The sequence below is a fragment of the Agelaius tricolor genome, unplaced genomic scaffold (assembly GCF_023055355.1).
Source record: "Agelaius tricolor isolate 1412-34295 unplaced genomic scaffold, bAgeTri1.0.p SCAF_1, whole genome shotgun sequence".
NCBI lineage: Eukaryota > Metazoa > Chordata > Aves > Passeriformes > Icteridae > Agelaius > Agelaius tricolor.
This window is the reverse complement of record NW_027269261.1, coordinates 92,894,567-93,016,462: the sequence shown is the minus strand read 5'-3', so window position 1 is coordinate 93,016,462 and position 121,896 is coordinate 92,894,567. Positions and strand designations below refer to the sequence as shown.

At 39.3% G+C, this 121,896-nt stretch overlaps 2 protein-coding genes across 4 annotated transcripts; one reads left to right on the top strand and one right to left on the bottom strand.

Moving 5' to 3' along the window:
* Positions 1 to 22,171: 22,171 nt before the first annotated feature.
* On the bottom strand, positions 22,172 to 75,158 carry IBTK (inhibitor of Bruton tyrosine kinase). 2 transcript variants are annotated; one of them, XM_071444091.1, is made up of 29 exons: positions 74,950 to 75,158; positions 66,815 to 67,482; positions 63,440 to 63,536; positions 62,990 to 63,114; positions 62,052 to 62,162; positions 60,717 to 60,887; positions 59,515 to 59,632; positions 57,568 to 57,748; positions 56,199 to 56,322; positions 53,558 to 53,735; positions 52,684 to 52,858; positions 51,265 to 51,858; positions 49,840 to 49,926; positions 48,819 to 48,901; positions 48,681 to 48,718; positions 46,816 to 46,909; positions 46,327 to 46,428; positions 45,467 to 45,584; positions 43,749 to 43,809; positions 42,930 to 43,057; positions 41,371 to 41,483; positions 40,612 to 40,760; positions 40,249 to 40,412; positions 38,999 to 39,091; positions 37,671 to 37,826; positions 32,669 to 32,821; positions 26,126 to 26,194; positions 25,893 to 26,025; positions 22,172 to 23,537 (listed from the first exon to the last, which is right to left on the bottom strand). In XM_071444091.1, the coding sequence occupies exons 2-29, from the start codon at positions 67,136 to 67,138 to the stop codon at positions 23,412 to 23,414; spliced, it is 4,065 nt and encodes a 1,354-aa protein (XP_071300192.1). In that variant the 5' UTR covers positions 67,139 to 67,482; positions 74,950 to 75,158; the 3' UTR covers positions 22,172 to 23,411. The 2 variants fall into 2 exon arrangements, with proteins under 2 accessions (XP_071300192.1, XP_071300201.1); XM_071444100.1 differs by having other exon boundaries at positions 37,671 to 37,823.
* A 24,315-nt stretch (positions 75,159 to 99,473) lies between these two features.
* On the top strand, positions 99,474 to 104,833 carry TPBG (trophoblast glycoprotein). Of its 2 annotated transcripts, none has more exons than XM_071444072.1 (2): positions 99,474 to 100,009; positions 100,733 to 104,833. In XM_071444072.1, the coding sequence occupies exons 1-2, from the start codon at positions 99,969 to 99,971 to the stop codon at positions 102,006 to 102,008; spliced, it is 1,317 nt and encodes a 438-aa protein (XP_071300173.1). In that variant the 5' UTR covers positions 99,474 to 99,968; the 3' UTR covers positions 102,009 to 104,833. The 2 variants fall into 2 exon arrangements, with proteins under 2 accessions (XP_071300173.1, XP_071300179.1); XM_071444078.1 differs by lacking the exon at positions 99,474 to 100,009 and adding an exon at positions 100,143 to 100,303.
* The last annotated feature ends 17,063 nt before the right edge of the window (positions 104,834 to 121,896 follow it).

The window sequence follows — 121,896 nt, the reverse complement described above, 5'->3', positions numbered from 1 at the left end:
TAAAATGCTAAACAACCAAAATTTTAGGCAGTCTCTGACAGTAATAAGGACCAACATGGAAGACTAGGGATGACTGGTTTTTTCCTGCTGTGCAAATATTACTTTTCTTGTTTAAAAGTCAAAAAACAATAGCCAGATATGGTTGCTGGATATTTAATAGACAATCATTACTCTTCTTCAGAAAAGAACCCCAACATAATAAACAAACACATCTCAATAAGAAGTGTTTCACACCAAGGTCATTGCCTGATGTCCCAGACTCTCAGGCACCAAAGCCCACTGCCACCAGCAGACCTGGGAGGGCAGAGCAAACAGAGCTTTTGCACCACAATAAAAGCTGATGACTGAACAAAAAGGATGTGTGATTTTTCAAAGGCCAGATGAAGTGTTTTATGCAGATGACAACTCTGACCTGGACCTCTACCCTCTAAATTGTTTGACTTGTGTTTTCAAAGTATGCACCTAGATGAGACGGATACAACAGGTGAGTTTACTTAAATAAATACCCACAAGCATTTCTGAAATTACTAACTTTTGAAAAATCCAAAGAAAATCTAGTTCTTCAAAAGTTATGTTCTCTACTCACAGTTTCACTAAGTCTCTTCAGCCAGCAATCATGGACACAAACAAACTCTTGCTCTCTGCAGGCAACTTGCAGTGAGTCCTGATGGGGTTTTTTGTTACCAAAAGCATTTTTGGCACAATGGGTAAAGTTTTTCAAGCATCAAGATGGGGCACTTGTTGTGTGCAGGTTAAACACTTGGAGTGTTCAGAGGGTTTTGTGCTGAATGTGGGCTGAAATGGTGATGCAGAATCCTCTAGCCATGCACATGTACTGTACAGCAGCACCCTGGCCCAGACACCATCCCAGCTGCACTTGATAGCTCAAAGTCTGTCATGGTTCTGACTGCTCTGAAAAGCAGCTCAGCTGCTCTTCCTTTGCCATGCAACCTTTTGAAGTTTAGAAACTAAAACAAAATAATAAACAAATAAAAAGAAAAAAGTAATTGTTTATCTCAGAGTAACTGAGACTCTAAGATGAGGTGTTAACTTAGACTCTACCTTATTCAGTTCTGGTAAAGAAGATTAGGCTGCTTTTGCACTGCCCAAAGGAGTGTCCTGCCCTATAAGAACACCTGACCTACTCCTATTCCTTGTGGAGTCAAGGAGCCCAGAAGCACGAGGATTTAAAACCAGCAAAAAGAGTTACTAATCCACCCAAACAAAGCTGCTGAGAAAGCCTGCTCGCTGTAGGTTGAGCAGCCCTCCTGTATTCATTCCTTCAGCAGTTACCCACATGGATCCCACCTACCAGCTCTTGTAACACCTAATTAACACTTGCAGGACTCCTTAAACATGATCTTCTGAAATGGGCACCCAATCCACAGGGAACACCAGGCCATGTGGGAAGCATTCAAAATATGGATCAAGACCCACACAAGTGCTTTAGAAATTTCAGAAATTCAGTTGTTTTTCAAACCAATCAACTGATGCTCTAGAAAGGATGCATTTTTAATGTGTTTGCTTTGCCTGATGATTTCAATTTGCTACGATGTTCAGAAAATCTAGAAAACATCCGTTTCAGAGCCATCCAACTTCCAAAATGGAGCTTCTCCTCATCTTTAATTTGATGTCTTCCTGTGCCATGGCCTCTCACTGCTGGTATGTCTTCAGATGGAAAGGTTTTAGGTCTTGGGTGCTGACAGGAAGACTGGGTGGTTGAAGAAAGCCTATCCCCTTATTTGAAAAACATTTTAAATAACTTCCCTTTTACTAAAGATATTACTTAACATATAGACCTAGGTCTAAATTTAAAAGATATAATATGTAGAATATTGAAATAATTTTTACAACATCATGATCAGAAGAAAGTTCGGATAAATGAGAAGAAATGTACTAATTAGTGAACACAAATGAGCTGTACAAACTAAGAGATGCTGCATACCACAGTTGCACTGAATGGCAATGTGATCTAATTTAAGAATAAAACCAGCATGAGTCTTCCAGGTTTGAGGTCCCAGGTGAGAGTTTGAATATCTTCTATGACAAATAGCCTGTAACAGCTCCAGTAATTATGTTTAAATAATTTTCCAACAACGAGCTTGAGGGTTTAAAATGTTCTCTATTTTACTGCACAGACTTGCTAAACATGTTAAGGAATACAGAGGTAGATAAAAATGAGGACAAATTTAAAACAATAACAGTGAATAAATAGGAACTACTTACTAAAACAAAATATATCCAAATTACAGAAAGATTCCAATAAATCAAACCATATACTCCTTGAAAGAGAATTTTACTGTCTCAATGGTGCTAACCTTTCAATGCCCAGTTAGCCATTACTTCATCAAAATCTCAAGTAGGAGAATTACTGGTGTGCTCAGGCTGCCTTTAGATTTCCTAGTATTTTCTCATTAATGTTAATATGCCATTAGAACATTGTGCACTTGAATTAGTGACTCATGATATTAGACATAGCCCTAAGGCAATCAAGAGTCACAAATATCTCATAGCACACTTCAGTAGCAGTGCTCTGTAAAATATCCTTTGCATCTGAAATTCATCACTTCCTCAGCAATCTCATAAAAATGGTAACTTTTAGAGATGCCTGCAGCAATGCAGGCAGAACACAAGCCCTTCTTCCACAAGTTACTTCCCAGTGCTGTTATCAACATTCAGTGGTGGAGCTGGCTGGTAGGGAGCAAAGCTCTGACAACTTGTCATGTTGCATCAGTCACTGCTGATACAAACCGGTGAATAACGTAGGATACAGACAGAACTTCTGCAGAGAATGGCAAAACATCAAAATGACAGCAAGGTCATTACTGAGTGATACTCATTTTATAGTGTGTTTTACTTAATAACACTGACAGCAGGTAGTTATTTTAAATGCAATAAAATTAACTGTTTCTTGGTGTCAGCTGAAAATGAGACCTTGTAGGAATCTGGGCTTATAAAAAAGGAACCAAACAACCAAGTTTAAGACACCTTCGATGGAAGATGCAAAATTAAAAAATTCCTTTGATGGAGGGAGAAGAATGTAGAGATATCTCCAGTTCCACATGACACTAACAAGTACTGAGCACTTCAGTCAGTGTGGAAAGGAGATTAGAAAATGTTATCTACACATCTGCCAGCTGCACACCTTTCCCCAGGCTCTACTAGTTTTTGTTTATATAGAAATATTCTTTTTCCTTCAGTGCTGATTACATTAGTGTTATTAACAGTAGTGTTGATCTGTAATCATTGCACTCATTCACCCAACTGCAAAGCACCAACTTCCTGTACACACAGACATTTCCCCACACAACACTAAATCTGATAAGGAAATAAAGGAGATCCTTAAATCACCTGTGCCTTAGGAAGAGTTCAAAGTAGTCTAGAAGCCATGAAATGTGCAGGAAAAATTAAAGAACAGATTAATAACTCTAATTACAAAATGGTGATTATCCTTAAATGTTTCAATCTGAATGGGTAATTAACTGAGATAATGGTTGCAAATACACATTCTGAAGTGTTCTTACCTTTCATGTTTAAGTAAGGCTAATATCCTTAAGGAGGAAATGTCCTCAAAGCATGCTTACTGTATTAACCCAGTCTTCCCCACACAATGTGAAGTTCTTCTGGCTTAACTCTTCGAGCAATAGATTCCTTACAGCAATTTTGTTTGCTGGTTTTCTGCGGCATGAGCTTCAGCAAGATTAATCTGACTTCAAAGCAGTCAATGCTCTCTCAGTACTCATTTGCATCGAGTTTTGTAGTGAAGAAATAAAGTTATGCTGCATAGCTTACTTGAACATTAGTCTTCCATCAGCCATTTGACAAAACACTAAAAATAAACTCTGGTTAAGAAATAAAAAAAAAAAAAAACAACAACAACAAACAAACAGTTCATGAGCACAACTGCGTTAGGTGGGCATGACCCAATTTTTGGATTTTTTCCCAAATGCACATGCTAATAAAGACCAACAAAATTTACTTAGAGGGTATTGCCTTTTTTATGTTAGTAGGATAGCTAGACTGGAAACTGCACATCACATCTCAGCAGCCCAGAGGAACTAACCCTGCCTTCAGACCTGCCCCTTATCCACGGGATATTTTCTTATTCTCTTACTTTCCTATTCAGAATTACAGCTTTGTTTAAGTCAATATGGCATGAAACATTCCAGAAATTTGACTGGATCTTCAGACCTGAACTTGGTTACTCCTACTCACAGCTACTGATGAGGGCACTAGGTACATCCTAGGTTACCTGAGATGTACCAAAGACAAATCCATTCTTACCTGGAAACTTTCCCACCCACTCCACCCTTCTGAGAAACAGAGTCATCAGCAGGCACAGAGAGGTTGCTGCCCACCTTGAGTTCACAGCTGGGGACTAATTGGCATAAACATGTTGTCACTCCCTTTGGCAGTAAAAGCAAAGCAAGAGCATTCCTCCCCCAGACACTCGGGCTGCTCCATATGCTCTTTATGGCAAGCTGAGTGGCTGCAAACCCCAGCTACACACCAGCCAGAGAGGAGCTGAGCAGGAAAGAGTCATAACAAGCTTTGGCTTCCAGCTGCTCCCCTACAGGCTGACATTTCTTAAGTAGGTGTACATTTTGTAAAGTAACACCCTGAGGCACTCAGAGGAGCAGGAGGTTGTTTTCCAGAGCAGCCACCATCAGTCCCCGTACGCAGCACAAAATTGCTGTGAGCCTCACTGTTTCACATGACTGCCTCAGACTTGGTAAAAACTCTTTGGTTATATTAACATGAAGATATTAAACATACTTGCTGGGACTGGAGGTGTGAGATATGAGACACAGCAAGCAGAAAGGAGGGACCTTTATAAATTATGTTGTTTTTTGTCTCTAAAACACATTTCTGGAAGCACAACAAGGAAGAAATAGTTACTGTAATGGTGAGATGACAAGAAATTGTAAGAGAAAAGGCATCACATAGGAAGGTGACAAGGAAAAAAGATATAGCAGGAAGAAAAATGAGGAAATACAGCAAGAACTCAGACTGGAAGCAATGGCCAGAAATTTTGATTCCAGAGGAAATGTTCAGGCTAGAGCAGAAATAGGTTTGAAATGTATTTAGGATGTGTTCACCCACAAAGATCAAGACCACTTTGCCAGCTTTCTTTCCAACAGTTCCTAATGCGAGTACACAGAGCCTTATCCCTGCACAAGGCTTCTACAGCCACCCACATCTTAACACTAGACTGTCTGAGTCCTTTCCTTTGATGACTTAGAGGGTATGCCCATGAATTAAGGCTGCACCTTTTACCACTGGTCAGGTGTTAACTGGGTTGGTGGCTTTTGAGGGGTGTGTGTGTGTGTGTGTGTGTGTGTGTGTGTGTGTGTGTGAAATGGGGAGGGATAATGAGGAAAAGTACAGCCACAGGGTCTTGCTCTGGGCTGCCTTGTCTGAGCCAGTTTCTATTGCAGTTTCCAGACCAAGAACTCACTGTTCGTTCGTGGTCTGTGGAAACCTAACTTGTGAAAGGTTTTTTGGCTCTCCTCCTCATTTCCACTAGCTAAATTGCCATAAAAAGCAGTCATGTTATGCAGGGATTTTCCCCTTTGCCATTTCTGAGATGTCTAACCTTCTTGTTTTTCACATTTCTGCCCTGTGTCAGCAAGTGGTGTGGCTTCGGGAAACAATCTGTGTAGTCATGATTAGCAGAGAAAAAGTCCTGTGAAGCTGTGAACTGTGAAGCCAAGAAGGAAGTGTGATCCACTGCTGCTTTGAAAAAGTCCAAGAGAAAGAGGAATTAAAAGAAAATTCTGATTTCTCAGCTCTACTGGAATGTGTCAGTGGTGCTGGCACAGAGAGATTCAAACTCTTCAGAGATCGCTGCTCTGGCCCCAGACTCAAAATCTTCTTTACCTCCAAATTCACAACTGAGCCTCACTGGTAGAGGCTCCTGATTCAGAGGTCCACTAAATCTCCTATCAAGAACAGGAGGCACAAAAACTATGACTGGATACCAGGGAAAACCACACCTTGTAACCATTCTTCACAAATATCTTCATCACTTAGAATCTAAATAAACCTTTCCAGAGCTCTTGGTGGGTCCAACTCTCACAATAAGAGGGAAACAATAGATCTACAAAGTGCAGACACAGGATGTTCTTAGAGGGAAGTTGCAAGTTCAGCTGTAGTGGAGGTAAATGGGGTGACAGGACAAAAGGTCTGAAGGCAGAAAGGAAGTTTCCTCAAGGTAAAGAGGATTTTTTTTACAGTAGATTTTGCTTTTTATTCAAAACTGATTTGTTTTGTGCATGCCTTATCCATGGAGCAAGGCAACATTCCACTGCCCTGTCAGACTTCTAAACATCCTCTTTTATTGCAAAGGGAGTGTCCCCTCATCCACCCTGGGATCAAGCACAGGTGGATTGCATTACTCTGGGCTGATACTGACGGTACAAGTGGTAAAATCTGAGCCTATGCACTAAATTCATGTGCCACACACTATCTTCTCTCTCTCACAACGGGGTCCAGCCCAAGCAGTATCAAACTGAAACATGGTATTTCTCTAATGCCCTGCTCGACATTGCTCCTGCTTTTCTCAAGAGATGCCAATTTCTTTCTTTCACTTAGACTTCACTTTTGACCTTCTTAGTGACTCTCAAAAGAGGGGGTTGGGGGAATAAAATAAAATCAGCCAGGCCACAGTTACTTTGACTGAGTTAACTATAACAACTAGCCAGTAGAAAAAAACTTGGGAAACCATCACCACAAGAAATGCACTTAAACTAAAAATATTATGGTACGGTTTCATTGGGTCTTGATCTAGGTATCACAAAAATTTCTCTTTTACTGTTTTTTTTTTCAATAAAAGATCACTAGAAAGTCAGCTATTATATATAAACTCTAAGTGATTTTGTGACTTCTTACCAAAACAATCTCATGCCCTCTGTTTTACTCAGGTGAAAAGAATTTAAACTGAAACCCAGAGCTACCATACCTAATTACGAGGTCCAGCACTGCAGAACACTTCTCGTAGAATGGCTTCATTTCTGCTTCTGTAGATGACTTGACACAAAAGGAAGTGCTAAGAAGCTGTCCAAAAATTGATTTTGAGCAACTAAGGGGTGTGGGGACACTATATGAAGAGGGTCAGGGCTAAGGAGACTGTGTAGTTACTACAAATTGTGAAAATGGAGCAGATTAAATCAGGTACTTGTGCCAACCTGATTTACTTGTTCATGCACACTTGCACATCCATACTGCTCTTGTACTTCTCCAATAAAAAACAGGCATTATGTGCTACACTTCTCCTTCTGATTGCCAAGACATAGCACCTGGTTCTTGCTTCAGTTACTGAACTTTGCAAATCACAGTTATCCTTTTTTAAGAACATCATGGGGTTTTTAAAAACGATGGTTTTTGCAAACTCACACAGGCATAGTGGAGTCATTACATGATTTTCACTGAGACAATGCCAAGCTCTAACTACTTTGAATGGCCCTTTAAATAAATAGATGAATATTAAAAGCACCTTCCAGAAATAAACTGAAATAATTAAAATAATTTCTGACCATGCTTAAAGAAAACTCATTTCCAAGCAGTAAAAATTGATAGTCAAACCTTGCTATCCAGCCATGGCACGTGAGATTTTTGTTTTGATGTCTATTAGTTCTGTAATTGTTTTCCCTCCAAGAATTCATTTCTGGATATTTGGTAGCTCTCTGGAGTTGTTATTAATTAATCTAAAATAATTTGTCCTGAAAAAATTGCTAGGGTTCTTAATAAGTGGCAGGTCTGAATGCTTACCTGCATGATTCATGAACATCAAACTAATCACAGCTCGTCACTAAAAATACCAAAAGTTCATTGCAGTAATTACAGCCTTTAATGCAGAACATTTCATATAACTGTCTTTATATAAAGGTCTCAGTTTCATACAGATGTCAGCAGTGGCAGAAAGCACTCCCTTTTCAGGAGAGTACTGATCATGATTTCAGGTGAACTACTCTGCAAGAGGCTATCTGCACAGGAAGTGGAAGAAATGGCGTGGATGGGAACCCAGATCACCTTATCCTAAGTTGAGATTAGTTACACCTGCCTTCATACAGCCTATTCTTAAAGACATCAGTGATTAAGACTGCCTAGGGAAGTCATGGCAAGGCTTCATCATACTTGTTATCACAAGGATTTTTCAAGTGTTTCAGCTGGGTCCTCAATGGTCCAGCTGTGTGGTGTATTTCTATTTCTTTGTAAGATCCACTACTATTCTTTTCTTGAGACTAAAAATACCTTTTTTTTTTTTCCAGACCTCCTTCAGTGGTGGTATTTTCTACGTGTGAAATAACTTCTCGGAGGAAATGTGTCCACCTCATCCAGAAACCTGCACAGGAAAGCAAGTCCAGCCCACTTTTACAGGCTGTTCCAAAAGCCCCCTGTGACCTCGACTGCAACAGGCAGCCTCTGTGTGTGCAGCTAGTACATAACTCTGCACATTAATGTAAAATCATACATATAGAGGCAAAAATGAAAGCCACATGTGACAATGAGAGATTAACTGAGGAAACAGCGATGATGAGAAAGCTGGGATGATGACATGAACATAAACACTGAGTATGAGGTTGAAGGGTTACTGGGATTTTTGTACATGTCAACAAATCAGATTAGAAAAGCAGGGAAACTATCTACCTCAGCATTTGGTTGTACTGCGACGTCTGTGGAGTGCTGCAGCAAATCACAGCACACAAATATTCACATTTCAAAGAAGACTTCAAGAAGACAAGAATAAAAAAATCCAGACAAGTTTAATAAAGAGCTGTTAAATAACTAAAAACATGAAAATCATCATAGGAATCCAGCACATTTAGTTCACAAAGTTACTCAGTTACATCCTCTGGGATTATAAATACATTGAGGCCCCACACACAAAGCAAATGATTGGAAGCTGAAGCTAGGATTCAGAGATTACCAAGATTCAAACTCAACTCACAAGGGTAAAACCGTTCAGAGTGTTTTCCTGGACTTATGAATCTGTCAGTTGCCTTTTGAGTAGTAGACTCTGTGCATTAAATGTCAAGGACTTGCACTTAGATCAGGATTTGATTAAGTTAATGTTACAATCTCAAAACCTGCTGAGTTTTAAAATTCTTAATTCACAGGGTTATTGTCAGTCTTCAATTTTAATATAAAGCAGTTTCCTTTGTTCAGAACAGAAAAGGAAGGTAAGAATATGAAGTTATATGACTTTATGTAGTAAAGCCCACAAGGAGAGACAACTCAGCAGAGATTTTCCCTTGCACTGTCCATCTCTGCCCATGGCATGACCAGACAGGAATGTTCCTGAGACAGAAATGCACTGCTGAGCTTCCCACAGCAAGCTCTACGCATGCTCCTCACAAAAATTCAGCTCCTCCGAAATTATGTGTCAGCTTTGACAAGACAGGATAAAGGAGACGTGCTTGGTACTGGAGATTTTCTGCAGGAAGTAGCTGAAACACTTTTATTTTCCTGGTCTGGCAGAGTCCCTCTATTGATTTACCTTATCTTACTCAAGTCTTGTTGATTTCTCTGAATCTGATTTCACAGATATTTAATTAAACTTCTTTAAAACACTAGCAGTAACTGTTGAAAACTCACATATGAGACAGTACATTAAAAGGTATCAGATAAGGGGAAATCCCAGGTGTGTATGAAATGGCTTTTAGTGTCCAAATGTGCTGGCTAACAATTAGCAACACACTGTGGGAACAGAAAACTGTAACCAGAGATGTTTTTGACCACAGTTTTACAGGCCCCTATGGAAGCACAGAAAAGATTGTAAACTTCAATCCAATTTCTAAATTGTATTGAAAAAAACCCTTAATCTGGGCTAAAAAAGAAAATTGTTTGCATCTGGAAATAATAAGAAGGCTAGGAAAAAATGGAGTGTGATTGTGGCTCCCTGGTGAAGCAAAGTCGGATATAGATTTAGACTGCAGGAACAGGCATGAAATCAGATGTTACAAATATTGCAAAGAAATGCATAAATGAAATATAACCAGTGAGAGCCAGTAGATCAGATTCTTGTCTACAAGCAGGTGAACTTTAAAGGGAAGATGTATAACAAGTAGTGTTCCCCTAGATAAAGAGAGGTACCATGAAATTGCAGTAAAAAGAGAGAAAAAGATTGGGAGAGGGAAGCTAAGTGCAGTAGAGCAAGGAGCAGCAATTAAAAATTGGTGCAACACAATGCCAGGGCATTTCAATGAAACAGAATATTGGGGGGGGTGAGGGAGAGGAATCCTGGGAACTTTCCAAAAGCAGTTTAAAGCTGCAGAAAAATGGCATGTGTGAAAGACATTTTGAACAGGGTTATCAAGATGTTGAAGGAACCCCACAATAATATTTTGTCAAGCTACAAAAAATGTTACAGGCTTGTGTAACTACCCAGTTTCCAGAGATGAACAGATGGCACTAGTAACAGAAAAGGAAAAGGCAACAGCTGAAATGAAAGCACAGAAAGATGCAAACTCTAGCAAACAGTAGAGACTTGCACAGACCTGAGAAACAAGCTTGTACACAAACAAGAACACTAAAGAGAAAGGGGCATGCAAGTGATACAGAAAATAAACCAGCACACAGTCAATAGCAAATGTACAAGATACAGAAAAAATAAAATTAGAAAAGCAGTGATGTCGTGTAGAAAACATAGTGGAAAAACCTTATGCACAGAATCATCATGTCAGGGGTTTCAGGAACAAATTCAACTGCTGATAACTTTGAGATTTCTCACAGATGACATTATTGAAACACAGTAAGTAAAAAGTAAATGTTAGTCATACCCCTCAAAAAAACCCCCCAACAAACAAAAAAAGACAGCAGTGAATGAACAGGAAAACAGAAACCAAAGAGAAAATCAACACTTTTTTTCCCCATGCTAAAGTGTGTCCTAAATAGTGCAAATAAAACCTATAATAGGATGAGTCTGGGGACTTTACTATAAACAACACTTAGACTGATGAAAAGGGGAAAAGATTGAAATTTCACATAGGGAGGAAAAGCCACAACTTCTGAATTAAAAAAATGTATATGGTAACTAAACCTGAGACATACACTAAAACTAAGACATAGGAAAAAAAATAAAATGTAACAAGACCAGGTTATTTACAAGCCAGATACATTATATAAGTGGCACATTGTCTATCACTGACTCCAAAGAGGTAAAAATGCTACTACATTATCAGAGCAATAATCTAGGGTATAAAACCTCCTAATATTTTCTCAAAAACCTCCAAGTACATCTGCCACCTGAGACAACAAATGGAGTAAGCTTCTACAGGATACTGTCTCAGCACACTGCAGCTTGAGTGTTGATGGGAGCTGGAAGCCAGCTACCACATCCTGAAAAATAAAGCATGAATGAAGAGGCAATCAGCATACAGCATGAGATCAGCCAGGCAGAGCAGAAATACCACTCCAGGAAAAGGCAGTGAGCTGCTGGATTGCACATCAGCTTCATTATCAAGAGATGGTCAAGAAATACTTGGAAAGAACATCTTCAAATAAATGCCTTCTTGACAAGAGCCAGACAGAACTTTTAAGAGTAGGTAAAAACCAGTAGCAAATGATATTAGAGGATAATAGCCAATGAGTAGAGGGGGGTTTTTGGGTTTACTTTTTTTTCCCTTTTTTCACTTAGTTGATTATGGGGTTGTGGGAGTTTTGGGGTGTATTTTTTCATTCTGTTTCATTTTTAACGAAAAATATCACAATCCAAACAGGTACTTCACTGAAGTGACTGAGAGGTGGATAGCTAATTGCTGAGACAATGACCTTGCTATGTGAAAACACATCCACTGAACAAGAACTTTGACCTCACAATCAAACAGAAAACATCACCATCTCAACTAATGGATAATTTTAAGGCAGGCACTAGAAAGACACAGGGAAATAAAGCAGAGGTTTCCAAGTGGGCATATTTATTATTCTGCCAGACTGGCCCTGCCAGAGAAGAATTCCTCTCTGTGCCCATAAAGACAAGAAAAACACAGAGAAAAGCTGAGCAAGGTTGAAAGCATCACTTAAAAGATGACTGGATCATCAAAAACAAAAGGGTTGTCAAAAGTCTGAGCCACTGTCAGAGGGAAAGCTATTTCTGACAAGTCAGAATTGCCAAATTCAGCCCATGACACTGGGTTAAGTGGTCATGGTACTTGCTGAAGTCAAGTTAAGAGCCAAAGAGATAATGACAGCTCATAGCACTAGCAGCAGGGCTTAGATTTTAGAGTTACTAGTTCCAGAGAATTTTACAGGTTAAAAAAAAATATTGAAAACAAAGGAAAAAATAAAAAAGGAGAAAAAATTAAAAGGAAAAAAGAAAGCAGAGAAAAGAAAACAAAAAGAAAAAAGAAAAACAGAAGTATTTTATGAGCAAGAAGCTGTGTGGGGCTGAGTTGGTGGCCAGGATTAAACCATGACATAAATGTACAAACAAGTCAGCTAATCTACCCTAACAGATGTCCTGATTTTTAAATTTACATCTCAAACAAATATGACAGAGGGAAAAGTGATGCAGTCTCCCTGAACGGGTCACTATGATCTTACATAAAGAAAATGAAAACAACTTTCAGGACTTTTTACTTGGTCAGAACAACACATGTGAAAGAAGAAGCAGGACCAGGACACTGCACTCTTGTGTCTCACTCCTGTCTCACACAAAATGGGAGGGAGCCAAAAGAGTCTCTGTGACAATTTATCTGCTTGAAATGCTTTTAGCCACAGGGAATGGAGGTAATTTTGCCCGAAATTTACTCAGCTCATTAGGAAGCATTTCCTACTATAGAAGTGAATATGTGAAGGTGTATGAGAAGGAAATTGGTTCCTGATTTCAGTCAGCTCTCCATCCTTCACTGCTTACATTCCTGTACCTCCTTCGCACTGTCTAGAAGTTACTGTAACCTCCATGGCATGCATCAAGAGCATAAGATGGTTTGATGAGAAAATAATCCTTGCTATTTTTTTTCTATTTTCTTTTAAAGCTAGCTTTCTGGTACTATATAGTTAGTACTTGCCATGAAATGCCATCATAAAAACTTAAAACGGCCCTTGGTAATGTTACTACTGCAAGACCATGTTTCAGTTAGTTTAACATTTAACACATTAAAATAAACACAACCTGGTTTGGGTTTTTTTTTCCTCCCTTTCAGCCTGACCCAAAATATGCTAACCTGATAGAAGGAGGCCAGGAGTGCTGCAAAGGCTCAGGCTTGATACATTGCCTCTACAGCCACAGCTGCACCACCACAGGAGAGCACATGAAGAAGCAGCCATACTTTCTGGAGATATTCAAGGCACAGATACTTTAGGGAAAACAGGGCTGGCAAATTGATGTCTGATAAAGTCTGGGAAGCCACAAGGAAATACTCTATGTGTAGAGCTCAACAGGACATAGGACTCTATGACATTTTCCAGTTCTTCCTCACAGTTGGACTTCACAAAACCTAAGACTTAGTTTCTCTCCCCATGAACTGCTCAGCAAGGTTAAAAGGGATTCAACATCCAGTATGCTGAATTATTATGCTGTCAGCAGTAGAATCTAAAAGAGATGTTATTAAAAAAGAGAGCAAGAGTAAAAAAGCCAGTTCTTGAGTCTGTTGGATGTAAGCATATTGCTTCAGAGTCCAAGGCAGAGTTGGATTACAAGCATCCAACTCTGAACACTTCTAATAAGTTAATTAAAGAAATATTACATTCCTATTCATAAAATCTTCCTTCTTCCAGAACGGACATTGATTGATGTTCTTAATAAATAAAAGATCATCAACTTTTATTCTATGATAAATCTTTCAAATTGCCATGTTGTTTGCACTTTCCTGCTCTACCCACTGCAACTCCTCCAGCTGCTATGAGCTATTAGCAATATTTCAAGAATGAAAATATGGAACTGTTCTTGTTCCTTCCCAAATGCCAGAACTGACAAAAATGAAAAGAAAGTGACATTTTCAACAGTTTTTACCTGATCCCATCATCCTTGCTGAAAATATGTCTCCAAATAATAACGCACAGCACTCTACTCCTACTTGAGTTAACCTAACTCTTTCTTTGACTGAAGTAGGAAGAGACCTTTCATATGCCAGTCCACAGTCTCTAACCATATCAAATGTCTTTACTTCTCATTTCTCATCTGTAACTTCACTTGGGGTAGGGGTGGGTGGTGGATGGAGCAATGGATATGACAGAAAAACCCAAAACCAGCTCTAACAAACAGGCCATGAAAAACCCAATCACATAACCCAAAGAAATCCTGAACCATACATCATAGTTAGTTAATATCTGGCCATGATAAGCAGTCCACAATCATTTACAGGACCAAATTAAAGAGCAGAATATGTAAGTTTGTTGTTTCCACATAGGCACATGCCTACAGTTGGGGCAGGTCATGATTCTTGCATGCAAAAACCTTGTGAAGCAGTAGTCTAAAGCAGAGAGGTTTGCATAGAACTATTTTGCAAAAACATTTCATTTTTCAAAACATTCTTCAGCTTTGTACCCAGAGATACAAAGCTAAAGCAAACAGATTTACAATCCTTCAGGATGACCCAGTTAGACCAAGACAAAAATAAAAAAGAAGCACTGAGTTAAATGTGATAAGGCAAAGCATTGATTTTCAGTCCACTACATTGCTCCTTTCTAAGGCATCCACAACAATCCTTGCATTGGCTACACAGGGAGATAAGGCTCCTGTGCTTTCCTTGTCTGAAAATAGTTGATGCAAAAATTCTCTTTTCAGAGTTCTTTATCTCCAGTGTAACCATCTTACCACAGTACCAGTAAGAAGTCCTATCCAATGGAGATTGCCTGCAATAGTTCATAGATTAATTTCCTTTCCTATTTAAAAAAATAAGCTTTAAGAGCTTGCTGGACTTTCATATTTCTGTCCCTGCAGTAAAGTTTCTGAGAATCTGGTCAAGACCTTGCTGCAACAACAGAATCATCATACTGATATAATCATTAATAATAATGATTATATCAGTAATAATCATCAGTAATAATAATAAATCAGTAATAGCAATAAATATATATTATAGTGTTAAACAATTAACGAGTAATCTGCTTTAAACTATTGTTTAAGGAAAGTAATCTGCTTTAAACTATTGTTTAAGGATAATTCTGACCATGCTGACACTCCCTATCAACAACCCCTTTAAGCAAAGCTGAGAAAGACACAAATGCGGATGTGGGGGAAGGTGGTGAACAGAGAAATCTCTTTTCCCACTAATGAAACAACTGAAACAAGTAAACAAAGACGGTTCACCAGTAAGTGAACTCTGACAGCTTTGTTCACCTAACATCTCAGTAACACAGAAATGTGGAGGCAGGTAGGTGATGAGGCCTGAGATGGATACAGCCAGTAAAGATCTCTTTCACCCATCAGTGATGTCTCATCCAAACCAAAGGGAAGGAAAAGGCAAGAGGGTTCACACCCTAAATGGAGAGAAAGGGAAACACTCCTGAGCAATTGAAAAGGAGACAGCGGTACTCAGACTAATGGTATTGGTAATATCTACTTAACCTGTTCTCCTGGGTCACAGAATATCCTGAGTTGGAAGTGACCCACAAGGACCCTCAAATCCAACTCTTCAATGGTTGATACAAACCCACAACCTTGGTGTTAGTAGCACCATGCTCTAACCCACTGAGCTAATCTCAGCAGTCAAATGGTGTTTGTCCCCAAATTTAGGGCCATTCCACTTCAAAGATCCCACTGTTTGAATGGGGCCCTTGGACAGTCAAAAGGGAAAGCTTGTCCTCTAAATATTCCTAGACAGTACAAAGGCATGGACATTCAATTTTCCCCTTGGTGAGATAATGAGTTTGCCAAAAGGGAACCCCAGCCTACAGATGTGACTGCTCTGATTTCCAACACTGTGTGACAGAAAGGTAGTAGGAGAAGTCAGACTTATGCTGACCTCTCCAAAACAGGACAAGAGAAAGAGGCTGGAGGCCTCAATTCTTGTTTTGATACAAACAAAAGCATTTTTTATTATCCAGCTTACAATAAAAATGAAATTTAAAAAAATCAAATAATTCCCACAAAGGTCACAGCAGCATCCAACACACTTGGAAAGAGAAGCCAAATGAGAGGTTCACCTTGAGGTTCCTGGGTGGTGGGGCAGAGTGCACTGTCAGCATGCATGACACCAGACTGGGGAGAGTGACTGATACACCAGAGACTGTGCTGCCATCCAGAGGGACCTCCACAGGCTGAAGAAATGGGCTGATAGGCACCTCATGAACAACTGCACAAAGAGCTACAGAAAAAAAAATCATTATCAAGATTATGCTGTGGAGGGGAAAATATTTTGTTGTCATATGATCAAAAACAAGGAAACAATAAAAGTCTTGGTAACTTGCTCTTCTAACTCCTTTTTGTACTTAGCCCAAGTTGCTGAATATAGATCTGCAGAGGCCTACTGCACAGGCACAGAAACACCCAAGCATTCTGCAAGGTGTTAAAGTGCTAGTAAAGATTTTCTGTGGAATCTTGCAAGATCTTGCAAAAAGACATTTTGTCCTCTAACAAAAGTTTGCACCAGGTCAGCAGTTAGGTTTATTTTTCAATGGGCTTAAAATCTCTGTTGCCATGTGCCACAGTAGCACATAAATCTTTCCACCTCCTTGTCCACCAAAAATTTATCAATACTAGAACATCAGTTATTGCTGCTCATTCTGAAGCTGCTAAGGAGCAGGGGGAAAAAAAACTAAGTAAATCCTGGGTTTATTGTTTCTAGGAAAGAAGATGTCAGAAACTAAAAGATGAGAATGAATAAAAGGTAGCTCAAAAAATTTCATCTTGCAACTTACAATGAGTGTTCAGCAAAATTTCAGCCAAAACCTCATTTTTGATGCCATCAGTGAGAAGAGAAAGTGTCCTGGGAGTGGAATTTCCATGTCTTCTTTTGGTGCAAGCCTCTTTTTGCAGCAGCTGCACTTGTTTCATAGAGAGGGTCAGAGAAAGAGAGGAACAAATCTTGGCTGAAAGCCATTCAGCCTTTCAGCATTTAGCCTACATAGCTGATTCCAGAAGAGCTAGAGGCTCCACATGGGACAAGAAAAGAAGGAGAAACTTCCAGATTCTCCTTCAGGACATGACCATAAATGTACTGCTTAGCCTTAGACTAACCAGCTTCCTACTTGCATGTTGACAGCCACCACCTGGAAGCTGGATAACAGTCCACAGTCAGTGTGCCTCACAAATACAGTGAGACGTAATCGTTAACATTTGCAAAGCACATAGATAAAGTTCAGATGAAAAGGTTCACTACCACTGAGTACACAGAGATGGAGGGAAGAGATAACACATTACCTGTATTTGTTGAATGGTGCAATATAATTCAATTCTACAACCATAAGCAAATACAGCTATGCACACGTGCATGCACACACATTCTCCTTCAGCCCATGTGCTATTAGCTATTTGTGTAACACAAAGATGTGATCCTGGAAACCCTGCTGCACTCACAGCCCAATTCCATCTTTGCAGTATGCATGAACATGGGCAGGGTGTCTTGTAAACATCTTAAAATACACATAGTGGGAAAAAGACTTAGATTTTGCGCATTTTTCCCTCCTATTGCAATAGAGGCAGTATAGAGAAGGTCAGGTGAACAAAAATATCTGTATGTGTGCATAAGGAAAAGAGAAAAATAACTTTAATACATCCTTTATGCCTTTTTCTTTTTTGCTAATGTATCGGTTGTTCCCAGTGCTGTGTCACCAAATGGCACAAGCACAGCTCTAATCACCAAGTGCTGTGTTGTCATCTATGACCTCTGCAGAAATGGTGGGTCCCCTTCAGAACAAACTTATAACAGTAGATAAAAAATTGGCCTAGAAGCCCAGTCACACTGAAGGCAGTCACAGCTGATGAATCACGAAGACTGCAGAGAGATGAGCAGGAGGCAGGAGCAAGCAGCTTGCACTCCCTGCACAGCTCTCACGACCTCGTCACCTACAGTACAGGGGCTCAGCCGTGCTCACGCAGCAGGTACAGCGACTGTGCTTAAAGCAAAGGGCACCTGGCACCCTCCCAGCCACCTGACCTACAGCACAGGCAGCTAGTCCCTTCTAGTCCATTGTCTGGCAAACATACCTGACATATTCCTACAGAATTACAGGATGGTGAAATGACTGTGTGAAGAATAAAGACCCCTCTTCTACTTTAATGGCATACAGTCTGAGGAGCCAAATCTGGAAACAGTTTACTACTGTGAGAAATTAGTTGAGAATCTAGGCTCAGGTGTGGCACTCCATCATCCTGAAACAAATTTTAAAACAATAGAAGGGAGAAAAAAAGAAATCTTACAGTAATAAGAATGATATAAAAACTTTTTTATCCATTTTTCTCTGTCCATGTTCTTATTTGAGAATTATTCATGAAAATTATTACTTTATTATTATTATTATAAGGGAGAGAACTGACTCTCAGCTTTCCCTCAGCTGTACATTATTACTTGAGAGCAAATGCAGGGGATCTGTTTAAGTATGCTGTAAGGCCAACTTGCCTTTGTTTGTTTGCTTGCTTGCTTATCTGTTTTTCATACATCCTTTATGCAAATGAAACACAAAAAAATCCCCCAAGCATACCCCAGCTTTTAACAATTATATTTCCGTCATTATTGGAAAACCTCATGCATGATTTGGAAGAATTGACCCCAAACATTAGAATTACGTGTTTTAAAACAACTCTGTAGATCTACAAAGAATTCATTTAAATCAAGATCAAAGAGTGTGATGGTATTTCCTAAACCATCACTTGACTCAAACTTTCTTATCTCCCTGGATCAGTTTCCTCCAAGAAAACTGCAGTTGAACGAGAACATTGTTCTCCCACTCCATGAGATTATGAATCCTGTTGAGGGGCCTGATTTTGACTGGGTATTTCCTTCTCCAAGATGAGCCACACAAAGAAAATGCACTCAGCACAAAGCTAATGCTTTTGACAGACTCATGGTGTTTCCATGAAAACACGAAGCAAGGAATTTTCCTCCCTCTTTGCAAAGGTTGAGACATGCAAATTCAGGCACCTTCATGTGCTCTGATTGGAGGTGCAGAAGACCCAGCCCAGGCAGACATCAGAACCTGGAGAGAACTCCCCTGCAGAGTCCTCAGAAGTCACTCCAGGATTGTCATGCTGCCCTTACTTGATTGCCCAATTCTTTACTGTCTGTGACCATGGCTCAGTCACTCACTACCCACCAAGGCCCAATTTCATGCCTCAGGCCTGAGCTGAAATCTATATATTGTATAGAAACAGAATATGGTCAGTCACTTGAATCACAGGATATAAAGCATGCTTTAAGCATCACCTTGATAAACCAGAGTGCATTCTTCAAAGCTGATCTAAAGAGCAGACTTTTAACTATTAGTATTGCCAGTCCTTATCTGAAGCCATTGCAAAAGTTCTCTTCTCATGTTATTCAGGTGCCACAAAATAAGGGGACAAAAGACAAGTCATGCTAAAGAAATAGTATACTATGTGAGAAATAAAAAGAGAAATCAATATAGAGAATGAAAGAGGAATAGAAATCAAGAGAAATAGAGAAAGAAAAACAAAACCAGAAAAACAGAACAACAGAAAGAAAAACCGAAGAACATAAAAAGAGGGAAAAATAGAAAAACAGAAAAGAGAACAGAAAGCAGAACTGTTGCTAGAACAACAGGCACCTCACCTGAGGAGTATCTTCGTTTCCAGCACATTCTTCACATCCAGCTTCCTTTCCTCCAAGCAAAGTTTACAAGTGCTGAAGGACTAGTGTAATGAGTGTCCATGCAGGTATCTGAAAGCTGCTATAGAAATACCATTTTTTTTGGTTCCATGATACACACTGTAGTTCAGGAAGAATTTTACTGGAAAGCAAGAACTTTCTAGGTAGAGTTTGTGTCAGATACCACTCTCTTGAACAAGAAACATCTCACACAAGCCATTAGAGGGACTCCCTAAACTCACAAGAACTTTTCTGCTGCATCGTTGCTAAAACCCTTTCACTTCAAACTTAGATTGTGTGGTTGTGAATTTGCTGGCCTTCTGCAATTAATGAAGTTTTTTTCTCAAGTTTAGACACCTGAAACACTACAAAAATAGTTCCTTCCCTCTAGGCATTTCTCAGTTCTGCCACATCTAGAGCCTTGACAGGAGGGATTCATTTTGTATGCCTCAACATCTCACCATTTTCCAGCACATCAGGCCATAGAGAAAACCCTTCCCTTCAGTTTAAGTACCTGGCACTTCAGTGGAGTTTTACAAACTTTTCTTGGAGTGAGAATGGATGGAATACATTCCGAGATCATTTGATACCTTAATTGACAGCTCCTGTTACTACAAAGTGTCCCTGGTGACATCCTGCAAGTCAAGGATTAAGGGCTTAAATTACTTTATTCCTGTGTAAATCTTTTACCTTTATATTTAGAATATGATCTAACAAACCAGTGTTCTGTTCTGACTTGCCTTTACATCAGAGCTAGCAATTGTTTGGGTAAGGAGGAGAGTCCAGGTTGCCAAGAAGCTGCAGAACATAATTTCAATTGCAGAAAAATCAATGAACACAATCAAGCTGAACGCTGTCAAAAGAGCTCTGAGTCTCTTTTTATATTATTAAAAAAAAAAAAAAAAAAAAAGGAGGGGCAGGCATGGAGACAAAAAAATGGACACATCTGAAGTTCAAAAGTGGTCATTTTAAAACATGCAGCTAAAATAATCTATCACCACCTACAAATGATGCTAACCACAGGGTGGGGGATGGGGAATTCAGTTAAAAAATATACAGTAGGAAGGTATCATCAAGATTTATAACAAAAGCTAAATTAGGAAATTCAGTAATTTTTTTGTCAATTCTGTTCTGTGAAAGGTTGCACAATCAGTCCTGATATGGAAATTCCATTCAACAATACTGTCAGATTAGTCACCAAAAAAAAACTCTACCCTTGAGGAAGAAAAGTAGCAAAGATTCTACACCTGACTGAAGTCTCCCATTTTACTTACATTTTCATTTCAATATACAGTGCAGAAATGTTATGCATTCCTCAAATGCCTTGACACAGTAACAGCAAGTCCTGAAGGTAGTGCAGTATTATTAAAATTTTAAATTGTTTTTTTTTTCCTCCATTTGAAGGAGGAAAATTTGCAAGTTTTATTTACCCCTCTATTTTTAAGAAGTTACTGAAGTTGGGGATAATGAATGATGAAGGAGAAAAGACAAAATGCTTATTCAAGGAAACTTATTTGAGAGGATGGTTCATTTGTCTTTGAGATAAAACAAATACTTCAGTAGAATTCTTTTGTTAAAGTTGTATTTCTTACACTAAATAGCTGCAATACATCTCCTTTAACTTATAAATCTATATGTGAAATATTGTCTTTTACTGCAAACTCTGATGTGCTGCACTATGTTCACCAGAACCTGGGAATTCAACCCTGGTTTTGTGCAAGTTAAAGGAGTTAACAAACTCAGAAATGACAAAATGTGATGAGAGCTGAATTCATGTTTGGCGTAAAGAAAAAAGGCCACAAAGTTGGGCATCTGAGCTAGAAAATGACATTTTTGTGACACACTTTAGCCTTAACAAAGCTGTTCAATCACAGCAGTTTAGTGTTCTCAACTCCAGAAGAGTGGTACACTGATCATTCTTCACTTTTGTTTATGAATATTACATATAACCAGTGATGATGCCTAAACAAACTGTGACAATAAAACCACAACCTGAAAGCAGTCAAGCTCTTTGGCATGGTGGAAACATCAATCCTCTTAAAATTTCAGGATAATTTTCAGTGGCATATTTTGAAAAAAAAAAAGCAAATTAGCAAATTGAAAAAAGCAAATTGAAAAAAACCAGCAATTTTACACTTGATAATAAATTAGCTCCCACCTGGAAAGGCCTGCTGCTTCTATAGCTATTTCTCACAGTACACAAGCTTTCTTTTAAACCAGAGGATAGTTTCAGCAGGCCCTAAGGCCCTTTACTGCACCAAGTAAAGCCTTTAATGCAAGTATTACCATCAGTTTAATGAATGAATTACCAACAGAATTCAAAACAGAATTAAAACCTACATCTTTCCTGGCCTGTGTAGCTTCAAAATGTCTGCAGTTCTTGTTTCAGACACAAAATAAATACTTATCAATTACTCTAGTTACATAAATAATCATATATAGACAGCACATAAAAGTACACTATCTTCGTATAAATCAAGATTTTATGGTTTATTGTGGTTTTTTTACAATTTTTGTGGGGGATTTTTTTTTGGTGTAGCTTGACCTGAAATCATTAAGACATATCTACATCACTTTTTTCAAGGTTCTTTTATCACACAGTGATCATTTTTTTACATTCATTTTCTGTAGATGTCTCTATTCCAGTTTTCCAGAGTTCATGAGTACTGACATTACTGAGGAAGCACAAATTCAAACACACCTATACAAACAAGACAAACTAGACAAAATATTGCAGATAAGGCTACCTTTTTTTTCATCTTTTTATATCTATAAATTTGTTTCAACCAGGCACAGAGAACTTTGGAACACAATATTGAAAGCCATCTATGATAATTTTTGCAGCTCAGGTATTTGCAAATTTCCCAGTCAAGCACTCGCCCCTACAGCTTCAACAATGTATACACTGATCTTTGATTTCCTCAGCACTGCAAGTGAATAATCCCCAAACATAGTGGTTCTAAAACCATACCATATTTACCAGAGTAAGACTACAGATGGGCTAATAAGTGGCACCACATCCTCTTGAGCTGTGTGCTTTAGTTCAAGACAGAGCTGCTCCAAGGCAGGGCTCACTCATAGCAGTGACAAACATGCACAGCTGAGCCGAGCACAGGCCATGGCCGGGCACAGCCTGGGGCACAACAGGGAAACGTGCTGGCCACAGCAACCAGAGAACCAGGACTCGCACACATAACTTAAGAAAAACTGCATTGTCAAACTATACTTTTACATGAAGTTCAAGCACAAACTTTTTCCCAATATTCCCAATTTGCAAGAAAGGTCTGAAGGACACACCCCCAAACTTTAAAGGTGTTTAATTCTGCACATTCAATTCCACGTTAAATCACAAAATGAACACTCGCTTTTCACCTGTTAATTTAACAAAAAACCCTTACAATTTAAGATTAGCAAATACATTCCCAATCTACAGCCTCATGTACCATTACTAATTATAGGTGTCATTAAAGAATTGCTGTCAAAACATACATACCATAGATACTGTGGGTAAAGGACACAGTGAACACATTATTTCATTCTCTCTAACAAATACCTAGTGATTATGGGCAGTGTTTTAATGCTGATGTTAAAAATTACACGATTCTTATTCTTCCAGTCCTGTATTACTTGTAAGAAGAATTACAATTTCAAAAGTGCACATACAGCTGTGAGAACTGTGGGAGGGAGGACTGTGAAGAGTACAAATTAGTGCTTGTTCCACATAGGTGCTGCTATAGGTCCCTGTGGAGCCCTTTCAACGGTCACAAATTCTTCAGGGTTGTCAAAAGCTTCATAGTGGACTAGTAAGTCTTGAATAGCACACTCCTCAATCTGGAAGGAAAAAAAGAGCATGTATGTCAGTGTCAGGTCTACATTTACACCATAGGCATGGTTATGAACTGGCTTTACTGGTCCTGAATGCATCAGATCTCCTAATCAGGAGGGAGTAGTAGATGATACATTCTTCAGACAGCTTGAACAAACCTCATGTTTTCAGGGCCTGCTCCTCATAGGAAACTTGAGGCACCTTGATATCTGCTGGAAAGGCAAGAGAGCTGGACACAAACATTCTAAGACCCTTCCCCATTGGTGAAAAATTCTTAACACAGATGAAGGAGGCGATCAAGGGAGATATTCTGATGGATCTCATATTCCCCCAAAAAAAAAGGACTGGTCAGGGATGTGAAGGTTGAGGGCAGCCTTGACTGCAATGACAATGAGATACTGGACTTCAGGATTCTGAAAGCTGAGAACAGGAGAAATAGCAAAAAACTTGGGACTTTAGAAGAGAAGACTATGAAGGCATCTGCTCAGAAAAATTAATGGGATTTGGCCCCAGGAAGAAGAAAGGTCCAGGACTGCTGGTTGACTTTAAAGATCACCTCTGCCAAGCTCAAGAATAGGCCATGCCAATGAGCTTCCTAGCCAAATAAGAAAGGCAGGAGGACTGCACAGCTGAAAAGAAGACCTCCTGACAAAACCCAAAAAAGGAAGCATACAAGATGTGGAAGCAGAAAAAAAGTCACACAGAAGGAAAACAGAGACACTGTGTGACCACATAGGACAAGAATTAAGAAAGTCAAAGGCCATCTGTGGTGAAATCTGGCAAGGAACATAAAGGCCAGCAAAACAGGCTTCTACTGCAGCAAAAAAAGACAACATGGATGCACTACTGAATGAAAAAGACATGGAAAAGGCTGGGGACCTTCATCTTGGTATTAAGTGCAAAGATCATGTCTCCAGCATGCCAGGCCCTGGAGATCACAGCCAGCCAAAATGACTGCAAGACCACTCTCAGAAAAACCTTTGGAAAATTGTTGCAATAAGGGTTGATTCCTGAGGACTAGGAATCAAGTGTCATTCCTGCCTTTAAGAAGGGCAAGGGGATCTGAATGACCACTAGGTGCTTCCTGGGAAAATGGTACAGCTTAAGTATTAACTAAGAGTTTAAGTGGACAAGCTTAAGAACAGATCTCATAAATGCAATGTGAGACAGACTGAAAAGTGGCAGAACTGGCGATCTCAAAGGGCTGTCACCACAAAGTGGCACAAAGTCCACCACACCAGCACTGAGACTAGGGCCAGCACTGTTTAACATCTTCATCAATAACCCACAGGAGGTTGCAAGCAGTAGAGAATGGGAAGGAGTGCTGATATACCAGACAGCTGTACTGCCAGAGAGACCCAGACAATGTTGAAAAAATGGGCTACAAGGAATCTCATAAAGTTCAAGAAAGGGAAACATGAAGTCCAGCCCCTGGGAAGAAAAACCCCAGACACCAGTACACACTGGGAGCTGACAAGTTGGAAAGCAGCCTGGCATAAAAGGAGCTGGGGTCCTGGTGGACAACTTAGCCTTTTAGCCAGCAGTGCTCTCATACTGCAAAGAAGGGTAGCAGCCTCCTGTGCTCTATGAGGGACAGCACTGCCAGAAAAATGAGATGACATTTTCCCTCTACCCAGCACTGGCAAGACACACTTGAAGTGCTGGGTCCACTTCTTGACCTCCCAGTACGAGAGAAACATGGGATATAATGAACAGTCCAGTGACATGGCATAAAAATGATTAAGAGCCCAGTGCATCTGACACTGAGGAGACGCCGAGCACACTGCACTTGTTTAACGTGGATAAAAGAAGGCTTAGGGTGATCTTATCAAAGTGTATAAATACTTGCTAGGAGAGAATAAAGACAACTGACCCATGCTCTTCTAAGTGAAGAGAAGAGCATGGGTCAGTAGAAGAGGCAAAGGGCACAGATTGAAAACAGAAAAGTGCATTTAAAAATCTTTTTTCATGTGAGGGTGGTCCCTGGAACAGGTTTTCTAGAGAGGCCATTAGTCTTCATCCTTGCAGATAATCAAAGGCTGTCTGGTTTTGAGAAACCTCCTCTAAACCTCCTCTGAGCAGGAGTTTGGATTAGACAATTTCCAGGGTTTCATTCCAAACTCAACCATTCTCTGAAGCTGCAAATACATTTATCACATTTACCAGCCATTTTGACTTTAATAGACCTTATCAAAGGTGAAGACCTTATCAAAGCAGGGTGAAGCTATTATTAAATTATATTTACTATCATTATGTAAATGCCATGTAGAAATACACAATTAACACTAATAATTGATCTCTGAAAGAGTCATTGGAAACTCCTCGTGTTACTTTAGAGCAGCAGTAATTTTGCACTTTACCTGGATCAACGCCAAAGGTTTTTCTCTGCTCCTAATAAGAGCAGCTTCCTGCTGCAGCTCCTCCTCCACAATAGCTGAGAACATGACAGGTGCTATCACAGGAGAGCTGGCTGGTGATGCTGTTGACCAAGGACTGCAAAAAAAGAAAAACCAAACAACATTATGAGGCAACATCAAGGTCAGCACAACACACAGTAAAAAAGTTCCAGAACCTACGCCACTACCAAACGTACTTATGACTCTCGAGCTGTGGAGAATCCACAACATGGTCTTCCAGACCTGGATTACTTCTAGTGTTGCACCTAGAAAGGTAGGAAAGGAAAGAAAAAGTCATTGGCAGAGCATTTTCCTACATCATATTGTGAAATACAAAATTGCAGTAGGAAATCACAACAAATGTGTAGGATTTTTACAGAGGAAAGTCATTAGGATATAATGTGGAATTTGTTCTCAAGTGTGATACTGAGATGGAAAAAGACACTGATCCTCATTTCTAACTACCAGACCCTAACAGAATTTCATCTTGGGCATTAATTCTGGCATTTCCTAACATTTGAGGATTTGATAAAAGGAGTTTCATTTCTGATTATTTAAAAAAAAAAAAAGGCTATTTTGCTTTTTTTACATGTAAATTAGCCCACTGAGTTATGCACTAACAGCACTACCCGTAAAAGTTGGCAATTAATATGAATGAACAAAAAATTCAAGTTAAAAGGATAAAGATTCAAGATAAAAATTGAATTGTCCTGCATTCAAAGTAAGTGTTTAATGCAAAAGAGTCAGTGCTACAATCTCACTAGAGTAAATTCTTTGAGTGCAAACCCAGAAATTATGGATTTTCAGTACATATCCTGTAACCACCTCTCACATTCACAAGAACAGTGTAAAACTAAAATTAACAGAATAGAAAAAATAAAAATCTTGAAATATCTATATAGTTCCTGACAGGAAGATATTTTATTCAGTTGCAAAATGTTAACCTCTCAAAAAAAAGAAGCTCACATTTGTTACACTGTATTCATTAAGAGACAAGTGTGTTTGTCAGAAAAATCCTATGCCAGTAGGAAGAGAGGGCCCTATTCTCATGATTTAATATCTATCTTTGACAGAATAGTTTTGCAATTTCCAGAACCTTAAGAAAGTGCTACAGCATAATGTGACATGCTGGCAAACATTTTTTGAATTATTCTATGGCACTGCAAACAACCTAAGGGTGTTGCTGTTCAAATAAATCACTCTCAATTTTATTTAATGCTTTGGTAATCCTTTGTAAGTGACCACAAGCTCTTGGATAAAACAGAAAAAAATCTATAGAAAGTTAAGAGAATTCCAGTAACTACCAAGTTCTCTGTCTGAAATATTTTCCCTACAACACAATTCCAAGGATAACAAAAAACATGATTCCTACCACTAAGTAGTAAGGGCAAGATCTCAAAAATTCTGAAATCTAACATCCATCATCAAAAACGGATTTAAATTAATCGTGTTGAGCTTTCTGTCACAAAACATAATTTTTCCCACAAAACAAACAATGCACACTGCCAGGTCATGCATCCTTGTTCTCAGTCTGAAAAATATGAACTGAGTAAATGGACTATGAGATGGGTGGAAAATGGTCTGGAAATGGATTAGCTGTACAAAGTCCAACTGAAAAGCAAGTACTAGTGGAGGTCCTCAGGGGCTGGTACTGGAACCAATCCTGTTAAGCATCTTTGGTAGAACAGAACAGACCCTCAGCAGGCCACAGCTGGCTGTGGAGAGGTTGGGATGGTGCATATTCTGGATGTCAGGCAGCCTTTCAGAAGCTCTCAAGAGGCTAGAAAAATGGGCAACTAAGAACCAATGAATTTCAAAGGGAAGTGCAAGGTCCTGTATTTGGAAGAGAACAAGCCCATGAGGCAGTACTGGCCAGGACTGACTGGCTAGAAAGCAGCAGAGAGAAAGCAGAACCTGCAGAGTCCTAGCTGACAATTAGTGGAAGATGTTACCAGCCAGTGCCTCTGCAGCAGAGAAAGCCACCTGTGTGCTGGGCTGTGCTAGCAATACTGCAGCAAGGCAGGCAGAGGATGTTGTATTTCTTCATCTACATATAGAGCATCATCCTCAATTTTGGGCTCCACAATACAAGAAGGATGCTGTCAGGTTGGAACAAGTCCAGGAGTTGGAAGAATGTGTTTTGTTAATCCTAAAGGGAGGCAGCAAAGGGGAGATCTCTTTGCTGTCTTCAACTACTTAAGTGCAGTACAGAGAAAAGATGAAGCAAGAATCTTCTTAGAAGAGCACAAGGACAGATCAGAGGCAACATACACAAGAGGCAGAATAGTAAATTCTACATAGATAAAAGGAAAAATAAAGATACCATACAGAGATGATTATCCACTGAAACATGCTGCCCAAAGAGTCCAGGGTATCTTCTTGGAAGCAGTCACAACTCAACCAGGCCAGGTCCTGAGTAACATGATCTAGTTTCACTTATTTTGAGCAGGAGGCTAAACTACAGAATCAAAATTACTCTGTGATTTCAAAGCAGGGCACTATTTTTCAGCTGCATCCAGCTCTGACATCCTCAGCACAAAAACCACATGGACCTTGCTGCAAGTCCAGAGGAGGCCACCAAGATAATTAGAGGTATGGAGCACCTCTCCATCCAGGGAAAAGCTGAGAGAATTGGGTTTGTTCAGCCTGGAAAAGAGAAGGCTTCAGAGTGACTTAATTATTGCCTTCTAATACATGAAGAGACCCTGAAAGAAAGATAGACAGGAATTTTTTTACAAGCACATGTAATGTCAGGACAAGGCTTCAACTGAAAGAGTGCAGGTCTAGTCTAGATATTAGGAGGAACTTCTTCACTGTGAAGGTGGTGAGGCACTGGAACAGGTCTTCCCCCAGGGAAGCTGTGGATGCCCCATCCCTGCAAGTGTTCAAGGCTTTTACTGCACTTAAAGATAAGAACACTGAAAAGCAGAAAAGAACCAAAGAAAAGGAAGACAAAGAGGGGATGAAGGCAGCCTTCTGTGCTTTTATACTGATATTAACTCTCCATTTAATCTCTTTTTCCACCTGCTTTTATAATACTCACCTTCCAGCACATTTGGCAGTATCTGATTTGACAGCTACACTATTCTTTCCATTCCCGATCCAAAGAACTCACAGCATTACTATAAATGAACTCAACTGGATTGCTACACTTAACAAACCTGATGACTTCTATACAAACAAACAAGCCAAAAACCCAAGTAACAATTTAAAAAAATTGCCTCAGCAGAATTTCCCAAAACTGGAATTAATAGTTCCAGCATCACAGTATACTCTAGTGATCAATTAAAACATAAGTAAATACCTATATCATCTCCCCCATTTAAAGTCAATGGGGCTTTAAAATGTAGGAAGAAGTCCAGGTGTTTTGAAGCTGTTTGTACATATGTACATCTGTGTTTCTTGCTAACAAGACACTCAGTCCAGATATTAAATCAACTGCAGATATTTCAACATTCTAAATTAATTCCTCAGCTGGCATCAAAATGACTAGAAATGGAATACACAGGAAATGTGAAGCTAGCATATACAGAAAAATGGAAAAAGAGCCACAAAAACATAGAACTTGGAAATCTGGAAGTCTAGAAATTAAGACTGATGCAGACACATAAATGGTTCTGCATGGAAATAAACCAGCCAAGTATCATCAGTACTGAACCAACCTGATTAACTCAGTTGGCTGAACTTGCCATGACTCTTGTGCAGCCACCAAAATGTCCCAGCCCTGAGCTCCCTAGTGTTTCTTGAGTATTTGTTCATGAGACGCCAGGTCAGGTTTGGTGCCTCCCTGATCTAATAACTGCTCTCAGAAAGAGAACACAAAGCCTGGTCTCCTGCAGAACCCTCCTGGGTTTTGCTATACCATTTGAGTCATGAGCTACATATTAGCTCATTATTAGCCATGACAGAACTAGGCCATTCCCACACAAAGCTGCAAACACTTGTTTCCACTAAGACGCTTCCCTGCTCCCTGGAGTAACACCGTGAACACAAGTCAGGCTGCCATAACTGAGTTAAGTCATGTCAGCCCCATGCTTTTAGCTTGGACTGTGAGCTATACATGCACAGCATAACTCCCAAGGCTGAGGAGCCCCTGGAAACAACACAGCCACAGCCACATGCCCCAGCTCTTGGAATGATGTGCCTCTGGATTGAATGCAGTTCAAATCACCACAATTCATGACAGGGTTTACCTAAAAAAAAATCTGAACTGCAAAAATTGGAAAGTGACAGTACATAGAAGAATGCTTATGTCACCATCCAAAATACCCTCATCCAGAGATAAAAGAAACTGTCAGTTCAATTAGTGCACAGTTTATCCAAAGGAGAAAGACAAAGCAGGAACATAAAGTCATGCAAGTATCTTCAGTGTCCCATCACCAAGTCTGACATCAACAGATGAGGATTGCTTATCTCTATGCCTGTGTAATTTCCTCCTCTTTAAAAGGAAGGGGTAAGGGTGTGGATAAATAATCTTCACATAAATAGCCCTTAAATGCCTCAGGTATAAAATCAGAGCCTACTGTGACAAAACCATACAGTCAAAAAAATAAAATTACCTCAAACTAGAAACTCTACTCCTAAGTTTCAGATGGAGGCACTAGTTACCTAGGCTCTTTACACCCACTAGAAAAAAAAGGCATCTTCAGACACAATTCAAAAACAACCTGAAATGGCTTTGGAGGGACCTTCTTTTCAAAGTGATGATAGTCAATTTAGCCATCTACTAGTCTTCCACTAGCTTAATGTATCATTTTCAGACATTTAATGTATTAAACCTGCATTCAGCTAAAATAGTCCACTTTGAGAGCGTGCAGACTGGCCAGACTGCACAGACAAGACAGGGCAATGCAAAAGGAAAATAAATGACTTTATGAAGATTACAGAGCTGTTGTGGCAAAGCTAATAATAGCATCCAGAGCAAATTCTCTTATTACCAGCCCCTGGCATCTCCCATACAATGAAAAGTTTTATTATTGTCCTAGCAACAAAATGAACAATACCTGTTCTGCAAATTTGTGTTTCATGTCCCCACACCTCCACTCACCACAGTAACTTGATCTTTATCACTCTTTCTGAGGAATGCCTCACCATCCCACACACTCCAAATGCCTCCTACCTCTCTCCTCAGCCACTATCCCACACACAATATTCCTACATTTCTATCCTCATTTTATTCTTTATATAGCAGTAATACATGTACTACTTCTGTCCTAGGGAAACACCAGTTTTTATACAAGCTGAACAACCAAAAGCAAGACCCAGAAGAACTTTCTTTTCCTCACAGAGGAGTCAGTTACTGGAAGACAATGGTGCAGGAGTTCATAAAAAAACCAGCCAGAAAATGATATAGCTTGTGCACCCACAGCTCTGAAAACTTCTCCCTCAGCACAGCTGCATAAACTTGAGTCAGATTGTTCTGAAGTTGTGTTGTAAGAAGAGTTGTGTGAAGGATTACAGAAACTCCCCCTCTTTATGCAAGAGCTTCACTTCAGCTCAGTCCCTCAGGCCTTTCTTGAGCTATGCTGCAGCTATGGCCAAGCCCAGCTTTGCTGTTCCTGACCCTGACTTGATTTGCAGGTTTGACGTCAACCTTGCCTGATCCCAATGCACCTGTCTGTGCTCACTGACTGCGGCTCATGTGCCTTCTGCCACAGAGCCTGCCCTGCTCACCTCCCTCTGGCACACTGGGGCTGTGCCTTTGCCAGGGAAGCCACCAGCCAGTTGTGCTGTCACACTTGGGTTCCCTACCACTGTGGGTCAGCTGCTCTGCAGTGCTTGCAGATAGTAGGTGACAGAGTCTGTAAGATTTTCAGTCTCTCTGTTTTGTAAATATATTTAAACGTCTAGCATTCAAAGTTACTGATGATAGGGGGAGGAGATGCAGGTGGGTGGGCAGTTCAGTCATACAGACCTTCAAGAATAAGGCTGAGATTCTCTCCTCAGCTTAAGCAGTTATTTTAACCCAGAACAGAGATTCTATTGGAGGTAGCAAGTGGATGCATGGCTAAAACATTTTGACCAAAGAGCAATATTGTCTAATAACTAGAGATATTATTCACATATGCCTTATTTTTGTCCTCAGAACTGTAGCCCCACAGTAATTATAATAAACTGACATAACCAGTGCATCAATGTTTCTGTAAGCCTGCTTAATCCATGAAAAACTGCACTTAAACAATAAAGTCATCTTATAAGAAAACTCAGATGAGGAAATGCCAGAACTGTGTTTGAATAAACTAGTTTTACCCACTCAGTGGTTACACAAAAATACTTCTTAGCAAAATATTTAATGAATGCCATATCTGAATGCTCATGAATATCTAATTACTGCAAAAATTAGAAAATACTGGCTTATCATTTGATACAAAGATACATAAGCAAACAAATTCAGATATGTTTTGTTTGGAGCCTGAAGTTTTTATATACATACATACATACATATATATACACACATATATATATACACACATATATATATTTAAATATATATAAACATGTATCCATCTATATGGATACAAACACTTTGAAACTGAAACAAAGTATTAGCAGTGGCATTAAATTGTTCCAATCTTTAAGCTTTCTATTCTTAAGAGTATTTCATTCATAAAATCTTATTAACAAAATCATGAGAAGAATGCTCTTTTTAAGTCACAATTTTATTCTTATTTCAGCAGAATTTAACAGGTCATTGTGCTTCTTGTACAATGGTTGACAAATCATAAAAAATGTATTCTTACCTTATGGTGTTTTGGACAGATGAATCCTCAGATCCTTTATATCCACATCTTTTAATACCGGTACCAGGTGAATTATTCACACTCATACATTTTTCTTCTTCCATCACAAGATCACGGAATGACTTTGGCAAAGCAGAATGTAATGAAGATGACCTTTTCAAAAATAAAAATGAAGCAAAACCAATGCACTTGATACTTGCACCTTCCCAGATCCCATATTATTCAATGAATCAGATAGCAAAGAGGCCTTTCTACTTAAATATACAAATAAAAATACATTTATGACTATATGACTAAAAATACATTGTTACTTAGGTTTTGTATACCACCATTATCCTGCTAGACCCCATCTGTTACAATAAGTCATTTTGGGTCATATAGATAAAGAACAGGAAATAAATATCTATGAGAACAGAGGAAGCCAGTAGTTTTGAAATGTCATTAGAATAAAAAAAAAAAAAATCAAACCCCACCCCTTCACCTATTCCCCCACCTCATCTTTTCATAAATTAATTCTTTTTTTCATAGATAGCTTCTCTTAGACAAGCTGCACCTTTTCTAACAGTGCTAGTCCTTGAAAAGTATTTTCATCAATCACAATGTTCCAGGTACTGTTGGTCTAACACAGGCAGTTTACCACCATGAAAAATCAAGTACACCATATCTTTTCTTCCCAAGATACTGAATGGCTTACTCATACCTGTTTGAGGCTCTATAAATCCCTTAATCCACAGTGAAATTAAAAAATCTGATATGCTCAATTTTCTTTTACTTGTCCAAGCACAAGTTACTGAATTAGAGCCTGCATATTATCTTTCAAAAATAAACCATTAAGAAAATATAGCAATTTAGCATCTTAGGTAACATGAACATTTTCTAAACCCAAAACCTCTTTATTTACAGAATTCAAGGCAGTTACCATGAGTCTTTCTCTTACCTACCAAGGCTCTGGAATTAATTCTTCATAAACACTACAGAAGTCAAACAAGCTTTTTATACAATGCCAATTGTTTGTGCAACTGCCATAAGAAGAGCAGCATCCCATGTCAAAGACTTTAAAGCTACATCTGGGTGGGACACAATTTAAGGTAACAAAGACAAGGGAATTTTAAAAGTGCAACACTGTATCCGAAATGTTACAACAAAAGCACCTGAAATCTATGTATGATGTCTGATGTTAGACCACCCTGGCTTAAGTCTGGATCTTTTTCTTTTATTTAAATATTGGATAAGCAACACAGAAGACACAAAAAGCAGAATGGGAGCCTCCAGATACAGGGGGTCAGAGTCATTTTGCACATCCTCTATTCCTACCACCAGCTGGCACACAGAAGTTCAGGCAAGTGTTTGACCAGAGCTCCCCCAAAATTATTATACTGAGTAGGCATATGGTCCATGGGATCTGCTGTCACAGAAGCTGCTTCTGCTAGTAACATTTTAAGTAGCCTACTTTGATTTGATTTACCCATTTCCATAAAAATTCTGTACTGCAATCAGATCCACTTGCAACAGAGAGCCAAAAAAAAAAAACCAACCCACAAACAACATCTCCCAAAAAAATCAACTGTGTCATTCTCAATTTGTGAACCTATCCAAAACAATTATTTGTGGCTTAAAATGATTTGTCTGAAAGGTGGTACAAAATTTTCCAAGCATGTAACAACTCTAAATTTCAGCTTTTCCTGCCTGATACATTGACATTTTTATCTAATTTGCAAAATTAGAAAAACTAACTTATACTTAAAAAAAAACATATAGAGTATAACTATGGTTCTCTAAGATGTAACTGCAAACCATCAAAGTTCCAAAACAGCTGCTGATGTTAAGTATAAGCTGTCAAACCGACAACCTAGACATCAGGATACACAATTGTTAATTCTCAAGAGAGATTTCAAATTTCTTCATGCCTCTGGTCTTGAAAAGCCATAGACTCTCCTGAGCTTAAAGAAGGCCCAAAACAAGTAAGCAACACTCCTACCTCCTTGATCAAAGTAGGCTTAGAGAACTAATAAAGTCAACATGCAATTAACTTTAGACATTTTTTCAAAGTATTACTAGCATATTAAATCAGCATTTTATTTTTCCCTTCTAATTTTCAGTTCTCTTCAAAGGAAGAAAGAAAGGTTCAGTTTCCAAAAAACTGTGAAACTGGAGGCTTCTCTTGGTGGAAAAGGTAGGGCATAGTGTATAACAGACTTTCAGTCAACCCAAAAAAGTCAGAAGGTCCCACACCCTTCTGGCAAGTGTGCTTCACTGCATTCAACATCCAAGTTGAATATCTGATTTCACTGGAACACAAGTTCTATGGCTTTGACTATATTGCAAGTATGGAAAGCTCAATCAACTGCCAAATGCAGTCGATTAATAGTCCACTGTGAATTTACAGACTAACTCTGCAAATATAATATTAGCCTAGATGAGTAATAACCATTCTACCTTACACACAAAAATACTTTGAATAACTAGCAGGGGCAATCGAATAATTGATCGCTTGCCTAAAGCAGCTTGAAGTTTATTCAATAAATGCTTTCTTCCAGCAGCGAGGCCTAATTTTAAAATTTCATATAGCTCCCACTGGTTCTGTGCTTGAACTCTTGAGCTACTGGTATTTTCCAGATTGGCAGCCAGAGGAACGCAGGAGGAACGAGTGGAATCACGCACGGTGACCACATGAGTGTTAGATTGGATTCCATCCTCCTGAAATATACCCTAGCCTTTCCACCTAAAATGGTTTGTGTAACACAGTAGGCCCAGCTCTTTCCAAAAACTGTTTAATCAGAACCTAAAGAGCACAATATACTTTTTGGAGACATTTATCGAGGGATAGTCAAAAATCAGTCTTTATTTGCTTTTTAAAATCAAGGAAGAGTTCATAGGCAGTTTGCAGTTTAAATAACACTCTATATGTAAAGAATTATCTATCAGAGAGTAGATGAATAGTATGAATAAGTCAAACTATTCAGGCACAACCCTCCTTTCTTAAATCTATGCTGGCTAGACCTGACCATCCGGTTGTCCTGCACATGCCATGTTAAGGCACTAAGGATGATCTGCCCCATGAGCTCCCTGGAGCTGAGGTCAGGCTGACAGGCCTGTAGTCTCCCACATTCTCCACCCAATCCTTCTTAAGATGGGTGTCATATTGGCTCACCTCCAGACACCAGGGCCCTCTCTATTTGACCAGGGCTGCTGGTAAATGATTTAAAGTGGCTTAGTGGTCACCTTCACCAGCTCCCCCAGTACCCTTGGGTCGCTCCCATCCAGCCCCATGGACCTGTGTGTGTCTAAGACTGTAGCATATCATTCCCCTTGGATTATGGGAGATTCATTCCAGCCCATGGGGCTGGGTACCTGGAGAATGACTCATCTTACTAATAAAGACTGAGGCAAAGAAGACATCAGCTGCCTCAGGATTTCCTTCATACTTTGTCACTGCAAATGATAAAAGGCTAGAGATTCTCCTTCACCTTCATTTTATTTCTATAAACAATTTTGTCTTTATTTCTTAGAATTTTTATATGGAATTGTTTTTATGGATAATTACAACATTAGTGGAGAGATTACAAATAGTAGATAGAGTATTGCTTTTTTAATAAAGGATAGAATGACTCAGTGTTTACTGTGCTCATCAACATGTGATTCAACCATCAGTTCCTCCTAGCAAATTCTAAGCCTCAGAGCTATAACAGCCCTGTGACACCTCCATTAGCTAAGGCAAATAATTAACCTGCTGCTTGACCTGCAAAATCACCTGCGTAAAGCAGGTAGCATGCTCTTCAAAGCATTTGAGAGGACCAGTTTTAAGGCTACAAATTCATCCACTCACTAGACTTCAGAAGATGAATCTTGCAAACCTTGTTTCTCCTTTTGTCAAGATCTCAATTAGTGTTCAGAGATCAGGAAAAGTCTGAATCTTTAAATGCAAACCAACTCATTTGTCTTTCCTCCTAAAAATAAAATTGTGGGCTTTGCCTAATATCGTATCAGAACAAATTTAAGGGATTGGGGGAGTAAAAGAGACCCTAAATTTTAGTATTAGGTGTACATGGATGAAAACAATTGAGAAGACAGAAAGCTTAAGAGTGACAGTGATGGGTATGCTGAAACCTTTGCTCCCACTGAGATACAACCAAATAAGCTACAGGGACAGGAGACAATTCTTCTAGGGTAACAGTACAAATGTAATCTGCAACAAAAGTCTAGACCTTCTTGAACAGGGAAAACTGGAAAAATGGCCACATTTACTTAAATGAACTTTAAATGAACATTTACTTCATGCTTAGAGCATGCAAATAGGTTTATTCCTGAGATAGTCAAACCCATTATATTTACATAGTTTGAAACTTCTATATGTTTTGTTTATGCTTTTATCCAATACCAACAGTAAAAGTGAAGAACAAAGCATGACTTGGGCTAGCACCTTATTATATTTGTTATAAACCTAATTCACGGAACAGATGATAAACTTTTTTTGTATTAGTTACTATGATATTGTATGTGATCAGCATTCAAAGTCATCTTAAACCCCTATGCATCCTTCCACCATAAAAACTGTTAGAAGCATCCAATGCTCCCTCCAGCTCCGAGACACCTAGATAACTTTGTTATCCCTAATTTGGGTCAGTTTTCTCTAGTCCAAAGTCATTCCAGACCTTTCCCCAGGAAGGGCTAACATTTTCCTTTGGTTTTGACAGAGAAAAAGCACCATTCATAATGGTTTTCAATAACCTCTTCCTAACTAAGTTTCGGAGCTAGTTCTTCATCTATGATTTACTTCAACACCACCTGCAAATACAACATCATACACAGGAAAGCAGCAGATGGGATGCAGTCTTCTGACTCAGAGCAAAATTTCAAAGAACTGTTAAACTGCAACCACTACATTTCCCTACCCCCTTTGAATTTCTGGATTACTTCCAAATGTAGATTCAAATAGTTCAGTCTGCCTATTCAATGTAAAACTCTCCAAAGAAAAAGAATTGATATTTGATTTATAACATACCACACATTCCCTAGTTTTGCAACTTTTGTGGGTGGAGGTGGTGCAGTTACTAGAGTGGTAGGCTCTGGGCTGCTAGCTGATCCATTATCTTTTGCTGCCAGGGCAATCATTTTCCTTTGCTTCTGAGAAAGCTTGATTCCATGAGACACCATTCTGCTGTGAATGGACATTGCAAAGAAAGAAGTTGTAAGATTCATGTCCTTTGAGATGACTCACCTTTAATCCTGCAAATTAAACTGAGAAATAACTTCTTCCCTAAACAAAAATACTTTGCTTAGAGTGCCAAAAGGCAAGGAGGGAACAAGGGCTCAGATGGCTAGGAAGCAAAAAAAAAAAAAAAAAAAAAAAAAAAAAAAAAAAAAGAGGATCAATTAATATCAAGAGTGACAGAAAGAAAACATCATAGAAATATTCTTAACATAGATGTCCATAAATGAAAACATGCAGAGTAGGAATCAAGTCACCAAAAGAGGACTACCACCAGACGAAGACTACTTTCTAATCTGGTGATTTTTTTAGAGATTTTCAAGTTTAGCTCCCTTAGCTAAGCTTAGCTCCCTTAGCTAACCAAAAATATTCATACATTAAAAAAATGTATGCAATAGCATAGAGCCATTTCTTCTATCTGCAACAATATTCTTTTCTAAGCTATTTGGATTCTTCAGTCTTGGCTGTTTTGTTTGCAGTTTCTGAATCTATCTATCAAGCAAGCCTTGACCAGGCTCCATGAGTACTGTCCTAAGTCTCCTTTATAAGAAAGCCACACCTCAAAGGTCATGAGAGTCACCTCCTCTTCTCTTCCATACGTTGCCACTTAAACAACACTAGCTTTAACACACTGCCTTGTAAAAAAGCACATTTATCTCCCTGTCTCGTTTGGGATGCTCCTACAAGAAGGAACCCCACTTGCTTCTGTCTGAAGACTTGTTAACATCAAGACAGGGTTTCTGGGAGAGGTCAGAGAATGCAAGACAAGAAATGAACTTCTCAAATCCAGTACTCGTGCACAAGTAATTTCCAAAGTCCAAGGGCAAGAATTAATTCTTTTTGGCCAGAAACAGAAAGGCTCAGCAGGACAGGCCACTTATTTAAGATACTAGCTTACTTGTTCTTTTGCAGTAGTTGACAAAGCAAGACTAGAGTAAAATAAAGGAATTCATTTTGTATGCTCAAAGAAAAACAACATAATGAAGTAAACAAAGCTGTTCAAAACCAAATAGCACAACTTTTCTCCTGCTTTTTTTAAACTGAATGGCCTAAACCACTAAGTAAATTCATAACAACTTAGACCTATCACCCTTTTTTATAGATTTCGGTTTTTTACCAACCTTGAATTTGCCTTTGGCATGGTTCCACATTTCTGCATACTTTCTTCAATTTCCATGATGGTTCTCAGATCCATAGCAGGAGGGCTGGCAGGACTAAATGAAAAATAAAAAGTTACCTTACAAGGCACTGATTTTTACTTACATTCCACAGTTCCAGCCTTCACTGAAATCCTCTAAATCATACATAGGATGGGTAACTGGTTGTATAATTTATGTCTGTTTCCTCAATTATGGCAAACCTCAAATAAAATGTTTCTGACAAAACTTTTATAAATATATACATATTTAAGAGCACACTATAAAAATACTTTCAAGACTCATTATAGTACGAAACAAAAAGATGTGAGCTATGATTACTTTAAAAAAATTAGAGCCCTAAAAATTAGATACCTAACACTATGATTACTTAAAAAAAATTAGACAGCTAAATAAGGATACTTATTTAGTAGTCAAATGCTCATGCTAAGTTATAGAGAAGCACTGCTTGCAGCTCTGAATGTTGGATTAGATCTCTCTTTTAAGTGCAGGATTAAAATTATTTCACATGATAAACAAAACAGCTTTTGCAGTCAGAGTGCTACACAAACATCAGTAAACTTCAGATATCAATCTCTTTTTTCATACATGACCTAATTTTAAACTTTCACAGAAATAAGCATGAATTAAATCTACACATTCCCAAACTTTACAAAAAACTATAAATTAAAATGTATGTACTTAAAAGCATCTGTAAAGTAAGCTGCATTTCAACTCAATTCAGGGACAGGCTTTGGAATAAAACATAATCAGCACTTCCTCCATCTCTCCTTACAGATAAAAAACAATACTCAATTTTTCATTATACCAAGTATACCAGTTAAACCTGTGGTGTTGATTTTTACAGCCCTTTTAAGTCTAAAGGCCTAAAAAATGTCAAAGTCCAGTGGAGCTTCTAAAGGCTTCAGGCATGGTATGATTCTACAAAAAACTGTCCTGTATTTTTCACACTATTAATCAAGCAGGTGTTATAAAAACAGATATTACAAGCACAGAGTGGAAGCAATTAAAAAAAAAGAATTATATATATATAGCATTGTTTTTCTCAATTAATAATTACAAAATATTCTCCTTTTATTAAATTACCAAGATCTTGAGTTCACGTGTCAAGTAATGTACAATCATTTTGAAGAGCAAATAGCTTTTTAGTCTGAATAGAACATTGTTAGCTTTCACTACCAAGTGTAAACCAGTGACTGTAAGTATTACTGCACCTGAAACTGGTTGCTACCCAATTGGGAGAGCTTGCAGAGTTGTGTCTGGCACTGGGAATGGACTGTGGAACAGACTGCATCACTGCTGATGCTCCCCTGTATGACTTCATCTCCTTGTTAGGGTGAGAGGGTTTCATACCCGGACTGCATACTTTGTCCTTCATCTAAAGATCAGGCAGAAAATTGTTGAATAAACACTGCAAACACTAAATTTTATTTTCTTAATCAAATAAACTACAACTCTTCAAAGTGATCCACTCTATTGTACAACAGGTTCACAGAAAGACTCTAAAATAAAAACTCTGCTTTTGGTGGACTAGATAAACACAAACAACAAAAAAAATTGCTAAGAGGAAATCCAACCTCTGTCCTCTCTGGATGAAATCCTTTTGTGAAGTCAGGGGACTGCAAGTCTCTGGGACTACTCACTCCTGCATAACTACCTTCAGAGTCAGATGTTAACAGTTCTGGAAGTGAGTCTACTGAGTTAGCTTTATCCAGTTTTACTGAGCCTAGAAATACAAAAAGATAGTAGAACTATTAAATCATGAGAACCAGACTAAACAATGCTTAACAAACACAAAAATTATTAACACCATATGATGAATTAAAGCAATCAGAAGCTTACCTAGTCCAGAATACCAGCCAGTGGTAAGTATAAGCAAATTTTTTGCTATCCTAAATATTTTTTCAGAATAACATTACTCCCAGTTTTCTTCTTCTGTCTCAGAATATACAAATAACAACACTTTTCCTTTAAATTCTTAAACCATCTTCTCAATAAAAAGTGAATTATTTATTCTTTGTGTTTCAGAAAAAAAACCCACAACAGAAATGTTCCACTTACTAAAACCACATAATAAAATTTGTATTATCTTTATTTGATAAAATACATGCTTTTAGCTGAACTTGGGTACAATGACAAACACTCTTTCAAAAGGGTGACAAGCACCCTTTCCAAAAAACCCTTATCTTAAGAATTCACTATTTAAATTCCACTATAGTGTTCACTAGAAAAGAAATAATCTTTCTAAGATTTCCTTCTTGAAATACAGAAATTGCATTGCATATTACACTTTATGCTCTGTTTTTATACCTGAAAGGAATCTCTTTCCCACTGACCTGTAGAGGCCGGACTCTGAATAATATCTGACAGATTATATCCTCCAGAGCTGTCAGACCGTTTCCTTGGCTTCTTTTTTGCCTTAGTTTTTGCTTTTTTGAAAAGGGCTTCCCTAATAGGAAAAAGACCAAAAAATCCACAGGATGCATTAAAGCCAAAGAAACTGAGAACTACCCATGTCAACATCACCTTTCTCAGTCAGCAGCAGCAGTTATACTTCAAACAGTAGTACCTTATCTCAGCAGCTGGGACTTTCTGCCTGCTCCTCTCTGCTTATGCACTGGCACAATCATTTCATAAATGACTTTGGGGGAAAAGAAGAATCCAGGAGGAAAAGCAAAAAACTCTTTCCAATCTACATCTAGCCTTTGGACTATTATACTGCACACAGACTTCTGCTGAGACAGTGGAAGATACAGCTGCTGCACAGGCTGGCACTGCCACCTAGGTCAGATTAAACCTGCTACATATCACAGCAACTGACATAAAGCAAATTACATACAATTCTCCACTTTTTTCTCTCTTGTTTTCTCCTAAATTACTGAAACTCAATAAACACCACAGTTGGTCTCAATTTTCCCCAACATAAACACTACCATTGTGGTAATACTAATTTTACAATAAAGCAGATACAGGGTGATGCTACCTAAATATCATGTGTTCCTGTATATGCTATTAGGAAGAGAGAAATCAAATAAAAAAAGGCATCTTTCATTTTAACAAAACTACTAGATATTCAGAATTACATGAAATGCAGCTACATATTCAGAATTACACGAAATGCAGCTACAGTGCACTATTTCAAAGTTTCTTTTAGCAGATTTTTGTTAAGTAACTATATAACTACTTAACCACTGCTGCAGCACTACCGTACTCTACTTTTTCAATCCTTGGACTACCCAATTCCCTAGATGCTACCACCCTGCCTTGAAAATCACTGAAAGGCTTGAATATAAAATAGCCTCTCAGTTGCCTTGATCTACTAGTTCTTACCTACACTAGTTTATTTAGTGCAACTTTTCCTGACACACATGCTCAGAACAATACACAATATTTCAGGTGAGGTTTCCTCTGCAGGCTGACATTTTATCCCACTATTTGGAAGCATGTTACCAAGCCATTCTATCATACTACAAAGCTCTGTATTTCACTTGACAAGTCTGTGATATTTCTTAATATCAAGAAATTTAGATTATCACAATTTTTCATACAGATCTATAGTACATTCAAGTCTGTTTTTTCTCTTTTGATCTCTCCTAATGCAGTGAAGTACATTGAAATGCACAGTTGGTCTCACACATATACAGATACTCTCATCACATGCACAACTCCCGAACATTGCTGTGAATGCTCATTTTGCAACCTTTACTCATACGCCACTTATAAACTGCAAGGGCTCTGCTGCAGTTTTGCAACATTTTCAAAAACTTAAGGAAACTGAGAACGGTCTTTGAAATCTCATTTCTTAATCTTTCAATTCTGAACTTAAACACAGTCAGGCACCAATACCACACACAATTCATCCAGTTAAAAATATGGATGAAAAACAAATACTTACTGAGAATTTTGTTCTGTATTCATTTCTTCCCTTAAAAAGACAAAGTTCTCTCCATCTTCAGGCTCAAAAGAACTTATATCAGGTCCATCTGGATATGGAGTAATTACTCTCCTGACCATAGCTGGAATCTGTTGTAAAAGTTGTTACATTAAGTTTCACTGAAGTTGTATGCTAGCAAATTTATCTAAGAGGGCCAAAACCGTTCATCATTTAAAACCCTTTCACAAATCAGGTAATTAATTACCTAACAAGCTTATTAACTTAAGTTATATCTTTAAGCAAAATTGGAGAAGTACCTTAAGTGACAGACACAAAATGCCTATGTTTCATCTATTGTTAACTTATGGCAAAAAAAAACTTAAAGATCTTGCAAACATTTATCTTTTACAGTAAGAGAATACTGGATTATAATGGCTCTTGGCTATCACCACTGCATTACAGTTCGATTTTCACTTTATTCTTCTTACTGATTTTAACATCTATGTGATCACCCTGAACGTTTTAGCTTTCTTCTAAGTAAGGGATGCTCTTTTCCATAGGTTTTGCTTACCCTGTTCCAAGCAACAACTGTTAATTACAGAACATTAATATGTTTAATGTGTATAACTAATTAATTTAAAAGACACAACACTGTAGCAGCAGTAGCTAGTGAATAATGAAATATGGACTCCTTGAGAGTGATAACAGCAGAAGACAACTTTATCTTTTGAGTCAGATATTCCATTTCAGCCTGTCACCTACAGACTCTGCAGGTACATATTTATCACATCTATTCTCATTTTACACCTAATCAGCTTACACTCGAGTTGTACAACTTACCATTTTCCTGTAATAAACAGAAAGATCCTTCACAACTTCATCACTTAAGACTTCCAGAGTCCTAAAATAAAAAAAAAAAATTATCTTTATCCTTAAATATCACAGTCATCTTAGCAACTTATAAAAAAATCACATTAATTAAAAATTCAGATTAACATTTTGGATGAATCTCACCTACAGGTATTATCACCTATTCATGGCAGTCAGAGTCTAAAGGAAGACACTGAACACAAAATAAAAACTAATCAATACCTTTGTTGTAGGGTAGGATTAAACACACAACCTTCCCACCTACCTTTACCTAAGGTCACAGCCAAAACAGACCTATATACTTAAGTTACCAAGAACTGGTAGCTTTACCTATTTCTGCATACTGTCCTCCTGACATGTATCTAAATACTCCAAATCTATGTAAATTCTCCACAAAACTCAAACACAACACACAACATAGACATTTATGCCAATAAATAATACTATAGCAACAAACTTGACTCAACAGAACTGTCTTGTCCATGTGAGCAGTTCTCCTTGCAAAAAGCTGTCAGGAGTTAGCTCTGTTTCTCAAGGTTTCTCAAATTAAAACTCTTTCTACCCAATACTAACATTTTCAGATTTTCATTAAAATGTAGCCAGACTCCTAATTGTAATAAGAATATTACATGTAGGCTTAAGAGGAAACAAGTCTGAATTCCAGGTAATATTTAAGGCAACATTACTAGATTTTTACTCTTCTCTCAAAAATCAAAGGTTAGAATGTTTATATTTTATAGAGAAGTGAAGAGGGAAATTGCTAATAAGAATGAACTTCTGTATCTGGGATGCAAGTGAAGCCACTGTGTGACGTGGCAATGAAATGCTGGCATTCTGAACTGTTTCAGATCTCTAAGAACTTCTCTAAGTGAGAAGAAGTCTGACAAAAAGGACAGAGAGAACTCACAATTGAGGTTTTTTTTTGGCTGGGTTTTTTGGTATTTTTCTTAAGGTTTTGCTAGAAAAGAACTTCATTCAGTGCTGATAAGGTTTGTTCTGAGAAGATGATATGTACTTAGGAAACAACTTTATGGCCTGTCCAAATGCATCAAGAGAAGGAAGGCCAGAGCACACCTTCAGCTTCTCAGAACTTTAGAACCACTGTGGAAAGCAAGGATAATAAATTAATTTGTTCAGCTCTCACTGCAGATGTTAAAGCAAAAAGACTACCAAAGGCCCATCCTCTTTGGAAAATGAAGCAGCTATTTAATACACCTACTTAAAACAAATCAAATATTCATTGTTAACACCTATGTTTTTTAAAAAAAAACACACCCAAACAAACAGTCCTAAAACAAACAAAAAATCCCCACAATAATCCCCATCCCCCAAAAAAACCCAGCCTTTGAATGAAGGGAAAAGCCCCACAGCAGTTTTATGCATCTTCAAAAACGCTTTTAAAACCCCAGAAAAGACTAGACCTAATATTAAAGCCCACTGAATTCCAGAGAGGTTCTTCATGCCAGACTGTAACATATGGTTTTGTATTACAGAACTGGTACAGTATGTACAGAGATTTAACTAGCTTCTCTCTCCCTAACTGACAAAAATGAGCCTACCTTTAAACTAGAAGCATTCAGCTGCATTTTAACATTAAACTGTCCATATTAGTTATTCCAATCATTTTACCTTTTTGGGCTTTTTAAATTTTACAACTAATACATGAACACATTTGCATTCCTGCTTACCTTGCTTCAAGCAAAGCTGCCATATTGAGTCCTATGAACTGCAAGCAGGACAATTTTAGCTGTTCAGCATTATACATTGCTGAGAACTCCAACAGCTCAGCAGCATTCTTTAAAGTCACTGCAGAAACAAAAACCAACAAACTAAATTAGATAATTGGCTGTAGTATCAAGCAGCCATTTTAAGAGTTATTGTGCAGCATGATCTAGTTATTGAAACGTATCTTATACTATCCCATTCCTAGAAAAAATGCTAATGCTCCAATGGCCATAAACAATAGGGAGCTCCATGTAACTTTGTGGCAGCTTGCATGCAATGGCTGCTGCACAGAACTAAAAAGCCCTGCCTACAAACAGACCAATTTCAAAATATTAAAACCCAGCAGTCCAAAACAAAAAGGAAAAAGAAAGATAAAAATAGTAAGTTTGATAAATAGCATAAACAGTTGTTAAACATCCAAATGTTCAAATTTAGCACAGATTGAGAAAAAATAAGGAGAGTGAAAGAGGAGAGTGGGAACACTAAATACAAGGACAGAAATAGAAACAGAATTCATTTTATCATATTTTAAAGAAAAGAAATTTCAATTCAATGAAATGAAGATTTCATTTGGGTTAGATTTTTTTTGTTTTTACTTTTTACTTTTTTTTTATTAAAGAGCATGGACATAAGTAATGGAAGATCATGCTAACCTAGAATATTGCTCAGACTAAAGAAGCAATTATTAGCAGACATGCAATGAACATCAAAATGTAATCATCTGAAAGGAAGATACATAAATTCTGTGCTGCAAAAGGCAAGAACATCTAAAAATAGCATTTTTTGTTCTCTAACCCTTTACAATACATGTGGAAGGACTCACATTTTTCTGCAATGGCTACTTCACAGATTTCTTTGAGTCTGGATATAAGAAGCTGGTCTGCTACCACAAGAACATTACATATGAATTCCACATTTTGAGAATCTGGAAAACAAACCATCATATAAACACTGGGGGCAAATCAAAAGCAACTATAAAACTGACAGCTTCAATGAAATTTTACCAAAGCACAAATATAATGGCTTCACAAATTTTGATGGTATTTTCACAGCACAAGAAATACCTTAGAAGCGCACCAACAATCCACTTTTTGAAGCAACAGAAGGAGGGAAAAGGAATACTGCAGTTTGACAAACTAAAGAAAAGGTAAAACAAGGCCTGGGGTACTGCTATCCCCTCAAACTCCAAAGAAAGAGTCAAGAATTTTGATTTTTTTAAATGTAACTCCAACACAAGCATATTAAGTTTTGAATTTCTATTTTAAAAATATAAAAATTGCAAGAGTTACAGTTGAAAATATATTAAAGGCACCTTTGATGGCAAGAGCTTCATCTGTATACAAGTAATCCACAATTATCTGTAGTATGTCAGAATGGATGGGCATTTCCAGAGCTGAACAGGTAGCCTAAAAAGCAGAAATATTTAAAAAAAAAAAAGAAGAAATAGAAAGAATAAGAGAGGCTGACTACTTGGAATAAAATGCAAAATTAAGACAGTACCTATATTAAGAAAATAACATAGATTAAAGGTGACATTTTCAACATTAATTACTTAAGCATTAATGCAAAATCTGTCCAAGTTTTTCAATCAAGAATTGATTGTAGCAAAGCAATTAAAATCTGTTCAAACTTCTGAATAAATACCCACGAAACAGTTTCATGTTTGATCACTTTGATCATCTACTCTAACAATCCTCCTTGACTATATTACTTTACCAACAATTGCCTAAAAGTAGAACTACAGGAACCCTCTATGCAAGTACTGAACTGCTTTCCTTCCAAGGTCAAAAGAGCTAATGAAATCATGAGTTCCCAAATAACAATAATACTGAAGTAGTCACTACTGTTAACATCTCTGCTAACAAGGTCCTCATCAGGCCCCCATTTGAGCCATCCTAACAATTAAGGTAAAGCTCTCATAAGAGCAAACATTGGCCACTAAACCATGCAATTGTCACCATCTGTGTTTACTCAACATCACTGCTAAACAATTTTGGTTTACTTCAGGTGGTACCCAAGTAAAGCTTCATACTAAAATATTTACTTTGCTTTAGAACACACTACTGGCACTTACATATTTTCCTTCTAAAGGTTAAAAATCTCTTACAGACATTAGGATTTTTATATAACATCTACAGCCCTTGCTTCATAAAATATTTACTTATTAATTTAGGTTGATTTAGGTTGACTTACAAAATAATAGGCAACTTATGAACTACATACTACTCATATACAAAATCATGATACAAATGGACACTCAACACTCAAAAAAAAAACCCCTTAAATCCATAATTTGTTGCAAATATGTTTTCTCAGGGATGACTTGGGAAAAGACAGCACAGTAACCTGGAGTACAGGTGAAGTTCTGTTTCACAGCAGAACAGAACTGCCAGTACTTCACTTAAGTACTGAATGTTCTTAATGTTTTGCCAGAAAGCTAAGAAATTTGAGGAACTCCTGCACACTGCTTTAGGTTTTAGTCTCAGAAAAATGCTTCTCCACTTAGACCATTCCTCTCTTTCCATAAACATTATCAATAGTGCTCAGGTAGTTAAACAGAGATGTTTGGTGAAATTACAATGTGCAGGAACAACCAGGGCATTGACACACAGCTGGCAAATAGGAACCAAGACAAATTAAAGATCTACACCTTTTGAAGTAGCAGTTGGTGACTAAGTAGAATAGTCCCTGATATCCTCTATTTCATTTAACAGCAAAAGTCAGCTGGAGTTCTACACACTGACCCTCAATCCTGTTCTCTCTTGCACTCAGTACACATGACAAGCTATTCCAATCTGCATACTATTTAAATTGTACAATCTTTTACAGAAAGAAAATGAAAATTCATCCAAAGCAGTATCCCATAAGAACAGTCCAGTCAAAGGTTTTTATAAATCCATGAACTAGTTCAAACTAAAAACCCCTAAAATAAAAGCAGTAATTTCCTTCGATATAAAGTATTATATTTGCTCTTCTCATTTAATACACAATCTCAATAGTACAAATACAGTGTAACCAAAAATGTGGCTTGTGGGGTTTTTTCCTTGCAAATGGAATCAAAGACTCCAACCCTTTCTTTTACATAGCATTTAGGATATGTTATTATAGGAAAAACTGAAAAGCTGTCACTTATTGGATGCAAAAAAAATCCATCACACATGGTTTTGGCAAACTTACCTCAATCCATGAGCTGTTTAACATGCTGTGAAAATAATCTGTAAAGAAAGGCATTTCAGTTCAAGATGCAATAAAGTGACAGTTTAAAAAGACAATATAACTTATGTTATATAAAGATATAAAAATACACACACATACCAAGTCTTGCACAAAGTACACACTTATGACACGGGAATTCCTTTCCATCTAAAGATTTCAGGGTCACATCGCAGAGGTATGAACTAGAAGATATTTAATAGCATCAGAACTGTGACTATTCAGATTTACAACTATTACAAGTTGTAAACTCTACAATTAAATGCTAACTTAAGCAAGTTAGGGTTTATCCTTTGAAATAACACACACCTGACCTTTAATAATACCACAGAACATGAACCCAAAAGAACAGGCACAATACTTTCCAGGGAGAATTTCTTTGTCCAAAGTTAAGCTTCGAAAATTCCATCTGAAATATTTCTTTCAAAACTCAGTCAATTACTGTTTCAAAAATGCCATGATTAAATAAATTAATTATGGCTTATTTTCGTCAATCTTCAATGGTCTTAAATGGTTAAGTTACCTATTTCTTCAATATCAGGAGGTACCATAGGCCTTGATGATGCATTTTAGGAATGAACCTCAATTCTGTGAAACCAGCTACTGTCATGCAATGTTGCTTTTCCTATATAGACAGATCTGGATGGACCTTCTCAATTCAGGACTTCAGGTATAAGTAACTCGATCACATCAATGGAATTTTAAAAAAAATCACTTTGCTAAAAGCAATTTAGAAAGCATACTATGCATTTGCTTATTTCCAATCATGTATTCTTATTGTTACAGAAAGCAGATTTACAAAAGTCAAATTGCTTTTGACTGGATTACGCATTACATTTTTCCTGGCATTAGCATTCAATGACACAGTTAATCCACAGAACACATTAAGGTACAGTAAAAAGAAACAAGGATATACCACATGTAATCTATCCCCAATTACTGATCTACAGATCAAGTCTATAAATATCTACAGAGAACTTCCAAACCTGAGTTACTATGATAGAGACAATTGCATACCAGAAGTTAAAATGCAGTTGGATCAACCTCAGCCCTTATTTATCATATAAAGAGATGACATAAGAGGAAGATAGTGGGGTAGGGAAAGTTGATTTCAAAAAATTACCATTTCTTCTGATTTAACTTTGGTTTGTTCCCATTCTTCTTGTTGACAACGTTAATTTTTCCATTTTCTAATCTGACTCCATCCAACCTGCAAATTATTACCATTGGTAATAAGCAATACAATTAGTATACAGTTCAAACCATTAAGAACAGTTTCACAAAGTAACAGTACTTCAGTAGGCTCATATTGTGAACATGAAAACAAATCATCATACAAAAATAGAAGCCAGTTTTTACTTGAAAGGTCTTCAAGGAAGATGCAAAATGTAATTGATGTTCTTTCCTCACCTTAGATATGTATTTATTATCTTAGATGAAACCTATACTGTATAGTTAATGTCAAAGTTCAATACTACAGAGTCAAAAAACAGGAAGTTAAATACGTATCAGTACCAGTCAATAAACTGAGCAAAGACAGTGGTTGGGATTCAGCACAGGCTTTTTTAGCATCCTAATTCATAAAGGAGGCTTGTGAATGGGATGGTAAAGACACAGGAGTGCTGCTGGTAGATTACAAAGTAATACACCTTTAAAGTAAAGTACTTTACCACAGAAATGTTACTTAGGAACTCAGTTTTAGCACATATCGTGGCTGTGTATGCAAGAAGTACAGTAAGAAAACTGCCCTGAAAAAGTTCATATCCCTCTTTGGAAGAGACAAATGCAAGGAAAAAAAAACCCAAACTGATTAATGCAGTTCTACAGAGACATTTGATCTCAATTCCATTTGTTTCAGCATGTAACATAAAAATTACATCACTTGAGCAAGAATTTAAATTTGCTTTGTGGTGTTTTATACTAAACACATTTGCTGCCTTGTGAAAAAACTGCTAGACTACAGACCACAGTATAGAAATTATGCAGTTCAAAATTCAGTTAGATCAGCTGTCTCTAACATAACCAGTACTGATGTTTTACGACAGTATTTCTGGAAAGTCAGATGATTTATACCAGATATCAAACCTCACAGAGCTCATGTCTTAGAGGATATTGTCATGGTTTAACTTATATGGCTAAAGACCACACAGTTCCTCACTCACTCACTCTGCCCTCACCACCCACCAGTGGGATGGGGGAGAAAACTGGGGAAAAAATAGTATAATTCATGGGTTCAGAAAGAGAGTTTTAATAGGGCAGAAAAAGAATGGAAAATAGTAATAATGCTAACAGAATAAGCAGATACAAAACAAGTGAGGCCCAAATAGTAAGGAATAGCTGACCACTCACCAACCTGAAGCTCCTCTATGTACTGGAAATAAGCCCAGTCAGTTCTTAAGTAGCATCCCCTCATCATCTCCCCCCTGGTTTCTATTTTAACATCAGTGTCTTAATTTCCACTATTGTCACAACTAAAGTTAGAGCAGCTTACATAAAAAAAACTCCATGGAGAGCACGTCAAAATAGAAATGCATTTCCTTTCACCTACCTTCCACTTAAATTGCTGAGCCCAAACTTCTTTGCTGCACTTTGCAACATTTTAATGAGGTTAGCTTCATCATCAGCTTTACCTTTTTTAGATTTGCTCTTCTGTTTTTCATTTATAACTTGCACTTGATTATTTCTATAAATCTCAAATGCAGATTTTCCATTGACATTTTCATCAAAGCTCATTTTGCTGAGATTCGAAATTAAAGTATCTTGATATTCATCTGATTTTTCTTTATATGAGATTTTTGGCTTATAACCATGAGTCAAAAGATCACAAGTATCAGTGTATATGAACTGCAGAAGGTATGCAAACAGATCTGGATGGACCTTCTCAATTACATAGAGATCACATCCAACAGCATCTTCATCTTTACGGTATATGTCTGGAGTGTCTAGCTGGTTCTCACTGGAAAGAAAAAGCTTCCTGAAGAAGTCGGAGCGTACGGCCAAGATGTATTTGTGCACAGGGTACATTCTTGTGCCAATCTGAAAAGTCACATCATGGATGCTGTCCATTTCATCTGTTTCATCTAACAGTTTGCCAAAATCCATTCCAAAACTTGATAGTGACACACTTGGAATTTCATAGAGACTAAAACAAAATTAAATCCATAATCAAACACTATTTTAAACTTTCATCACATTTTACATAGTATGTTTAATGACGACAACAATGATGTTTCCATTTGGTTTGTAAGAAACATTTCTTTGTTTCTCACATTGCTGCACTGCTCAACATGTCTTGTCCTGTTCTTTACAAGAATAACTAATAATACGGTATTTAGGCAATTAAACTACATAAAGAAGAGCTGTCTAGCTTCAGTATATTTGTAGTATATAGTATTTTGCCTTTATACTGTATTGTCAGAACTATCTTATCTTCATCTCATTTTTCCAATGTGAAAACACAGAAACGCTTGCTGTACTTCATATTACAAACTAAAGCAATAAGGGAAAAAAGCTAATGTTCAGCTATTTATCACATATGTTGGAAACTATTATGAGAGCATAAGAAACATTGCCCAGTATTCTATTTATTTATTTCACTTTATGCATTTCTTTCCAAACAAAGAAAAATTTACTTGTCGCTTTTAATTAAAAGCTGATTATTAAGGGATGAATTTCTCCAGTATTTAGAACTCAGAGTGTGTTAGGATATACATGGAAAATGCTTGCCTTAAACACTTCAGATAAAACATCAATAATGTCTATTATTATGCAAATGCATAAGCTTAGGCCTTTAGATAACTTCAATATAATTACTAACAAAGTACAAAGTACTATTCTCTACCAGTACGGATAACTGTATTTACTGTGACTTCTGTATGAGCCAAAAAACCGTTTGGAAAAGAATTGTTCAATCACAATCACACACAAAAAAAAGGAAAAATTACAGCTGTTACTATCTTAAATATACCTGGTTTTAGGATCTGACTGTAATACAGCAAAATTGCAGCCACTAGGATCAGTGGCAATACTGACAGCTCGGTGGACAAAAGTCAGCTTCTGAAGTCGAATTCTTTCATACACACTGGTTGTATCATGCTCACAAGCCACATCACATGAAGGATGCTGAAGGCTTGATACAGGTTCTGTTAAAAAAAAAAAACAGAAAGTGAATACACATCACAGAAAGATCCTGCTCATTAAAATACAACTAATACAAAAAAGGCAAGACTTTGACGTTGGTATGTCCATTGATGGAGTAATTGAATAAGGCTAAACCATGCTGAACATTTCAGCTTGCTTATTTACAGAACATATAGGAGGAGAGCTGACAATTTCAGTTAAAATTTTGTCCTGTATGAGACAGATATATTCCTTGCAGAAAACCAAACCATCAGGACCTACTTTCAGTAATATGAGCCAAGTTAATAAGGTGGAAGTTGCTTCGGATGCTGAATTGTGCCCAGATAAGGGACTGGGAAACAGATTTCACAGACTTAGCAGAGCAAGCAAGTATATGCTCCTTCTCTTGCTCAATAACAATTCTCTTCAGACTCATCATCTAATATGTGACAAGATCATTACACTAGATCATTGTGCTACTACTATTCTCCAGAAGTACTTTTTTTCCCAGAAATCTCCACCTAAAGGTATACTGAAGGATGCAAAGTCAATCTTAGTATTACTGAGGAAAGAGTCCAGTAGCAGTCAATGCTAAAAACTGTCAGTCACAGAGAAAAGAACAAATTTGTCACATAATAATACTGTTAGAGATTGTAAAGATTCAATTAAACTTTTTTACTGATTTAAAAGTCCTTAAAAACCACTAAGAAATCACGGCTAACCTTTCTTTTCTGAGTTTTTTTTCCCTTCTTCCAGCCACTTCCCTGTAAAGGCTTCACCATCATGTGTGACAAACATGATTTCATTCCCATTCAAGGCAACATCAGACATGAAGACTTGCCGGCCATACACCCAACGACACTGCTTCATGGAGTTGTTAGATGACTTCCAGCAAAACACCTGTAATATCAAATTTTTCAAGAAAGGGAAAATCTTCATGTCATTTAAAAGCAGTTACATATTACACATTACTTTTTTAAACACAAGAATATGCCATCTCAAAATTGCATATAAAAGGAAAAAGACATTATTCAAAATTTTAGGATGAAGTGTTATGAGCATCTATTAGAGAGAATCCACAAGTAAAACAAGGAAAATCTATCATGATATCAAGATCCATTTGCTCATGACAAGCATCTGAAAACCTTCTCCAAATACTGAAATATCTTCACAGCAGTCATGTATAGGACAAGTTTTAATGACATCTTGACAAGGAGAGTAAAAGGTGTCAAGTCAAGAAACAAGTTTTATCTAGTTCTTAATTTACAGATTTTTCCAGCTGGTTTGCTTGTAAATTAGACAAAATTCAAAGCTAGCACACTGGAAATTTAAACCATTTCCTGTTAATTGCTTGACAAAAATCTCTAATTTCTCTGTACCAGTCTAAGTTTGAAATTAAGATCATGACCAAACACCAACTTCAAAACCCTCAGGAATATGAAGCACTGCATGCACAGTAAGACCCCAACAAGGTACACTGTACATGTCTGAAAGACAGCCCCAAGCAAGATAAAGTCAGAATGTGGCATCAGCAGTGCTAAAGTCAGGCCTTCGTTTTCTACCACTGAAGGACCTGCACAGGTCTGTTAGTATCCACATAAGTAAGGGGCAGAACAACTTGAGTAACCTATTTCATTTCCCCTGCCTTGAGCCCTAAGAATTAGAGAATGTTGAAACTGAAAGAGATCTCTAGAGGTTGTCTAGTCCAACCCTCTGCTCAAGCAGGACTACCCAGACAGCTTTTGAGTACTTCCAAGGATGTTATTTCACAACCTTAACTGGCAACCTGTGGCAGTGCTGGACCACCCTCAGTGCTTCCTGATATTCAAATGGAGCCTGCTCTATTTCAGTTTGTGCCCACTGCCTCTGGTACTGGCTCTGGGACCACTGAAAATAGCCTGGCTCTATCTTCTTTACATCTTCTCTTCAAGTATGTATATACAAGATTCCCTTTATGACTTTTATTTTCTAGGTTAAACAGTACTCCCTTCAAGAAAGTGCAATCAAGCCAAACCAGGAAGCACTGATTCAGTAAACCCAAGTGTTAAGATCCCATCTCTCTCCTTATTCAATAATTTATAATGCCCGAAAGCACTGAAGATCCCAAAACTTGTCAGTATTCAACATGAAAAGATATGAAATGCACATGGACTTTCTTCCTCTGATCCAGGAAGATCAAGTAATTCCTTACTGCTAAAGCAGTGTCCCAAAGATGTTGAAGGGGCACTACCAATACTACAGATGCTAGAGGCTACACCTCACATGATCAAATACTGAATTGAAAGCTCTGAGACAACTAATGACCTAATTAAAAGATAAGATCATCTCAAAACATAATTCAGCCAAATGCAAGGAAAGAAAAGGAAATAACCACATTGCTCCTTATTTTGATATACAAGCACCTTTTTCAACATTCTTTTAGAAGGCATTTCAGAAAGGAAAAGCTTCCTTGTAAACACCACTAGATGGCAGTAAAGGTTGAGATCTCTCAGTGAGCAGCTCGAAAAAAGGAATTTAGTAGGGTCCTGTAAAGCAGCACTTAAAGAGTAAGGGAAGAAAATAATAGTGAATGGAGTGACATCAGACTGGTGACTTGTCATTTACTGGGGTTGTTCCACAGGGCTCCTGAGCGCTGTTCTCTTCAATATCTTCATAAGTGACTTTGAGGCAGGACTGGAAGATACACTGAGCAAGTTCACAGATGATACAAATTGGGAGGAGCTGCTGACTGCCTCCAGGGCAGGGAGGCCCTGCAGAGACCTTGGCAAATGAAAGGCTGGGCAACCACCAACCACATGAAGTTCAACAAGAGAACGTGCTGGATTCTGCACCTGGAACAGGCCAGCCTTGGATGTATGGACAGAGTGGGGAATGAGATGCTGGAAAGCAGCACCTGAGGGCACTGGGTCTGTTCAGCCTGGAGGAGACTGAGGGGAGACCTCACTGCAGTTACAGCTTCCTTGTGAGGGGACAAGAAAGGGCAGGCACTGATCTCTGCTCTGTGGTGACAGTGACAGGACCTGAGGGAATGGCCTGAAGCTGTGTCAGGGGAGGTTTACTGCAAAAAGATCCTTCCCCCAGAGGGTGGTTGGGCCCTGGAACAGGCTCCTCAGGGAAGGGGTCACAGCACCAACCATGACAGAGTCCGAGAAGCATTTGGACAATGCTCTCAGGCACCTGGTGTGACTCTTTGGGATGGTGCTGTGCAGGGCCAGGAGCTAGACCTGGCAATCCTTGTGGGTCCCTTCCAACTCAGCATATTCTATGATTCTGTGAAATTCATTACTTTCTATGCATGACTTTGTCCTGTCTTACATTTAAAGTTTGATTAATCACTATGCAGCCTTCTTTATAACAACTTACCCTTCCAGCTTCATCCAGTGCCAGAATGCAAGTCTTTTGACCTCCATTTTCTTTAAGATGCTGGGTATCTACTTTATATTCCAAATATCCTCCACTGACAAGAACTTTTTTAAGGTTCAGCTGTCTGAAAGAACACAAAAAGTTAAATTAGTACCTCCCAGATATCCAGCAGATAACCTAGTACTTAATGTTGGTTCTATGACAGTTACCTTTTTAATTTACACAAGCAGTAAAAAAGTAAAGTTGAGGCAATGACACTGAAAAATTATTTATGTTTAGTTTCATCCTACTGGTTCTATTAACATAGTTGCTAATATTACAGCAGACTATAACTTTTGCTTGTTTTTAAATATATCACATTGTATATATGTAAGTTCTTCACAAAATTCTATGAGTGAAAATCAGTAGATTATGTAGCTTTGATTTCATCATTACAAAAATTTATTCAGCTGTTTGTATTAAAACATCTATCCTATCCCAGCAGGTCATTTCTCAGGGGTTTGCAAGGTCTTGGTTTTTAGCTGATCAAAATCACATTCATTATCTTTTTTCAGTTGCTTAGCATGAGAGCACAGGACACAGCATTAAGGTTCTTCAAGTGTCAACATCTTCATTTACAGCCATGTAGAAATTAAGAATAAAGCAATAATTAAGCTGTAATATGTCAATAAATACTGTTAGAATTTGAAGCAAAGCTGAAAAACTAGGGGGGGGAGTTATGTGGGCAAAATCAAATCTAAAAAAATCTATTCTAATCTGCCATTGCAAACTAAGTAAAAGAGAACAGGATTAAATATTTTCCTAAATTCATGAGTCAAGAATCCAGCTTCTTCAACAGGTTTTGCATTCTGGTTTTAACATACGTACCAGAGGATTTTACAACGTCCTTCTTGCAACCTAAATTACCCTTTATAATGTATTATATCTACACATTAATTAGGAAATTCAGACCCCAAATCACTGATTCAAAATCATAACAACATAAATAAACAGAAAAGCAGATCTTCAACATCTCTACCAAGATGCACTTAGACAAATGCAGGGTAACAGAGGAAGAAAAATATCAGTTTCAATGTCTTTAAACTTACAAAACATAATACTTCCTCCTAATGTGTTTTTTTTAATATCTTTGGTAAACAATAAGTGGTACCTTAGCCTCTTGAAAAAAAATCCCAAAAAACAAATGAAGAAACAAACAAAAATGATAGCCCTAGTTCATATGAAAGAACTACAAATGAAGAAAATACAGGGCACCACTGTATTTTCTGTACTTTATGCACAAAAATCTTGAAAATAGCTTGCAAGTATACAACTACAGTGAAATCTTCCCCTATTGTTCTTCATGACAAATTAGAAAAGTAACACATACTTGGAAGCTATCTTTTTGCACTGATAGTCTGCAAGTAAATAAATATCTCCTCTTTCAGAAACACATACTGTAGCGCCATCACTTGCAGAGACCAGTGACACAGAGATGTCTTTATGGTGTAGAGCAGAGACTTGGCGAGGTGCAGTTACACATTTTTCTCCATTAGGATCCAGCAGATAACCTAGAAAATACAACACACTCAAAAAATTACTTGTCATTCCGCACATTGTGCACTTAAAGGATACTTTATGACACTCCTTTGAAGAACCTTTAAATTCCAGAAGATTTTTTAGGTAGTTGGATAATTTGTCTCCAAAATATTTAGACAGATGAGACCCACCACACCTACTTGTTACTTCACTACAAACACCCGAAAAACAAGACCTGATACATAAAAATGAAGTAAGGCATATTCAACAGGGAAGCTATTTAATGTGGTGGTACTGCTTTGATTCCAAAAAAGGAGTATTTATTTGATCATACAAAAATTCAAGACAGGAGAAATACCATAACACTGGCATAAACTACAGATTATTTTGGACACTGGAATACAAAAAAATAAGCTTGTCCAAAAAATTACTGTAACTGCAGGTAAGCAAGAAGGCAGCAGTTAAATGAAACAGAAAAGGTTGGAGCTGTAATGCAAGATCTCTGAAAACATTAAAAAAATAAACAAAACAGGTCAGTGCTGCTCTGTTGCAACAAGAAACCTAACATCAGGAATCTCATACACGGCATAATCTTGTTTTTTGATTCTTGGTATCTTATGCCTGCACCACAGAGCAGAGCACAGATACCAAGAAACAAGCAGCAGAGCTGCCTCTACAGCTGGCAGCAACCCTGCCACAGGACAATGTAGGGCTATGCTCAAACACCTTATGGAGGCAAGGTTTACCACCACAGGTCTACCATGGTGCCCAGCTGACACAGATAATATCACTTAAGATTCAATTACTGTCTCTCTGTGGTACTGCACTGGGCCACATGCTAACCAGAATAATCCCAACAACATAAGCAACCATAAAAAAGCTTATATGATGGGTGCTTATAAAAAAAAGGCAAAAAAACCCAAGAAGACACTCATTACTAAGGTATTTCTCTGACAAATACAAGTTTTTTCACATACCTTTGACACCTTAATAGAAACACAAAACTACCTGGAACCTGAGGCCAGAGCTGATGCAGATTAAGTACCAGAGATAGCTAATAGTTTTGTTTGCCCATAGACCCAAAACTGCAAAAATGCAAATCCAAATCAATATAGCAATACCTGTTTATTAAAAAAGATAAAAGCAATTAAAATGTCCCATTCATACAAAAAATTAAGTTCACTGGTTGGAAATATATTTTTAAAAGGTTCTTTTTATATTTTTAAAAGGTTCTTTTTGATTTCAGAATAAGAAAAAAGTTAACTGAAGATTCTGGTAGTGGTATTGCTGAAAAAAATCTAGATATAGGAAAGTATTTAACTTTAAAAAGTTAGTACGGAAAAAGTTATCAGTAGCATGTTTACAGTGCTTGATGAAAGAAGGACATAGGCAGGAGAGCTGAAGGCTAGTTTATAATTTATTAAAAGCAGTGCCAGCCAGATTGCTGGAAGGATTGCCTTGGAGTAATTTCCAACACAGCAACATTCCATTTCCTCAAAGTATCCAGTAGCAGGACCACACAAGATACATGGAAGGTAAAAGTTAAAAAGAGTTCAAATGAGAGCTAAATCTGACAAGCTCCTGTCATCTCTAAATGTGAAGTAATTGGTAGGAACAAAAAATATTCTTTGAAAGAAGTGTGAAGGGATGATGTCATCAGATTGGTTAAAAAAAAAAAAAAGAGAGAGAGAGAGAGAAAAAAGCTTTATCCAGGCTTCTGTTCTCAGAAGCAGATGATAGGTTAAGCATGAACATCTTTCAATGGCTGGGTTTTACTGTCAGAATGCTTCTACCTTACCTAGTTGGCCGCCATTCAGCCCCATGGTATACACTGCTTCCTTAGTCCATAGCACAGTATGGAATCTGCCTGCAGCCACTCCAATCACCATTCTACCTTTCAGGTTTTTTGCCTGAACCTAAGCACAAATCCAAAGTACATCTTAATATTAGGTAGCAACAGGTGAATTTCACATGTACAAACTTCTGACAACATTTAACTCCTAAAGTCATCAAGAATGAAGCACTAATATCAATCCACATACAGTCTAATAAATCAAATTATTTCAGAAGTTTGTCAAGTGGGGAACTATCGCACTAATGAAAAAAAGAACAACTTTTTGTAATAGCTAATCAGAACTAGAATCAAGTCTCCTTGGGCTGTCTTCATATGTAAGATGTTGAACACGACTGAACAGGACATGAATAGCACAGCCACAAAAGACTCAGGTGCTGCAAAATGTCAAATAGAAGTTTAAACTCGGAAGTCCTAATGGCCTAAACACACTGCAGAACACTACACTACTAATTCCACACTTCACATTTAACTTAAATTTTCCATATTAAGATGATAAAATCATAGCAAATACTTTGGATATAGAGCTGTCATCACACTACTAAAGAACACACGGTACCCCAAAACACTATCCTGTTGCATTTTGGCCAATCATTCTTTTTGACACTAATAGTGCCATGTTGCTCTACTTAAAACTTCTTTACTTACAAAAAAAAAATAGACATTAGGCATAGAAATATAGTTAAGCTGCTGATGCCCATACCCCCTCTTCCCTGTCACTACTCTTCCCAAAGCACTGACTCCATCCAGTGCTTCCAGCAAAGGATGTAATGCTCAAACCCTGAGAGCCATCATCCAGTGATCCAAAAGGAGTTCAGACCATGATTCTCAAGTGATACATACCTATTAATACTTCAGCTACAGAACAATCTGGGGAAGAGGGAAGAAAAGGGTTTTGGCAGCTGTACCTTGTATCACACTACAAATTTTGGTCTTGTTCAGGTTACAAACTCAGACATTTATCAGAACACAGTTAAGATCTGAGATGTCTGATAACACAGAATCAAGATTTATCTGAACTCACATTAAACTTTGCTGTTCTGAAAAAGTTAAGGGGTTATTTTTATAATCTTCACATTTTACTTTCTGTTAAGAGAAACCAAAACAGCAACACCAAACAATTAAGCTTTGACTGATGTTATTTTTACCTGTCTTGGAACACTGCAATTAGAAGGAGGAGGAAGAATACCCAATTGATGGAAAGTATTCAAACCAAATGTGTAAACATATCCATCTTCTGTTAGAACAACAGTATGATCCTTAGCTGCAGCTATCTGAGAGCACTGATGACCAGTTAAGCCTTCAACAAGTCTTGGAACCTGAATCAGGAAAAAAAGAGTTGATATAAAAGCATATTGTTTTGTTATTAACCAGTGGTCATCCACGAAACTAAAGTTACACCAACAGAAAGTCAGGACCAAATATTGAAATAAAGATAAAATGCATTTGAGCACACAACACACTCATTAACATAACAACCACATCCAGTGCAGTAAGATTAATTACTTTCATTTGAAATGCTATCAGGGAAATGTCCTTTTCTATCATGAGAGATGAATTTTAAACCACCTGCTCTGAAATTAGATTGGAAACTACATCTTCAGGACAGCTGAACAAATATTAACTATCACGTGGTATTTTAAGTACCACAAACACTAAAGCTATCTTCCTCCAACACAGGATAATCCTAATGAAATTTCACAGAATAAGGAAGCAGTTCTGTATCTTTGAATCTCGATGCACTCTAACATGACTTCTCCTTTATTCAACCATGTAACATCACAATTTTGAAAAGCAATTTGAAAAAAAAATCCTAATTTAACAGAATTACTTTCTTTTACAAAAAGTAAGAAAATGTGAGCTCTAGTCTCCACTATAGCATTCAGCAACAGAATATCAGGTTCTACTCAATATTAGAAATTTTTAAAAATTACTATGCTGCAAGATAAATGCATACTACAAAGTAGGATAAGATGCTTAAGTCTAAGAATTGTCATCATATTTAGTCTTCTCAAATTTTAGTTTTATGTGTTGCAACAATGTACTATTCAAATGAAAATGACTTTTCAATTAAGTTGCATAAGTCTAGTAAAAAGCAACCCTACCAGCCCTCTTCCTGCCACTACAGCTTTCCAGCGCTGTACTGCTGTTTCTCTGCCAAAAAAGCCCAGACAAAAAACATTTGCTTTCACTTAGCTAGCATCAGCTGGCCTTTAAATCAACTCAACACAAGTTTGACCACAGCATCTAGCTATCTGAAGTTAAACTATAATTAAATGCACATTCCTCTTCTCTCTGCCACCTCACTATTAGCACTGGAGTTTTTCTGTTACTTAGTGGGAAACAAGGAGTTTGGTTTAAAATGAATAGCAAACTGATTTTGAAAGTACACTGACAGAAACTCTAATTCCCTTTTTAGACTTGCTGCTAGAAATAAAAGAAACATCATAGTAGACTACAAGGAGTAATACAAGACAGCATACCAAGCACGTTTGTTCATCACCATGACCCAAGCGCCCTCCTTGTCCATGTCCACATGTATACACTTGGCCTTTGTGGGAAAGGAACACAGAGTGGAATTTGCAGAGTACCACCTGAAAAAATAGCAAAAAATGGATGGGGAAGAGGCAACATAGGACAGATTAATTTTTCTAGATAATCTGAAAACACCTGCCATAAGTACTTTGTGAGTAAGTTCTGCTTTAAAGCTATATTCATGAAAATACAAGATAGTGGTATTAAATCATAGGACACATAAAATACTTGCTTTAAACATATTATGTACTGCCTTAAGCTACTTGAAGAGATCAACAGTTTCAGTTTATTAAAATAAGATCAAGCATGGCCCCATAGGCTAACAGAAACTCAAAAGACTGAGTCTTAAGGTCCACAATGCTGCCTCAGAAATGCCAAAGAAAACATGTTAAGACTGCAGCACAGATTGTCTGCCCTGAATGTTTGCTCAAGTTGTACTTTAAACTTTCAAATATTCTCAAACTGAAGTCACAAGAAGTTATTAGAGACATGTGCTTAACAGCATATGCTGCTTTGAACACAAGATGAATTTTAATTCAACAAGTACCAAGCACATTTATTATTCCACTTCAGTTCAAAATCTGACTGAAGTCATACAGTAAGTCAGCAGCTCAAAACAGGTACAGAAGTGTCAAGTATTTAATGACACACAAGCCATATATCCAAAATAAATAATATAGAAACCCCTGTTCTCCCCAGAAAACAGAGGAGCACAATTTCAGTGATGGTGAATGGGGTGCAGGGAGGTAAGGAGGTGGGCAGAGAGGGGAAGGCACCAACAACTGTTTTTCCATGGAAATCTTCAATGTTTGATAACTCCTTGGTTACTTTTTCCCCCTTACACACCCCCACCAGGAAAAGTGCCTGTGTAATACATGAGGAATACCTGTTTAATATATACGCCATTCCGAGGAAAAAGGTCCACCAATTCAGGATGATGTCTACCCTGCTGACCACCATGGCCCAAAGTAAAATTTATATTGTTTCCCCAGGTGTAGACTTCTGTGGGATCTGTAGTGAAAAAATCCTCTCTGGTAAATTTATCAGTATTGTGCATATTGACTTCAAAAAACAGCAGTTGCTATTTCTATCTAAAAATTGAAGAGGAATTTTTTTTATCTAAAACTGAACTTTAAAAACATTTAATATTATAAGAAGTAAGGTACCATGACAAAATATTCAAATAATAATGTTGTACAGATGATCAACACTAGCAACAGGCATCTCAATTTATGAATTGCCAATTAAAAACAGAAAACATTGTATACACTGGTGCATTCATTAATACATTGTTGAAACAGATCTCATTGCAAAATTAGACTATTTTATTTCTTACCAGTTTTCTTGAACACCACATGGATAGGCCTATCTTTCATCACAAGATCCAGGGCTGATAAGCCTTCTTTATCCTGAACATACAGACTAACACCATGCTGAAAGAGGAGAGGAGAAGAACTCAAGTTAATTTTAACTGCATAGCTTGATGTAAACCAGGTAAACCTTTTAAGGAGCAAAACATACCTTTAATTGAAGTTTAATACTGATAAAAGAAAATTTTCAGATTCAAGTAAACTGTATGCAAATCTAAAATAAACCAAAAATATTGCAAATCTGTTCTGCCATGTATACATCTTGTTGATATATTAACATGGATTTTATTGTCTCAACACTGACTGTGTAATAAACTGTAACCAGCAAAACACAAAGGGAACAGATGTGAAGATAAAGCACTGACATCTAGGAATGGCAAGTATTCACCAAAAATTAATTTACCAGCTTCAAAGGATGCATTTTCTTCAACTGGCATTCTACAGAATCAGTTTTGACAAACTAGACAAGTGACAAAATAAAAAATAAAATACTATGACTTTGAAAACAAGCAAGGAACAGAGTTTCACAGTTGCTGAGAAAAGGCAAGAGGACACAAACAGCCAGGAAAGAGAGCATTAGGGAAGGTTCAGAGGCACAAAGCATGTACAGGTCATTCTTTCAGAACTTAGACAGACACAGACAATCTCTGTAAATACCATTTTTTCAATAAAAAAGAGTGCAGCTACAGCAGCATTAATTTTAGGAAGGAAGTCAAGTGCCATCAATCACCTCCCAAAAGGGAACTCCAGATGTCCTCAAATAGAATCTAATAGCCAACTCAGCTGTACCTGTGTACCTTGTACCTGAGGTCATGGCTAATATAAAGGATACCTTAGAAAACCTCACACTTAAGAGGTAAACACATGAAATACAACTTTTTTTGAAAAAACATTCCCCAGAAGAACAACAGCACACGTTCTCCAAATTATAAAGACAACCCTAGTGCAACAGGGCTGGGATTAATTTGCCATATAACAGAAAAGACTGACCTATTTTTATGACCTAACAGATAGCTGGATATTCTTCATTTCTGGAAGTTGTTTAAAATATTCACAAACAGACAGAGGCTGTAGGGATATTCACATGGTCGGAATTTGTGAAAACAAACTCCAATTGCTGCATGGCAAATCTCGTACTTAGATACAGCCTGAGAATAAGCCAAGAATACCTCCAGCCCACAGCAGAAGTCTGCCATCCACACTAGTTTAGGAATCCAGGGGCTCATTCTGGAGCTGCTACTGTTTAACATCTTGACTAACAACCTGGATGACAGGCTAGAGTGCTGCTCCCTCAGCAAAGGTGATGACAGGAGACCAGGAGGAGTGGCTGATAAGTCAGAGGGTTATGCTGACATTCAAAGGGACTTTGACAAGCTAGAGCAACAGGAAGAGGAACCACATGAAGTTCAAAAAAGGGAAATGCAAATCCTGGTCCTGGGGAAGAACAACCCGGTGAACTGGTACAGCTGGAGGCTGAATGACTAGAAAGCACCTTAGTAGAAAAGGAATTAGGGACTCTTGTAGACCACCAGATGACCACAAGCCAGCAAGCTCAGAGTTAAGAATGCTGAAAGCATCCAGGGCTGCAGGTGGGAGTGTTGCCAGCAAGCATTACTCAGCACTGGAGTGCTGGGTTCAGGTCTGGACTCCCAGACAGATAAGGACATAGAGGAGCAAGCTCAGCAAAAGACCATGAAGATAATGACTGGGGCATCTGACGTTGAAAGAGAAGCTGAGAGAGCTGGGATGCTTAGCCTAGAGAAGGTTTGGGATGGGGGAGGGGGACAGCAAGCCTAATCATACATAATAAATACCTAACTGGAGGTCAGAGGTAGGGATGACAGCGATATCCAGTGACAGAAAAAGTGGCAATGGGCACAAACTAACATACAAGAAATCCTGTTTAAATCTAAACCACATTTTTACTGCACTGATAATAAAACATTGGAACAGAGACATCTGATGCTCTGCTCAAAATCCAAGCAGACATAGTCCTGATCTGCTCCAGCTGACCTTGCCTGAGCATGGGGGCTAGATTAGGCAATCTTCAGAGATTTCCTCTATCTCACCTATTTCATAATTCCATTCTATAATCAGTTCCTGTTGTCGCTATAATACCTTAAGAACACATCCTTTTTATGACACAGTACAGCAGACAGACTTCAGTTAAGGAACTAGAGGAGAGAGCAGCCTCCATGAACTGTTTTGTGCTGCTTCTTAGAACAATATCAGCCGAGCTGGCTAGTAAAAAAATCTCATTCACTTATGTAACTGACAGAAAAGTAAAAGACATTGGGGAAAAGCTGTACAGGCCTCCTGTAAGCAAATATCAAAGATACAGATATACACACATGCACTAGAGGACTGAATACTTTTTCATATGTCACATGCACAGTTTCCAGTTTTCTAGAGAACAGAATCATTCGTACAATGCTTATAAAAACATCTACATTTTTCAAGTTTAATGAAAACTTCCCCACTCTGTAAGGGGACAGCACATGAAATAAATATTTAACAGTTATCAGACCATACCAGATCCACCATCTTTCTATTTAAAGTCTTGTAGGAAGCAGAGTTACATCTACAAATGGCTAGTCATTGTAATTTTAAAAGTCTGCATTCGAAATGGAACATTCTCTGCCTTAAAAGGTTTCTTTTTAAAAAACCTTGAACCACAAATATTTCATTTTCTCACATGGTTAAAGAGACTCTGAACATCTCAAACAAACATCTCTTCCCTTTGCTGTACTTGCAATAGGAGGAACAGAAGGAAAATTAATTAAAAATATATACAACTTGCTAATTGGATGGGAAGAAACAACAGTTGTAAGAAAGGAATAAGGGGGACTGAGCAAAAGCCCTGGTTTAAAATACTAATGAAATGGAGAGTCACTTAATAGAATACTCCATATCTTTAATTGTTTATCTCTTAAATATAAGATTAATTTCTAATTATAACTCCATTTAATTTTCCCTTATTTTTCATGTTCTCTAACATCAATTGATACAATTATTGCAGGTCTATTTTCAGAGTATCTTTAGTCTGACCACTCTCTATTTTTAAGATCCTCTACTTTTAAGATCATCTACAGAAACGAGTCTTCAAGGAAGTCCACAATTAATCAGGGATCCTTTCTCAGTGCTGATTTCTGCATGGGCAAAGGCAGACATCTGTATTAACAGAGACAACCTTCAAGTAAATCAATGCACTGCAATCTGAGCACAGTATTAAGACAAGCCTCAAGAGGCTTCCAGTCAAGTTTAAAAACACACTTTTACAAAAGCAATACAACTCTAAAAATTGTAGGTGCCAAGGAAAATTACAGTTGCAGATCACTCACCTTCAGTAATGACAAAACACAATCAATGTATCCATAAAATATACTTCTGTGCAAAGCTGTCCATCCAGACTCTTTGTCTTTTGCCAAGAGATCCACTCCTTTGGTCTCAGCCAACCAGTCCAGCACACCTTTTTTGCCACAAGACGAAGCAAGATGTATAACATTTCTACCAAAGGCATCTTTGATAGTTGCAGCATTGTAGCAGTAAGAAGAGAGAAAGGCCTTGATCTGGCCTTCACTTCCTCTGGTAACTACAGAAATAACATCCAAAGCATGCTGTAGAGATCGACACTTTGAAGTGCACTCTGGCATGTAAGAATTCATCTTCAGTGCTAAAGGTGCTCTTCTCCTTAAGGGAAACAACCCTTAAGTGTATCAAGGCACTCCAATTGAGTACACAACACAGTGCCTTAGAAAAATTATAATTCCAAGGATGTAAATCCAAGTTTATTAAGCTGCCATTAGAAGTCTTTGTACTGTTATGTTTGGCACTTGATCCAAATAAATATTTATAAATATATATTTTTAGAAGTCTTATTTCACCATTTTATATAACAAATAATCTTGTCCATAGAAAATTCCAAAAGTGAACTACCTCTAGTGTGCAGAGGGGGATTCCCCCTCCACACTACCTTATTCTTCTAAAACTCCATAATTGCAAGGGAGACCTGAAAGAGAGCAAACCAGAACAGATTAGTAAACAAAACCACTTTGCCCCTGCAACTGTAATGATTTAACTGCATATCAAAATAGCAAGTACAGGACAAAACAATGTGACAAGGGCTGATTGACCTGCCCCATGCCATCTGAGCTTATACTCAGACATTCAATCAGATTAAAAAAGCATTACTCCCTTCCCCACCCCAGCCTCCCAAGGCACCTCCTACCTTTCTTTGACATAAGTTGTTTAGGCCACAAAGTAAACTAGATCCAAAAAAGTTTGCTTTCCCACCCTGAGGATCCTCAGGATCCTGACTGTTTAGTGTCTAATTGTATCATTACTTTGTCATCAGAAACTAAGAACTGAACTAAAAGACTGGGTGGGGTTGAAGCCATCCACCAGAAAATCCCCTCAGCTGTTGAGTACACCATGGCTAACAGAGGCATTGTTAGTAACATGGCAGAAGGAAGGAGAGACCACCAATCTTCACAACCACTGCGATAAAAGGCTTGTGTCCCACTTTCTCTTCCCTGGCCCAAACACTTATCCATGTCCCTGGTAATTCCAATCTGCAGAATCAATAGGAAAGCTCCTCTCCACCACTCCCAGAGCTGCTCACAAAGGTGGGGTGGAGGATGGCATCAAAGCAAATAAAAGCAGCTTGTACAAGAGACATGAACTCAGGCTGTTAGCACTCATGCAGGGCTAAGGTCTAAAGCTCCTGAAACAGGAAAGAAGAAAAGAGGTCTAACTTGGAAGGGGTAAGGGACAAAGAAGAAGGAAAAGGAAGCAAAAATAAGAATAATTCTTCATGAAAAGATATATTCACAGTCTGGGGCATACAGCTCTTCTGCTTAGCTGTGCATACTTATCTTTAGCATATACATCTTTCTCTGGCATCCCTTTTCTCAAAAGTAAAGGTGGCCTGACAGAAACACTCACCTGGCCTATGAAATGTCTGCAGTTATAGTCAGAAGTGTTACAAGACGTGCAGACTGCAGTACAAAAATCACACACAAACCCAGAAAACAGAAAAAATGAACTACATACATCATTAGTACAAGACCCCCAAAAATCACTCTTCAGCCTTCCAGATATAAGTTTCAAACTGAGTGAAACAGTATTCAGTTCATGTTTTTGTTTGCTATGCAAAACATAATTTAAAGTTGTTCTACCCACAATTAAAATATTCCAAGAGAAGCTGAGCAATGCCATCCTGAAAGCTAAAAAAGAACAAACTAAAAATGTTAACAAGCCCTCAGAGTGGGAAATGGGGGGATAAGACAGGGATGAGACACACCAAAAAGAAAACCAACAAAACACAAAACTCTCCCATCCTACTCAGCTTAGCAGTCATGATAAATGTTCACATCCTACTCCTTGACTCCAACCTCATCAAAAAGGTTGAGCTCAGCTCCCATTTAGTGCTTTTCAACCACTAAATGTATAACCATATTTTCTTAATATCTTTATTTGCAAAGACATATCAGAAAAATATGGTTTTGTTTGGCAAAGTGAAATCCCAGTACTCCTCCTGTTTTAAGAATCAAGATTTCCATAAAGCTGCAAGCAATCAGCTTAGAGCAAACATTAGCAATAGAATCTAAACTTTCAAGGAAAAAAAAAAAATCTAGTCCAGAGTATTCATTTAAATATCTCATAACAAAGCCTCCAACAATTACTTTTCAACCTCATTCAGAAGGGTTACAATACTCAGAATGCAAATCTACGGACCAGAAGTTGTTCAGTGTATACCTTCAAAACAAGTTCAAAGAGCAGGCAAATGAAAAAGAAAAAAAAATATCATTTTTATTCACTACAATTTAGTCCCTCATCCCTGACCAGGGGTAGCACCAGGAAATCTTTACAAGACTTGAACTGACCCCAGCTGTTCAGCTTAGATTTGTCACAGCAAGCTTCAGTTCACTCTACAGGGCATTTTCCAAACAACATACAAACTTCTGCAGTAACACAAGAAATTTATCATATATATGTGTGGAGTTTTGTCCTCTGACCTTCTCAAGCCTCAGATTATAACGAGAAGTAAATGACTTGTTGCTCCAATGAATCGAAGTGTGATAGGTAACTATTAGCACACTCAGACTGCCAGTGCATCAAACACCCTTCTGAAACTAATAATTAAAAACAAAACACCCTCAAAAAAAAAAAAAGAAACCAAGCCAAAACAAAAAATTCTACAAAAAAACCAAGCATTTCAAGATCTACAGGAAAAAATGTATCACATCTCACCAATATGACACTAGGTAACAGAAATGTCATGGAAGAAGTAAAAATTTTATGCATGCCTTGTAAAGCACATCTTAAATATAGCTCATTGTTTAAGCATTACTATTGTTGCTACACAGGAAAATAAAGGTAATGATAAAAACAACAGATTAAGAAAAATCACTCAGGGGAGACATAAGGTTGACTAATCTGTTAAACTGGTATGAAATGGCACCACCACCCAAGAAAGCAGTCCTGCTGTCCCCTGTGTCATACCTTCCTTTGTGCAGATCCACACCTACCTAAGGCACTGAATTGCATGAGAAAATGATCCAGAAGAAAGCAAATCCTGAGCTTCGTGCCATTACAAGAAAAGAACAGAGGCCAGACAAAAACTTATTGAAGGCACCTGAGCTCCAGCCTACCAAACACCAAAATAATGTGAATAACAAATCAAATATTAAAAGAATAAAAAGCCTGCTAGTAAACAGAAATATAAGCCTGCCTATCATACACTAACTCCATCACAGTGACATTTACTTCAGCTATGTGAAACCTGACTCTGCTGAATTATTTCTTTATAAGTCATTCCAACCCAGCCTTTCTTTACTGTAAACATTACAAAACTAAATACTATATTAGTATATTGATATATATATACACCTTGAGCTGAAGACAAAAGGCTGTAGATCAAGTTTTCACTTAAAGCTGTCACGCTGGCAACAAACATTGTCACAAAATCTGAAAAAAGGTGATCATCAAACCTGACTGTTCCACAAAGGAAGTCCTTAAGAAAAACCTTAAAACTTTCAAATTGTGAATTGAAGCTCAGGTCAGTGTGAAAGCATTTCCACCATGAAATGCTTACTTTTAGTATATCTATGGAGTCCCAGCTGAACAGAGAGCACCTAAAACAAGCACAAAACAGGAAGAACCAGCATTTTTTAAATTTTGAATTAAGATGATCTGGAACATGGTGCCATTTTGATTATCCGTCTCCACTTTTATTTGCAGATATTTCTGTAGGCTTCTCAGCATGAATCACATCCATGTTATAATACCAGTGTCTTCTAAATGTTGTAAAAATTAAAAGACGTAAAAAGCTAAATAAGACTATAATATTTTTAACACTTTTATGATACAGTAAGCATTATCTGGAATTCAAATTATTTTTAAAAACTGATTCCTAATTAACATTGCAGAAAAAAAGTCATAAAAAATGAAGGAATTAGAACAGCGTTCAAAGTATCACAAAGATATTTTATTTCAGCAGCAAGTGGGTTTCTAACCCTCAGAGACATGAGCTATTTATTATACATGTTCATAGCCCAGGAAAATGTAAAAGATTGGAACCAATTTGGAAGCAATTCTTTAGTAGCAAGAAAGTGTTTGTGGTATCTCGCCTCCTGCAAGTGGGTAGGTAGGGCTGTCTTACTCAGCTCTCCCCCTCAGAGAAGGCAAAGCACCACTGCACCAGAGCTGTCAGACACCCTCCCCGAAGGAAGGTGTCAGCTGCGTCATCTGACCCTATGGAGGCAGAACTCCTACAGCTGAAACAGCAGCTCTGCACCTACTGCGCTGGTCTCAAAAATCTGTTTCTCTCAGGAAGCCACTACAAAAATCAAAGCTGTCACACCTCTCCTGAGTATGAAGTGAACAAAGATTCTACAAATACCTTAGTGACTAAGGATGATGGTGATAGATTTCATTTCCTGCAAACAGCAGACATGAAATCTCAACATTTGGGAAAAGCGAACAGAGTTGGCAGAAGCCTCCCACTGTGAAGTTCCAGAAACCTCCCTCTGTGTACCATATTCGCTATCAATGCATCCCCAATTTTCTCTTTTTCCAGAAAGCATTTCCACAGAGGTTGTGTGCTCTCAGCTCAGAGGTACAAGGAAACAGCAACCAACCCTCACCTCATGGGTGGCAGTGTCAATGTATGTTTCTAGCATCCAGTCTGATTTGATACTAGAACTGCCATCTGTGGTCCTTCCTGAATGCCTATACTCAGGTGTTAGAGCTACCAAAACCTGGTTAACATGGATGTGGATACTGGTACCAAGAGAGTGGCTGGTAGCTGCTGTTGTGCCTTTTTTCATTTAATATGGACAATGGTCTTACATGGAAGTGAAAGAGAACACAGAAGAGATTCAGCTACTCAGAATTCAGCGCCACTCAAAGACAGATTGCTGGGTTTGCATCTTCAGTGTGCACTGCATTAAAGTAACTCAACTGTCAAATTAGTCACATGGCCCTGAAACCCATCCTTGGCCTGATTTACTAAAAACATATTTCTTCTTAAAATTGGCAGAACTTCATTCCATTCACTGCTTTTTTGTCAGAGTTTAATAATTTATTTTTTCAGTGTTATTAATTTTACTAAATATCAGTCACACCTAAAATGCATATGGTGAAAAATTACCTAGCTCTCCTAAAACAGAACTAAGTAATGGTGTATATTTTTCATACAAAAGAAGAATACAGCTTCCCTTGTCAAGCCTAACACCCTTCCTTAAAAAAAAAAAAAGTAAAAAAAAAAAAATGGTTTTTCTGAAGGCACAAAATTAATTTTCTTTTCCTTTTGATAATAAGTTGCTAAGTAAAGTGAGACTGGCAACACCACACATTTCAAGAAGGTTAACTCTATCCTTATAAGGGTATTGCAGTATCTTAAATATTTCCAGTGTGGAATGGAAGGGTGTTGTTTTTTTAAACAAGCGTGCTGACATTTCTCCACGTTGGTCCATTCGCATTTGTTTCATAACACCACAAAAGATCTGTAACCATAACAGCACAGAAATCCTTAAAATATTTGTACCTAAAGCAAACTTCACTAAACAGACTACTTGATTAGTAAGCTAATAAAAAACGGCTTACAGAAATAAAGCCATAGGAATTTGCTATTGTGTTACCACTTTTCCAGGACTTTCTGTTGACTATATTCTTACCTAAAAGCAAATTTCACTAACACCTATTAAAGAGACAGTTTAGAATCTGACAAAAGTGACCAGAAAATTGAGGCTAGGTAGTAATATAACAGCCTTAGCACTGGCATTAAGCAAGATTCCTCAAGGAAACACAGATGAATTCCTAGATAAACAAAGGAAGTGCACCTTTCAGGTACAGGTGGCACATTGTCCTAGCCTTTAAAAACAGTTAGACTACTAATTCCTGCTCAGATTACATATCCACAGATAGTTTAACCTGTTCACAAATTCCTTGTATGTTAGTTGAAGAATGAAGAATGAAGAAATCTACGCTTTCCAACTCCTTGAAATCACAATGTATTTTCTGGGGAGAAAAGTGATTGAATGTACAAGGAAAACCAGGTAAATCTAAGCTATGCAGTAGCTAAGAGTGGTTTAGCAGCCTGAAATTCCCACAGAGAGACCTTTAAAAAAGCAGCTTCTTCTTGACTATATAATAGGAGCATTGAGACACAGAAAACAAGGGTTGTGCCCTCCTCAATGCACAAAATATCAGAGTCCTGCTTCTAGTTCAGATAGCAAGTTTTAAGAGAAGCAAGTAAGTAGAGAAAAACTTAGAAAGAGTCACTAGGATTCAGAATGTTTATGGAACAACCCCTGAGTACTAGCAAATTGGACCTCTTTTCTCCTTCAGCTGTGGCTTCAGCAGACCACCCAGAACCTCTGAATAAGGCGTCTGTTACACAAAGAAGAAACATCAAAACTCCAGTCCCTTTTACTCCTGACAGTGGACAAAGCAGCCATTTGTTCAAATTTCAAAAAAGATCCAGATGATATGTCAGGAAGGATTTTCAAATGACAAACTGAATGCACGTGAGGCTCTCAAAACAAGCTAGACAACAAGCAAACTGCTCAAGTTATAAATAAATGTGACCTGCCCAGAAGCAAAGCTATGAAGGAAAACCAATTTGCTTTGAAAGACACCACATTCCACCATGCCCACTATGTCCCTTGGGCCACTGCTGCTTCTTTTCCTGGGATGGGGCCTCCGTGCCACCACTCAGCACAGGTACACCCAAGCACAAGTGACCTTTAGAGGCTCTCTCCAGATTTTCTGTGACTTCCTCCTTTAACAACAACAGCATAATCCTTATCAGAATGAGACATTCAGCAATGCAACAACCCTAATTCAGTTGCTCCTAGCTGAGCTAAGCAGCACTGCCAATTAAAGGCTGACACATCTGTCAAAAAAAGACCAAAGTACCACTGGTAGCTAAATTCAGCTACAAACGTCAGAGCACATCTATCACTGGGGAATCATTGTACATAAACAGTAAACTGTGATATACTGTGCTGTGCTTATCAAGAAATACTGAGGACTGCTTATGCTTAATAACTTAGTACTATTAAAAAAAATTAAAACAAAGTGCTATAGGCAAAAGTACAGTGAGTGCAGCTACAGTCACTTCCACAATCCATCAAGATCTTGCTTCAGGCTTTATTGAAACAGATAATGCTCAAGGGAAGTTAAACACAACAAACCACAAGTGCGCACTAGAACTTCACCCCACTTCAAATTATGTCCGATAAATCCATCAAGGACTTTTCCATCTTGGGAAAAAGTGACGTTTTTGAATTAACTGGGAACTTCTGGTACAGTTTTATTGTAGGCTACCCACACCAGATGTTGGTGGGCGATTACTGTTTTTTGTAAACCACAAACTGCGACCAGTTTCCACAAAGACAGACAGCTACACTGACCACATAATCAAAAAAAGAGCTGTATTTCGCCTAGGAAGACTGCATGGAAGTATCTTTTTAAAATAACTTAGGATACTTTAACGAGACCGCGGCTCTCCAGTGCTTACGGTGGTGGTCTAACCCAGCAGCACTGTGAGCTGCTACCAAAAACTGACAAGTATCACCAAGAAGGAGAGAAACACGCCAAGCTTTCCCTGAACCCACAGCTGAGGAAACCTGGCAAGAGGCTCCTGCCAGTGTCAGGGCGGGGGAAGGTTAGAAATGCTTCAGGGAGCCAGAGAGAGGCCAGGAGCAGGCAGAGGGGCAGGGGCCCATTCTGACTCCCACTGCACGCGTCCACGTAACCGAGGAGCGATGAGAGACTTATTGACACAGGAGGCCGAGCCACGAAGCCGGTCCCCTCCCATTCTACGTGGCCGGCCGTCCTTTACCCTCCCTGGCTGCCTTGCCCGGATCTCTCCCCATTCCTTCAGCCGTCCACCGCCGCCGTCCCGACCCCTCCGCCAGGACCGTCCCCCGAGCGGCTCCCCCGCCGGACGCTCCGGCCCGCCCCTCACCAGTCGCTAGATGAATGGACTCGGGCGGGCAGGGCGGGACGCGCGCTGGGCAGCGCGGGGGCTCATCCTCAGTGACTCCGGGGCAGGGCCAGGCTAAGGCTGCAGCTGCTACCGCGACAGCTCCGCCGGCGACAGCGACGGCGACAGGCGGGGCCCGCGGCTCTCAGCGGGGGGCACCGACAGCAGCCGCCGCACCCACGAAGAAGCGAAACGCCGATTGGCCGCCGTGCCGCCGCACCTCGCGCGCCGATTGGCTGCGGCTGCCGCCTCGGCCCCACCCCTCGCGGCCGAGCCCCGATTGACTGACAGGCGGGGTCAGGGGGACGAGGGGGCGGGGCCCAGGGCGGCCGTGGTGCTGCAGGGGTTAAACCAAGATGGCCGGCGGGGATGTGGGTTGGGGCAATCGGTCCCTGGGTCGGGCAAGGGAACCGGCTGGAGTTATCGGGAAGGGGGGGGGAGCTGAGAGGCCTCCTTCTGGCAGTCCTGGCCGGAGAAGCACCGTGCCTTGCTACGAAGGGTGGGATGGGTTTCTGGTAAGGTCACGCCTCCCTCCCTGGGGGTTCAAAAGCAAATAGTTAAATAACCAGCCTATGGGTCCCCTCAAAGTAATGGGGAGAAAGCGTGGAGGAGGCTGTGCCCATTCAGAATGAGTTAAAGTTTCTCTCTCTGATAGAGCAAGTGGTCTAATATGTCGGATACAGCTTGATTTTTTGTGAGGCTTTTGACACCTTCTCGGGGCAGTCTCGTAAGCAAAGCCGGTGTGTGCACAAGGATTGGCAAAGCCGCTCCTGTGAGAGCCCTGCGGGGCACTCCGGGAGGGCTCAGTCCTTCTTGGTGGATGTCTTGGGTGATGCAATAGGTGGCACAGATTACAAATTAAATCAGGGACAGGATTAGGGTGTACTGTTTAAGGGCAGGAAGCTCAACCCAAGACAAGCAGTACCCAAAGTAAAATACAGAGTAAAACAAAAACACATCACCTCTAAAAAGAAATAAAAGAAATTGATGTATTTTTTCTAAGAAAAACATTAATGATGTATTGATATTAATGTAATGGCCAGTGTTCCTATATGTTTTTTAAAGCCACAGCATTATCCCATGCTGTGTGAGCATTATGACCTTAAAGCAACATAGCTATCTTTAATACCACAAAACAGTTGATTAAAAAAGTTAATGTTCTTTAGTAGCAATTCAATTTGGAAAATATTCAGTATGAATTATATTTAGGTGAATCTCAAGCATTTTTACCCATGCCATCTGACTTAGTTAATGTGAACTATGCAATCTGCTCTCTGATTTTCTCTGTATAAACGTTTAGTTTGCCAGCAGACATTCACCATTATAACTAAAACTGCAAGCTACGTGAAATTTATTTATGCATTATTTTCCCAGTGACAGTTTCTTAGTGCTTCAGTCACAAATAAAGGTTGGAGGTGGCCATGCTCCAAGTCTGCTGCCAGCTGGCCTAAGGACAGAGATGACCATCTGGGGACATGAGGAGGTCCAAATATGGCTCAAGTCAGTTCTGAGCAATGCTTTGATGCATAATAACAAATTCAAGTGAATAGCCTGGACCGACTTTGGAGCAGCAAAGAGCATGATGGAAAGATGAAGAGGCTTAAAGTAGAATAATGTCTAAGATTCCATATGAAAAAGATAATATCTGGAAGCTGGACTGCCCCTTAGGTTCTTCATAATAAATACTACTGTGAAGAATAGAAAACTGCAGCAAGCAACACAGAAAAGAGGGGAAAAGAACAGAATCATGAATAGGACCTGATAGAGTCCAAGCCAGACAAAACCTTGACAGAATAACCAAAGGGTTTTAGCAATTGTTTTCTATGCAAGAGTTTTATCTTTGCAGAACTTGTAATATATGCTTGGAAAAATAAGATATTAACTGCTTTGCCTGTTGTTTATTGTTTAGGTTTTTCTAATTTACCCCAGCCTACACAATAATAGAAATTCCTGCTATCTTGTTTGCTCTGCAAAAGCAGCAGCAAACTAGTGAACACCATTCACAGAACCAGGATGCTACAGCTTGATTTGCAGAGCTATGTTGAGGTGAAAAAGTAATATTGTAAAACAAAAGTAGCTCAAACAGCGTAACTCGAGCATCTCTTTAAATTACGTTTTTTTTGTTTTGGTTTTTCTGCTGTGGAAAATTGCAACACTGTTGCATAAAATGCTATTTTAAGTCTTTTGGAAAAAATTACCGATGTGGAGATGAAAAGCCAGCAACAAGTCACTGAAGAGTATTTTTAATTGGGTAGTCCAACAGCCGGATTTGTAAGTTCCTGACACACATAGCATGTGTCTGTCAATAAAGAACTGTTCATCTGACTTTTTTCAGTCTGTGATGAAAAGATCTGAATTATCAGAAAAAAATGAGTAATTATAGGAAAAAATATGTTTGTAACTGCTGTTGTTACTTTTTATAGAAGCTCTAGACTTTAATCCATAAAAAGGAAGGAAGAGCAACACTTAAAAAGGAAAACCAGTATACTTAGCCATCTTCAGAATTTGAGGAGGACATCAATTTTGAGCAACTAGCCTACAGAGTATAATTTTGTCTTCATATGCTCTCAGCTCATTGACAGTTGAAGAATTACAAATTGACTGAGTTCTAAACGTGTGTACTCATTTAAGGTTAGGGAAGATAAACCTAGGCTATAGGGAGGACATTACCCCATTAGGCAGCTTTCTAGTGACCTATTAATCTTATCCATCCACCCATTGTAGTCTGCACCAGACTGAGGCTACTGGAGGAATTAGAGGAGGAGATTTAAGTGACAGAAAGGAAAAAAAGACCTTTGTGCTTTATTCTGTCTAAAATTGATCCTGAATGTTGGGGAAAAAAGAGTGATTTTTTTTTTTTTTAAGTCAGTAATCAAAAAGTTCAATCTATATATCAAAAATAAAAATAATTAATTCTTTCCTTTTTGGCTATACTAAATGTCAAATGACAGATTTCTGCCTTCACATATCTATTTATGTGCCCTAGCTTGCCTAATTATTACCAGTGTCCTCTGGAGCCTTGAGTAATAACTGGTATTGGCAGCAGTAATACTCTGCTGAAGAAAATATTAATCAGGCTTAACTTCTGCTACTAAAAAAGTTTCTCATGATCCTTCTCTTTAATGAACTTGAAAAAAAAGAGTATAATATGCTAGAAAACTAGTATTACAGAACTAATAAAGCAAAATTCAATGTAACACCTCTTAGAAGGGAAAGCTTGCAAAAAAAAGTGTCTCCAAATTTACTAAAACTATGTGCATCTTGATTTAACAAAGCTTATCCTCTTACTCAAACAGACTGTGTCATTAAATTCCTGATGTATAACAATCTAAGAAAAGTGTGGAGAAGTCCAAGGATCAAACAGCATGGAAATGACAATGGTAATGGATGTAGGCATCCCAAACTGATCAATCTACTTGAATTCCCCTGTGAAGTAGGAAATAGAGAGGTGGGAGCTTCCAGGAGCTTTCTCTCAGCAAACCATGGCTGCAGAAAAGCAGGTTCTTCATCTTGCATGGCTGGAGCACTTCCGTGTATCTGTGACATGTCAGAAATTCCAACATCTCCTCTTCAGCTTCCAAGATTTCCAGCTTGTCTAATTAGACCTTGGGAGCCTCTCTGATGCCCAAGGTAGATTTTCTGTTGCTGTAGTAGTCCAGACACACAAAAAGGATAGTTTGTTATCAGTGATATGAGACGTGTGTGGTGACAATGCATTGTCCCCTATTTGTTCAGAATTCCCATATTTTTAAAAAACATTTTGTAAAATCCTGTGATAAAGGGCCTAACATACATGAAAGAAAAATTATAATGGTATCCCACAGGTACTAAAAGAACTTTTGTGGGACCTGGTAAAGGGATAGTTACTAGAATGTAACCTTCAATAAAATCAGAGACTGCAGTATATGTAAAGTTATTGTAGTGTGATCTGTTGTGTGTGAAATATTTTGCAGAAGAGCATGATTTTGAACAAAGTGGTTGTTGGACTTTCTTTTATTTTGGGGGAAGTTTATTGTACAAGTACAGCAAAAAATTCACTTTGTGGCCTGTCTTTCCTGCATCACCCTTATCTTACTGAGTAGAAGGAGCAAGGCTGCAGATTATTTCAGAGCATCAGCCTTCTGTGGAGAGGAGAGATGGACAAAAAGACAAGAGAATCAAGGACAATGTCTTGGGCTTCTTACAGACTTTCCAGTGAAAATCTCAGAGTCCACATCCATGGCAAATAACACTGCTGGTCTTTGGCAGTCTCACAGAGAGGGGAGAGGAAAGATCATGGTGGCTAAGAGAAAAAGAAGATCTGTTTTTCTCTTCTGAACCTGTGGCAACAGAGAGAAACTGCCTTTCTTGCCTTATTCTGATGATGGGAAAAAAGAGGTTTTTTAAAAAAAAAAACTTTTTGTAAAGACTAGGTAAACATACTGTTTATGGTACTGGTTTTTTTTTCCTGTCCATTTCATGCCCAGGTGCAGCTATGTTAGTGCTATCCCTGAAAAAGACATCTGACCCCCTCTCTTGCATCAAGCCCCAAGCAGAGTGGCCATGCTGGCAGTAGGATCTGGCTGTGCTCAGTGTGGGTGGCAGAGGGAGACTGGAATTGTCCTGCACCACTCGTGTCCATCCCTGTAGCAACTCACTGCTCTTGTGGAAGGCGTTGGTCCCCAGTAGCACTACATTCAATAGTATGTTGGCAAATATAGCATGGCATTCCTTCCATCACCTCCAGGTAGGTCTCCTCTGGCCCTACCTTACTTCTTTTTAGGTCTTTAGTCATAAAATGCTCTCTTGATATCAGTGTTGATAAATAAAAAAACAATCTCAAGAGAATAAAATCTCCACAGCTACTAGAGACACACCTTTGCACTTACCTTGCAGTGCCATCTACAGTCGGAAAAGTCTTTGCAACACTCAGATGACACCTCAGTGTTGTTCAGTTAGCAGGCAATTCTGCAACAAAAACTGTGGCACTGCAGTTTTCTTTGCAAGTTTAGCTTGTGGAGTGCAGGCTCAGAACTCGAGGCATTTCTCTTGACCTAGTTTCAGCTATGCCAGTGCCTTGCTAAATATTGCATCAGGCAGTGGGAAGAATATTCATCCTTTCTCACTCCATGGTGAGGTCTCATGGTCTGTCTCAGCAATCTAAATAAGCACCTTTATTGGGACTGCTGAAAACAGGAACTTAACTTTTCTGTTTTAAATTGTCCCTTGTATGAAGCTGTTTGTGATCACTGACTCCCCAGCAAAACAGAATCAGGGTGGCCTGGGTTGGAAGGAACCATAAAGGTCATCTCATTCCAATCTCCTGTCATGGGCAGGGGCACCTTCCACTAGACCAGATTGCTCAGAGCCCATCTAACCTGGCCTTGAACACTTCCAGGGATGGGACATCCACAGCTTCCATGGGCAACCTGTTCCAGGGCTTCTTCACACTCCCATAAATTATTTCTTCCTGTTGTCTAATCTACTCTCAGGTTGAAGCCATTCCCCCTTGTCCTGTCACTACATGGCCTTGTAAATAGTCTCTCTCCTTCTTTTTTGCAGGCTCCCTTTAGGTACTGGAGGGAAATAGAAGGTAGGATGCAAATAGGACTCTCTAAAATGGGTTGAGACCTATAAATGAAAGGCTGTATAAGAAACAGTAAATATTTCAATACCTAAAATTTGATATTCAGTTTTGTTTTAGTGTGTGATGAAAGTTCAAATGAAGATACAAGTAAAACTATAAAAATTTCAACAGTTTTTAAAACATATAGAATTTTAAAACAGTTTGGGTTGCAAGAGACCTTAAACATCATCTCATTGCAGCCCCCTGCCATATGCAGGGACACCCTCCACTAGACCAGGTAAACCCTTATCCAGGCTGGCCTTGGCCAAACACTTCCAGGGATGGGGCATTCACAGCTTTTCTGAGTGACCTGTTCCAGTGCCTTACCACCCTCCCAGTGAAACATTTCTTCCTAATACCCAATCTAAACCTACTCTCTTTTTAGTTTGAAACCATTAGGCTTTTATCTATCACTCCCTGATAATCACTTTCCATCTTTCTCACAGGCCTCTTTAGGTACTGCTACTGTAAGTAGCTTTCTCTTCTCCAGGCTGAACAGCCCAAACTCTCTCAGCTTGTGTTCTTAGGAGGGGTGCCCCAGGCCTCTGATTGTCTTCATGGCCCTCCTGTGGACTCACTCCAAGACATCCAACATATGCCAAATTGCAGGGGAAAAAGAATAGGAAAACTGAAAATGCTCATTTTTCTTCTCACAGATAGCTCCAACCTACCCAGCTATCATTTAGCCCCACTGTAAATAGATCATACATAAATACATTGTATTTCAGACAGAATATATCAGAAAATATATAGATTTTTTTCCAATTAACACCTTTAAGGATTTTTTCTTAATAGCTTTCAACATTAAGTCTAGCAACTTTGATATAACTGTTTGAGTTTCTGCTAAGGATAATAGCAGAAGTTAAGCAGCAGCATTTCCATGAACTGCCATTGTAATAAACATATATGGAAATTATAAATTCTATTATTTTTTCCAGTTTCACAAAGATGCACAAAATTTGATGGATTTCATACACCATGATGATTTCTAAATTTTAATAAAGTAATCCCGAGTTTGATGTAATTATTTCTGATTGGTTTTTAATTTTGTTTATTTCCAGATATGAAATAGGTTTCCGTCTCCTCTTTTAGCATTGATTATGCAGTGTGAATATCCAGTACAACACTGCAGGTCCAAAGGGATGTTTTAGTAGTACTGTAGCCCAAAAGATCATTAATGTCTCTGAGACAGCATGGATTGAGCAACAATACTACAAAAAAACACTCAACTCTCTCCTGCTTTCCTTCCCAAATGAACAGTAAATTCATCTACCTGGCCCCATGCCCTGGGACTAAGATCTCCAAAAATGGGAGTCCAAATAATACAATTGTAGTGTATCTCACCGCACTCATACCTGTATCTCATTTATGTAAAGAATTCTCTCAAGAATCAAGCCAGCTCCTATCTTTACATCCATTCTAAAATTCCTCAGTGCTGGGCAGTCGAGGATTACATGGAGATAACATTGCTGTAGATAATCATGGCTGTCTATAGGATAGGTCTCTCTCTTCTTTTGATGGGGAAGGTAAATCTCATGTCCTAGATTGTGACTCAAGGTGATGATCCACATCTTCATGACAGTAGGCTGGAGTTTTGCAATGTAGTGGACACACTGTAAGCACAGTAGCACAAACATAAGTAAAGTGAAGCTATTTAGAAACAGGAAAAAAAAAAAAAAAAAAGGTTTTTCCTTCCTTTGTTTTTATGTACCCAAGTGGTTAAATAGTTCCTGTTAGCTCTGCTGGGACATTCTTCTGCTGTTCCCCAGCACAAATTCATGCGCAAATTCAAGAGCTTATGCTCTTGTAGTTTGACTTGCTGTGTCAGGCTAGCTTAAATACTTCCTCAGAAGATACCAATCCCCCTTTATGGTTTCATTACACAGGAAATCTTTTCAGATGTGCAAAGGGCAAATCTTTCCCAGCAACTGAACTAAAGGCATGGACCTCTTCCCCCAGAACAACATCATCTCCTGTGCAAACTGCTACATGTATTCCTCATCTATTCTGGATGGAAGAAGCCTTCAAGTCGCCCGCAGGGAGAGCTCCCAAGGTACAAATCTGTGGACCAAACATTAATCAGTTGTGAAGAATAGGCTGCAGCTCTCTCAAGGACATCGCACGTATTATGCCACTAGATGCCACTGTCGAGACACGTTTGGTCTTTGATCCTGCTTAGCCAAAAATAAATTAAAAGAATGGCAAGATACATTTCTGAGCAGTATTTGGATAGCCTTATTCTTAAAACGTGAGGGGGAAATACAGTCTAAGAAACTAAAATTTCTAGCTAAAATGGTATGTATACTTTACAGAAGTAGAACCAGGGAAACATATTCTCAGGCTACTGCAAGTAAATGAGTTCATGTTGTTTAAATAGTTATGGTACTATTTAGAGACAGAATGAAATTCTGTTAGCTACTTGCAAGCCTACTCAAACATTACAGAATCAAAACTAGAGAGAGAAGTTGGCATTTGAAATTTCTATTTAATTTGGCCAAGAAAAATTGTTAGTTCTTCCCTAGTTTTACCAGTCCTCTTATCTGGGAATGTATATATATGCTTTCCTCACTGAGCTGAAAAACTTCTATTCTTTCTCACCTGAAAGACAGCTAATAACCAACAGCCAGGAGAAAAAGAAAGGCACTGATAAGCTGGACCATTCTTTCATCTTCTTTTTCCAATAATGAAGAAAATAAGAGGTTTCCTATTACTCTGAAGGTATAATAAGGAGTAGGAGGACTCCATCCAGCTCTAAAGCAAACTTGCAATCCTATTGCTAGCTCTTGGAAACAGAAGTTGTCTCTTAATCATGTGCAGTTCTCCTGACCCAGAATGTGTTCACATGGTCCCAATTTATTTGGTTTTGTAGTTACCTGAAAAGCTATCCTTGTGCTAAATATTGTTCAGCTCCTGCCCAAGGTACTTGCAGGTAGCAGGACCATTGGATGGGCTTGGATAGGCTAGCCAGAACAAGGAGACTGACCTGAAGCATCAGCTAAAAGTGACACTGAAGTAATTCTAATGCTGTTTTGATCAAATATGGAACTGTTTTAATTTGACATCATTTGGAAGTGAAATAAAAATACTTGTGCTCAGAATCTATAAGTGGCAATTCAGTGAATGTTCAGTACTTTGAAAGATGAATTAAAACCTGTAGTATTTGAAATTCAAAATGATGTTAAAAATGCAAAAACATTCATTCATTCACTCTTCATTTTTAAAAGTAATTTTTGCCATGCATACATCTTCCCTAGCTATTTCTGCTTAAAAGTTTGGTCAGCAGTAAACTGTTTGCAGAACGTGTGGCTGCTACTTCTTGAAAATCAGCCTTATCAGCTTGCTGCTTGCTGCTTTTAATTTTTTTTTTTTTTTTTAATAACAGAATAAACTTTTCAGGGCAGATTTTATAGAGAATTGGATTGTTTTTACTAAGCCAGTAAGTATCATCTCAGATCAGTGTCAATAACGTAGTCCTACATCACTAGATATATACTGAAGTGATGTGGATTTCAAAAGTACTCCTTTTTTTAATCCAAATCAGACCAGATCTTGTTTTCAGCAGAGCCTCACAAACCTGCTTGAGACCGACAGAACAACTGCAGCAGAGACATGGCAATAAATGTGTAGGACAGAGGACAGGATGGAGAGGCAGGAATCTTGTGGACCACCTATGCAAAAAGAAAGAAAACATGGAATACCCCACGGTCTGTTACACAGCTCACAGCACAATTCTGACATCTTTCTTCTCAGCCATAACAGTGGAATAATAGCATAATACTGCCCCAACTGCAAATAGGTGTTTTAGCAGAGGTATTTAACATTTCCAAGGTATGTAACATTTCCAAGGTATGTGGGAAAATACTTCAAAATCACTGTGAGAGCCAGGAAGCTGCAGGTTGGCTCACCATACTAGTTCTGTTTCAGCCCTTCACATAAAGAGAGTGTAAATGGAATAGGGACTGACAAGAGTACGGACTCCTTGTCCTGCTAAATAGTACATGAAAAGATTATGTTAAAAAAAAAATCACAGATTAAAATGGATTTTAAAAGGAAGAAGGACTGGAAGCACCTCTCAGCTATAGCTGCTGGGTATCAGTTTACTCACCAATTACATGGTTAAGAAAACCCCGGGGGGTTTTGCCCTGCTGGCTGGCTGTGGTGATGGGATCCCTGGCTATGAGACCTTGAGAACTCTCAGGGGAGACCCTGCCACTCCAGTCTCCAGCCCCACTGTGCCCTGACATTTGCTTTATCTTGAGGAAACTGCTCATTTCTCTCTGAACATACCCATTTGTATTTCAGGTATTCTTCCTTGCTCTCTCAGCTCTATTTTTATAGAAAATAGTAGAAAGAAACAAAGATCATTTTTCATGCCAAAGCTCATTAAGCAGACTTGGTTCAGCTCCCAAGCAAAAAGAAAAGGCAAAAAAGAAATGAAGGAGCCTGTTTTTCCCTATAATTCAATAGCATCCTTAAAGAACCAACCTGTGAAAAATTATTTTTGTCTGTCTTTTAGTTGCCTTAGTAAAGAGTTTGCAGCAATGTCTCTGTCTTATGCCTTGGGCCAGCTATATGGCAGCACAACAAAATCTTTATAATCTTCTTACCAGTGCAGGCATGTGTTATACTATGTGACATTATGCTATCCTTTCACCAAAGCACAGAAAAACAAGGCTGGAGAAAAATACTCAGAGGTGGTATTCTGAGGTAACAGACCCATTAAGAAATTTTTAAGTGACTGATGTTGCACAGCTGTGAAAGGGATGAGACACAAAACACAATTTCTGCAGTAAACAGGCCTAAATAGGAGGGATTTAATGATATCATGTAGTCAATGTGATGATTCACTGGTTACTCTGTAAGGACATTGCTGCTACAAGCCCTCCTCAGGGTTGTTTCCTTTCTGCAGCCTACTTTTATATGACTTAAAGCTTTGTATTCAGTCTTTTTCAGCCTGAAAGATTACAGCCAGATTTTTCTCAACTCTGTCCAACAAAGAGCTCTGTATTACCAGTACAGGCACTACCCTTGCACAGCAGCATTCGACATGTCTCGCACCTAGCCAAACACCAAAGCCAGCATAGCTTTATGGAAAGGACAAGCTGAAGGGGAAGAAAATGCAGAAAACTTCTTCTATAAAAGCAGCTTCTGAAAACTAAGAAGCTTAATTTGTCTGCTGCAGTCTTTAAAGGAGTATCTCCCTTTAACAGCTAGTAAATCTCTGATCTGGGACTCAGCTGCTCATCGCATAAAAATGGCATATGTCGCTGAACCTTCAGATGCCTCAGCACCTACAGATATTTTAAACTCATAAGCACTCACAAAAAGTTGTGTCCAGATGGCATAAGACTTAAACATAGTTTCTCTGTCTCCTTGGGACTTGATTATCTCCTGCCTTGCTCTTTAAATTGCTTTCACTGTTTGTATCTTCTAATTTATGTCTCTGTAAAGCATTGTCATTTTGGTAAGGTGAACTATACACACACCTGTAAGTGGCTGCATAGGATATAAAGTAGCAGAAGATTAGGTCTGTGGTTCCAATCTGTCCTGCAGGAGGAAAAACAATCTAGAGATGAAAGGACAATAGGAATTACCAGCTGCTAGGACAAAAGATAAACAAAACCATTATTCTCCCATCAGTCAAGAAAGCAGAAAAAAAATCTGGTGTGACCTCATGCACTTCATCTCAGATTGCTTTTCTTAGATCCTAAAATGTAGCTAGCTACATAATGAAAGAAAGTCCATTAGAATGTTTTAAGGAGTTTTTCCTGAAAGCATATGAACAAATGTGCTCCTGTTACCTTCAACAGAGTGCTCAGTCACTCTGGCAAACAGCAGTAATTCATTCTATTGCACACTTACCTGGTACAGCAATGCCTCAAACAATATAGCTGAAGTGCCAGGCATTTGCCTCATGCACCTGAAAAGCTGGTGGGGAGGTAATTTCTTCTCCTAGTGCAAGAGAGAATGCTACCAGTGCATCTCTTGTGCTGTGAGAGGAGTACTGAAAATGTTAATGCCTCTCAATGAGGAAACCAGGCTTTCAACAGCTGCCCATTGTGCCCCTTGCACAAGGAGAGAGGAAAGCATTACTTCGTCTCCTGGGGCACATGACAGCCTCCCCATAAAACTACAGCTGCTGGAAAAAGTTCAGGTTTGTGACTCTGTAATGTATCTAACCAGTCCTTTTTTACCATATCTGTAGTGCTGTACATGCAGCAGTAGACATCAGTTCAGTTTGTGCATGTTACATATGTGCAGCTTATAAAATAATCATATATACCCGTGCTAGTCAGATTTTCTACATGCTGCTAAGCAAATGGGGCTGACTCAAAGCTCTACAGATATGACCCCTTTCACAAGCCATTTTATCTCAGAATACTTTTTTGTATCCCATTAGATGTATCCCCCTTGCCAAATGATATCAACATTTAATTCTCTAAAACAATCCCAATTCTCCCAATGAAGGACTTTGATAAAAATGAAAAAAAAAGAGGGGGGGGGGGAAGCCTTTACAAGTTTGAAACAGTCAGCTTGTTCAAAATGAAAGTTTTGAAGCTGTCCTGTGAGAAATGATGATATTAAAAAAAAAAAAAATCTGATTCACCTGAGTTCATAAATCTGATGATTACTGTGAACCATTAAGACTAAATAGATCTGCTTCACTGTCTAGAGGCTGCTCTTTATGGTGAGTTAAAGAAAAGCATTGGACATCTCTGGGATGCTCTACACATTATCAGAGAAGCTTTTTAACAGCTGTAGGGCTACTTTGTCCAGAAGAGTATCAGAGAGTCATGGAAGTTGTAGATACATTTTGGATACCAAAGTACCAAAAAAGAACATCATCATTATTAAAATGGTGTGTGATCTAAGAGATGCAATCTAGTGAATAACTTTAACCAGGATCCCAGAAAAGTCCAGAAATGGAAGTGAGAAACAAGTAAGGAAGATGAATGGGTTAACAGAACTCAGCACTTACTCTGCTTGAATGGAATCAGTGCCTTCCAGAGGAAAAATGGAGGATGGTTTCTTTAAAAAAACAATACCTGTAATCCTTTCTTATTCATTACCTATTTTTGTAAATTAAAATTTTCTCAAGTTGTTGAGAAATAAGCATTGCCTTATTCCAAGGATCTGTATTTTTATTACTCTTACACTCAATAACTGGCAAGTAGAAATATTTCAGTTGATACAAATGCTAGTACAGGGCTGATTTTCTTTCTGTCTCTGTATAGAGAGTGCCCAGTTTGGAGTGCAGCTCCCTTCCTAGGACTCGGCTAGGAACAGGAATGTAACATATGGAGCTGTTTGTAGAATCAGCATTGAAATTTAGTCAAGCAGCTTTTGTAATTTTAAATTTGTTCTGACACAGCAGAGTTATTCTGTTGTATAATTAAGTTTATCATCACTGTAATAGGAACCATATCTGAGGTTGAAGAAATGTTACTTTAGCAAAAATGAACATGATAAAAAATGCCTCATCAAAAATTGAAAATGCTCAAAGATGTTAACTTTTTAAAAAGAAACAGTAAACAAGTCACCTAAGCTGTTGAAAAATAATGGTTTTACCTATTTTCACATTATTGTGATTTTTCAAAGACTATCTCATAAGCAAAATAATATATTCTATAATGCACTTAGCATTGCACCGAAAATAATTTCTGCCTATTTCAACAAAGGCAGACTTTTACTTCAGCTCCATGTAATGCATCTCTGGGATTCTTAAGCTGCCAGGTGTTTTATATAACATTCTTATGGAAAAAGAAAAAAGAAAAAGTATACTCTGTTCCTATAAAAATAGCAGGTCTCATCACATTAACACAGTCAAAGCAATCTCATATGCAAAAGAAATGAAAATAGCTACAGCAGGTTGATAAGGAGCAACCAGTATAGGAAACAAAAGAAGCCAACATAAGTGATGAATTTTGAATTTTGAATAAAATGAAAAGTTCTGATTAACTTAAAATTTACAGAGCCTGAATGCCTCATTGATTGCCAATGCTATCTGACAGCCTGTGCAACAGTCCAACATAACTCATCGACACGAATAAACATTTCCATATCACACAACATAACCAGGTGGGCAAATGTCACTGCCAGAGAGGAAATAGTTAGTAAAAATAAAAAGGAATCTGTGCAATGGCTGAGGTTACAGCCTAAGAAAGCCACATGCAAAGCCTTTCTCCTACAAATCTCCTCTCTTCCCCACAGGCTGGAGTTATATACATGGGCCCATGCTCATTTCCAGAGAGGCAGCACAGATCCACGAGAAAGTGGTTTTGTACTAATCCAAGAATATAAACGAGCCTGAGTGTATAAATAAGAGAGGCTATATTTCCAGAACCAGAAATGTTTTATTATTGCACGTAAACCACTGAGATACAGAAACTCAGTTGTAGCCTTAACAAACTAAAAATACTCCTATCAAAATTCGCTTGACATCTCAGCTTAAAAAAAGTCCAAGCCTTTAGCAAATATAATTTAAATGAAAAAAAAAATTATTTGTTCAATCTAGTCCAAGTTTTGACAGAAGGTTATTTTTTTAATTAGTTGAATGAAAAAATAGTTCTCTTCCCCATCCAACTGAAGACCTCTCTTACATACAATTAGCAAATGCCTTGACAAATTTAGCTCTCTTTTATTTTGAAGCTCAACATTTGACCTTTTTACACTCTCAGTATTGCTTTTTACAAATTAACTTTATTTTTAGATTAAATAATTACATCACTTTTAGTTTTCTTTCAAGAAGAAGCTACCATCAAAAAGTAATTTTGGGATACATTCTCCCCAGTCATGTTTCAATATTAAAGGTATTGCCTGAACAATTAATAAACCTTCTTTAAGAATACATTTGACAAGGTAAGAATTTTTAATAAGCATAAATATATTTTTTCCTTATAGATTGAGTAGAAAAAATTTAGTCAATAACAAAAATTGTTAATTGGGTTTTTTTCCTAATTCCCAAGAAAGATAATTTGATATTGTATCTAGAACCTTTATTTTTTGAGTAGTGCTGTTCTACTTATCAAGAGTCTGCAAACAGTATATATTTACCTTGTAGAGACACCAACTGTGAATATTGAGGACAATATCTCTGTAACAAGGAAATAGTTAGAAGCCCTACAAAAGTGCCCTGACTTGAGAATTTAGTTACTTACAATGAATGAAATGCCTGGAACCACTTTGGCATTTGCCAAAGTGTTGTCTTTTTCTGAGTGAAACAATTCATCATCAGTCAGAATCTGAATTCATATGCTGATGGATTAATCATCAGTCTATTATCGATTAACCTGAAGAAAAACAAATGACTTAAACTGAGGAAGAAATGAGTTACAATTCTTTTGGAAAACCTGAAAAATATTTGAGATAACAAAATGATTGTTCTAGCCTTCACACTTAGTATTGCCAGTGTAAATGACAAAAATAGAACCCGAGAATTACTTTATTACTTAATTCCTATCTGAATGGGGAAACAGTTAAATTCTGAGCTGCAACATAAGTACCTTTGTAACCAGATAAAAACATTTCTACAGAGCTTCCACTCCCATTAAAAACATCTGCAGAGTGTCATATTACCTGTGGCTTTCAAAACTTTACATCATCTGTCTGATGTACATCTTGGTTAAAATGCTGGTCCTAGTCTTTTGTGACAGATTTTCAAATATGTTTTCCCTCTCTCCTTACACAGGCTCATTTTCTATACTGGCCAACACTTTTTAAAAATAACTACACACCATCCAGGGCAAATATATAAATAAGCAATGTTCCATCATTATAGAGTTATTTTTCCATTGGGTGGCTCCACTGGATTCAAGGTATGCTAAAATACTGTTTCCTGAAGGAAGAGTAAAAATAGAGGATTTGGAAACAGATCTAGCCAACAGTAGATGTCCTAGCAGCATTATATGAAATCTTAAACTCATTAAATGAAAGAGGCCAATTTTTTTCTCTTGTATTTTTCCAGCAGTTGACTTTGCCTTTGTTCTGATGAAGCTCTGAACTGTGAATTGGCAGCATGAGACTGGCAAAGTGAAGGCATTTTTCAAACTGATACAAAATGAAGGACAAATGCCAACTGACTAGAGATTTAGCATTCATGGCATGTAGAAAATCTACCACTATTATATGTAAGCAATAAATTATGATCCTTCTAATACTTTTTGAGTTTTGGTCAAAAACACAGTGAAGAACAAATGAATTTATCTGGTCCTTTTTGGTTCCCCTACCACCTTGCCTGGATGTTTCCTGGATTGCAGCAGTTCTGTAGAGGTATGTGAGTTAGCAGTTTGTCTAAGCATGTCAGAAAGAAGATGTTGACTGAAAGGAATAAATAAAATACTGAAAGTACTAAAAAGATAAAAAATTACTTTTCTGTCACTGTAGAATAGTAAATTAAAAAAAAAGAAAAAAGAAAAAAAGTTTTACTTGCAGCCTCAAAAATGCCAAAGTGTTCTTCATCTCCCATTCATTTGAATAGGAATATATAAAAGTAACAAGTAATGCCCCTGTAGTATTGCAAATACTAAAAACTTTCTTTTTCACATTAAAATTACTATTAAATACTGAAACTGATTTCCATTCAAGAAAGAACTTATGGCTTAGTATCATTTTGTCCAGCTTAAATGCAGCATGACCTCCATGCCCAGTGTGATCAATTGTCAATTATGGTAAAAAACTACCATCAGCAACATCTATATGAGAAATAATAAAGCATATACAGCACTGAAAAGTTCAGCATTTTTTTTTCAGTGAGACCTGAAGATGATTTAACTATCTTAACAACTGCTTCCCAGCCATTTTCCCCAGTAGCACATTAATTTTCAAGTGTCATGTTTATATACTTTATATTAGCATCCCAAACTTCAGAATATTTTAACCTAGTCATAAAAAAAACAGCTCTTGCCATCCTGGACCTAATTTCATGTCATAAATCTCTTCAAGCAGGAAATCCTCAGCAAGAACACCTTTGATATGTTATTGTGCATCGCCTCCATTGCAGGCTGTGATGCTGCCATCTTTTCCCCACTATTCTGTGTTTCCAGTGACACATTTCTTCCACTTAGGGGAACCTCTATATCTGTGTGTCCATAATGCCTGGAGGTTACACACAACTGGAAACTGCTTTTTCCAATTACTTCTTTTACCTTACCCTTTTGTGGGTATGAATTGTAGAAAAAAGAATATGGGGACTGAGAGTCTAAGTTTGTGCTGTAGGCTGTGACTGTGCTGTCCCACATGTGAGTCAGAGCAGTCTCAGTAAGTTTCTGCCACCCTCAATATCCATGCAATAAATTGCAGGTATATATGGCTCACTCTCAAACTAGTATTCCTTTCAAAATGTTCTACATCCATGCCCCATTTTCTGTAGAGGCCGTCTGCACCCAGAGAAGGGAAGGAGCTTCAGAAAGCCATTTTACACCCTATAGGGCATTTTGCTCTGAATATGGCACAGGGAGGCCCTAATGAAACAAAAAAAAAATCCAACAAAATTTTCAGAAGGATTTTGCAGGATGTATATTGTGCAAGTGCATTTCCAACAGTTTATTCAATAACATCAAGTATGCACAATGGTTCTGAAGTGTATTACAAATATATGGAAATTTAAAATTAATGTGTTTAACATTATATTATCTACTGAATTTTAAAGGCAGGAAATCTTGAATTTCTTAATAAATATTTTAATTGACATATTCAGATGGCTAGAGAAAGTCATTACTAAAATTGGTTAAAAATAGAATTTCTCCCAGAAAAATGTTCAAATACTTTTTCTTGTCACTTATTAATAGTATTGTATGGAAAGATGGACCAGAAATAGATCTAAAAAATAAAATGTTTTCTATTTCTCCTTATGTTCAATACCATTAATTTTAAATTTTGATATTTTAGAATTTTATCCCCTTTATTCTCGTCTCTCTCTCTCTCTGTTTTGTCACAGAATGTAAACAGACTAATTAAGACCACAGCTTCACTTACATTTTTCCCATTCTTTTGACATCCTATGACTGAAATCTTTCAGAGCTAGAAAATGAAAAGGGATGGTGTAAACTTGTATCTATTTTACTCTTTTTAAAAAACACTTTCAAAATACTAAGGATGCATGATTTTGTTTTCGAACTTTAGGTTGAAACAAAAGAATATTTCAACAGAGAACCTTTTCATTGTAAAATCTTCCAAGTGAAAAGAATTGGCCAACAGTACTCATGTTCATAGTACTGAAGATTTTTAAGCTCTGATTCAAAAGTCCCTCAGCCACAAATCAGCGGAGTTTGGGAAAAAATGTTGAAGAGTTCATGTTTGAACAGAATTTAATGTCTTTCTTCAGCAATGTGTGCTGGCCACAATAAGAAACAATATGCTGGACTAGGCAGACTTTTGCTATAATGCCATAGCAAGAGTTTGGCTCTTTTTCTGGAACTGAAATTCTTTCCAGTTTACATTCAGAAATAAGAAACCTAAGGGGGTAGACCTCAAACCTTATACAACTTTGAGCTGATAATTACAACAGACTTGTAATGTAAAATACATTGCATTACCCATAAAAGATACTAAAATAGTTCAGCCCAGTGACATTAACTTTCCATGGCTAGCTGGTGATGACATGTATCATGCTTCACTATTGCACTAAATCATTAAAGCTAGCATATTTTTAAGCATGCAAATTTGGCCAAAGAAAGCTGATGTCTTTTGATCCAGACTTTAATTTTATTGGAAAAACAGTGCCAGAACAGACTACAGTTATATGTTCTACATATAATTGCAGAGGATCTTGTGGTTCTTGGCTATGACATCACAAAAACAGAGAAAGTAAAAATTAAGAATGCATTCTTTAAAAACACTCATTTTACCACATTAGTTCCCTTTTACCTTTTCATCTGTTACCATAGTGGACTGACAGATAGATATAGAACTTCCAAGGTATATAAAGATTGGACTCTAGTGAGAGGTACTTGGTCTGAAGTAATAGCCAGAAATTGCACAAAATCTGTAAGTGTTCACAGCCATGAACTAAGGGAATGAGATTTCCAAAGTTACAAGAAGCAGTCAGAAAAAAATAAGAGTTGCCTTTCACACAGACAGATTCACGTACACCCACTGGCCATTGTGATATTTGGGACTCTTTTCAGGCATGACAGAAATATAAGCATATATTAGAGCCATGTGTTCACCAGTTCATTTAGCTCATTGTAGCACAGGGAACTTACTATGAATTCTGATGTACTTTCTATAAAAAGGTACAGTAAACTACCACTAATTCAGTGTACTAAGGGCAGAATTCTGTAGTGTAGGCAAGTTTATTTTTTTATACTAAGCATGTATTTTTGTTTCCTGAATGTCATCCAATCACCTCTACCCATCTTGAAGTACTACAACTAGCTCCTCTCTTCACTCAATTTTAGCCTGTTTTGAAACAGAGATATCTTCTGTTGCCTTTTTCCTTGGGCAAGTCTTAGCCTAAGCTTTTAAAATTTATTTTAGTCTTTCCATATAAGTCAGCATACATCTAACCTCCAAATCACTTTTACTGCTCCTTCCTTCTTCTCTTTCTTTCTTTCTTTCTTTCTTTCTTTCTTTCTTTCTTTCTTTCTTTCTTTCTTTCTTTCTTTCTTTCTTTCTTTCTTTCTTTCTTTCTTTCTTTCTTTCTTTCTTTTTCTTTCTCTTTCTTTTCTTCCTTTCTTTTCTTTCTTTTCTTTCTTCTCTTTCTTTTCTTTCTTTTCTTTCTTCTCTTTCTTTTCTTTCTTTTCTATGTCTTGCCATTTTTTCCAGTCATAGGATGCCAGAATGGAATGCAGTATTTCAGGTGTAGTCATTGATACTAAAGGGGAAGGAAGGTATCATCTTCCTCCTTTGTTGACAGACTATGCCATCTCCACAAAAAAAAATTACTGTATTCCTTGTTCCTCCTACCCTCATTGGGTGAATGCAATCCCCAAGAATGCATTCCTTTTAAAACATTTCAGATGTAGTAACCCAGAAAGGTGCAAAGTCTTGAGCTAAAGATGGAGAAGGATGGGAAGGTAAAGAAAAACAAAGAGTTCAGTAGAAGAGGATTCTATAAACCTACATGTGCCACAGCAGACAAATGCAGGTAACAAATTATCAACAATCATAAAGGAAAAGAAGCAGGGGACTGATTCACCAAGCTTTTTAATATTGTGTACTCAATCATACTTGTGAAGGAGAATCCTACCCAGGCAGAGAGGTTGCATTTCAAGTCTGCTTTGTCAGATCATAAACAACACAATGTGTAAGACAGGGGAGAATCAAACCCCATATGTTCTCAAATCTGCTGAGCCTTTTATATGTCTTTTTGGGTTGGGGTTTTGTTTTGTTTTGTTTAATGGGGAATTCATAAAATTCAACTCTTCCCTATGAAGACTTTCAGTTTCAACATATGAAAATGTTTTAATGAAAAAGGCTTTCCATGGAAATACTCCCAACTTGCAGTCCTCTGTGGTTAGAGCTCCCACAACCCTGGAGTCAGCCACTCTTACTTGCCAGGGAAGAAAGGGCAAACTGGGAAACACCCCTGGCACCACGAGGGGATGAAAAACCTTGGCACAGCACTGCCTGCAGAGTGAGGAACGAGTGGGACTGTCGAGAGAAGTGTGAGGAACACATTGGCCCAAATTCCCTGCAGATCTGGGTTTCTGCTTCTCAGAGACAAAGAAGAAAGCAGTGTATTTCAGCTCTCCCTTCCTTTCTCCACTACAGCTCAGGGACGGCCCCAACCTATGCCATCCTTTAAAAGTCCTCTAGAAAAACTGGAACCCAGCACGTCAATACAACGTGGTGCCTTCCTTACACACTGTAATGAAGACAATGTTGCCAGTTGGCTAAAAAAACGGGATTTTGAGTAAAGCCTCAGCTGGGAGTGACTGTGTGTAGCAAGGCAGGTCACCATGGCCCAGAGCAATATTAATCCAACAAATAATCTGCTCAGCCAATTTCCTAGGTTTGCCTTCAGACATCTAGATTGATATCCCAAAAGGACACAAATACCCAAGATTTCTAGCTGAAGCCTACTCATATTATCCACCCTGCATTGTGAATCAGAGTAATAAGGAGTAATCAGAAACCATGTCATTCAAGAAGGACTAAAATCAGAAAGCTTATTTTGTAGAAGGAAGAGTTTTACTCACTGTAGTGATTTACTCTAAGTAGAATTTATTTGGAAAGTAGCCTAGGTCTAAGAACTAAACTTGCATACTTAAAATTAGAAAAATGAAAAAGAAATTACCATTTTAAAATCCATATAGGAGTCCATCAAAGATAGATTAAAAGTAAGACATGTATTGTTCCTGAGCAAAGAAAGGATAAAAGCATGATTGAAAATTTACCCTGACCTGTTTAAGCATGTTAAATTCTCAGTTATATTGTGATGATCTTGTAAGCAGTTATTCAGCTTGGATCATATTGCAGATACTCTACGTGTCAGAACACGCTGAGCTGGAGTACAGGCAGAGGAATAAGCACACAGTGCTTACCTGGAATACAGCATCTGGAATACAGCAAGTCCTCTTCCCCAATCTTTTTTCCTAGTACATTCATGACTCCAGGTCTGGTAGCTGGTTTTACTGGAGGAAGTCACCATTGCTTCTTTCTCATTTGAGTAAAAGGTTTTAACAATAAAACACTACCATGAAACCTAGGGAGCAGCTAAAGAGTCCATCTTCAGTTTCAGCAGGGTTCAGCATTGCTTACATTCAGATGGGGGCACTTTGTTTCCTATGGTCCCTTCTATTCCCAGCTAAGCATGCAGGAGTCTTCAGAAATTAAAACAGTGCACTGATAACCAATTAACATATTTAAGGACCCCCAAAAAAGGTTACTTTCAGCTAAAATAATTTTTTCTGTTAGTTCTGGCAAACTTTATGTTTTCACAATATTAAAAATCAACATTCTTTGTACTAAATTTTTTCAATATAAAAAAATTGAAAACATACAAGAAAATGCAAATATCGATTCCTTGAAGATTGTCTTCTCCATAGCTTCAATCAAAAACTATCACATGAATTTAAGTGCACCTAAAAAGAAAACTGGAGCCTGAATGTTTATGGTTGTGAACATGTGAATGCTAAATAAAATTCAAACAAGGATTCAAGGCAACATTTGGTTACTTAAGTAGTTTTATGACACAATCTTAAGGATTCTGATGGTGTTTGTTCAAAGGAAGCCAAGCCTCAAGAGGAGTCCCTTGGAGGACCTGCTGGATCTCTCTATGTGAGGAAGCAGATGGAACTTGCAGCTTGTTCTCCCACTTTTGTGGGAAGATATTTTTGGTAGAAGAAAAGAATTCTGGTCTCTGTACAATTGCTCACTTCGTTTATTATCTTTAGCACATTATAAATACCCTTCCAAGGTCACTTCCTATGAAGTGCTGAGTATCATCATGCAATGTTGAGGCAATGTAGAAACATTTCACAGATGAAACAAAAATGTCCCCATTGATAAAAAAAATAAAAAATAAAATAAAGATGACCACTATTGCATGGAGTCCTACCCCAAGTTATTCCAACTCCTTGGACATCAGCTGCAGTCAGGCCACTCAAAAAGGGTATTCAGCATTGTTTAGTATCTGTCGAAGGGGGTATTGAGAAGAATTTAGGATGGGATCCATCTCAATGAGCTTAATCAACAGCCTTGAATTTCAGTATCTAAAATAATCTTTCAGATTTTCCTAAGAACAGTGGAGTCACATGAGCATCTACAAATGATACTTTATTCCTTTCTAAGCTGAGAGCCTTAGAAGGGGAATAGCAACACCAAAATGGTCAAGTAATGCAGTTATCAGAGGTTGTCCCCATGACTCTCCGCAGTCCCTTAGGTAGGTGGAAGGTGAATTACTGGAGTACTGATTTTCAAAAGCAAGCAGATCTCATCACTGTCATATGAAGCAAGCTTTAACCCTTTAGAGAAGGATGATCAGAGGTTTCCTTCATGATTCCAGATAGCCAGCACATCATCCAGCCTCAGCCTGGAGCAGCAGACTGAAGCATTGTCTCAACCCCCACACTGTTTAACATGAGCTTCTCAGTCAACTCCTGGAAATATCAGCCACAGGAACAGTTTCCTAATGGTAAATTAGCTTCCAGGTTGCGTCCTTTAGCCAAGACAATCTATTTTTAAATCCTATACTTTAACTCAGGCAGAAGTTTTGCATAACCTTTATGCAAAAAACTGTGGTCTGTGCAATGCAAATTCACAAATGAATCAATCATAACTGATCTGAAATATCAAGGCTGTTTTTTTTTTTATTTTCCGAGTATATATTACAAACACATCCAGGAAATCCACTTAGTATAGATGAATTCACCAGAAAGTACCATATTTTTTTTCAGAGTATGCCTCTAAGAAAAGTTGTTTTATTTAAACAAGAAGAAAATAAATCAGATTACAAGTTATTTTCTTCCTCTTGCAAGCTTAAGCAGGTTTAGCAGGTACAATTTGCTACTGGAATAATAGGAAAGAATAGGAAAATGCTTGTTATCTATTATTTGCATTACTGCAGCACATTCAAGCACCTGTCAGTGAGCACTCCACAGAGATGGAAAGAAACTATCTCCCCTGCCCAAAGAGCTAACCTGCTGTGAAGGACCAGAGGCACAGTCCCATCTAGACAGTCAGGAAGAGCCTGAACTGCTAGGAAAACTATGGTCAGGACAATGACCAGATCAGTGTAATTGCTCTTAATTGTATTATTTAATTCAAAATTACATTGTATCTAAATATTTTATTAAAGGTGATTACGTTTATGCTGATTTAGTATTTTTTTCTATTATTTACTTCTGATAATATATTCAGTTACATATTTTTAAAAGCCATCTCCTTTTGGAAACTAGTTATTGATCACTGAATTTTACTGTAGTCCAGTTGGACAATTCGGGGATGGGGGTGTTTCTTTGACTTTTTCAAAGAATTTTCATAGATTAGGAGAACAAGTCTTTCTCTTCCAAAATGCAAAATATCTTTACCTATCTATTTTTCTGAGCACTATACTAAGAGGCATGTCAACAACCTCTCAACCAACTAAAATCTCCTGCAGTGTAGTGCCACTGCTTTTCTAACTCAACATTAAAGCAATAACTTCCCAAAGTTCTGGAACTGCTTGTGAGTCCAAGATCTCATTTGTATCACTATTACTTCAGCCACCGCATATTTTCTTTTCTCCATAAGCTTCATGTCTTGCTGCTCTATCAGCTGGACAGCCCTTGCCTGTCACCCCAGCCCCAGACTTTGCTGCACTGTAACACCACTGTCAGGCTAGAGAGAGAACAATCTGACAGAAACTGGTGTTTTAATTCATTATTCTCCAGATTCTGGGGCTGATTTTATCAAGACTTCATACTGGATTCATCTCTTCATTTCCCCTACGGCTTTTGGCAGCTCTGAGATTCCTGCTGACTCTACCAAAAAAAGGAACATAGCTTATCAGGAGAGCAGAAGGAGTGTAACTCTGACATACAGGGAGAAGGAAATCTTGTCTAGGCAGTCAACAGAAGGATAAGGAAAGCCCAAAGGAGTCATTGCCTCAAAACTTTCTGTTTCACATTGCTGAAACTAGTTATTTGTATACACTGGTGAATCTTTTGTGTTAATTAGGTGTTATTTAATGGTCTGAATCACTTTCTAGGGACCAGTGGCCAAATGCAGCCCACATGGCAGCTCACACCATTCACGACTTCCTCAAATACCCCCACTGTAGGATAAGGTAAGGGAGTTACTCGGTTGCAAACCAGACTTTGTAACACCCGGGTTGTTCAGCCCTGCCAGTACGGTTCTGGGACAGCCACAGCGACTGAAGCTGCTAAACATTTTACACGCAGACAGGCACTTACAGGCTTTTCCTCACCATAATAAAGTTTAAATCTCAGTCTTGAATTGTCGATTTGCAGGTTCATTTCTTTTCTTAAAAATCACTACTATTATATATTTCAGGACCTCTAAAGTTCCCGGTGGGTTTAAGTGTAGTTTTGATGTTATTTTGGTTTGGGATTTGTTTGGGTTTTTTTTTTTTGTTTGGTTTTTTGGGTTTTTTGTTTGTTTTTTTTTTTTTTTTGCTTTAGCTTTGGAGCTCACTCGGTGTATTTTGTGGCTGTTGTTGTTCCCTCCTCTCCCGAAACACGATCCCTGGGTAGGCGGGCGGGGGCAGTGGCCGCCAGCAGCCGGCACGGCACCCCGGCGCCCGAAACCCGCCGGGATTCCCCATCCTGCCGCCGGCCTGAGCGCGCCCATCGTGGAAACCGCGGGCAACGGCGCCCAGCAGCCGCGGCGGAGCAGGCACAAGTTCGGCGCTGCGGGGCGGGGAGCGGAGCGCGGGGCTCTCCCTTCCAGAGGCGGGCGGGACCCGCTCCGCGCCCGGCGAGCCGAGCTGAAGCCCCGCACGGCGCGGCTCCGCATGGCGCGGCTCCACATGGCGCGGCCCCGCTCGGCGGCAAGGTGAGTCTCCGGCAGCACCACCTGGGCCGGGGGCCGCGGGGCACGGGACGCCGAGCGGAGCCGCCCGCGGGCTCCCGGGCCAGGCAGCGGCGGCGGCCGAGCTGGAGCGCGGGGGCGGCGGGCGGGAGCCGGGCGGGGCGCGGGCGGCGGCTCCCCCTGGCCGGGCGGCGCTTGGTTTCTCCTGCCAGCGGAGGCAGGGCCAGGCGCGGCGAGGGTGGGCGCGGAGTTGGCGGCTGGGCTGGGGGCAGACGGCGGCGAGCTGCGGCGGAGTTTGTTCTGTACGCGGGGCGGGAGGTGAGGGACGGGGTCCGGGACCGGGCTCGGCTCCGCTGCGCTCCGCGGTGGGTTTTGGGGGCGGGAGTTTGTAGCGGCCGCGGCGCGGAGCGGAGGGGAAGAGCCCCGGGTCAGGGAGGGCAGGTGGGGAGCGGCGGGACACGGTGGGCGGTGGCGGGTCAGACCCTCCTCTTCCTCTCCGAGCTACGCCGGTGGAGTCGACGGCCGAGTGGGAAGGTGGCGGCGTGAGCTGGAAGTGGGCGAAAACTTGTTCCTCCGCGTGTTCTCCCGCTCTGCCGCGGGGCCGGGGCCACCCGGGAGAGCCGCGTATTATCGGGGGCGGGGGACGAGACGCGGGACGAGACGCGGGCCGAGGGAGGGCGGGTGGGCGCGGGCAAGAGGAACCGCGCCGCCCCGCCGCTGCCGTCTCCCTTCCCTCCTCTGCCGCAGGTCTCGCTGCGGGAAGCGGAGCGGAGCCAGCCCCCGAGGGGAAACGCCTGCCCCCGAAGAAAGGGCTGCCCGGAGCCGGCCCCCGCCTCGTCGCGCCGCCCGGAGCCGGAGGCGCCCGAAGGGAAAAGTTGCGTGCGGGGCCGGGCCGGGCGCGATGCCGGGGCGCGGCGCGCTCTGCCTGGGGCTGCTGCTGCCCGTCCTGCTGGGCTGCGGCTCGGCGCAGCCCGGCGGCTGCCCGGCCCTCTGCGAGTGCTCGGAGCCGGCCAGGACAGTGAAGTGCGTGAACAGGAACCTGACGGCGGTGCCCCCCGACCTGCCGCCCTACGTGCGCAGCCTCTTCATCACCGGCAACCCCCTGACCGACCTGCCGGCCGGCGCCTTCCCCGCCCAGCGCCTGCCCGACCTCGCTTCCCTCAACCTCAGTGGCAACCACCTGCGGACCGTGGAGGCCGGCTCCCTCGCCCTGCCCGCCCTGCGGCAGCTGGACCTCAGCGGCAACGCGCTGGTCTCCTTCAGCCCGCAGGCCTTCGGGGAGGGCGGCAGCCCGCTGGAGGAGCTGGTCCTCCGCGGGGCCCTGCGCGACCACGGCGTCCTGCTCAGCCTGGCCGCCCTGCTGCAGTCCGGGGCCCTGCGCAACCTCAGCCGACTGGAGCTGGCGGACAACGGGCTGCTGCTGCTGCCCGCCGGCATGTTCACCGCCCTGCCGGCCCTGCGGCAGCTGGACCTCAGCAACAACTCCCTGGTGGGCCTGCGAAATGTCTCTTTCCAGGGACTGGGCCAGCTGCAGAGCCTCAACCTCAGCGATAACTCCCTGGGCGTGCTGTGGAACAGCACCCTGGCCCAGTTCCGCAGCCTGCCCGCGCTCCGGCACATCGTCCTGCGCCACAACTCCTGGGTCTGTGACTGTGCCATCGAGGACCTGGTGGCCTGGCTTAAAGAAAGCGACCAGGTGGAGGGCAAAGAAGCCCTGACCTGTGCCTCCCCTGACAAGATGTTGGGCAAAGCCCTGCTGAAGATCAATGGCTCAGACCTGAACTGCTCCGTGCCCATAGACCTGCCCTCCCAGCTTCAGACTTCATACGTCTTCCTGGGGATAGTCTTGGCTCTCATTGGGGCCATATTCCTCCTAGTTTTGTACTTGAACCGAAAAGGAATCAAAAAGTGGATGCACAACATCAGAGATGCCTGTAGGGATCACATGGAGGGCTACCACTACAGATATGAGATCAATGCAGACCCCAGGTTAACAAACCTCAGCTCCAACTCGGATGTCTGACAAAATGCCCCAGATGCAGGGCAGTGCAAAGTACCTATGCATGAAAAGTAGACTTATGCTTTACCCTTGTGCTTGCTTCCATCTCCCTTGAAAAGTCTCAGACATGCTTGTAACATGAGGGGGATATGCCTCCCTGTGATGTCAAGTTAATTTTTGTTTTGAGACACTGAACTGCTGAGCATGGCGTTCAGCTGTGTGTAGGAAACAAGCTGCTACTTATTTTCCTCTTTACCTGTCTGCACTTGTGGGAAATTTTTTTTCAAGATGTCAAAAGAAAAAAATGGATTCTCTCTGATGATCCAAAGCCACCAGAGTTTATAAAATGTTTACTGATGCAGACGCCATTCAACAAAAGCTGCCTCAACTTTTTGAGAAAAAAAAATGTTATGTTCCTCTGTGCCAGTTTTGATCTTGTATATCTGAATTGAGATGTGATGATTACATTTCATAGACTATCTTGAGATTTTAAAAACCAAACAAACTCCTTTTAACATCTCTTCAGAAGGAAATCAAATAGCAAGCATGCACAAATACTGTATAGTTTTACATGTTAGGAAATTTATGATCTCAGTAAGTCTCTTACTATTTTGTAGTTATTCTTGATTGCAGTTTACGTGACTTGACAGAATTTTTTTATACAAACTGCATCTAAACTCCATCTAAACTCAGTCTGAACTGTTAAATTCAATAAACAGTCTTACAAGAACTGTCGTGTTTGCTGTTCAATGAGAAAAGTATGGACATCTAAGAATGTGAATAGTGCTATAATCTCTGAAGTAATAACCCTGCAGTAGTAATATGAATAAAAGTTTATACAAATGTGTAGCTTAGAGCCGTAAATGTTTGACAACTTTGTGATATATGCTAGGAGAATTACACTGAGCTTAATTACACTGAGAATTAAACAACAGGAGCAGTTTCACTTGGCACAAACCCCTCAGACTGCTCTCTGAAAGCACCTGCATAATGTCAAGACAGATGCTAGGGTCTGCCTTCCTGGGAAGGTACAAGCTAATAGAATTTTCATAAGGTCTTCTCTATCAAATTAAAAAAAAAAAAAACAATGAAATTAAATTGTGGAGTCTGTAAGCTAAAGAACATTTTACCTGAATGGAATGGCTTATTATAAAAAAACCATACTTATGTGTCCTGAACTAAATTAAATGCAGCTCAATCGTGCGGTCAGGAAGCTCTAGGCTTATGCATCACTACAGCATTTATTAGATTGCTGTTTCCTTTTTAAGGTCTTGGTACTTGTGAGGTTCTGTAGCGATCTACTTCCAGTAACTTGATGGAACTTTACATTTATATTAATGCATTTAACAGGTGCACTTCAGTATGGTATGTTGCTTGCTACTTGCTTGGAATGCATTTTCTTGTAAATAGATAAAGCATGCAAAAGAGCCCTTCAGAATGCTTAATTTAAGATGCAACTCTGACCACATATAGAAAGGTTAGCAAGAACCTTGAAGTGGCTGCCAATAATTAGTGCAGTTTTTCTAATATATTTATGGTTTTTTAATAAAAAAAAATACACCAGCTGTAAAAGTGTGATGTGACTTGATATATATCAGTTTATCTATGGAGCTTTTTCCATGGTCACTGTTACTTGAAGCTCTTGAGCATCTCTCAAATTTTATGAATTGCTGGCTAATTCCTTTTGCTTTCGAAAGTGACAGTTTTCTCATAGATGTACACATTTGGTAAGAGCTCAAATATAAAATAGTCTCTAAAGTATCAGAAGAAATATAATCTATTTTGGGCATTGGTATTATTCAAAAGTATTTCTCATCTTGCGACTTCAGACAAAGCAAGTAGCACAATTTGCTTTTGATTCATTTCCTACTGCTTTAAATTGGATTTGTTTAACAGTGATTTTTTTATGTACTTATATGCATTTACCCTTAAAAGTAAAAAAAGAATGGATATTAAGTACAACTATTGTTTTGTAAATCAGTATATTTTGCAGTTAATGTGGAATAAGTGATAGCATATTTTCCTGCTGTAATTTAAATGTATGAGCAATATCCGGTTAACAGCATATTAATTAAATTTGTCAATTCTTACAAAGCAGGCTGCCCGTCTGAATATTAACTGCCCATATTTTAAGGATAGTGTGAAAACCCCGGTGTGAAGAGCTGTTACTGTTGCCACTATGCAAACCCTTCACACTTGGTATACACCAGATAGGTTATGTAAGAAGCTAGAATTTACAGTAGCTGCGCAGTGTGCTTTGTTGTATCCATTATCCTGGAGATTATCAACTTACCTGTACAGTGCCAAGAGCAGTAGAGCATCATCCTTGCTTAAGATGCTCCTGTAATACAATAGATAAAATATGTGCAAACCAAGCCATTTCTTGGGCAATTTCCTGAGTTTTGTTAACAGATACTTAAAAGTAACTTAACTACAGTAAAAGCAATTATCCGTGATGTGTTAATGTAACGGCCTTGCATTTGTAGAGCTGTGTAAGGACAGGCAACAACTTTAATTGCAGTCTCTCACCAATGGAGCAAGTATTTGTATAGTGAGCAAGTGTAACTGTTGTTACTGTTACTACACATATTATTCTAAAGATTATTATTACTATTATTTTTGTATCTTAGTCAATGTAATAGAAATTTATTAGAGATCTGGTGACAGCTACTTAAAAATAATTTTTGTCATTTGCTTACATGTGTATTTATTAGGATGTAACATTTAGCATGTGTCAGTGTTGTGTTGGATGATGTTCCCCTACAGTGTTTGACCAACAGTGAATGCTTTGGTGTTTTGTACAATGCATTATTTGATCTTAAATTCCCTTCCATAAACAGTGCTTGAAATTTGTTTTGCTTTTCTTTTACAAAATAATTAACAGTGGTACTCAGACAACACATAGAAGTAGCTCCCATACTACTCCAGAACGTGGTTAAAAACGAAACACCTAAAAAATAATTAGTTTCAACTTTCTTCTGAAGCACATTTTGTAATCCTACTCTGCTTTGACACCTGAGATTCCAATTGACTATTTCCAATTGACTATTTCCAGAGCAGCTTATTCATTCATTCTTTGATAAAACACATGTCTTTCTAAATACCTCTAAAGTGTGTTTTGTATACATAAATCCCCTAAGTTCTGTGTGACATAGTTGTTGCTGAAAAACATCCAGACTATAAAGTATTGGGTAAATCTTCATGAAAGGCTGCACAGCTAAGAAGCAGAAAGGATCATTTTTCCAAGGTTTAGCTGCTTTGTTAAAGCTAGTTTTAGTTGTAGCAATCTCATAATTTTCTTAGAAAAATAGCACAAGGAATTAACATAGTTTTAATATATTTTATTAAAACACTTTGGATAAGTGATGTTGCCAGGTAAAAAAATTCCCCAAAACCTCCTTTAACCAAGGTAGCTTTAAATTAGAGAATTTTTATTTTACTAGATAATATTTATTTTTCCAAGCCATAATATTGCCTGTAATTCTGACATCCAGAAAGTAGTTTGAAGTTTTGCAATAACTGCTTTAAATCTTTTCACTCTGGGTAATTTACTTTTTAAGCACTGGTGACAGTCCCCAGTGACATGGCAGCAAGTAGAGCAGTCTGTTCAGACCCGCATTCTGTTGTTGACTGAGATGTCACTGAAAACAGGCATGGCAAATTATTTAAAATATGACTGCACTAGGATCTCAACTCTCATTATTCTTCTAGCATTTTCCCTGTGGTATACTCCAGTCCTTCTGCATCTGCATAATTTCTTTTTTGCCTCATTTTCTCAAGAAATCCATTAAAAAGAGTATCATGAATCTGCACAGGTAGAGAAATCAGTCTGACTGCACCAATATTTTGAGGTTTAGCATCTTTATTTCTCTTTAAGCCTTAATGTGGAAAAGAGCCTTTGTCAAAGTGGACAGAATGAAAATTTGATATGCACTTTTTCTTTCTCTTTAGCAGCTGAATTTTCAAGAAGAACCATTCATTCTCAGCATATGATGAAGGAAAATAGCATTTGGTAAGAAAAATGTTTTGGTTTCAAGCTTCCAAATGACATTCATATTCCATAAGAGAAAGTGTAAGGGAGAAGCTTGTGAAGGAAACAGAGATATCTCTTCATAAGGGGTCAGCACTGGAAGTCACAATGCTATGGATAGGAACAATTCCTGACTGAATCTGTCCATTATCTTCTGGTCATTTTTATAGGTTCAGCTCAATTTCTTCCTGTTGCTATAAATAGAAACATTTTGTTAACAAGTGCTCTCCTATCTTACAATATTTGCAGTGAAGGTGCTTCCACTGTGAGGTTCTTGTGGAATATAATAGAAGATTGAATTTAATTCAGTGCCTGCTGATTTAATAATGACCAGATCAAGCTCATAACTTAATAATCCCTTTTTTTTTTTTTTTTTTGCAAATATGCTGCTTACAAGGGGAAAAGACCTTGGCATGAAATCAAACAATAAAAGCCCAATAAAAAACCAGGAGAGATAGATAGAAAGCAGAACATTTGGAGAGTGCAGCATTTATTAGGTACTTAACTCAGAAAAGAGGCAAACCACGTGGGAGCTGAGGGTCCTTTGGTGATACAGAAGTAAGTGTACTCTGTTAGCTTCCCAAGTCAATACAGCAGTAGCAGAAAAGTGATGCTTTATCCCAACACAATAAACCTAACAGCACTTCTCTCCCACATTGAAAAAAACCCCACCAAGCCTTTAGAAGAAGAATACAGGTTTGCAGTATAAGTATGTCCTTAAAAAGGACTTTCACTTTCTCAACTGTGTTACAATTTATGTGTTGTCACATCCTTGGAAAACCTTGCTATGCCAGAAGTCATCTGTTGCGTAGGCAAAGCTTGAAATCAGTCTTTGCATTCCCAATGTTAGCCTAAATAGAAAAAGCAAACTATTAAGGAAATTAAACCAGTACTTTAGACAGCATATCTGTGGCATAGTTAATAATTTAATATTTGCAATTACTTACATTTTTCAAAGTATTCACTAGATAGCTTTTCCTATCTGATGGTAGACTAGCAGAAAAACAGATTTGTGTTTCTAGTAACTATGCATGAAAGCATCTGAATAAATTAGCAATATTTCAGTACATACGGTAATGAAAATGCTAGAAATCTTGTGTTCTAGAATGTTTCACTGTTATAGAAATGTTAGATGTGCAAGAAACAGCTGTAACTTTCTGATTGAAGTTTGGTTTCCTAATTTAAAAATATTCTTGAGGAAAACCCCAATAAAATATTCACCAGATTGCTTATACATGTTATATGTTCACTCTGTTTATTTTATTACTATAAATCCTTACAGATATTGAGGTCTTTACTAAAAGTAGTTTTATTCATTTTACCCCAAATTGATGGTTGGGCTATGAATTTGCATGATAGAATAATGAAAAAGCAAGGTCCATTTAGTTGGCCTGATTGATTTACTTAGAAAGAAATTTGGCCAGTGAATATAAGAGATTGTGCTTCAATTCTTTTTGTTATTACAGACATAATTTGATAGCTTTTTTTGTTTGAATATATGTGGTATTAATTTTCAAGTTAGGTGCCAATTCTAAATTTAACAGGAATGTATTTTCATCTTCTTCATTACCAGATCAGACTGTGTTTTAAAGTCTTCAAATACATATTTACATAGTGAAATATAAAGGCACTGTTATTACTGATGGAACTATTAAGGAAAAATGCTGCTGGAACAGAGAAAATAGGTGAAAACCAGGGTGGTACAAAAAAGCATTCAGTTGACAAACTTTTATTCCTTCAACTTCTTTTAATGAAATTGTTTCTATTGTAACCTCATGGAAATCCAAGGGAAGAATGGCCATTCATCTTCTCATATTTAGCTAATACAGATGGCCAAAATTTTATTAGGAGGAACAATTTTTTGGGGTTGTCCCAGGAGCAATAGCTGATAACTTAGTTTTGTGTCTAAATTGTTTGCTATTATTTTTTGCTAGTTCTTAGAACAGCTAACACAGAAGGATGTTTGGCTTTGCACATGGTAGATTGATCTGTCCTAAGTTTTATCACAGATCTGAACTGTCGTAGTATCTGGCCACAATCTGCTTCAGGTGTTCCTTTTGTTCCAGTAGAAGTTCCCTTCTGCACCATAGCCCAGGGTAGCTTTGTGTGATGTCATGGGCATGTATACAATAAAGAACTCCTTTGCCAAATGGTCATTATCAAAAGTCAAATAGACATTTCAACATAATTCACTGTATATTTCATCAAGTAATGGTAGTGAAATAACAAAATAAGAAAAAAGTAGCATTTATTACCAGAATGCTGTAAGCAGTCATGAACTGACACCACATTGGAGCATTTGAGTAATTTAAGCTGCTTCTGAAGATGGAAAAAAAAAAAGAAGAAGCTATTGCAATAACAGTTTTCTTCTTCAGGTAGTCTTCATTAATTCTCATTAATAGCTCATGAACAAGCAATAACTGAATCCTACAGATAGTTACACATTTAAATACATTTCAGTCAGGGTTTTTACCCTACTGATTTTCTAGTTCCATCTTTGCAGAGGTGGGTACTTTAGTTAGCCTGGAGAGGACTAAGAATTCTTAAATATTAGAAGACAAGAATTTTTATTTTACATGTACACAGAAGCATTTTGCATACACACACATACATGTATAAATATATTTACATAATGTAAAATTAGTAGAGACAGAAGAGGAGTAAAATCCAAGACACACCATCTCTCCTGTCCAACATTCTGTTGGCTAGCTTAGGGGCTTTTTTTTTCCCACAGATTGAAAAGGGGACCTAAGTGCCTAAAGGGAGTGGGGAATTCCTCTGAGAAGCACATAAGACATAATTCATGTTGCAGCACACCTACTGTGACCATTAGCAGCAAGTTAACAAAAACTGGTGCTGAGTGGTCAAGATTCTCCAAAGTGTCTGCAATCTGGGGTTCTTCTCTTAAAGTAGCTTAAAGGGGCTTCATTTAAAAAAGTTCTTGAACGCCTTTTGGAAAATTACACTTGTTTTCTTTTTAAGGCAAATTGAACAAAATGCAGAAGAAACAATTTTCAATGTGAAAAGATATATGAGAGAAAATATAAATACTTACTTGTAAGAACTCCTGAAATTCCCAAGTCTTTGCTTTCTTTGTAATTTCTCAAATTGAGATCTCTGTAGCACCATCTATCTAGAATATGTTTCCTCTTCCCTATATTATTTAATCATCCCTAATTCAGATTACTTTTATCTATCAACTTTGTGGTTACAAACGTGATTACTTCACATTGATAAGCAAAGGTAGAACTCCTAGGAAACAAATCATGCATAAAATCAAATACTCAATATTTATCACCAAGCAGATTATTATTAAGGTTATATTTGTTGACAGTGTTTCATTCAGGTTTTCCCTTTTGCTATTAGTCCCTTTATGTTTAGCTTTTCAACATACTAAAAAGTTCTGTGGTAGCCCAGAGGAACTCTCTGATTCCAATTTCCAGGGACAAACAGGGAGATCTTATTTTGAGATGATAGTCTTGAAAAAAACTTGCAGAAACAGTGCTTGAACTTTTCTGACAGGAGAGTAAAATGTCACTGAAAATAGCTCAGCTAACATATTCTTCATTTGTCAGAAATGCTACATGTGCAGAAAGGGCTGGAGTGCTGAATTTGTGATGCTGATGTAGATGCTGTTTAACGAGCCCGTGAGGTTTCTGTTACAATAGCTTGTGCTACCTCTGCTCCGATTTCTCCTCCCTACAGCTCCACACACACTCTGATGTGCTCCAACAGTACTCGGATGAGTTTAGGACATGCATTCAGCAGATTGTGGTAATTTGTTTATATTATTACTCATATGTGAAGTCCCTTTATTTTCAAGCATATAAAGAAATACATTCTAGTACTTGTAATTTTAACATAGAAAAAACTGGCTGGCATACGCCTGGTTTCATAACTTATCTGTAAATACAAAAAAAATGCTCTGAATTTGAGCTTGCAAGGAACAGATGTCTTTCAGCAAGCTTGAGTGTAAATTCAGCAGGATTTCCAATTTAATCCAGGAAATGATGACACGGAAATTTATTGCAAGCAGAGAAATAACTCGTTCTTCATCACAGTTATGTGGACTGTGCCTTTTTCACGAAGCAGTGCAAGGTGGTTTTTTTCTCCTGGGTTTCCAGGGAGACAGTCACAATCCAGTAGGGGTTACTGTTGTTCTTAATAAAGCTCTCTAGATTTTGTAGTTTTAGCAATTTTTCTGATCAAAATTACAGAGATAGTTGATAGGATTTGATAAATGACACTGAGTAACATGAATTGAAGTGACCTATTTCAAACACACACAGATGATGCAGTGTACACCAGCTTAGAGTAGCTGGTACTAGTACTTTCACCAGCTAAAATCATTTTAACTGGCAGGAAAGGACTCAAAACTGAGTATTAGTCACTGTAGAGAGCTATACAAACTATCCTTAGCATTTAGCAGTTGATATAGAATATAGTATATCCAAAAGGTTTCTTATATAGGTGTGAAGCACCGTGTCCAGTTCTGGGGGTTTTTGTGTACAAGTTATACCCTAATTCACAACCTGTATGTCTGTCTGTGATTTAGAAAGAAAATTGAAGTAAACAAGAACTGGTTGATGTAAATCAAATTAATAGACAAAAATCTCATCTCTCAAAATAATAATGGTTAGTGATCTTATTGTTGATGAGAATTCAAGAAATTTTGGTCACAGAAATATTTTTGCCTAACATATTTATTTATTGTTATACATTCAACAGTGAAAGCACATAAATTTGCAGAGGGTATATTTACTACAAGGAGATCAATGGATAGTACATCAGTGCTACTGAGGACCCTCTCAATTTTATTTTCCATTATTCTGCCATGTGAAAGGAAGAAGTAGAAAAGGGAAAACCTTTGACAGAACAAACTTCCTTAAGAAAGGAAGGTGTAGAGCCAAAAATCTCCTGTAATGACTGTCCTTTTTATACTTACTGAAGAAGGATGTGGCAGCAATAGTGATGCAGTAGTAGAAGATAGTACAGTTTCTTTCATAAGTTTAAGGTTATTTAGGTTTATTCAGGGTTTTATGTTGTTAGATCCAGAGCTAATTCATGCATTAACATTTAATCTAGGTCACCAGAAAGTACCAGTGCCAGAATGTGCTATACATTTTCTTCCCATAGTTTTTACACAGCACTCTGTGCCTTCCAGTAATGCATGAAGTGCTTGTTGTTCTCTTCTTCCCTCCCAAGGGAAGTGTGTACGCTGGCTGAGGGATATGGTATGCACTGTCTTGCCTTATGTTTCTGAGAGAAGGCATAAGCAAAGTAAAGCATCTTGCACTTCAAGGTGGATTTACTTTATGATATTCCCCAATTCCTGGACAACTAAGTTCTTTTGCAAAGCCTGCTGCTTGGAGAAAGTTTTGTCTCCCACGCAATAAATAAGCCTTTTGTCTGATTTAGAAAAAAATGTTAGGGACATTCTTCTCTTTAATTTAGTCCTAGAAGTTCATCTTTTCAAAGGAATATGATAAATACTCTTAAAATTATGTTTTGCATCAGGAAATAGAAGGTCAGCTGTGCATAAATTCGGTACCATGATGGAACCCCCAGGAAAATGATTGCTTAGAAACAGTGAAAAAATGAGTAAAGATCCTTCCAATTAAATAAGTTTTTAAAGTACGTCATAGTTAATAAACTCCCTCCCTAAGGATCCTGCGAAGCTCTCAAATGCGGGCATCATAGTACCCTGTGAACTTCCCTCTCTCCCCTTCCCTTCCCCTGTCTCCTCTTCTTTCTCTTTTTTTTTTCTCCTCTATTCTCTCTCTCCTCTCCTGTAGCCTGTGTTGTTCTGACTGAGCTGTGTCCAACCATCCAGCTAAAAGGACATGAATGTCATCCTCTTACATTCCTGATAAATAATATTTGCAGCTCACAGTTGGTTTTAATATCTTTTCTACATCAGCCATAATTTAGCATGTACTGCTCTGAGCTTTGCAGTTAAGTGAGTGAAGAATACAAGGTAAATTGGAGATGCACATGCAACTTGGTCAGCTTGTGAATTGGTCTTACTGTCTTTAAAGGATGAGGGGAAACATGTCCATACCATTTTGCTCTTCATATCTTCACCTCATAATGACACAAATAATAAAATACATTGTTTGCATTTTCAATATTTTTATGTACATGCATTTATATATATACACATGCACATTTACATAGTACATTTTAGAATTCTTGCATATTTTATATTTACAAAAACACATATTTCTTATATACAGGCCATGCTATTCTTGCTGGAAAACAATATTTCAGTTTTAACTCATGTGCAGGCTTTTGCAAATAATGCTAATTGAAAGCTATTTATACTTTGTTTACTTTTTTAGATAAAAGAAATAGAGTCTACGAGTTTAGAACTAATTATTGCAGTAAGCTTTGCAATAAACACTTTTGATAACAGGAATGATAGTTCAGGCTAGCATGGCAATTTTTAGCATCTATTAAGTCTTCTGAGTAGCTTAGAATTCTGTAACTTGTAAAACAGTCAGACAGAAGCTTATCCTGGGTGAATAGTTTAGCACAAAATACTCCCTTGCCTTCACTTTGTTTTTATTGCTCCTTCAGCATGAGGATGCTGCCAATATTTTGACACTTTTTTCTCCTTAAAATCTGCATCTCTCTGATGGAATGCCTTCAGAGAAAAAGAGCAAGGGACTGGGATATTCTTGAATTTTCTTGTCAAAACACCAACAGGATAATTACCTAGAGATGATACAATTTGTCAGCAGGAGAGTGGGTGTTTGTGCATTGTGAGAGAGTGTCACCATGGCAGGTACATTGTGCAGGTGTCACATCCTGCTTCTCTAATGTGAAAAGATCTCCATCTTCAAATGTGATAGGGGAGCAAGGGCACTTCTGTGAAAGGTGGTGTAAGATCCAGTATTGCTTTTGTCCTGGATTGCCCATTTTCTGGGCTCTAAAGGAGAGAGGCCTTCCCATTATAGCAACACCTCACGGGTCTCCAGACCCATTGTAGAGAAGCAGGTCATGTAGGACATCATGCAATAGATCTTCGGTCTTCCTGCATCTGGTCTCTCTACACTGCCAGTAATCCTTTTGTGGCCAGTTATCCTGGCTAGGTGGCTGTTTTGTACTGGCAAAGAGAAATAAACCGAGCTGATTACAGAGGAGGACTAGGCCTCCATCCTTATTCCAAAATCACAAAATGTGTGATCTCCAGTGTGACCTGGAGCACTCCAACAAGGAGAAAAGGAGCTTCAGAGGTATTTCCTTAAGGTCTGGGGATAAATTGTTCTCGGCAGAGATAGTTTAGATTTGGTTGGGGAGGCAGAGTTATAGCAGTGACAGGAAAAATGTTCTAAGGTGTAATTTGTTCTAGGTACTCAAGCAGTTCTCTTTGGCCCATTAGCTGCCAGTTTCCCATTAGCACAAAGTAGTAACAGAGAGGGGTGCCTTTGAAAAAGGGAGGGAAAAGACAGGGTACTTACCCTGATTTCATTTGAAACTTTATTTTTACTAGTGGATAATGCAAAGTAGGACTTGTGATAGTGCAAAAATAAGGAGTTTGTGGAGGTCAAAGTTATGACTCAACAATAAGGTATTTTAAAGGAGGAATAGGTAAGTGTTCTGCCTGCACTAGGAACAATATTTTTAGAAACATGCTATCAGAGAATCATAGAATCATTAAGGCTGGAAAAGACCTCCAAGTCATCAAGTTCAGCTTTTGACCAAACACCACCATGCCAACTAAACCATAGTGTTGTGTTGTAGCTATAAGCCAAGCCACATCCTACCACAAGGTAGCACTGCTGTCATAGCACAGAGTGTTTGCCTTAGGTGCTGTCCCAAACCACGGATATCGGGATAATGCCCCCGTACTGCTAGCAGTGCTGGACAGCTGGCCAGGACGTCCGAGAAGGACAATCAATCTTTCTCCAGCTGGACCACTTCAGTTCCTGGCACCCAACGTGGGGCCTGAGGGCAACTCCAGACCCCACGGACAAGGCTGTAAGTCTCATTGGCCGTCAAACTACCTCCAGAAGAGTCAACCCCTTTTTGGTGCGTGGCGCTCTGGGGGATCGGGAATGGCAGCTCCTCCCACCCAAGGACTCGTTCCCCCAGCAGAAACCATCGTTCCCAGATTTCTTTTGGCCCTTGCCAGATTGTAAGTATTTCTCTCTTTCTCTCCCTGTCTTTCTATTTTGTCTATCCTCCAGTGCCACGTGGCGCTTTCCTCTGCTGTTTTTCGCGCGTGCAGTTTCGCAGCCACGGCACATCCTCTCCCTGCCTCTCCCTTGCCCGGTGGCAGGGCGCTGGTTCGGTTTTCAGGCTCCCTCAGCTTTTCGGAGTGGGGCAGCTTTCCTGCTGCGGTTTTTTGGCACGGGGAGGCTTTCCCGCTGCCACTGCTTTCAGCGCACACTGGCTCCCACCACCGCTTTTGTCACGGGCGGCTCCCGCTGCCGCTTTCAGCGCGGCCGGTCCCTACCGCCACTTGCAGCGCGGGCGGCTCTCGTCGCCGCAGCGGAGCGCCGGTTCAAGCGGCTCCAAGTTCTCGTGTGGCAACCACGTGGTGCGGGGGGGCCAGCAGCCACCGCCTGCCATTTTAAGAGCCACACGGCAAGGCACGGGGGAGCCCGCAGCTGCCGTTTGCCATTTTCCATGCGGTGTGCCAGGGGGGCTCATTTTGCTGCGCAGGTTTCTCCTTTTTATGACAAGGGCTGGTGTGGAGCTCTTTGTTCTTTTCTTTAAAGTTTTTCTGGGGCGGTGGGCGGACTGAGTCACACCACATAATATCTTTATAATGGGTGCTTGCTTTTCTACGGCTCAGAAGAGAGCTTTTACCCAAGTTGCGGGAATCCTTGGGGGGGGGGGGTGCTGAAGTTCAGAAAAAAGAGTTTAAAAAATTAGTAAAATGGCTGTATTCCCAATTTCCAGATATTTCTCCTGACCAAATTTATGACCCCAGTTTCTGGGATGTTGTTAATCATAAATTACAAGATTCTGTTAAGTCAGGGGACTCTTCTTTGTTAAAAGTCATATTTTGGACTTTTCAAATTAGATCAGTGTTAAAATCCAGCTCAAAATTGGGAAGACAGTCGTCTTTACAGAGGTTAATCCCCAGTTCTCCCTGTTCCCCTGCTCCTAGCCCTTCTCCCTCCCCTGCTTGCCCTAAAAGTGGGATATTGAGGGGAGCAGCTCACTCCAGCACAGTGCAGGGTGTCCACCATTCCCCTGGCTCTTCTCAAAGCTCCCAATCCCCCTGCCTGAGGAGTCCTGGCCAGACTCTTCGGGGTTCCTTTCCTTCCCCCTCTCACCCAGTTAATAAATCCCCAGTTTCTAGACCCTCAGTTCAGTTTTGTCTCCCTCCCCAAGATGGCTCCCATGGAGCACAAGATGGAGGGAGCCACATGGTTTTTCCTGCCTTTTCTCCTTCTTCATCCCACAATCCTTTTCGTTCCCCAAAAAACCCCTTCCTGTCCCTAGACTCCTCCCAACTTCCTTTTGCTCCTCCTCCCATTTCTCCTCCCTCCTATGAAGCTCCGCCCTTTGACTCCTCCCTTGGCGCAGAGACCCAAACATCTGACATCCTTGCCCAGTCCTCCAGCCACTCCCCTTCCCTTCTCATTTCTGGTTCCCATGCCCCGCCTTCCGGTTCCCATGCTCCGGTGCCCAGGAGGAGGAGGGTAGAGACCCGGGAACCGAAGACGGTTTCCATCCCTTCAGCGTCTCTGGTCACATACCACCCGGTGAGGGAGGGAAGAGCCCAGGCTCCCCCACCACATCATCAAAGAGCTGTGCAAGGCCCAAAAGGATTTCTCCCGGGAGAGCGAGTATTTCCAGGGGATCCTGAGGGCCATGCTGACAGAATCAGAAGTCACCCCCTCTGACCTGAAGCGCCTTTTTTCATGCCTGCTAAACCCCACGGAGTTTGTTATGTGGGAGGCAGCATGGAAAAAGGAGGTGGTGGGAATCTTACCCTCCCTTTGGGACAATCCCCACACTGGTGTTGACTTTGATGGTGAGACCATCTCAAATGACCATCTGTGTGGGATGGGGAATTGGGCAGATGGTCATTCCCAAAGTAGGTCCATTCCCCCAAAGGCATTGAAAGAAAGTACCAGGGCAGCAGAAGGGGCTTTCTTGAGGTTGCGGTCAGCAGCGCCTTATTCTAAAATTTTCCATCATCCAGATGAATGATTTGTATCTTTTGTTGAGCGCCTTTGCAAGGCAGTTGATTTGCAGGTGCAGAGTGAGGAGGCCAGGACGGAGATTCTAAAGGAGGTAGCATCTGCAAATGCAAACCCGACTTGCAAGGCTGCCATTTTCAGTTTACTCCTGGACCCTCCTCCTATTCTGCAAAACATGCTGGAAGTTTGTGTGCACAAAGTCTCACTGTCACCAGGAGACCTCAACAACAAAACCCAACCACAACCTCAAAGGATTGCTGCTGCTGACACCACGGACCTCACACCTGCAGATCCAGCCCTGCCTTTGGCCGATCATCCACCACGTCCCCGCACCCCAGGACTGTCCCAAAGGAGAACTGCTCCCTGCTATCTCTGCGGGAAGCTTGGACACTGGATGCCTGACTCTCCCTGAGACTCCAGGTTTTAGAATTTAGGAGAGGGCAGGGACCTCAGGGAAACCCCCAACAAAAAAAATAGTTTCTGAGTGCAGTCCCCCTCTGCGTGAAGATAAAAATGAGGTGGGTTTAATAACATCTTGCGGGGAGCGGAAAGGAGGAGAGAATTCTAAACCAGGCGTGCCTGTGTCCACAACCAAAACAGACTTTGTTAAACCGGACTTGACTTGTCTAGACTGCATTCAACCTAGACCCATTTTAACCACGCTTTCCAAAACTGTCCCTTTCAGGTTGCAGCTGACCGAACCACTCCATTTAAGAGACTCCAAATTCCATTTGGTGACTGTGTGCCCTGAGTGCTCAGGTAACTGGTGTCAGATCAGATGTAAGTATGTTGTCGTCAGAGACAAAAAGTTTACACCACTTGAAGTAAATATAGTCCCGGGTCTCTTAACATCAGACCCAGGGAAGTTTTCTATGGGGCTGTACTGTGTCCGCCCTCCCCTCTTTCTGCCTAAAGGCCAGGTTGTAGCTCAGGCCATCCCAGTGCCTGAGCTGACCTGGGGTTCAGAGCTGCCTTGCACACCTCAGCAAGATATCCCTCCCACAGCAGCCTGGGCCCAAGTTTTGGGGCGAGAAAAACCCCGGATCACCTGCTGACTTTTGAGGGGTGGAGATCACAAATCTCTCCAAGGGCTTTTGGACACAGGGGCAGATGTGACGATCATTCCTTCTGGGGAATGGCCATCACACTGGGAGTTGCAGGATGTGGCTGGTCGTTTTCAGGGTGTCGGGGGCATGCAATTGGTGAGACAATCCAAGAGTATCGTGCAAATTAAGGGGCCGGATGGTCAATTGGCGTCTATACGCCCATTTGTTTTGGAATATACAGAACCCCTGTTGGGGAGAGACCTTCTTGCCTAGTGGGGAGTCAGAATTGACCTCCCAGCGGCTCCCCAGGTTTTTTGGGCAGTGGTCACTGAGGAGCGCCCTACCCAGAAGCTGCATTGGAAATCTGATAAACCAGTATGGGTAGAACAGTGGCCACTCAAGAAACAAAAATTGAAGGCGCTCAACGAGCTCGTTCAGGAGCAGCTACTTAAGGGTAATCTGGTAGGGACCATGTTGGAATGGAACTCCCCAGTTTTTGTCATCAAAAAACCCAACAAAGATAAGTGGCAGCTCCTCCACGACCTCCGTCAAATTAATAATGTCATTAAAAACATGGGCCCTCTCCAACCAGGGATGCCGTCCCCAGCGATGCTCCCCCAAATTGGAATTTGGCAATTGTAGATATAAAAGATTGTTTCTTCCAAATTCCCCTACACCCTGATGACGCCCCATGTTTTTCCTTCATGGTCCCCACCATCAACTGTGAAGCCCCAAGGAAGCGCTACCATTGGCGTGTTTTACCACAGGGAATGAAAAACAGCCCTGTTATCTGCCAGTGGTACGTGGCTTCCTTGTTGTCCCCAGTACGTACAGCCACGAAAGATGCTATAATCTTCCATTATATGGATGATATACTTGTTTATGCACCGACGGATGACATACTTGTTTGTGCTCCGACAGATGACATACTTACTCACACGCTTGACCTGACAATCAATGCATTGATTGCTGCAGGGTTCGAGCTTCAGGAAGACAAAATTCAGCAGATGCCACCCTGGAAGTACCTGGGTTTGGAGATTAGCAGGCGGACCATTGTGCCGCAAAAATTGGTTATAAAGACTAATGTTAAGACCTTGGCAGATGTCCACCAATTGTGTGGGTCTTTGAATTGGGTAAGGCCTTGGCTGGGAATTCCACCAACGACCTAGCCCCCTTTTCAATTTATTGAAAGGGGGAGAGGAGCTCAGTTCTGCTAAGTCACTTACCCAGGAGGGCACAGACAGCACTGGAGAAAATCCAAGAGTCCATTTCGGCCAGGCAGGCCCACAGATATCAGCCGGGTCTGCCATTCAAATTTATTATTCTAGGAAAGTTGCCACACCTCCATGGTGTGATTTTTCAGTGGGACGAGTCACCCAAGGAGAAGGACCAAGGCTCGAGAGACCCTCTCTTAATTATAGAGTGGGTCTTCCTCAGCCACCATAGGTCCAAGGGGATGACACAGCCACAAGAGCTGGTGGCAAAACTGATCCGCAAAGCAAGATCACGGATCAGGGAGCTTGCAGGTTGTGATTTTGACTGCATTCACATCCCCATCAAATTGAAATCGGGCCAATTCAAAAAGGACACATTTGACAAACTGCTCCAAGAGAATGAAATGTTACAATTTGCACTGGACAGCTATACTGGCCAAATTGCTGTTGATTGACTGGCTCACAAAATTTTTAATCAGGACGTTCAATTTTCCTTGTCATTAAAAAGTGTTCAGAGCCAAACCCCTCTGAAGGCACTGACCGTGTTTACTGACACGTCCGGAGCATCCCACAAGTCTGTAATGACTTGGAAGGATCCTCAAACCCAGTGGTGGGAGGCTGATGTTACTGAGGTGGTAGGATCACCTCAAGTAGCTGAGTTGGATGCAGTCGTCAGGGCTTTCAAGAGGTTCTCTGAACCATTCAATTTGGTCACAGATTCGTCTTACATTGCAGGTGTAGTGTCCAGGGCAGAAAATGCAATATTGCAGGAAGTGTCCAACATTCCCTAATTCAATTTGCTCTCAAGATTAGTCACGCTGGTCTGCCACCCAGAGCAACCGTTTTTTGTAATGCATGTCAGATTATGCACCGACCTGCCGGGGTTCATTGCAGAGGGCAATTGAAGAGCTGATGCCCTTGCCGCTCCAGTCCAGATGGCCCCACTCCCGGATGTGTTCAGCCAAGCTAAGATTAGCCACCAGCTATTCCACCAAAACGCCCCTGGCCTTGTTCAACAATTTCAGATCACTCGAGAACAGGCCAAGGTTATTGTGGCTACGTGCCCTCAGTGCCAGTGCCATCAACTCCCATCCATCAGCTCCGGTGTCAACCCCAGAGGCTTGTCTAGTTGTGAGGTGTGTCAAATGGACGTGACACACATCCCATCTTTTGGCCGGTTGAATTATGTCCATGTTTCTGTGGATACCTTCTCTGGTGCAGTCTATGCTTCCGCCCATACAGGGGAAAAAGCAGCTGACACAGAAAAACATCTTGTGCAGGCTTTCTCTGTGCTGGGCATCCCCAAGGTCATCAAAACTGACAATGGCCCCACATACAAATCCAGGGAACTCAAGGGCTTCCTGCAGCAGTGGGGAATAAAGCACAAGACTGGCATCCCCTATTCCCAACAGGCCAAGCCATGGTGGAGAGGACCCACCAGAGCCTAAAAAAGATTCTGGAACAACAATGCACAGCAGTGAAGGTGGAGTCCCCACATGTCCAACTGTCCAAAGCACTTTTTACGATTAATTTTTTAAATTGCTCCTTTGACAACCTTAATCCCCCTATAGTTAGGCACTTTGGTCACCACGAACAGCTGCACCTGAAAGCCAGGCCTCCAGTCCTACTCAAGGATCCAGAGACCTGGAAGACAGAAGGGCCCTTTGACCTGGTAACCTGGGGAAGGGGATACACATGCGTGTCCACTCCCTCAGGTTTGAAATGGGTTCCATCAAAATGGGTCAGGCCCTTTCTTCCAAGGAAAGCACTGGTAGTTGGGGTTGTGGCACAGGTTGAGGAGGCCTGTTGGAGGAGGAAGCGCAAACCCTTCAGCCTAGATCTAGACCTCCTCCTGGGGCAGAACCAAAGTTTTTAAACTTGTTTCTCAATTTTGTTTCTCTGTTGTTTTAGCAACCCCCAACCTGATGGCTCCCTCTCAAGCTGCTGTTATCCTATGGAGCCTCTCAGGTTGGGTGGGGTCGATTTTCTGTGCTTTTAGTTCTTCTAATTTTAGTTGTAGTTTTAATTGTCTCCTCTATAATTTGGAGATTACCTGTCATTATTTTTTTTTAAACAAAAAAGGAGGAGATGTTGTGTTGTGTCTGTATAAGTTGGACTGTTCTGCTCCCCCTTATCATGTGGTGGTTCTACCCTGGTTCTCCCCTCCCTCCTTTGTGCTGCCAGTTATCCCAACTCCTCCCCCGTTGTACCCTTTCTCAAATCCCTCCCCGGTGCCCTGTCTATCACTTGGTGCTCCCACCCTTCTCTCTAGAAACTTCCAGCTAGAGCGTCGAGTGATTGGCTCAGGGGCCGGGGCCCCACCCTCAAGTTATGCTCATTGGGGTTTTCCCTAAGTCAATCTTTTGTATCCCACTCCCCTCTGAAACCCTATTCGTCCAAGGACTGACTCCGCCCCTGTGTCTCTCCCTCCTTATAAGCTGTTGCAACCTCTCCTTCATTCTCTTCGGTTGTCGGTTTCCCCTGGGAACCAATAAGCCTGGATTCACCACAGCTGGAGAGCGCTCTCTTCTTATTTCTGCTGACTGTAGCCACAAGCCAAGCCACGTCCTACCACAAGCTGCGCTGCTGTCATAGCACAGCATGTTTGCCTCAGGTGCTGTCCCGAACCATGAATATTGGGATAGTGCCCCCCTACTGCTAGCGGTGCTGGATAGCTGGCCGGGACGTCCGGGAAGGACAATCAATCTTTCTCCAGCTGGACTGCTTCACCATAGCACTGAGTGCCATGTCCAGTCCTATCCTGAATATTTCCAGGGATGGTGACTACAGCTGCCCTGGGAAGTCCATTCCAATGCTTGACAATACTTGCAGTGAAGAAATTCTTCCTCATGTCTAACCTAAATCTGCCCTAGAGTGGCTTGAGGCCCTTTCCTCTTGTCCTGTTGCTGGTTTCCTGGGAGAAGAGGCCAACTGCTGCCTGACTACACAGAGGGTTAAACAGAATTATAAGGTCACCCATGAATCTTCTGTTCTCCAGGCTAAACATACCTAGCCACCTCAGCCACTCCTCATATGATGTGCACTCCCTTCTCCAGCTCTGTTGCCCTTCTCTGGACTCCAGCACATCAATGTCCTTCTTGTAGTAAAGGGGCCCAGCACCGGGCATAGTACTTGAGGTGTGGCATCACCGTTGCAGAGTACAGAGGGGACAATCAGTGCCCTGGCCACACCATTGCCGATCCTGACCAGGTGCCATTGGCCTTCTTGGGCACCTAGGGACATTTTTTCAGTGAATTTTTGGAGTAGGGCACACCTGTAACTCTGTTCTGTATTTCCACATTGCCTGATACACTGGGTCACTATTCTCTGCCAGGAGCATCCAAATGCTACTAGAAATAAATAATGGTAATGCTGTGCAGACTAATACACTTAACTTCCTTTCTTAGTTCTCCAATAACACTTACTGCTTTAACACCACCAGCTCTTTTGGAATAGTGT

What these genes read in the sequence shown, in the direction of transcription:
- IBTK (XM_071444091.1), bottom strand. Translation starts at nt 67,138, where the DNA reads ATGAATTCTTACATGCCAGAGTGCACTTCAAAGTGTCGATCTCTACAG. An exon ending in TGAAGCTCTTGCCATCAAAG is followed by an intron (nt 46,429 to 46,815) that starts GTGCCTTTAATA and finishes TTTGTTTTCCAG; the next exon opens with ATTCTCAAAATGTGGAATTC. An exon ending in TGGGTAGCAACCAGTTTCAG is followed by an intron (nt 39,092 to 40,248) that starts GTGCAGTAATAC and finishes TTTTTCATTTAG; the next exon opens with TCCTGCCAGCCCTCCTGCTA.
- TPBG (XM_071444072.1), top strand. Translation starts at nt 99,969, where the DNA reads ATGGCGCGGCTCCACATGGCGCGGCCCCGCTCGGCGGCAAG. An exon ending in CGGCCCCGCTCGGCGGCAAG is followed by an intron (nt 100,010 to 100,732) that starts GTGAGTCTCCGG and finishes CCTCTGCCGCAG; the next exon opens with GTCTCGCTGCGGGAAGCGGA.